Source organism: Adiantum capillus-veneris, chromosome 8, assembly GCF_014529385.1.
Source record: "Adiantum capillus-veneris isolate H3 chromosome 8, ASM1452938v2, whole genome shotgun sequence".
Lineage (NCBI taxonomy): Eukaryota > Viridiplantae > Streptophyta > Polypodiopsida > Polypodiales > Pteridaceae > Adiantum > Adiantum capillus-veneris.
Genome location: NC_140938.1, coordinates 154,821,573 through 154,965,751, shown reverse-complemented (window position 1 = coordinate 154,965,751; position 144,179 = coordinate 154,821,573). Strand labels below are relative to the sequence as shown.

The window sequence follows — 144,179 nt, the reverse complement described above, 5'->3', positions numbered from 1 at the left end:
TCTCTCTGTTTTTTTAGATCCCACGCTTAGCTTTATCACTTGGGCACCCTTGGCCTTTTAGTTGACCTCAAACGGACCCCGAACAGGCCAAAAAAAACTGACCTCGCAGTGCATAGTTGTCACCTTTTTGCATCATCCGCACACCTGGCACTCAGCTTTTCTCAATGATGCATCCTGCCACCATGTGAAGTGTCCCCAAAAAGTGGTCCTCATGATGACCTTTCTGCATAAGTATCACAAGAAAACACCCACGTCGTGTCCGTACTTCTCCACGTGCAAGTACTGACCCCATTCGACGTCCTGATGCAACTAGATGCCATCTGACGCACCTGCTTACCTCATGTCGTCGGCCCGCGGATAGCTTCCTTGAGAAGTTTTACGCGCTACCAACTCCTCATTATTATAGAAAAAACACACTGGTACTAGTAATAGTGAAAATCGATGCACGATGTACATGCTGCCCTACCTGCACACATGTGGGCCCCACATAACCACCTGGCTCTAGAAAATGCGCAATCCTTTATTTGATGCACCATGCATGTGTATGTACATATGAACAATCCCTTGCTCCAAAAAACTCCTGACAACGTTTTCATCAATAATGTGCAATGTACACCTTTCACTTCATTATTTAAGTGGGACATTTCTTAATATATAAACTATTTGTCATTATGCATGTATAACGGATAATTAGTGTATGCATAATAGATGATATAGTATATGCTTTTATTATATTTTGTTTTCAAATGATAATGTTATCCGTGCAGCTTTTACTTTATTATTTAAGTGGGGCCTTTCTTAACCATTTTTTATTATGTATGTATAATGGATAATATAAATTTATATTAAAACTCAACAAAAATTCCATGTGATTGTAGGCCCTCATGTAAACTTACTCTCTATAAATCTCATTCCCCTCCTCTTAACTTAGCAAGCCTTTGTGCCTCTTCATCTTGTTTATACTTCACTTTAATATGTACGCCTTATGTTGGATGTCTGTGTTTATGTTTGTGTGTGTGTGTGTGTGTGTGTGTGTGTGTGTGTGTGTGTGTGTGTGAGAGAGAGAGAGAGAGAGAGAGAGAGAGAGGGGGGGGGGGGGGAGGTACATACCTTAGTGTGAAATGCCATTTGTCAAGAAATTAATAAAAAGTTACATGGGCCTTGAGTGTTTTCCAAGATGATGTTCTGGGGTTATCATGATACCCTGACAAGAAGGATTTTGATATAGTGAGCCTCGAGGCTATTGGAGTGACCATTTCTTGAATCTACGGCTACTCCTTAGCCAATTGCTTGGGGGCAGCACTATGTAATCATATTAATGTACCCACGTGAGTTCAATAAGAGGGTTTTTTTAATGCAAAAGTTTGAGGAAAATCAATAGAGATACATTAACAAAAGGTACTTTAATATACAATTTTTGAAAAATTTCCAAAAATAAAGGGTCATTTTTTTTGTTCAAACATGTCAAAAAAGGGTTACCCTGTGAATACTGTGAGTACAGGTTATATAGAAGGGTTTTGAAAATTGCACCCCTTGAGGCTAGTTTCTCCATAAATTGGTTAACTACCTTTGTGAGTGTAGTTATGTTTATTTAATGGTGACCAAACTCATTTCTATTTGATAGAAGTTAGTGAGCACAATCTCTCTCTTTCTCTCTCTCTCTCTCTCTCTCTCTTCCTCTTCCTCTTCCTCTTAAATAAGAACATACATTATTGAATTCCAAGGCTAATATCTTCTAAGTCCCCTCTTGTGGATATGTGGGAGATAAACCATGGAATAGCACGCCAAGCTTTGCATAGACTAGTCTGCAATATGCTGATGCGGAAAATCTGCTTGACAAATGTTACTATTATCATCAAGACTATTGGATTCCATCGATTCTTAAGTGGATGTGGGAGATAAACCATGGAATAGCACGCCAAGCTTACATAGACTAGTCTGCAATATGCCAATGCGGCATCTCTGCTTGACAAAAGTTACTATTATCATCAAGATGATTGGATTCCATCGATTCTTAAGATGAAGGTGGTGACCTTTAATTGCTTGTACATGAATTTTAGAAAATTCAAAGGAGAAGGAAAACACCCTAAAGGGTCAAAGAAGCTACTTATCACAATGAACATCCCTTCAAATACCCTATCTTTAGAAGCTTGACCAAAAAAGCTTGAGAAAGATCTCTAGAGATGTTGATGAGGCTAACCCTGCAACCTGGGACAACTTAAGAGCACTTAGCTTTCCATTTGCATGACATAGAAAGAGTGGAAGCACAAGAGGAATCTCCACTATAAGCATCACCATCTCCACCTTCTTTACAAGCTTTCCATGAAAGATTTACTCTCAAGAGGATAAGTGAAAAATGACGTAACTTTCACTTTTATATTTAGGGCATCAAAAATATATTCGGCCACCCATGAGATGCATAAAATTGTGTGCATCTCTATGAGTCCGAAGCATCATGGTAGCATCAAATATATGATTTGAAACTCACGTAGAGCCCGTAAATACATCAAAAGTGTATATACAAATGATATGTCTATCAAAAAATGAAGCATTGTATGCTAAAAATTACCATCATTGAAGGTCATCCATTGCTTTTTGTGGTGTTGCTAACAGCTTCTTTGATGTATTTTTGTGGAAATGACTCCCAATAGAAATGATGTGATTTCAGCCCTTGCATCAAGGAAGAGAGAGAAACCATTCACCTTGCAAGATGGTTATCTTGTCTACGGGCATAGGCTATGTGTTACTAACTCACTCCATGAGAAAGTAATGTATGAATACCATGCTCCTCCTTATGTAGGGCATATAGGGGTTCAACCTACTCTTCAAGGAGTAGAGATCTACTTCTATTGGCCTACCATGAAAGTAAGCATACAAGAGTATGTTTCAAAATGTGTGGTATGCCAAAAGACAAAGTATGATAGAGGAAAGCAACCTGGATTGCTTCAGTCATTTCCAATTCCTAATTCACCATGGGAGAGCATATCCATGGGTTTATCTTTGGATTGCCTAAGTCTATCCATGGGAATACATGGATATGGACAATAGTTGATAGGTTTAACAAACAAGCACACTTTATTCCTGTCAAAAATACTATTAAGACACATCAAATGGCAACCCTTCTCATATCTCAGATTTTCAAGTACCATGGCTTGCCAACATTCATAGTGTCTGATAGAGATCCTAGAATGACTAATAATTTTTGGAAGGGTCTCTTTGAGATCCTAGGTACAAGGTTAAGTTTCTCTTTGGCCTATCACCCACAAATGGATGGCCAAAGTGAGATAGCTAACCTTATGATTCTAGATCTAATAAAAACCTATGTCACAAAAGTAGATCAACGCTCACAATGGGGGAAGTACTTACCCCTTTTAGAGTATGTGTACAATAACATTGTACATACTTCTATAGGAAAAACACCTATCGAGTTCATAGAGGAGAGATCTAAAAGTCCCTTGCTACTTAAGGTACATGGGAAGATCTTCACTGTTGTTGATGAGTATAGCCGAGATCTATAAGAATATTTTCAAAAGATTAAAGAGGCTATATCCATCTCACAACAAAGGAAAAATGATGCTGCTAACAAGCAAAGAAGATCCTCAGCTATTAAGGAAAATGATTGGGCCTTTTTTAAGTTTTTCAAGGCTCGTTTAAGGCAAGCTATGGGCAAGAATCCTACGGGCCACCAAAAGTATTATGCTAAGTTGGCAAAAAGACACTATGGTCCTTTTCAAATTCTTAAGACAATCAAAGAGATGGCTTTTCAATTAAAGTTGTCAAATCATTGGCTCATACACAGTGCTTTTCTTGTGAGCCTAACAAAGGAGATCCACCACCAGAAGTAATAATTGAAGACCCTCCAAAGATCAAGGATCAAGAAGAGGTGCTTCAATCTGAATCCATCCTTTGACATGAAGACAAGGTGATAAGACATGGTAAGATTATCCGACGGTATCTTATTAAATTCAAGATTTATCCTTTTGTAGATGCTAGATGGATGCAAGGAACACAACTTAAGGATAATATGAAAGGCTTGTCAATGCTCACAATGCTATAATAGAGTATGCAAATGTAAATGGATTTTAAATCAAAAATGTTTTTGTCTTATAAGAATCTCTCTTTTTATTTTATTGTGCACAAATTTAAGAAGTATGCATGCTTAGGATCATGTTTGTGGCAACGACGTCTCCCGAACACCAAGTAGAATTTGTCACTCTACTTTGGAAGTATGATATGGACTAAAGAGCTGACATGCTTGAGGTAGCTAAGTCTCTCAAGCACCAAATGGATTATTCATCCATTATAGAATGATGTTGTAGAGTAAAAGGGGATCCTTTACCCATTAGGAAACCATGGATTAATGACTAGACTTTACCTTCTCTACCACATAGTCAAGAACGACTATGATTTAAGAAAGAGGTAATGTCATAAAATCTAATTCTACCTATCCCAAATGATTTTCTCATACTGAAATGATCATTTAATATGGGAGAATAAAAGGGAACAAGAGCTAGGATATGAATATGTACTGCTAGATTTATTCTCAATAGGAGACCAAGAGGAAAGATAAGCTTATCTCACTAAGGGTCCAACTGGAGAGAGGTCTACCAAAAAGAAATTTACACTTAATGGAGATTTAAAATACATTAGGTTAAGCTTCATTATGTCCTCCACAGGTTAGTGTTAGGAGTCCTTAGACCTAGGACCTTTAGAAAAGACTTTGGCCAACTTTAGATGCTTGATGTGCTTAAGGAGTTTGAGGTGCTTGAGCCAAAAGTCAAATTCAAATCCTACAAAGGAGGGGGCAAGCCCTATATCTAGGAGCATGAGAGAGAACCCCCCCCCCCCCCCCCCCCCCCCCCCCCAAAAGAGTCACCCTTCCACATGAGGCATAAAGAACACATGTCAAGCCCCTAACCAAGTTGCCCCCAATTAAGCTTGAATGCTATTGAATGGCCTATGGAAAGGACCAATGAGAATTAAGCTTAAAGTTTATGGAAAATCCCATAAAAAGGACCAATAAGATTACAACTCCCTTTATTTCTATTGGATAGTCTATCAAGGGGTCCAATGAGAATTGAGCAAACCATGTGCAAGCTTTATTCCTATTGGCAGTTGACCTAGAGAGCCAATAAGAATTTAGCCTCAATTATTTAATAAATCAAGCTCTCTCTCAAAGGGGGAAAGAAGGACACTTTTCTAATGTCTATACCCCTTGCTTGATATGACCTAGGCCTTTCATTGGCTAGCCCTAATCTTGGGCCAATGAGCTTGCATCCTAGTGTATTCTAGCTAGGTTGACCCATCTCTCCCTTTCTCTCTCATTTGTAAACCACGAGCCCACACACACACACACACACACTCCCATTGTGTGTTAAGCAAGAAGTCATCTCCTTCTCCAAGCTTGAGAAGTAGAGAGCTTACACCAACATCTCTTGGCTATGGAATGCAAATCCAAGCAAGATTCAAGCTTCAAAGCTTCCCTTACTCCTTGCCATCTCTCTTCACCTTTGAAGGTCTTTGAGGTCTTGGGATCGAGGCCGAAGACATATACATGTCAATTGCAAGTAAGTTTAATTGTTTTTTTGGGCATAATATTGGTGTATGAAGCTTTCCATCTTCATGGCATCAACAAGGTCTCAAGAAACACAAAGAATATATTGTACCAAGTCTCTCTTTACTAGAGAATATAAAATACAAAATCTTTTGGAGGGGGGACCGGCTCCAAGTAAATCTGATCCTCAACTGTTGTCAATTTCTCTAATTCTCTCTCTGTCACAAGTACTATTCGTGCCAAGATAACTAGGTATAATGTTTTTTTTTATACCTTCAGTCAAGAACTCTTTCTATTTTCATTAGGAATTCTCTTAATGAAATTCTCACTATAGTCACTTTAATTATGCTACAATCAATGTTATTAGCCTAATTCCGTTACATCAAATGCTTATAGCTCCTTGTGTAAAAAAGTCAAGGGACCAGATGGAATTTCTAAGAGTACTGAGGTAGTCTCTACTTGAAGGGGTTTGTTGAATAGCTTCCCCTCCCATTCTATCCTAGTAGCACTAGTGAAACAATCCTCTAAAGTGGCTTTAGGTCAGATACTCTCTCAAAGTTTTTGTTAAGAAATCCTGGGGAGAGCCTTCTCCACTCACCTCTTGACGAAGAATTCTCTTGGTTGTTGGGGAGGCTTGGTGACTAGAGACTTTGTTCTTGTGATGAGTTCAACAAAAGTCTTATTTGGCTTGAGCACTTGGTTTGCCAACTCATCCAGGACCTTCTCTTGGGAGTCATCTGATCTGAAAGCTTCACAATATTTCTATCCAAGGTGTGAATTGGTTCTCTATTGATGGGAATAGCACAAGGTAGGTGTCTTCTCAATTAAGGCCATGACCCCTACAGAGGGAGATAAATCTCCTAGCATGGTTGTTTGCATCCTCTATGGATATTTTTTTGAAAGTTGAAAAATTTATATTTGCCTTAGGTAGAACGCTTTTTTGCTCCTCCATGCTACCTCCAGAGCTTGTTAGCTCTTCCATGGCTACCTCGTGATCTCTTCAGCTTGTTCCTCAAGAGCTTTTTATAACACATTGGGGGAGAACAACACTAAGGAAGGTGACCTGGGAGGGGAAGAGCTAGTTGAGGGAGTGGAGATAGGTGCATGGGAGGGTAGGACTCAGGAGTAGCGGAGCTTGTAGACTTCATGACACTGCTCCAAAACCATACCGATTTTGTCTTTGTAGAGGATCCTTCTTAGCACTCCATCTTGACAATATGTCATCAAATCCTTCCCCATTATATTGAATTTGCAAGCCATTTGAACAATCTTCATCTTTTTTTGTAGCTTGGATAAACCTTTCAAACATTGTCTTGTACTCAAAAAATCATCAATCTCTTTCAAAGTTTCTCTACCTGCATAGGTGGTGGGTGCCACATATAACCCTTCTACATGAGCTTGCACACAAGTGATCAACCTCTTGATTCTACTCCTTCTTGACATGCTTAAATTTCACTGCTTTAAGAAACTTCAACATAATTTTTATAGAGAAAAAACAACTTTTGATAGTATCCCTCTTTACTTGCCATTGCCCCAAAAGCTACTTAATCACCAAGAGTGCATCACCCTTTACCATCATCTTGAAAATATCAAACTTTACACACTACTTTAAGCCTAGATAGAGAGTCAAGTACTTTGTCTCATTGTACTTGACTCTCTATCTAGGCTTAAAGTAGTGTGTGAAGTTTGATATTTCCAAGCTGATGGTAAAGGGTGATACACTCTTGGTCATTAAGCAACTTTTGGGGCAATGTGTAGGTAAAGAGGGATACTCTCAAAAAAAAAAATCTCTATAAAAATGATGTTGAAGTTTCTTAAAGCATTGAAATTTAAGCATGTCAAGAGTGCATCACCCTTTTCACTAGCTTGAAAATATCAAACTTCACACACTACTTTAAGCCTAGATAGAGAGTCAAGTACTTTTTCTCATTGTTCGTGTGAACATCCTCAAGATCATAAACCTTGAAGAAAATCACTTTACCTTGTGGATACTATATTACCACCCCTTCTTGTGCTTTTTGTATTACCTTTCAGTAAGCTCCATCAAACGAAACTCTTTCCAAATCAAGTTCTTTCCTTGCTTCTTCTCTTACCACCCTTGGATATATTGGTAAATTAGCTTCCTTGATGAGCAAAATTTTTGCCAAATGTGACTTGCTTGAGTGATCAATCTTGAACTCAAACTTGAACTCTTGCAGTTGTAGCACCCATTGCCTGATACACATCCATTAGGGAAAATATGAACCCCAAAAGGGCCCTTTAGGGTCAAAGATGTTTTTGGAATATACTCTCTACACCAATGAGAATGGGCTTGTAGCAACGGTCCTACCATTTTTTGCATTTTTTTGAATGGCCATAACTTGAGAATTTTAACTTAATTTGTTGGACATTTAGATCTCATTGTTGATCTCTTTGCATAGATATGATACATGATATAGTTTTGAGGTACCAAGATATAGGCTATCCATTCCTCACCTTTTACGTCATGTTGATGATTGAAATCTAATTGGTTGCTCTTACAAGGCCCTTTTGGGATTCATATTTTTCCTAATTGCCCTCGCTTTAGATGAAGCACCACTTTAGGAAATATTTTTGAATGTGAGTACATATAACTTCTGAATAATCAAATACACTTTAATTTTGTGCATGCAAACACGAAAGTCATCACCCATGTGTATGATCTGTCTCTTGTGCTAGTCACCAGACTATCAAAGTAGATAGGCTTGTAACACCTCCCACTTTTTGCATTAACACAACACCAATGGGAACAATACCTATCATCATGGCAACATAGAATTCATCCTCATTGTTAGGAGGACAAATCATCAGCAATTGGCAAAAAATTATCCTTCACCCCATCTATTGGAAACCATGAACATGCTGACTCATATTCTGGAGAGGATATACATACTGAAAAATCATCCAAAAGAACCTAGAAAAATGTTACCATACACGTGTGGTAGTGATGTGTGTGAACACACTTGGGACCATCGGGGCATGTTTGCCCTTAGTAGGAAGTTTTTTCCCCTGTGCATTGTATATACGCCCATCACTCTAGGGCTCTTATCTTTCCAATGCACACTAAGCAATACTACTCTCTGTCGTATGCCTTGAGATTCCTTTGTCTTCTCCAAGCTGTGTGTGTTTTCGTGCAACTTTATTTCCAACAATTGGTATCAGAACAGGTTGCATCCTCTCGAGCTTAGTTGCAAAGATCACCAACACACGCCTGCTCACTTTCTTTTGGTGAGCTTTGGTGAGCGTCAACAGGTCGCCAAATACTTTGGGAAATATTGTAGAGCTTGGTTTGCTCAGATTTTTCATTTGGGATCATTTTGGCCTCCGTTTCCACTATAGGCAGTAATGTGCAAGCAATTTTGTCATTTCATGCAAAATTTGTGTCAATGTCATTTTTTGCATAACTCTTCCTTTACAATATTCTTAGGTTGTGCTATATAGCACACATTAGTCCCGCTTCATTTCTCCTCTTTTTGGGTAATTTCCATATCATGTACATGCATTCTCCATGGATGACAACAACACAGATGTATTCAAGATGTTTGCTGCTGAGGATCGATTGGATGGGGACAATTACCCAATGTGGAACAACGTGCACTTGAATAGGCTTTTTTTCTTCTCAAAGAAAAAGTGATAAGAGCAATGTGGCCACTTCTCATGGTTCCTCTATGAGTGGTAAATCACCTGCTCCTAATGCTTCTATTGGCAGCACTTCATCTAGGAATTATAATGACAAAGGCAAAAAGAAGATGTGTTTCCATTATTGTAAAGCTAATGATCAGTTGATCAAGCAGTGTCCAAAATTGAAGGAAAAAGAGGCTGGTTCCACTACAAGTACAATTATTGTAGAGTCCTCTGTGAAAGGATATTGTGATGTTGATGTTTGATGCAGAATGAGCTTTTAGTGTAGAGTGCACTTATGATCCTTTTGTCCATGGTTCATGTATGTCAGTTACTACACATGCTCATGTGTGGTACTTTGACACTGTTGCTACAAAGAACATTACCTCTCATGGTGACTTGACATACCTCTCTCAAGGATGTCTTTCATGGGAATACAATCACTTGTGCCAACAATGCCTCTTATCCGGTCAAGGGAATTGGAAAGATTGTGCTGACTACTGCAAATGGCAGTTCTTTCACACTTGTTGATGCACTTTATGTACCTGGGATCAAGAAGAATCTTTTGTTTGTATCTGCACTTGCTAGAATTGGTCTTGTTGTCAAATTTGTGGATGGCAGATGTACAATCATGAGCTCAGTTTTGGTGGTGAAATTGTTGCAACTTGCATTTTATGATATGGGTTGTATAAGTTCACATATGACAAGTGTGGGAAAATTTTTGTAAATGCAATTGTGGATTCAAAGGTTGTTTCAGATGCAAAACTTTGGCATGCACATTTTGGGCATCTGAATTTTGCCAGTTTGCTGCGTTTGCAAAAATATGATATGGTTGCTTCTTTGCTGCCTCTTGAAGCACCTGTGAAGCATGTTTGTGAAGGATGTATTTTGGGTAAGATGTAGCGTTTGAAGTTTCCCAAGGATGGTTCAGTTAGGGCTACATGTAGGTTGCAGCTTACACATAGTGATGTTTGTGGGCCCATGCAAACTATGTCCTTGGGAAACTACCTTTACTTCATGACTTTCATTGATGATTACTCCAAGCATGCATGGGTGAATCCGCTTAAAGAAAATTCTGAAGTGTTTATGTGCTTCTAGCAATTTTTGGCTATGGCTGAAAATGTCTCTAAACATACTATGAGCACCCTCTGTTCCAATCCGGGGGGGAGTGTATGTCTCATAAATTTAATGCATTTTTGGCTAGTCATGGGATAGAACACCAATTTACGTTGTTGTGTACACCTCAGCAAAATGGTGTTTTTGAGAGGAAAACAGGTCACTTACAGAAATGGAATTATGTATAGTCAAGAGTCAAGCTTTGCCACATTTAATTTGGCTTGAGGCTATCATGTGTGCCACTTATGTACTTAATAGGTTTCCTAAAAAAGCTTTACAGTCTATGACTCCTTATGAAGCATGGCATGATAGAAAGACATCTATTGATCACATGCACATTTTGGTTTGTTTGGCTTATGCTTTGGTGCCACAAACACAACACAAAAAATTGGATGATAAGGCTATCAAATGCATTTTTGCTGGTTATAGTACTGAAAGAAAAGGTTACAGGTTGTACCCTTTGCAAAAAAATTGTATCTTGGTTTCACGGGATATTGTGGAAGACTCTATTGAGCCCTTGTTGTCATATACTAGAGACAATATTGTAAAATCACACGGGATTTATTATAGTTTGTTGCCTCTTTTTAGTGGTGGAAATTTGAATGAGGCAAATGTACAACATATGGGGCTTTCTAAAAATGTTACACAAACAATTTTTGATGCAAATGTACATGATGTACTTGATGTTGAAAGGGCCAAGAATGAGCAAGCTAGAGGTATGCCAAAATGGTTGGTTCATACTTTGCATGACAATTAATTGGATGCACCTTTGTCTAGTCGTACTCGCTCAGGTTCTCACCATGCATCAAATTGTTATTCTTTGGTTGTTTCCAGTTAATGTGATGTTGAGAACCTCTTCTTTTGATGAAGCACATTGTAGCGGAGATAATGTGTTGTGCCCTCTATAGTGGGTGCTCCTCAGTGCAATATGCATGATATCTCATTCCACATAATGAAAACACAAAAGACAAGAACAATAGAGCAACAACAGTATGACTCAACAGGTGAACAGCACAAACATCACGAAAAACTCAAAGAAATCGATACAAACTCTAGCATGGCAGCACACTCAAATCCAGCCTAGATTGCATAGGTATAGTGGAGGTGTCAAGGCTCAATTTTGCAGGGATGGTGCAGACGTGCTGTGTACAACTCTGATGATAGACTCTAGATGACTGACCACACAAAATTAGATGATGTGTACCTACGACACTCATATGTATCTCCTAAGAGCCACCAACAGCTGGCAGATATCCCAATCCAGCTAAGCCTATCTCCTAACAAAGGTGGTGATGAGTTGGCCACGGTGTCCACTAGACCACCATTCGTAACACTTGCCACGTGTCATAGCCCAGGCGAGAGTCTACCCAGTGTGAATTCAAGCCCAACTGCAACTAACTGCTTGTCCCATGCCAGTGAAACTGTAGCCTTGCCTACAGGTTTCCCGCCACAAGACCACTCACCATCCCAGTGAGATAGAACATTGAGGCTAGAGATAATAGTGAAACACCAAGAAAAACACAGTACTCTAACTAAAGAAGAGAGTATGTTGAAGAAGGTGATGTTTGGAGAAGATTTTGAGTTCTTAGGAGGATTGATTAATGAAGCAATGCCGCAAGATATGCTGAAGAAATAACTATCCCCGGCTCAATGAGATAAGCTGTCCAAAAGTAGAAACTAAAGACTGCAAAGACAAACAAATCCCACAAAGCGAGTGTAATGTAGCCCATATTTAAATACTTTGGTTCGAGGGACCTTTGATTAAACATGCGAGAAAATTTTCCTGATTTGTTCAAGGTAATGCTCAAAATCTATCTTGAACGTGGAGGTAGGTGAGGGCTAGGGAAGAGGGGTAGGCCGAGCCGAGGGAGTATATATGGGCGAGATGGGGAGGGGGTTGGGGTGGGTAGGGGCGAGGGGGTTGGGCTAGATAGGGGTGAGAGTTGTCTAGATACGGGAAAGGGGGAGGGGCTAGATAGGGGAAAAGTTAGTCTAGATAGGGGCAAGAGTAGAGGGGGTGGGTAGGGGAGAGTGGGAAGGAGGGGGTGGGTAGGGGCGAGTGGGGTAGTGAGGGGCGAGTAGGGGGGGTGGGTAGGGGCGAGGGGAGGTGGGTAGCAGTGAGTGAGGGTGAGAGGGAGTAGGGAGGGGGTGGCGGTAGGTAGGGGTGAGGGTAGGGGGTGGGTGCACATGCATTTGCACAAATAGCCTCCCATTCAACTTTGTATTTGTGGTAGTCCGATTCCCGACAGAAGGTGCTATGTTGATTCCTGGTAGAAGGTGCACATAACAGTATACCCATTGGTCTTCCCGCTAGTTTTACAAACCAGTCTCCTCCAAAATCAGTATTGCTTGATGCTGCTATAACCTTGAATGAGGCTAACCCTATCTTATGTGACATGGAGCATAGAAATCTACTTTGCATCTTGTCTAGCAGCGCAAGGTGGCTACAAGAGTCGCAGAATTGTCTTCCTTTTATTGGGTCTAGAGATGGCATTGCTAAAGAATTCTCTATAGGTGAAGAGGTTACTGCATCAAGGAGCAGAGAGACATCATAAGCAGTATTTGTTGTATCCCGCCTTGAGGAAGCTCGGTGAAGGGGAGTTCACTAGACACATAGGAGAGCTTATTTTTGGTCGGAGAAGCAGACACTAATGGGGCTGATGATGGGGGGGGTGAACTCATGTAGAGGAGATTTGTTTTCGCTACTATGAATCTTCATAGGCTCACCCAATCCAAACCAAGGATGCATGGTGATTTGGTGTTATGACCTACATGCTTTGAGTTGACTCAAGAATCTCATTGGGTTTAGTTACTGTGGAAACATTGAAAGAGGGTGTACGCGCAGGCAAAGATTGAATAGAGACTCCATAACAAGGCATAGATTTGGTAGGGTCCAACGACTTAAGCAGATCTTCGTCTAACCCGTCAGGTGGAGTAGGCTATTCCAATGCAAGGCTGGTCTCTAGGGACAAAGAACTATGATGGGATCCATGCCTCCTTCTAGGTGAATGGGTTGCATTGGGAAGCCAGGAGTATGTATCCACATGGTGTCATTTCCCTAATCATGAAGTGCTTTTGTGTGTCATAGCCATGGTCTATCGATGAGAAAGGGAAATCCACCCTCAACCTGGGGAAGACAAACCACAACAAAATCTGTGTTAAATGTGAAATTTTGTACCTGCACAAGCACCTTGTCCACTATGCCCACTGGGTAGATTGTCCGTTGGTCGGCCAATGTAATTGTGAAGGGAGCAGGGCGAGTAGGTTGTAGACCTAGAGCTAACATAGGTTGATGCCAGATCCACCATCCGCTATCACTCCTGAGAATTGCCACCCCAAGATGGACACGGTGAGACAAGGGCTTCTATAATCAATGAGGGGAGCAGCGGGATGGAATATCATATAGGACTCTAATGGTCACACTAGGAGGTTCCCGCCACTAGGACTTGCTCCGGGGTAAAGTGACTGAATAACATCAAGGGTGTCTCTTCTAAAACTTGCATCTAGCTGCAGCATGTCATAGAGGGACACTTGTTGTAAGGTGTTCTTCAAGATTGTCTCTACTGTAAGATTTTCTTTTTCTACCAATGGTTTCTCAGGTACCTTAATCTTCTGTAGATCGAAAAATGCTTCCAAGAAATCTTTATCAATATCAAAGAGAAAATATTTTTTAGATTCTTTCTTGGCACTGTGAGATGGCTTGTTAACAGCTGAAGGTAGGGTATCCAATGTTGTGAATGTGTGGGGGAGTTGAACTTGCTGGAATGCTAAGAGCGAGAGTGGCTCTTCGGGCTCGAGTGAGGACGTCCGTTGGCTCCTCTACCAAATGCAACTTATTTTGAGGAGTAACCACATGGGTAGAAGGGGCCAGTTGAGGAACGGTGTTAACTGCTATTAGATTGAGCTTGGAAAAGGTAAACTCATTTTGGCTTTGACTTTGGTTCAAAGTCGTGGATGCATGAAGTTTACGGAAATCCTTGCTATAGTGATCCCTCATTTCGGGGCAATGAAAGCACGGAGGGGACCCTTCTAGCAAGGGTAATTTGCTTTGGTAATGACCATATTCCCCGCATCTGTAGCACAAAATGGGTCGATTCAATGGACGAGTCAAAGGGCGAGATGGTCCTTGCTCTTGGTGCATGGAGTTGGAGATGGATGCATAGAAGCTTTGAGGTAATGAGGGAGCATGGGTATGATAAATTCTCTGAGAGGGAAAAGTGCTCTGCATACCTTGCATAGGAAGGGCTATCAGATTTCATAGCCATAACATAAAATAGTTCAATGTGCAAAAACATGAAAATTGATGGGGAAAAGAAAGAGTGAGGCTATGGTCAGTAGGGTAAAAGTCCCAATTACGGGACAGGCCCCAAAATAAGGCCGAACCTAAGCCCAATATATAATTATGAGGCTGAACCTAAGGCAAGACGAGCCCGCTTGGGTAGTTGGATAGTTCGCATGACATGTAATGCTTTCATTGGCTACGACTAGAGTTTGAGCCCGTCTTTTTCTCTGTCCACCTTCTCACCCAAGGTGTTTCCTGCTCTACAGGGGCACTTTTTTTTTGCACTACGATTTTGTAATCGCCCTTGCAATGCTTGAAATCTCAGCCGAGTCTGTCAGCACTTCTTCTGCAAGTAGGCCATCTCCTCAGCTACAAGTTGCGCCATTTTGTGCTTGAAATTTTACAGTATAGCTCCAGAATTTAATTGAACAATTTCAGTGTCCTCAACCTGGGGCTTTTACCCTAGATATGGCTTGATTTCATGAGGCTATTGCCACTCACTCCCTTCTTCCTTGAAAGAATTTCTTTTTCCAAAGTATTCTTCTATAATTGCATGTAGAGACTCTAAGCAAATCATAAAGTTTAAGTCCTTTATAAACCAAGCATCATCTACGCATATAATAATATCATGTAGCAAAACAATAGATATGGTTCTCTAGGAGAAAGTAAAGAAACTATTGCAAAAAAACGTGAAAGAAGCTGGAAGAAAAATTAAAGAAACCACCGTGAAATTTGGAGGATCAATTTTGGTTGACCAAATTTTTGAGCCAATTGATGCAACCTTGGAAGCTGACCAAGCGGGACTTAAAGTGGGCCAAAACATGGAAAACAAATGGAAAAACTATCCTTCTCCAAACATGGAAGCAGCTCAACTTGAAGCTTATCAAAATTTGGTAAGAATCACACAAGAGATGTTGGAAAAACAAAAACCCAAGTTCGAGAGTATGGCAAAACCTGAGGAGCTTGTGGCAAGAACCAATAAAGAAAAGTCCGAAGTGGTGATAGAACCCCACCTTGAAACAAAAGAGCCAAAACTTATAGTGCTGGACAACGAAGATACCTTAGACGAAATTCCATTCGTAGAAGAAGACTGGCCAGGACACTTATGGAAAAAAGTGAGAGAGATCAATGATGGGAGCCACTCCCATGGAAACAAGTTTGAAATTGAGTCTTCACGATGCTGGTGATCTTGCAGATTTCACCCTTTACCAAACTACTATTGGATGCCTCATTTATGTATGCAACACGAGGCCAGTATTCAATTTGCAGTCTCACAAGTCAGCAGATTCATGCATAGCCTAGGGTCTAAGCATTGGTAGGCTGTCAAGAGGATTTTTTTCAACTTGAGTGGCACTTTACATCTTGGCTTGTTTTACTCCAAGGGGGGATCATTGCCACTAGACTTACCTGCTTTTTCGGACTCGGATTGGGTTGGTTGTTTTGACACACAAGTGTCTACAAGTGCTTTTTTTTTCATGCTTGGAAGTTCATATATATCATGGTTGAGCAAGAAGAAAACTAATGTGGCCACTTCTAGTTGTGAGGCTGAGTACAGGGCAGTCTTCACAGATATGTTTGAGTGTGTACGGCTCAAACGCCTTGTGGTTGATTTGGGTGTTGGATAGGACACTGCCAACACTGTCTACACTGACAGTCAGAGCACATTGGCAGTTGCGAGGAACCCAATTTTTCATGCTCGCACAAAGCATATTGAGGTGCATTACCACTATGTCAGGGAGGGGCTCTCAACAGGAGAGATCAACTTGGCTTATGTGCCAACATAGGACAACCTTGCAGATCTTTTCACAAAGGCATTGTTTTGTGAGAAGTTTGAGGCTTTTTGCAAAATCTTTGGGCTTACTCCCCTTTGTGGAATGATCATGTCCTCAGGACATGGCACTTCCCTTTACTCTATTGCCAGCTCTTGTTCACCACATCACTCCAGGGGGGGATTTATTACCATATACATGTGGTAGTGATGTGTGTGAACACACTTAGGGCCGTCGGGGCATTTTTTCCCTCAGTGGGAGGTTTTTTTCCCGGTGCATTTTATATACGCCCATCATTCTAGGGTTGTCTATCTTTCCATTTCACACTAAGTAATACACTCTTTGTTGTGTGCCTTGAGCTTCCTTCCTCTTCTCCAAGCTGTGTATGTTTTCTTGCAACCCTAATTCCAACATTCCTCAAATATGTCACCATTCAAGAAAGCAGTAACAATCTCTAATTGATGTACATCCCAACCAAAATGAGCTGCCAATGCACGTAGAAAACACATAATAGTCATACAACAAGTGGGAGTAAAAGTAGCTTCATAATCTATGCCTGTGCATAGCCTTTTGCAGCAAGTTGAGCCTTATAGCGATCAATGTCACCATTTGGCTTGCACTTCAACTTGCAAACCCACTTTGTACCAATGGACTTTTTGCCAGGAGGAAAATCACATAAAGTCCATGTGTCATTTTCTATAAGTGCATCATATTCTGATTGCATGGTAGCCATCCAATTTTTTGAATTATGTGCTTCATCAAAAGACAGAGGTTCCTCAACATCACATAAACTAGAAAAAGCCAAAGCATGACAATCTGATGCATAAGATGCATGGCAAGAACCTGAACGAGTACGACTAGACAAGGGTGCATCCAATTTACTGTCACACAAATTATGCACCCACCATTTTTGTATATGTCTAGCCTTCTCATTCTCATCCCTTTCCTCATCAAGTACATCAAGTACATCAGCATCAGAAATTTGTTGATTTGTAACATTCTTAAAAACCCCCATAGATTGTACACAAAGGTGGCATGTGGTTTGGATGGCCATAGGGGGGAACCATGTTGGATGCAGGTGGTGGCCCTTGTTGAAGAGTAGGACCAAGATCTTCATGTATTTTCCTCAATCCCTTGAGGTAGTAGCAATCCTTGTCCTCGTGTCCAAACTTTTTACAGAAGTGGTAGTAAACCCGAAGGGGGAATTCATGTGGAGGGTGCCCTTGAGAACGGTATGAGCTACACCAAACCATAGCCTTAGTCTCTTGTTGAGACTTGAGCTCTTCTAGATCGTGCTTAATCTATTCCAATGCCTCATGATGTGGAGGTTTCTCCTATATAAGAGAGAAGGACCTCTCCTCTTGAAGAGCTCACTGTAACTTTAGGGCTTCCAATTCCCTGCGTAAAGAAGTTAATGGATCAGAAGGACTTTCCAAAAACACTGAGGGGGTCTCTACCTGAGGGGAGTCAGTGAATAGATTCCTAGCTCCTTCTATCCTAGTAGCAGCCACGACAAACTCCTCCAGAGTGGCGTCAAGTCGGAGAATCTCTCAGAGTTTTTGCTGGGATGGAAGAGCCTTCTCTACTTATTTCTTGACCATGAACTCACCTGGTGGCTGAGGAAGCTTGGCGACCAGAGACTTTGTTCGGGTCGTGAATTTTGCAAAAGTCTCTTTGGGCTGAAGCAGCAGGTTGTCCAACTTATCCATGACCTTTTCTTGGAAATCCCCTAGTCTGAAAGCTTCACAAAATTGTTGTCTTAATGTAGCCCAAGTAGTAAAGTTGTTCTCTGCAAACTAACTGTACCACTTATATGCTAATCCATCCAAGGTAGATGGGAAGAGTACTAAGTAGGCATCTTCTCAATTGAGGCCATGACCTCTGCAAAGAGAAACAAACCTCCGCGCATGGTCGTTAGCATCCTCTATGGAGAGACCTTTGAAAGTCAGAAACTTAATATTCACCTTAGCTAGAACATGTGAGCTCTTCTATGGTTGTCTGTGTAGGAGCTTGTTGCACCAAAGCTTGTTGTAACACATTGGGTGAGAAGTTTATTGAGGGGGGGGATTGGGGAGGTGTAGAAATGGTTGAGGGAGAAGGTACGGGGTGGACTTCTGCTCGGCACGAATGGTTGACACCTCCTGTGGTAGTACTTCAAGGGACTTAGTAGTGGGCTTTGTCGCTCTTTTGACTACCTTGTATGTGTCATGCAGTAACCGTAAGCCCACCCAAGCCTTGAGCACAAAGACCTTTACTTATTGCACCAGACTCCATTAGACCCGAGCGAGTGACTAGACCTCCTTGTTAGACCTCGACGAGAGAGGACTAGACCCATCCGAGTGACTAGACCTCCTTGTTAGACCTCAACGAGAGAAGACAAGACCCATCCGAGTGACTAGACCTCCTTGTTAGACCTCGACGAGAGAGGACAAGACCCAGCCTACTCTGGCTAGACCTGGATGAGAGAGGACTAGACCCAGCCTACTCTGGCTAGACCTGGACGAGGGGGACTAGAACAAGACGAGAGACTTAGACCAAGACGATCCAGGACAGTGACTACTGGCCTAGTAGTGATCTAGACAGACAAAGTTGGACTAAGCTAGTAAAAAAAAAAACACAGGCAAGAGCTTAAACGAGCTAGCTCCTCGACCTATAGGCACATTGGAGTGAAACTTCAATTGAGGTCCCACCGATCGCACCAAAAATGAGAGCACTTGTAGTAGAGATAATGTGTCGTTCCCTCTATAGTGGGTGCTCCTCATTGCAATGTGCGTGATATCTCACTCCACATAATGAAAACACAGAAGACAAGAACAACAAAGCAACAATAGTATGACTCAGCAGAAGAATAGCATGAACATTGACAAACTCAAAGAAACCAATACAGACTCTAGTATGGCAGCACACTCAGCTCGAGCCCAGATCTCATAGATATAGTGGGGGTGTCAAGGCTCAACTGTGTAGTGATGGTGCAAACGTGTTGTGTACAACTCTGATGATAGACTCTAGATGATTGACCGCATAAAGCTAGTTGATGTGTACCTACAACTGGAATCAACTGCTCATATGTATCTCCTAAGAGCCACCAACAACTGGTAGATATCCCAATTCAACTAATCCTATCTCCTAACTGAGTGTGGTGGTGAGCTGGCCACAGTGTCCATTGGACCACCATCCGTAACACTTGCCACGTGTCATAGCCTAGGAGAGAGTCCGCCCAGTGTGAACTCAATCCCAACGGCAACTAACTGCTTGTCCCATGCCAGTGACATTGTAGCCCTGCTACACACATAATTTAGGAAATTGGATGGTTTCCATGCAATCAGACTATGATGCACTTATAGAAAATGACACATTGACTTTATGTGATTTGCCTCCTGAAAAAAGTCCATTGGTACGAAGTGGGTTTATAAGTTGAAACATAAACTTGATGGTGAGATTGATCACTTTAAGGCTCAACTTGATGCAAAAGGTTATGCGCATTGAAAAGGCATAGATTATGAAGAGACTTTTGCTCCTACTTGTGTTATCACATGACTACTGTACATTTTCTATGTGTATTGGTGGCTCATTTTGGATGGGATGTACATCAATCAAATATTGTTACAACTTTCTTGAATGGTGACATATTTGAGTAAGTTTATGTAACGTAGCCTCATGGTTTTGTCAAGAAAGGACAAGAGGATACAAGAAAGCTTTGCATGGCTTGAAGCAGTCTCCTCGTGCTTGGTATGAGAAAGCTGACACTCATTTAGTTAAACAAGGATTTTGTAACAATCCAACAGAAAGCACTTTGTGTATAAAGCGTGAGGGAAATGTACTTCTCATTGTTGTTCTATACGTGGATGTTTTGTTGATCACTGGTTTGAATGAGGCACATATTTCTGAATTTAAGGCTGATTTGAATGCTACTTTCAAGATGAATGATTTGGGGTTCTTGCATCTTTACTTGGGCATATAGTTTAAGCAGTGTGATGGTGGTATTTTCTTGTGTTATACAACTTACATAGAGACATTGTTATGTAAGTTTAGACTTGAGGATTGCAAACCTATTGCCACTCCCATGAAGACATTCTTGAAATTGAGATAATGTTGGTGATCCTACGGATGTCACTCTTTACCAAAATCCTATTTGATGCCTTATTTATGCAAGCAACACAAGGCTAGATATGCAATTTTCAATCTCATAGGTCATCAAATGTATGCATAGACTAGGGTTAGAATCTAAGCATTGGTAGGTTGTCAAGCAATTATTTTCCTACTTGAGTGGAACTTTACATCTTGGGTTGTTTTATCCAAAGGAGAAATTGTTGCCAAATTTACATGATTTTTTAGACTCGGATTGGGTTGGTTGTCATGACACACAAGTTTTTGTTTCATGCTTGGTAGTTCATGCATATCATGGTTAAGCAAGAAGCAACCTACTATGGCCACTTCCATTTGTGAGGCTGAGTGCAAGACAGTCTTATTGCTATATAATTGAGTGTGTATGGATAAGATGCCTTATGGATAATTTGTGTGTGTATTGCTATATAATTGAGTGTGTATGGATAAGATGCCTTATGGATGATTTGGGTGTGAGACATGACACTGCCAACATCATCTACACTAACAGTCAGAGCACATTGGTAGTTGTGAGGAACCCATTTTTTCATGCTTGCACAAAGCACATTGAGGTGCATGATCACTATGTAAGGGAAAGACTCTCAGTAGGAGAGATCGGCTTGGCTTATGTGCCAACACAAGACAACCTCTTAGATCTTTTCACAAAGGCATTGTCTCGTGAGAAGTTTGAAGCTTTTTGCAAAGCTTGGGGCTTACTACCTTTTGTGGATTGATCATGTTCTAAGGGCATGGCACTTCCTTATACTCTATGTGCTAGCTCTTGTTCACCACATTTGTTACCATATAAATGTGGTAGTGATGTGTGTGAACACACTTATGACCGTCGGGGCATTTTTTCCTTCACTAGGAGTTTTCCCCCCCATGCATTGCATATATGTCCATCACTCTAGGGCTATCTTATCTTTCCATTGCACAATAAGCAATACTACTCTCTATTGTGTGCCTTGGGCTTCTTTTATCTTCTCCAAGTTGTGTGTGTTTCCCTGCAACCCTATTTTCATCAAAAAATACAACTTATGCACAAATGAAGACAAACCTATCACATTGGTTGGAGGCTCCATCAAAACCAAATCCTTTACCTTTTTTGGACCAGTCTCTATACCATTCTGTGAGACCACATGACCCAACAAATGAGCCTCCAGTTGAGCCAACTTACACTTGTTAGGATTCAATTGATTGCCTTTTTTTTCCAACCTTTGAAAACACAACTTCAACTTTGATAGATGGTCCACATTTGAGCTATAGCACCCAGCATCATCCATAAAAACTATGATAAATTTACTCAAGCATGGTCCAAACACCTGGCTCATCCAATCTTGGAAAGTCACATAAGCATTTGCCAAAACAAAGGGCATCTTGAAACAATAAGAAAATCACCCCCATGGCAAAATGAAAGGAGTCTTCAACTGGTCCTCCAAAGCGTACCAATCTAGAAATATCCTAAAAAGCCACCCATAATTGAATATCTCTCATGATCTACTATCTGGTTCAAGGTCTCATCCTAGAATGGCAAGGGGTAATGGTTTTTCTTTGTAGCAGCATTCAATGGCTTATAATCTACACACACTCTCCACTTCCCATTCTTTTTTGGTGCTATAACAACATGTTAAATCCACCCAAACCCTTGCACTAGATAAATGATACTTGCCTTAAGTAGCTTGCTGATTTCCTACCACAACGCCTCCTTTTTAGTCTCTCCCTATCTTCACAGCTTTTGCACCCTTGGCTTGCAGCCATCTTTGAGAGAAATACAATCTTCCACTCCTTTAGCTCCTCGAGGTCTTTATAGTCTGTAGTAAATAAAATTGGGATACAATACACACAAATCCACATAGCCTTTCTTTGTTTGTCTGGTCAAATCTTCACCCAGCATGCTATCTATTTCTATTGCTTCCTCACCGCAAATCAAAGATTGCATACCTTCATTGGAAATAGAGAAGTCTACAGTGACTCCAAAAAAATCGGTGTCCAGTTTTAGGTGATCCTCGTCACTCTCTTCCTCCTCTATACTGGTAGAACCCTCATCATAGGTCATCTCTGATTTATACTCATAGTTGGTGCTCATATTCCTTTTATCACCTTTTGCTACAGGATGAAAATGGCTCTTTCTGGTCTTCAATCAAGCAGCTCTTGCTTACAGTTCTCCTTTTTTGGTAGAGTGAAAACTCCCCTTTCCCGATCTTGCTTAGTCCCAATTGCAAGCAGCCATGGCCTCCCCAAATGATAGGGTAAACATTCTCATGCGTTTTCATCACAAAGAAATCAGTAAGGCATTCAATCCCCATAATTCTTACCTTCGTATCTTAAGCCACCCCAAAACATCTCACTTTGGCATGGTTAGCATCCTCATTTGCACATTCGACTTGACCACAACCTTGATACTAATGTCCCTTCATGCTAGCCTCTATCAAAACTGCTCCCCACCATCAATGTATGCTTGCACTTGCATCTTCTTGTCAATTAAAACATCCCCAATAGGAAGCACAGCCACTGGATTCCCTACCCTTAGAGCCGGATTTTGTACAACATGTATATCACCTCGAACTCATAGAAGGCTGTTACAAATACTTGTAGACCACTGCCTCCTCTACTCAGCTAGCAGTTGACCAAATGTAATGTTAGCATTTTGATTCTATACATCACTCACTAGATCATATTCCCGATGGCCCCACCCTAGCTAGAAATTCAATTGCTTCATCTTGTGGTGATGTCTCCTTTTTCTTGTCTCTAGCTACTCTTTGCCTTCATACACCTTCTCTTTGCCTTTATGAGATCTACTTTCTTGTTCAATAAATGTCTCCCTTTCTTCTCATGCTCTTTTATTAGCCAGAACATCCACATCGTGCTTATCCACACCAATGTCATTAAGCCTAGGAACTTCCTATTAACTGGCAGAGCCGACAATATCGGATTCTCAGCTACAACTCTTTTTGGCCATTGAATTTCCCTTGTCCTCTACATTTGCCAAACAATGCATACATACCTCCTCTTTCCCTTGGAGCATAATGACCTTCTTCCTTGTTTGCAGTTGTAATAACAACCAGAAAATGGCCTAGCTCTACCCCTTCCAACCCTTTGCCACCCTCTATCCATTGCACTTAAACAAATCTCTAACATCTTCTCAGAAAAAGCTTGAACAATATATACCTAATGTTTAGGAATGATTGCCATGCCTTGATTCACTTGATTCCTTGCTTGGACTTCATCTCTTAGCTTTTGAAGTGGACCAAGGGACATTTCTTCATTCCCCAAAGCACATTGCTCAACCTTCTTCTTAATTTTCCTGTTGTTTTCTCATGAAATCGCAACTTGACTATTGTAATTCTTTGGACTCACAAAATCCACCTTTTCTTGTACTTTTGGATGCAAACATGCCATGAATTTCTCACACTTGAAGTACTCTCCATTGTCCAACTGCATAGTGGATGCTAACTCTATCTAGAACTCTTCAAAACAATCAAGAAAAATGCTAAACTCTTCACTTACATCTTTCTTTAGAGTCTTCAATTTTGCATCCAAGTCAACAGGTGATACCTCCTTGCAGAAATCTTGCAAAAAGCAAGCCTGCAAGGTGTTGGGGGCAATCTAGCATAGCCTAATCAACCCAAGACCAACAAAATTATCCATCCTAGGATCGACAACCCGGCTAGGGTATGGAAGCACAAGCATTGGATGTATCGAATGAGAGGATTCAAGAGTATGCTCATCCAATGCAATAGAGATTAGCCATGAATCACTAACTATAATCACATCATCAATCAAGCATCACCTACACACACATTAAGCCCACCAAAGTCCGACTTACCATAGACTAAAATCTCAAAGCACATTTATGACAAGCACACATTAATTGCGTTGGTGTTGACCTCTCCAATCACCACATGGCAATTAAGGCACTTCATCAAAAGCTACATACATAAGGTGAATGGTGCTATAGTTTTATAAAACCCATTCACGCACAAGAAAACAATAGGGAATATACACTAATTACAAGATTAGGAACCAACTTAATCAACCTAATTAGATATGTTAAATATTGAAAATCGAATGCTCATAGAAGGATAGGAGTGGTCAATAAGCAAGAAATCATCACACACACTCAAATCTAGAATAATGAGAAAGGTGAAACTACTTCATGACATAATGGAATAGAGAAGAAGTAGACTAATAAAGAAAGTAGAGATTAGATTAAGAATGCTTCTCTAATTACAATGGATTAGTAATAGCCTCTTAAGCATGGGCATTAAGACCAAGGCTAGGCCATCCATAGAGTGAACACTCAAGAGAGAGAGAGAGAGAGAGAGAGAGAGAGAGAGAGCTCTCAAAAGTGGATCCTCAAGAATGAAGCCTCTTTGCATAAAGGCTTCCTTATAAAGGATTGCACCACAATCCCTTCTACTATGGGTTTAAGTTTGAGCCTTCTAGCTAGCATATACAAATTTGGAACTCGCAATGAGCCCAAAACCTTACACAAATGTGGATAGGAAATATTGTGCACATCCATATCATATCTCCCGCTTGATGCATAATCGGTGTAGCCTGTGTTGGCCGCTGCTAAGATTTCTCCCTTCCTAATTTGGCGCACGTCCTAGGGTGTCGATGAAGCAGAACACGGTGACATGGTAGAAAGCAAGTCCATGGAAGAAATGTTGAGCTGCAAAACATAAGAACAAGTAATGAGCATCAAAGGCCAACTAGGATAAAAACATGAAGTATAATGAACAATCATGCAAAGTGAATTTTTTTCTTCTAAAAGATAGACGAATCATAGTCCAAAACTAAACAACACAAAGCAAAAAACACTTAAACTATCATGAAGATTAAACCACTTGAACTTTTAGTTTTATGCATGAAACACTAGTAATCAATTATGATCCTAGGCTAATCCAAGTTCATAAACAGATTAGCGTAAAAAGTATGTGACCAATCTTAATAAATCATTCAAGTCTATCATGTCTATGGGCTATAAAAAAGCTCCTAATCTATTTATACATTGTCACAGCTTGTTGAAGCTCATGGAAGTTTGTTCTTGTCATTCATTAAAAAAATAAAGCACAATACAAGGCTACCATCCCAAGGCAAGTTTAGGTACGACTCTCGGCTCCTTGAACCCTCAAGAAGGTGTTCCAAAAGCCTGCTAGCCTACCAAGCTGACGGCTAACCCCTACCAGCCCAAGGCATCGATTTAGGGCCTTGACCAAGCGAGCCAAGGAGATTCCCCTTGCCTACCAAGTGCCAATAAGGCGCTAGGCCTCACAAGACACAACATAACATAGAAATTTTCTTTTCATGTGTCTAGTAGCATTTTTGCTACTTTTTCTTGACACTTTCTTGCTTCATTGTTTCAATTTTTTTTTAGCACTTATTTCTTGCTTCCAACATGAGATGCTAATGGAAAATGGACTAAGGGACTAAAGCCTAATCATAGCCCTAGGTCATGTTAAAAATGAATGGAGTATTAAGAGTATCACTAAGAGTCTAGGACTAATCAGAAATGAACCTACATTAACCTAAGGTCAAGGCCAATTTCTTATATTTAGCACACATAAAACCAAATTTTTTGATGAGTTAATATTCACAAAGCAAAGTGTTGAAACTTTAGTATGCCTAACTTTTGAACATGAAAGAACTATACTTAGAAGCAAAAATTACTTAAGCCAAGCATAGAGAATGGATTGATGAACAAAAGAGCAAAATCATGGAAGGATTTCACCTATTCATGCTTTGTGTGCATCGTTGAGCAAGCATCCACTTGGTAGAGAAGTCTCTTGATCTTTTTATTACAATCCAAGCCGATTGAAGCTAAGTGTAAACACAAGCTACAAAGGCCTTTTATTTAAAGCCAAAAGCACACAAAAAACATTAATGCAAACCTAAAGCTAGGGTCTTGAATATCCATATTTGCCAAAGGGAAAAAACCCAAAGGAAAAAAGTGCCTTTGGTTATGCACATGATGCTCTTTGGTAGAAAATGTATGCATACACATCAAGATGAGAGATAAAATGCTTCTACATAAGCAAATTTGTAATTTTTACAGTCTCTCATGCATGATTCAAAAGTTGATTAAGTGCTAGCTCAATGAAATATGGTATTTAAAACAAGCCAAGGGCTAAAAATAATGCAATTTGCAATTTTTACAGCCTCTCATGCATGATTCAAAAGTTGATTAAGTGCTAGCTCAATGAAATATGGTATTTAAAATAAGCCAAGAGCTAAAAATAATGCAACTTTGATGAAATAAAGTGGCTCTTGAAGCCAAATTTTACATATGTAAAGCTTTCCAAAAAGTTGGCTAACAACTAGCTCACATGAAATTTTCAATTTAAGAGCAATCTATGAACTAGAGATGACTTCAACTTTAAAAGGAATGAAAGTAAATGGCTCTCAATAGCCAAATTTTGTACTTGAAAGCTCTCAAAAAAGTTGGGTAAACACTAGCTCAAATGAAAACATTTTCACTTTAGACCAAGTTATGAGCTAGCATGTATACAACTTTTAATCAAAAGAAGTGGAATGGCTCTAACTAGCCACATTTTGCAATATATTGCAATGCCGACATCCCGTATCTGCAATGGAATCCCTGTATACAACTTTTAATCAAAAGAAGTGGAATGGCTCTAACTAGCCACATTTTGCAATATATTGCAATGCCGACATCCCGTATCTGCAATGGAATCCCACTCTGCCAATCACTCTTCAAAAAACAAAGTCAAATCATTAGTGCTCTAAAGGATTTACATTTGAACCAAGCACTACACTCATGTTCATTCACAACCTCAAAATTTCAATGCCACTCATGGCCATTCAAATAAGCTCAATGATTAGTGGTATGAAGTGATCTTGCATTCAAAGCAAGCACTTAAATGTAACACACAATGCCAAGCTCAAATTTTTACACACACTCTCCACCAGGCATCAATTTACTATCAATATAGCTCAAGATGAAGCCCAAATGCAATGAAAAATGATTTTTCATTTTGGCTATGACCTTTGCTAGTGAATGCCAGTTTTGCAGCGAGGTCAAGACTAGGCGAAAGGGGGTTTAGTGGCTACCCAACGTCTCTCATCGCTTGGATCTGACCTTTTTTTATGAATGCCAACTTTGCAGCAGACTCAAGAACAGGCGAATAGGGGGTTTAGTGGCTACCCAATGTCTCTCATCGCTTGGCTCTGACCTTTTTTTATGAACGCCAGCTTTGCAGCAGGGTCAAGACTAGGCGAATAGGGGGTTTAGTGGCTGCCCAACATCTCTCATCGCTTGGCTCTGACCTTTTTTTATGAACGCCAGTTTTGCAGTAGGGTCAAGACCAGGCGAATAGGGGGTTTAGTGGCTACCCAATCTCTCATCACTTGGCTCTGACCTTTTTTATATGCCTTTTGGCTATTTAGTGTTTTGTGTGGTTATCACATTCAAATCAAGCACTAATATATAACAAGCAATGCCAAGCCCAAGCACAACATGTCTTGATCAAGCATGAACGTATCATCAATGTAACTCTCGAATGAAGGTCTCATGCATTTCAAATAGAGCTTGCCATCTGGTGCAATGAGAATTTCAATCAAGCTGAGCACTAAACCACGCACGAGCCAAATTTTTAGTGCAAGTAAGGCAATCACAAGATCATGGCTTTACTAGATGCCCACACGTTGCTCTTACACTAGCAAATATGGCATACATACCAAATGATGAAATGACTATTCATCCCTCTCGATTGCTCAAGCAAAACCATTCATTGTACTTCTTCAAATCAGGGCTCAACCATTAGTGCATGAGAGAATTAGCATTCAAAATAAGCACTAAAAAGAGGCATGATCAATCACAAACGCCGGAAGTCTAATGCAATCCATGCTAGAGTCATCTAAAAAATTGATTCTTTAAGCTCTCAGGTAGCAACATACAAAGTAAGAGAAAACGTTGTCGATCAATTAGTGCACATAGAATTCTCAATAACTCACTTTCTATTGTTGAAAAATATCATCGATAGATTCAAGCACAATACGAGTCAATTTTTTGGCACAAGAAGGGTACCGTCTAGGCAAACGACCCTCGACCCCACCCTTTTTGCAAAACTTGTTTTTGACATTGTTTTTTTTTTTTGCATGTGAGTTTTATTTCTCATTCTTCTCAGCTTTTGTGATTCTGATGGGTTGGCTAAAGGAGTTTAAACACACTTTACGAGCTTCAGCTGGACAAAGGGGTGAGAACGCCATCTTATCATTTATTTTTATTTTTAAGAGGCAAAGGTATTTGAGCTAGCTCGACAGCTATACAACCTATAGGGCGAGAGAGAGAGAGAGAGAGAGAGAGAGAGAGAGAGAGAGAGAGAGAGAGAGAGAGAGAGAGAGAGAGAGAGAGAGAGAGAGAGAGAGAGAGAGAGAGAGAGAGAGAGAGAGAGAGAGAAGAAGAAGAAGAAGAAGAAGAAGAAGAAGAAGAGAGTTTAATGTCGTAGGAAACTATCCCGAGAGACCTTAAAGATCTAGCCAACGAGGAGTTGAACTCAAGACCTGTTATTCAAGTGGGAAACGGCATAACCAATCTACCACACTTGGGTGATAGAAAGGTTATACCATTTTCCTCTTTTTATTAGCACACACCCACACCCACACACACACCCGAGAAGAAGAGAGTTTTAACGCTGTAGGAAACTATCCACAGAGAGAGAGAGAGAGAGAGAGAGAGAGAGAGAGAGAGAGAGAGAGAGAGAGAGAGAGAGAGAGAGAGAGAGAGAGAGAGAGAGAGAGAGAGAGAGAGAGAGAGAGAGAGAGAGAGAGAGTTTATTATACTCCCCTGCATGTGAGTTTATCCTCTGTATTTTTAGGTTCTGAAGAAGCACCATTAATGGAATGAGATGTGAGCCCGAGTGGGTTGAAGGCTAGTACAGGTGCCACAAAGTGGTGCAAATGAAGGCATCATCCTCGAGACTTAGGGCAGGTGTAGCTGAACTCGGTTGATTAGTGGAGATGGTGACATGGTGTGCACTGTGTACATGCGCGCTTAAACGAATATCTTACATCTGCTCAGAAAAATCATGAACAATATGTACCTGATGTTTAGGAATGATTTCCATGCCTTGATTCCTTTCTTGGACTTCATCTCTTAGATTTCGAAGTGGACCAGGGGACATTTCTTCATACCCCAATGCACGTTGCTCAACCTTCTTCTAAATTCTCCTGCTATTTTCTCATGAAATCGCAACTACACCATTGTAATTCTTTGGACTCACAAAATCCACCTTTTCTTGTACTTTGGGATGCAAACATGTCATGAATTTCTCACACTTGAAGTACTCTTCATTGTCCAACTGCATGGCGAATGCTAACTCTATCTAGAACTCTTCAAAACAATCAAGAAAAATGCTAAACTCTTCACTTACATCTTTCTTTAGAGGCTTCAATTTCGCATCCAAGTCGACAAGTGATACCTCCTTGCAGAAATCTTGCAAAAAGCAAGCCTACAAGGCCTACCATGCTTGCCTTGGTTCACCTTCTAAAGCATCAGACCATACATTTTCTTTATGTTACATCAATAGCAGTGTCTACATCTTGCTATCTTCATTTGGCATACATAACGACAATATATAGAGCTTGAAATCGGCCATCCATTCCTTTGGATTATCCTCACTTGTAAAGATTGGCTCATAGCTTTGTACTTCCATCACTTCTTGTTGAAAAGACCACCTTTTTCATCAAAGAAATGAGCAATCAATTGCTTCTCAATGGGGACACAGAAGATGGAGAGGGGAAATGGGAACACACTTGAAAACACACCAAATTGCCTCTCTATATCCCAAGGTACTCGCAAAACCCCATACCCTGGCTAAGTCACCCAAAAACACACCACATTGCCTCTCTATATCCCAGAGTACTCACAACACCCCACTCCTCTTAAGAAACACCTTCAAAATGACATGTTTTACAAAACACACACCCTAGGTTACACATCAAAAAATGCACACACCCTCTAGAGAGTCAGCATCCATGCACCATTTGCACTGCTTTCATCACACAAACCACCAGCACACAACCTCTCTCTCTCTATCTATCTATCTCTCTCTCTCTCTCTCTCTCTCTCTCTCTCTCTCTCTCTCTCTCTCTCTCTCTCTCTCTCTCTCTCTCTCTCTCTCTCTCTCTTCACCACAAAAAATTGCATGGGGGTACACCCATATATCATCACCAATACACCAAAGAGCACCAAAAGAAGAGAAAAGGGGGTGTAGGAGAGTAGACAACAAGGATGATTAATGGAGCTTGACTCCACCAAAAAATACCATACACAACTCTCACAGATTTCTTGTAGATTTTCTAGGCAAAAAGACTTTACAAAATGTAAAAAGGGATGCCTTATAAGGAGATTTTTACCATTTTAGTAATTCTTAATACCACCATACATGTGTCCGAGCCTCTTTTAGTAGCACGCTTGCATGGGAAGTGACCTTAGACAACACCTCATCTCTCTCTCTCTCTCTCTCTCTCTCTCTCTCTCTCTCTCTCTCTCTCTCTCTCTCTCTCTCTCTGCACGTGGGAAGGCCTTCTATTATTTAGCACTAGTGCCCAGTCCTATTGTGGGAGCCCACATTGTATCCAATAAAAAGGGGGGAGGCCTTATGGGCCCCCCTGACAACAAGCCCTTATGGGCATTCGATCAATGCCAAAATTTCCAGCGATCACCACCATGGATGCATGTGACTTCCAATGCACGATAAGGCACTGCTACAGCAGCACCACAAGTTGCCACCTGCGAGGGGGAGAAGAGGATGTCATAGCCTCCCTCTCTCTCTCCCCCCACTTGGCATCTCAAAGTTTCCCTCCAAGGTCCTTCCAAAAAAACCATAAATTAATGTCCAAGAAAACTTCTTAGTAGCACCCTTTTAAGTCATCCCCATTTACTTCTCTGGGCATTCACAACACCCCTGTCCTCTCAGAAACACCTTCAAAAGATGCAACACACACTAACAGGCAACCGCTTGCACACCTCTCAATGCACGCACGCTTGGAAAGACCGTCATTCAACTCACACATAGTGCCAATGCTCATCTATAAAATTACAAGTATATTGAGCCATACAAAGCTTTAGATGATAGAGATCATCTTTTTAAAAAGTGAAATGTTGAATGAATTGAATTTCAGATGCTCTCATACAGGTACGTTGAGCCGTACAAAGCTTTAGATGATAGAGATCAGCTTTTAAAAAAGCACAATGTTAAATAAGTTGAAGTTCAGATGCTCTCATACAAATGCATTGGGAGTTGCATTGTTCAAAGCTTGCATTTTGGCCCTTCCCTTGAGTGTAGGACTTGAAAATTAAATTAAAGCAGTGAAAGGAAGAGTGGGCACCTCACTCTTGATTCTGCTCCTTGCTCGAGATGGTTTAGGAGTGGATACTTTATTCTTACCAAAGGGAGGAGATGCAACCTCCTAGAGGAATCTTTGGGTTCCTCTTGTGTGTTGCCAGGGGTGGACATTAGGGTGCATGAAGGAGAAGTGGAGGGCTCCTTTTGTATCCCTAAGGAGGCCTAATTAGTAAAGCATTCACAATGACGATTAGAGAAAGAATCAATGGTACAAGAGACAAGATGTGTCAACATGAAAATGAATTAGATTATTGATCATAAAATCACACTATGCAAGAAAGGCTACTTAGCTAGAAGGAGCAAGGTCTAGTACAAGTGTGCATTACAAATCTATCTGGCTCCAAGAGGCAATCAGCCCCTACAAACGGGAGTCGATCCATGAAGTTAGGAGAGTGGTTTGGCTTTGTACAACTCATTTGGCTACTACACCTCATACATCTCACATGGAAGTCTCATAAAAAGTGCCATACAAGCCAATGACTAGATTGGAGAACATACATGCCATATGGTAGTGCATAGACCAAAGGCCACATACACAACAAACCTCCCTTTGGACTTTGAACTAGTGAACAAAATGCATAGAGACTAATGCCACATCGGCTACTGAAGTCACACAGACTATGCCACATATGTTACAACATATGTCTTGTTATCACACAAACTAAAGATCCCTCCCCTTGAACAATAAATCACCTAGGATTAGCCTAACAAGCAATCCCAAAAACAAACTCAATGAAAAGGCTAATGATCACCCATATCCTCTATAGTACATCACCGTCACTATAATCGGTCTACATGGTATGAACATGGAGGTTGAACCTTGTCTTGGTCATCTTCGTATTCTACAAGGTTGGCTTGTCTTTTTTTCTTGAACTTGTTGCTACTACTACTGATACCTCTACTTTGACACTCAGACAGTGAATGTGCCTTTTTGCCACAATGCATACACTATTTTTTTTTCAAGCAATCTTTGGAGAAGTGTCTGATCTTTCCACACTCATAACACTGGTATTCATTTTTACGGCTTACATTAAATGGTGAAACTTCTAATATTAATAAAGATGCAACTAAAGCTCATCCACTTAAACCCGACTTCTTTAATTGCTTCCTCTCTTCCTCATACAATGAGATAAAAATCTGTTGCAATGTAGGTGGTTTTCTCTTCCAAAACTGTGACAATATGGTCAAATAATGGAGGTTATACACTCAAGAAAACTGCCACTTTCTCTTCTTCAAGAACCTCACAATTAATGTATGCGAGTTCAATAATGATGCTCATTAGTCTATTCACAAGACTAGAAGCATCCTCCCCTTGAGGCATAACTACCATGTACAAGCTTTTCTTGAGATTGATTCTTCTTTGCTTTGTCTTTGCACCAAAATTTTGTTTTTTGATATCCCATGTTTGGTTATCAATGGTGCAAGTATCAATGAATTAAACATATTCATGAGACTAGAGACATCCTCCCCTTGAAGCATAACTAGCTTGTACAAGCTTTTCTTGAGACCAATTCTTCTTGCTTTTGTTTTTGCACCAAAATTTTTGTTTTATTATATCCCATGTTTGGATAGCAGTGGCACAAGTTCATTGAAGTGCACATAACTATCATAAAGAGCATTAATAATTATACCTAAGTATTCACAAATACTTAATCTACCTCATTTTGATAATTGGCCCTCTCTAGCATCATTGTGTGATGATCACTTGCACTAATTGTGATTTACATAGTGGTATTTGATGTGCTTTAATCCTCAACCTAATTGATCATGATTAGGGGTTTTGACATACATGCACACCCTTTGCTACTTATTACTAATGTAAAGCCTTAACTTTGTAATAACCAATCCAAAACTTTGTCGGATCCATCTTAACAAAAAAAAGCCTTATGTAGCTGTTTTGGAAGTGCAAAATTTGTTGCTCAAGCCTCGTACTTTCTGATTAATTAATTGCATAAGCTTTAGCTTGGACATCAGTTCACAAGATATCTTTCCCCATGTACATTGAAGCACTCTTGGATCCTTGTTTGGGAACACCCCTACACTTTCTAGGAGTTTTCGACCTTGGCATCTCAAGCTTTCATCACTACTTGGATGACATATATGCACATTTGAAATGGCCATTGCCTAGCTCGACCTTTTGCTACTATAGCAACAATTCCAATTGATGCAAATGGGAAATCATCATTTGAGTCTGATTATCCAAGAATAAGTTACATGTGTGGAAACATGTGGGCTGAACCTTTCTGGTAGCCGTGCTTCAACAAGATGTCTACGGGTGAAAGAAAGGAGTGGTTTTCATGTTTCTTTACCAAATGAGAAATCTGGTTGTTCCTACATCAAAGTTAATCTTATGCTTCTTGCATGGAAAGTTAATGTATGCTTTGATTTGCATCCTCTAAGAAATAAAAGGAGTTTTCATGTTCTTTACCAAATGAGAAATCTGGTTGTTCCTACATCAAAGTTAATCTTATGCTTCTTGCATGTAAAGTTATTGTATGCTTTGATTTGCATCCTCTTCAGAAAAGGATTTACTCAATTCTAAACGCATTCTATCATTTTTATGTTCCTTATCGTTTTATTACTCTAATAGTAGTGCCCATTGCTTGTGTTTACACAAATGAAATCAAGTTAAAACTTTATTTGAATTCCAATTTTCTTGTCAGGCATTTTGTATTATCCTTGAATGATGCAAACATCCTAAAATTCAAACCCTAAACCCTAAAAAGCAATGAATTAAAGAACCTTAAGACAATAATGGGGTTCAATAGTGAAGAATAGGAATAGCTTGATGTTGACAAAAATTTCACATGAGCTTATTTGTCTGTAGGCCTGTCTCAGACATTATTGTAGCCTTTGCTTTTCTGCTTGAAGGAAGAGATTCCTTGAGCATTAGCTGAGAACCGAGTTTTCATTGAGGTTGTCAAGTAGCAACAAGCGACTCAAGGAGTTTCATTTGTCGATGTGCGAGATGGGTCATGTCTCGATGCAGAGGCCATATCCTGCTTTGGTAATGCATCAGCCCATCTCCTCTCTCTAGAGAAGACCTGTGTTGGGTACTCTCTCTCTCTAGTGATTTCACCTCTTTGGCAGGAGCTTCTTCAAGCATTCTTTCTCCTTCCTGCATGCATTATTTTTGGCAGTAGGAACGGCAATGTCAGAGCTAGAGATGCTTGATGAGCTTTGAAACATTTACAAGCGTGAACTTCTCTTATGATAAACAGGATCCATTTGGGGAAAAAAGAAAGTACACTGATCAGCTTACAACACTGCAGAATTAGAGTACAAATGCAAGTTCCATGTTTTCACTCTCAAGAACAGCAGTCGCAGTATATTATCGGCATACAAATGCACTAGAATATAGAATCGCAGCTATTTGAGCTTACAGTCTATTGAACGAGCAACTTTGGAAGATATATGCTCTCAAATAAGCTCAGCTACCCATTTTGTTTGAGGGTGAGCAAGGCAGGAGCAAATGATCCCATCCTCCACCGACACAACCAACATGATGATCAGCAATAGCATCACTCAAAGAACTCCCTACTTACTGGGATTTCTCCTCATGCCTATTCCCGTTGCCTTCGGCTGGATTCTCACCACGCTGTCTGGCAGTATTTCTTTCATCGGCTGAATGTCAGTCATGGGCTTTTTGCTTTACTACTATTGGTCCATACGTAGCTGGATAGCTAAGACAAGCGATTGGACATCAATTACTGTTATGACTACCTACTAAGCAGCTACTCTAGGCATGCATTTCCAGTTACAGATGGAAGAAACATAAAACAGCCATGAGATTGAAAAGAAACATGTATTCCATTTATTTGATGGAAGCAAGGAGTACAGACTATTGTTTGCTCTATTGTGATCTATATACCTCCAGAAGGTCAGAAGATTCCGAACTTACAAATTATAAGAGAGGCTAAAACACACCAAAACTAAAAAGCAAAGCACACAAGACCAAAGAAGAAACACTGATTCGCCTTATTTGCTTCTTATCAAAAAAGCAAAAATAAAACTATGGTTGGCTCAACTGTGATATGTTTTGATCCTTTCCATCATATCATAAAGATTTGTGCTACTTTGACATGAATTTGTTGCTCTATGCTAAGGTGAACATGATCAAAGAGAACAAGAGAGATCATCATTCTCTAAATTTCCTGTCAATACGGAACATACCTTCCAAAGCATAGACTTTGCTTTAAACTCTTCCTTTAACCTGTTGCAGTCAGAGGTCGTCACTGCTAGGACTTGATAACTTTGCTTTAGTCGCTGTTGGAAAACAAGCACCCATGGTAAGACTATACTTCTCAAAAGCTTATAGCATGGTGAATTTGAACAGGCTAACAAACCTTCCTAAGAATGCGATTTTGCTTTGCGAGCTTTGCAATTCTCTCTGCTGAGTCCTTGTTAATTCCTTCAAGGAACTTTGTTCTTTCCATGTCCCAGTCCATCTGATTCAGTTAGAAAAGTGAATGGTGAGTGTTCTGAACAAAAGCTTACAGCAGCAGAAAATTACAATTACTTGGGGAATAACATGCGCAGAAGGATTCGACGACAAGGATGTTTTATATACATCCAATAAAAGATTAAGAAAATGTCTTTTTTTTTAGATGAAAGAAACAATTATGTTTATATTCAAGCATGCATGCAATGCCTTTCACATAACTTTAGAACACTCTTGAGGAAATGATAGTGTGATGTGGCTATCCCCAAAATTGCTGCAACAAGTTAAACCCTAAGCCCTAACCCTAAAACCTAAACCAAACCCTAAATTGCATCAGAAAGAAACGTCATAAAAGATATCTTGTAGTTTATCCAAATTGTAATAGGTTCAAATTTTAGGTTTGAAGGTATGCAGGATCTCTAGTCATTGTTATTAGACGAAAAACTTTTAAACAATAATTGTAGAGAGTCAATTGGATGAAGTAAAATCTGAGAGTGCATCAGCTTTGGATATCACTTGGAATTTATAAAGGCTAAGTAAACATCTTTGTACTGCAAAGTGAGTTGCATAAAGAGACAAGTGTTTAAGCAGTGCGACAATAATAAGAGTTATCTATGCACTGTATTATAGATCTCCATGGCTTATGAATGCTAAGCTTTGAGGAAAACCTGAGAGTCTTTAAGCTGTTGAAGGTAAAGAATTTCATCGTCTTTTCTTGCTTTAATAAGCTCTGCACTGTTCTCTTGAGCTCCCAGAAGTCTTTGCCTTAGCTGTTCATTTTCACGCCTGATGAAAGCAGTCAACCAAGCAGCTTGTTAACGGCTAGATTGAAACCAAACAGGCAGGCTAATTCTTTTAGGTTCCTTTTCTGGAGTGAAGAAACCTTTCCTGATTGAAAGAGGCACCCAATAATCACATATAGGGTAAGCTTACATGCAGTCGACCCCATTTTGTTGATATAGGCGAGCATCATTCAATGCATCTTGCAATTGTGCTCGGAGGCCTGCAGCGTCTTCATGCATCTCCGTAATTTCTTTTTGAGCCTTGAGTATAGCTTCTCTGGCCAATTTTAAGTCTTTTCTTACTTTGTCTAAATCTCCCTTCAGCAACAAATTTTCCTACATAATGACGATTGTTTCTTAAGCAAAGAATTTCATGATTTCTATAGCCTAAGGTGTAAGGCATCTGAGTAAAACTTGTCCTGTTGTCTACTTGTTAAATATCAGATTTGGCCAGATTACTTTGATCTTCAAGCTCAAGGAAACATAAAAACATATAAACTTCTTGAAGCCAGCTTGGTTGCAACAGCAAAGAAAGAAAAAGTATCATCTGCTAGGTACTCAGGACTGCTCATTGATTAGGTTTTGTTCACTATTGCTAAGGGCCTTGGTTGCGGTTTGGCCACCGGCTACTATTAGAGAGCATTTTACACTAAGATGAATTTCTACCTACTAGAGAGAGTCAAGGCTAGAGTACACTAAACATGATGGATGCTACGAAGATGGTACAGACTACTATTGTCACGTGACACATCCAACCCTATGTGTCCGTGGACAAGCTACAGCATGACCAAGGTTCAGTTCAGTCAAGTCATTCTAGAATAGAAAGTGATCTGGCACTTTTGTGAGTCTGTTCGCAGACCGTGCATGTCCAGACACTTAGATTAGATGCATATCCTCTGGTTGCACACAGCATGACCATCAGATTCGAGTCAGATCCCATCAGTAGCATTTTTACAGTGCATAGACCTATTTTTCCTATTTTTGACATTTTTCACTTATTATTTTTAAGTGACTTTTGTTGGAAAGTAGGTAGGGCAATTTTGCTAAGTTTCTATATAAGAAAACCTAGCACTAGCACTTTCTGGCAGAAGAGGCAGTAGGAGCATCCCGCTCAACAGGCAACTTCTCAGCAGAACCCCAGATGCCCTAGCGTTTTTGCATCGCTGCAGATGACCTACCGTTTCTGGACAAGAACCCAGATTAGCCAGTGTTTTTGCATCTGCATCGACCTGACGACAGCAAAGGACAGATCTCACCTTCCCGCAGCAGATCCTCGCTGCACAGTCAAATCCAACGAAGTTTGCAGATTCAGCCCGGAAAACGCAGATTTCAGCATCTGCGTTTTCAGCGCGTCGTCGTCGCACTGTCGTCTTCGACATAAAGTCAGAATTTAGCAGATAAAGATTTGTAGATTTCAGCCCTTAGCATTCTCAAATTTCAGTCCGTCTCGTTGTCGACATCATCGGCAAGTCAAAGCATTGTAGAGATTTGTGCAATCATAAGTAGACCGCTCTCGCCATAGAGAGTGGGGCCTTCGGAGGAGGGTTTGACAACATTTCTGGTGTCGTATTCTTCTCTCTGTCTCTCAGTCTTAGCATCTTCATTCACAATGTTCACCACTTTGTTTGTGTCCATTGCACTCTCTCACTAAAAGAACGGAAGGCTCTCCCTTCCGTAAGTAAAAGGAACCCTTGAGCACAAATCGGAGCACTCATCTTGAGCAAAGTTCAACATTCACTTTCGTTGCACCTTACATTGGAAATCTGTCGAACCAATTATTGCGTGCGGAGGTCTCTCTGAACCTCACGATCACCTCAAAGGCTGCTCGTCTTTCTTCGGCTTCCTCCTTTCTTTGTGCTTTTCTTTCTTTTCGTGCATCGTGCTCGCATTCCAAAGTAATGCGAGTTGCTTCTTGTTGTTCTGCTTTTCTTTCTAGTTGTGCCATCGCAACGCGATTCGTTTCTTCTTGTTGGGCCATCATCTCCAACATCGACTTGACCATCGCCTCCATAGGATTTGGTACAACTCGTGGTGTAGATGAGAAAGAGGGAGGGTTGGAAAAACCTCCTAGTGGGAAAAATTCTTCGTTGCCTCTCTCATGCTCATCACCTCCAAGCGAAGTATCCATTCCACTTCGAGTGATGACCATACACTGTGACCTTGGGTTCTTAAGTTCACGAGGAACTTTGGTTCTTGTGGGTCTTGGGTTCTTGGGTTCTTAAGTTCACGAGGAACTTGGGTTCTTGAGGGTCTTCTTTTGCTTGCAATCTGTGTTAGAGAAGGATCTTCTCTTCACCCGAGTTCTACTCTTTTCCGCGGGCACACCCCTTGGCGGCCTTGCGCTCACCTCACGTCGATTGGCCGGCCGCTAAGTGCACGGTCCGCTCTCAATGAGTGAAAAGAGGCACAAGGGGAGGTTGGACAAGCCCTTCTTTCTTGGGTTTCCTGTCACTCTTCAAAAACACGATTAGGAATCGACACGCCCAAGTGAACTTGGGTTCGTGCAACCGCAACAAGCAAAAAAAAGAAAATGTGGTTCTTGTGGTTCTTTCCTTGAGTGATACAGAACACTACCAAAGCTCTGATACCAATGTAAGGTGGAGTGGAAGTGAATGTTGAACTTTGCTCAAGATCAGTGCTCCGAACTGTGCTCAAGGGTTCCCTTTACTTACAAAAGGGAGAGCCTTCCATTCCTTTAGTGAGAGAGTGCAATGGACACAAACAAAGTGAATGGACATTGTGAATGGAAGTGCATGAGACTGAGAGATAGAGAGAGAAGAATACGACACTAGAATGTTGTCAAACCCTCCTCCGAAGGCCCCACTCTCTATGGCGAGAGCGGTCTACTTATGATTGCACAAATCTCTACAATGCTTTGACTTGCCGACGACGATGAGGACAACGACGAGACGGGCTGTAATCTAAGAATGCTAAGGGCTGAAATCTGCAAATCTTTATCTGCTGAATTCTGACTTTATGTCGGTGACGATGTCGATGACGACAGTGCGACGACGACGCATTGAAAACGCAGATGCTGAAATCTGCGTTTTCCGGGCTGAATCTGCAAACTTCATTGGATCTGACCGTGCGGCGAGGATCTGCTGCGGGAAGGTGAGATCTGTGAGGTTCAGGGGTTGTCTGCTGTGTCTAAGGACTGAAAACTGAAAACGCTGATGCTTCTTGGTGTTCCTCGCGGTGAAACTACAAAACTCTATGCTGGTTATGTCTTTCTCTAATCGTGTATTGCAGCTAGGTACCCAATTACGCAAGTCAGATGATGAGCGCAAAGAGGCATTCCTTGATGGATTGGACGAGTATATCAAGTATGATGTTGAGGTGCTCGATCCAATAGATCTCAACAAGGCGGTAGAGATTGCTCTCGCATAGGAGATGAAGCACAACAAGGGAAAGCCTAATGAAAACAAGATTTCGACAAGTACCTCTCAGAACCCTCAGAACAGTAAGAACGGTAAGAATGGTAAGAACGGTAACTCTTCTAACCAATCTTCCAATAGTCTCTCAGAAAAGAACTCTCAAAGTGAACCCAAGGGTAAGACTAACACAATTGCTAAACCTAAGCTAACTCCATATGAAAAGGTAGCACAAGGAGAGCAAAGCACTTATTCTAAGGAAGGTCGTTGTTTTCATTGTCACATTAAGGGTCACATCAGAACATGTCCTAAGTTTGACACTAATGAATCTAAAAAATCCACAGAACCAACTTCCTCTGTCAATGCAATAAATGAGAACACGAGTGTGCCCCAAGTTTCTCATGACCCTTCCATTGATGAGTCTCTCATAAAATGTTATGGTCATATGACGGGGCACTGTTTTGTTATATTGATTGACCCAAGCAGTATGCATGATGTGATCAGTCCCTCTCTTGTTGAGAAAGCCCGCCTAGAGGTTAGTCAGAAATCTCCTCTCGAGGTTTCTGGCTCCGCTCCCGGTATGGATTCTCTCATCACGAAGAAGTGCTTTGATGTGTTGTTTACAATTCAACAAGCTGCTTTCCAAAGAAAATTTCTAGTCTCTCCTCTCTCAGGATGTGATATGATTTTGGACATTCGATGGTTTCATGAGCATAACCCTCTCATTGATTGGGCAGAAAATACGTTCACTTTCAATGCCAAAAGTGACTCTCCCATTGTCATTCGTAGAGAGCAAGTTGTTCGTTCTCCATCTCTCATTGCTAATGTGCAGGCGAAGATTGAACGAATTCAAGAGAAGGAGACTCTCTCAGTCTCGTCTTCTCCAAAGCATGACACACAGGATTTGCATGATGAATTGCATGATAATGATGAGCATGATGATTTGGATGAAAATGACAAGCATGATGATTTGCATAATGATCAAGATGTGATTTCTCACGAGCATGATGATTTGCATTAAGATGATGTGATTGTTCACAAGGATGATGTGTTAGTGAATATTTTCTCTAGTGAAGCTAACCTCGTTGCAGATTCGATCGATCACGAAGAATCGATATTGACTTTCGAGTCGAGGTCCAAAGAACCCCCACACGAAGATTCGACAGTGAAGGAGTACGAGCGGAAGTGCGACGCGAGAGAGAGTGCGAGAAGAAGAGCACGACGATATGGTGAACTCGCTCTACTGTAATGTGTAGAGCATAGTGAGTTCTTATTAGGTTTTTTACAAAAGAATATGTGTACATACCTTGCGGCCCGCCCACTTACCTGGGCGACCACATTGGGCTTTATACCCCAACAACCTCCCACTTAAAGTCCAATGTGGTACTTTAAGTGTGAGAGAAGCTACTATACAAGCTAATATACAAGAGATGTAGAGAAGTGATGTACTACCCTACACCTAACTGCTTGCGAAAATACGCAAAGCTCTCTGAGGGAAGTCCTTTTGTAAGTAGATCAGCAGGATTTTCTGTGGTGTGAACTTTGACAAGCTGAAGTTGCTTATCCTCGAGCATTTCCCTGATGAAATGATACTTCACATCCACATGCTTTGTCTTTGAGTGATAAACTGGATTGCGAGCCAATTGTATAGCACTTTGACTATCACAATATAACACAGGCATCTCTTCTTTGATTCCCAAATCTGTTACTAGTCGATTAAGCCAAATTGATTCTTTGCATGCCTCTGATGCTGCAACATATTCAGCCTCTGTAGTAGACTGAGTAACACAATCTTGTAATCTAGAACGCCATGATACTGCTCCACCAGCCAATGTAAAGACATACCCTGACGTAGACCTTCGGTTGTCTAAGTCACCTGCATAATCTGAGTCTGTAAAACCCTTTACACTTAGCTCCTGACTCCCATAGCATATACGCATACTCTTTGTAGCTTTCAAGTATCTCAATATTCCTCTCACTGCCTCCCAATGTTTCTTGCCTGGGTTTGACATGTATCGACTTACTACTCCCACTGCAAATGCAATGTCTGGGCGAGTAGCAATCATTGCATACATCAAACTACCCACTGTAGACGCATATGGAATCTTATCCATTTCAGCCTGTTCTTCCTCAGACACAAGACAATCTTGTTTGCTAAGTTTCACATATGGTGGCAATGGAACACTCAATGCCTTTCCCTTCTCCATATTGAAACATTGCAAAACCTTGTCAATATACTCTGTTTGAGATAGCCAAATCAACTTCTTTGATCTGTCTCTCTCAATGCGCATACCAAGTATATGACTTGCCTCACCCATGTCTTTCATGTCAAACGATTTTGCCATCTTTGACTTCAAAGCTGAAATTTCTTCCAAGTGCTTGCCAGCAATCAACATGTCATCCACATACAAAATAAGGATCAGCCAACTGCCATCCTTAGCCTTCTTTGTATATAGACAGTGATCGAACTCACTACGTTTGTAGCCTTGAGAAAGCATAAACTTGTGGAATTTATGGTACCATGCCCTCGGTGATTGTTTTAAGCCATAAAGACTCTTTAACAACTGGCATACCCAATCTTCCTTGCCTTTCTCAACAAACCCTTCTGGCTACTGCATCTAAATTTCCACATCTAAATCACCATGCAAGAACGCTGTCTTGACATCCATTTGGTGCAACACCAAATCTAATATGGAAACCAATGCAAGAAAGCATCTCAATGTAGTCATCTTGACCACCGGAGAGAAGACTTCCTCAAAGTCAATGCCTTGTTCTTGCTTAAAGCCCTTGGCAACAAGCCTTGCTTTGTACTTTGGCTGACTATCATGAGCGGTGATCTTATACCTGTAAACCCATTTACAGGGTAGAGCCTTTTTGCCCCGTAGTAATTTAACTAGCTTCCATGTCTGGTTTTTATGCAGAGATGTCATCTCTGACTGCATGGCCAATTGCCAATTCCCGGAGTCCTTCATTTGCACTGCTTCCTTGTAACATGAAGGCTCATTGCAATCAGTCAACATGACATAGTTCATAGATGGAACAAACCTATCAGGAGGTCTCGTGACACGTCCAGATCTACGCACAATAGGTGGCTCAGGCTCAGCCACAACCTGTGGTTCCACTCTATCCTGTCCTTGCTCCTCTTGAGCCCTGACATTTTGTCTTGCACATGCAGGTCCATCTTCTTGGAAGACAACTCTTCTAATCTCCTCAACCCTCTCTGGTTTAGAATGATATTTGGATTCATTAAAGTGAACATCATTGCTGCGGACAACCTTTCTGGATTCGGGATCCCAAAGTCTGTACCCCATCTCACCAGAATTACCATAGCCTAGAAAGATGCACTTTCTACTCTTTGGCTCAAGTTTGTTCCTAAATTCCTTTGGAACGTGAGTATATGCCTCACAGCCAAAGACTCTGAGATGCTTGTATGAGGGCATTTTGCCTGACCATACCATCTCTGGCACTGAATCCTTCTGCAAAACCTTGCTAGGAGATCTATTTACAAGATGAACAGTTGTTAATACAGCTTCAGCCCAAAACCCATTTGGCAGTTGTGCATTAGACAACATACTTCTGACCTTCTCTTGTATGGTCCTATTCATCCTCTCAGCAACACCATTTTGAGGAGGATTGTAAGGAGCAGTAAGTTCACGTTTTATACCTTTTGACTCACAAAAGTCCTGAAAGGCCTTTGAAACATACTCTCCACCATTGTCAGTGCGTAAGCATTTAAGCTTCTTGCCACTCTGATTCTCCACAAGTGTCACAAACGTTTTGAAAACACTAAACGCTTCATCCTTGTGCTTGAGAAAGTAAACCCATACTTTCCTTGAGTAATCATCTATAAATGTCATAAAGTAAGAAGCTCCCCCTAGAGATAGGTTAGGCATAGGTCCACACAAATCACTATGAACAAGTGCCAATTGTGTATCTCTTCTACTGCTTCTATGCTTATGTGGCTGTTGTGTTTGCTTACCATACAGACAATGTTCACAGAATTCAAAATCATTAAATGAAAAGCCAGGCAAATAACCAGAACGAGACAAGATTTCCATTCCCTTCTTGGACATATGTCCTAACCGGCTATGCCACAAAGAAACGTTCGGCTGCTCGGTTACATTGATTACATTTTTAGAGATATTTGATACATAAATCATGTAAAGTCCTCCAGACTTTACTCCATGTGCTACTGTCATAGAACCCTTGGATATCTTCCACATGTTCTGTCCAAAAATGGTGACGTAGCTAGCATCATCAAGTAAACCTGTGCTGATCAAGCTCTTTGTAATTGCGGAAACATGTCTCACATTCTTTAGCGTGAAAGAAGAGCCATTCTGAAACTTCAATTGAACATCTCCAACACCTAAGATCTCACATGTCTGCCCATTGCCTAGCCGAACATGATCTTTAGTGGTCACATAAGAAGTAAACCACTCCTTGTTTGGAGACACATGAAGTGATGCCCCTGAGTCTATAATCCAGTCACTCAATGCATTTCCATCAGATGCTGTAAGAAGAGCTGAGTCCATTGTATTCTTCAAGAAGTAGATGTCTCCTGATACTAAACTGTCATCCTCTGCAACAGTGTTTGTCACATTTATTTCTTGAATCTTCACTGAGGACTTGTTCTTCTCACCATGGTCTTCAGCTCATAGTTACCGGGGAATGCCCCCTAGCCCCCGTTCCGGCGTTCCGGGGGGGCAGTTCCCTTCCCGAACGTTCTGAAACATCCCGGAACGTCTGACGTTCCGGGTGGCCAGTGCAAACCGGAACGGCCGTTCCGGAACGTTTCGAACGCCCCCGGAACGTTCCGGAATGCGCCTGGAACGGCCAACGGCTACAAACAAATTTGGCAAAATTTGAAAAAATTGAAGTAAATGTTTGGGCTTCTTTTTGAAGTGTGCAAAGCCTCAAGGACTCATAAAATGCACCCCCCCTCCCCCTTTCTCTCCACAAGCTAATCGCTCAAGCTCTCTCCCTCTCACACTCTCAAGATCTCTCCCTCTCAAGAGTCACTCTCTCAAGGCTCAAGGCTTTAAGCCTTCAAGCTCTCTTCCTGTCCCTCCCACTCTCTCAAATCTCTCCCTCTCCCTCTCTCTCTCTCTCTCTCTCTCTCTCTCTCTCTCTCTCTCTCTCTCTCTCTCTCTCTCATCATCTAGTCATAGCAAGGTTGAATGGTCTTCAAAACGAGTTTTTTGTGAGTATTAGAGTCAAAGCACTCTAATACTCCTTGTATTTAAACACAAGGAGCTAAAAAATGCACTATTTGGGTGTTTTTTATAACTCCCGTTCCACGCCGTTCCCGTTCCGAACCCCTAGCCGTTCCGCGGGGATCCCGTCGCCGTTCCCGTTCCGCGTTCCGGGTAACTATGCTTCAGCTTTCTCTTTGCCTTTTTCTGCTTTCCATTCTCTGCAGTCTCCTTTCATGTGACCCTTCTTGCCACAATGGTAGCATTCTATGTCACTCTTGCCTTTAGCACTGCGGGACTTGCTACGAGACTGATTCCTCTTTCCACCTTTGTACTTTTCTTTGGTCCTTCCCCTGACAACTAAGGCTGTTCCTTTGCCTTTGTCCATTGTCTTTCTATTGGTTTCTTCAGTAAGCAGACTTCCTTCTACACTTGCTATGTTCAAACCATCTGGAGGTGCAGAATTACTCAAAGCTGTGCGAAAAGTGTCCCAACTTTCCGGCAATGTGATCAACAGGAACATAGCTCTAACAGGTTCATCAAACTTGACACCTTGAGCTGACAACTGACTATAGATTTTGTTGAATTCATTCAGATGATTGGACATAGGTGTCCCTTCTTTCATCTTCAAGTCAACAAGCTTCTTAAGCGAGTATACCTGTGAAGCTGCACTCTGCTTCTCATAAAGATCACTCAGCTTTAACCATGCTTGATAAGCCGACATCTCGTCTGCTACATTGAAGTAAACGCTTTCTGCCAAAGTCAGCATAATGGTAGAAAGTGCCAATTCATCCATTTCGCTCCATTCATCTTCGTCCATATCTTCTGGTTTTATCCCCTTGAGCTTTATAGGTTTTATCTGCTTCTTTTGTACCAACACGTGCCAAATCTGCTTCTTCCACAATGGGAAATTGGTTCCATCCAGCTTCTTGATATTGTAAAGAGCAGTGTCCTGTGATCCAGCCATAGCTATGCTTCACAGTGGTTTACTTTCCTGGGAAAAATTCGGCAAAGTTTCCCCTGTAAACTGACCTCTGAACCAATATCAACCTGTCAAATGAACCAAGAAAGCTTCAGATTCTGCATAAATTTCGGCAAAGTCTCCTTTGTAAAATGACTTTGGTGTACTCAAAAAACAAACCAAAAAACAGCTCAAAAAACACTGTCTCTCTGACACTGTAAGCTGCGGGTAAACCTGTCCTGCACCTGTACTGTCTCTCACTGTCCTGTCACTGTCCTGTAAGCATAGACTGTGACAATGCCTCAACGGCAGTAAAGCAAAGATGCAATCCCAACTGTCTAACTCACAGTCAATACATCCTAGCTGCCTATCTAAGGGTGCTCGAGGGATCGCTCCAAGACCTGTATCACTGAAAGGATCTCAACATTCGAGAATCCCCCAACTCAATAAAACCTCACTCGACCCTCAACAAAGGCTGCAGTAAATCTGACAGTACATAGACTTCCCACAAAGTCATACATCCACAAATTTTCCACTATATGATGTAACCGCTGCGGCGGTTGTTTACTGCGTGACTCACAGCCAGCAAACCCTCAACAAACATACATAATCTCTGACAATACATCCCATGTGGAAGTACCTGCAATGTCACGATGAAATCTGGAATATCAAGCAGCAAACACAAGCTACCTGATGAACTAGGGGATGTCGCCTACACTCTGTGTGTAGATGCGCCCGTGTCGTATGTGACACGCCTCCAAGAACTGTGAGCCGTCCTTCGATGTGTAGACAGCCACAAATCAACACTCTGGGAGTGTCGATATCCTCAGCACCTGCAGTCGTAGGCCGAAAACCCCAAATTTGTAGAGTCGGATCTGCACCCGTTGAGACCACGTAGTCGAAAATGGCCTGCGCAAACCTTTGTCGAAGCCGAACGGTGGCCGAGATGACCTCAGAATGAAATTCTGAGAACACCGAGCCCTTCGGATTCGCCCATAGGATTTGGGGCCATGTCTTCGCCTGTCGAATTTCACTCCAATCTGAGCTGGTGACTCTAGCCTCCTGCAGTGCTGCCCCGAGCCTCGATCTGAGCTCTGATACCAGTTGAAGGAGTACGAGCGGAAGTGCGACGCGAGAGAGAGTGCGAGAAGAAGAGCACGACGATATGGTGAACTCGCTCTACTGTAATGTGTAGAGCATAGTGAGTTCTTATTAGGTTTTTTACAAAAGAATATGTGTACATACTTGGGGGCCCGCCCACTTACCTGGGCGACCACATTGGGCTTTATACCCCAACAGTCAGATCCCGAAGAACCGATCTTGGCTCTCGAGTCTAGGTCCAAAGAACCCTCACAGGAAGTACTATGTGTTCGAATGATTCGTCAGCACGCATTGTTCGAGTGTTTCATTCGTGATCATTTCCTGTATTTTAGTTAGTGTCTTTATGTGATCCCTTTTCCTAGGCATGACATATTATACGTTGAGCACGTTTCACTCATGAATGAGCACGGATGTATGCGGATTTTTAATGAAAAGCTAAAAAGTATGTATTCAGGGAAGTCACGTTCCATGTCTCTTCCTTGGCACGACACATTCGTAGAAAGAGCACAAGAAGGATTGAGCATCAAGCATGGGCATGTCCATTGTGATTTGCCATAGTTGATTGATTTAGATCAGCAAGAAAAGATTAGATTTGTTTGCATGTGTTTGATGAACGGTTTGGCACTCCGTCTCTATGTTCATCTACATTGCATGCACAGTCTTTAGAGAAGACAAGATTTTTTCCAATCACTTCACATGGAATGGGTATGTTCATGGTTTTGTGTTGGAAGTGGTTTCAGGAATTTTCAGCCTCGGAGATTCTTGAAGAAGATGGACCTACGTTCATAGACGAAGTTGAAGCATTGAAGGAGACTCAGATGACTTTGTGTCGCTTTCGGCACGGCCCATAGAAGCAAGCGTTGCAGACCTTTATGAAGTTCAAGTATCACACGACCCACACCTCAGAGTGGGCCGGCGAAGAGTCTTTTCGAGGATTCAGGATGTTGTTGGCGATCTCCCTCAACGCCATACAATTCGCTACCAGTACCTCACTTTGAAAAGGAGGGGATGTCACACGACACATCCAACCCTATGTGTCCGTGGACAAGCAACAGCATGACCAGGGTTTAGTTCAGTCAAGTCAGTCTAGAATAGGAAGTGATCTGGCACTTTTGTGAGTCTGTTCGCAGACCGTGCATGTCCAGACACTTAGATTAGATGCATATCCTCTAGTTGCACACAGCATGACCATCAGATTCCAGTCAGATCCCATCAATAGCATTTTTACAGTGCATAGACCTATTTTCCCTATTTTAGACATTTTTCACTTATTATTTTTAAGTGACTTTTTTGGAAAGTAGGTAGGGCAATTTTGCTAAGTTCGTATATAAGAAAACCTAGCGCTAACACTTTCTGGCAGAAGAGGCAGTAGGAGCACCCACTCAACAGGCAACTTCTCAGCAGAATCCCAGATGCCCTAGCGTTTTTGCATCACTATAGATGACCTAGCGTTTTTGGACAAGAACCCAGATCAGCCAGCGTTTTTGCATCTGCATCGGCTTGACGAAAGCAAAGGACAGATCAGATCTAGCGTTAGTGGTTTGCACCAGCAGATCCACAGCGTGTTTGCAGCAGGACCCATTTTCAGCCCTAGCATTTTTGGTTTGCACATCAACCTCAGCGTTTTTGCAGATCTTCGCGACGGAATCAGCCCATAGACCAGCGTTTCCAGTTTTCAGCAGTCAGACATCGCAGAAGAAGTCCCGAACCTCGCAGATCTCACCTTCCCACAGCAGATCCTCGCCGCACGGTCAAATCCCACTTGTTTGCAGTTTCAGCCCGGAAGGCGCAGATTTCAGCATCTGCGTTTTCAGCGCGTCGTCGTCGCATCGTCGCCATCGACATCGTCACCGACATAAAGTCAGAATTCAGCAGATAAAGATTTGCAATTTTCAGCCCTTAGCATTTTCAGATTTCATCCCGTCTTGTCGTCGTCCTCATCGTCATCGACATCGTCGGCAAGTCCATTGCATTGTAGAGATTTGTGCAATCAATAGTAGACCGCTCTCGCCATAGAGAGTGGGGCCTTCGGAGGAGGGTTTGACAACATTCTGGTGTCGTATTCTTCTCTCTCTATCTCTCAGTCTCATGCACTTCCATTCACACTGTCCATTCACTTTGTTTGTGTCCATTGCACTCTCTCACTAAAGGAACAGAAGGCTCTCCCTTCTGTAAGTAAAAGGAACCCTTGAGCACAGTTCGGAGCACTCATCTTGAGCAAAGTTCAACATTCACTTCCGATCCACCTTACAACTATAGCACACTATGCAGTATGCACCTGGGAGTCATTTGATTGGTTGGGAAAGTGCCCTTTGAAACCTCTTGGAGACTATAGCTAGAACAGCAAACAATTTTCATACTCATGCCCAAACCTTTGACATACCTGACAATATGGTTTCCCTGACATTCCAAATTGGCTCATGCCAATTGTCTGTAGTTTATCCTGAATAATTTTGTTGACTGCAGTCTGCATCTACAGTCACTACTTCCTTTCCTTGCTTCTTTTCCTTCTTCCGCTTACCCTTATCTTTCTTATGCTTCTTCTTTTCTTCTTCTTTTCTGACCAATCTTCATCATCGGTATCAATTTCCTCTTCAGTATCCTGATCCGAATCTTCATCTTCTAGCTCTAAATTATCTAATTCTGAATCTGAATCCTCACTCTGTTTTTTCTTCTTTTCCTTTAGTTCTACCTTACCTCCATGTCTTCTTTCAGCTCTTGCAGCTGCTTCAACCAAATCAGTAAAATCCTAAGCATTTGCTAATGGAGGTCTCCCTGCTACTGGACTTCTAAATTCCTTTCTGAGGCCCTTACAAAAGTAATTTCCCAACTGCTCGATGGAAGGTTATTGTGCTGCTTCGAGCCTATTATTCAAATTTCTGAACTTCTACGCATAATCTTCAACCAACAAGTCTTTTTGTTTCAATTTCCTCATCTTCTTCAAAATATGCTCTAAGTGTTTTATCCTCCCTGAACCTTAATAAAAAATTATGTTTCAAATTATTATAGTCAGCAAAGGCGGCCATGCCATACTGCAAGGACCAATCCATGGCTTTGCCCTACAATGTTGTCACAAAATGTTCCTTCTTCACTGTAATGCCTCAGGATTACTTGCAAATCACCTTGCTTGAAACTAACCAACGTGGCTGTCAGTATCTTGGGACTTTTTCCCACTGAACTTTACCGCGCCCACTTTGGAATTTGGTGCAACTGTTGGAGGTATCAGAAGTGAGTGATCTTGCCAAAAGTGGATTGAAAGGTAATATAGGTGTCCCTATTGGTACAAGTTGCAATTGTCTTCTTGCCCTTAAGACTGTCTAAGCTAGCAATACATTAACCAATTGTCCCAAAAGTGGGTCTGTTGTGAAACGAGTTGTTGTTGGCCTTGTTAGTTTGCAGGTGGGGTCTCTTGCAACCTTTGTTCAGGTCCTTGCATTTCAGTCCCCGTCCCAACAGTTTCTACTCCTGCAGCTACCCCCTTACAAATTGTTCTTGGTCGATCCTACCAGACTCTTCTTCCTGCCTTCCAATTCTCTCCTTATTCTAAACCTTGTGCCATATGAGTGTTGTGGTACATTGAACCCTTGTGTCAGGTGCAGCGGAATTGAAATGGTGAAGATCTAGTTTTACACTTCCACAAAATCCTTTCCTTCTTTCCTTGCGTTAATGAATACTTTGTGCTTCAATGAATGTTCCTTTTATGTTCCCCTGGCGAGAGGGGTTGAGAGAATGCAATAGAGATGTGTAGAGGGAGAGAGAAAGAGAGAGAAGAAGAGAGCGACACCCGATGGGGTCCCAACCAACCCTCTCAAGGACCCCCCACACCGTTACCGATGTGGTATTTGCTTTAGATTGCGTAAATGGAATGTATACACAATGCAATACTTCAATGACAAATCACCGCGGTAACTCCTCGAGAAGAGGCACCTCCGGGGCTGATTTGATGCACCTTTAATTCCTTCTCGATTTGGGATTTATGGATGGCCACCAAGGGTAAATTTGGGGCTGATTTGCGCTTCCGATGTAAGAGGAATGAAGGGGCGAATGATGGCTGCAAAAACGCAGATCTGCGACAAAAAACACAGCAGATCTCTCGCGTAGAGCAGGGCTGAAAAGGCAGACCTCGATGACGGCGATGATGGGCAGCAATGTGAGCACTCCATGCCGGCGAGGGAATGGAAGAGGGAAGGCTCGATGGGCTGCCGAAGTACCGGACCGCACCCGTGAAGGTTAGATCTCACCCGCACCGCGATGGCGATGGGCTGAAAACTGAAAACACTGGCTGTTGTGCAGGGCTAAAAACGCCAAGGGCTGAATTCTGAAAACGCTGGCTGCTCCTCTTCACAAACTTTGGGCTGATCTGCAGTCCCTTAGAATATGAATAAGCGCTAGCTCCAGGGTTCCCTTTATAGGTGAGGAATAAGCCTTAAGTAGTTATTAAGGCCTGGGTAGGGCAATTGTCCACCAGTTTTCCCAACAAATAAATCATAAAATGATTTATTAAAAATTGGTCCAGATTTGGTGAGATCGTCGCACATTTGCCCACCTGGGAATCCGATTGGTGCGCAATCTGGCACGTCGGATTCGTCTAACCTAGAACTACATGCTCGTCATGCCAGATGCCCATCGTAGTGTAATAACATCTGTCAAAACGCGTATACAAACCATTTATGCAAGAGGATTCCAAACTGGAAAACCTAATCTAATGGAGTTTGTCTGGACATGCAAGTCCTGCGAACAAGCACACAAAATTGCCAGTACTAATCCTCCTAGGATTCTAGACATCCCTATCTAGGAAGAAGGGGAAAAGTGGCTCTGGAAGTCAATGAAGTATGTCTACGTGGCACACAGAGCCATGTGCACGTGACATCCCCTCCTGCTTAAGGTGAGGTACGGGTACTGGTTTGCATGGCCTCCTTATATGAGGCTAGCAAATCCGGGTAATCAATGAAGAATTCCTCGTCCACCCACGCCGCTTCATGTGTCCATCAATCCTTGAATTTGAGGAAATGTTGCTCGTTCTTTCTTATTGCCAAACTAAAATGGAAGCATTTGAAAACAGTTTGACTTGGTGACTTTGATTGGAACAATGATCTCCGGTGGTTCTTCTTTTGGATTGCTCCTTGGAAGTCCACCTTTGTGGTGGCAACACGATAGGTCCACTTTGGAAACTCGTTGTGCCTCTTGTGGACGCTCCAAAGGAACGGCCATGTGAGGTCCCGTCTTCCGGAATTTGACCATCCTTGACTTGAGTACCCTGGTTTTGGCTTCACTTTATCTGATGGAGAAAAACTTTTTCCTAAATGTTCCTCGTCATGTAATTTGTCGGAGACAATGTCCATAGGTCGGTGGGGATGGTGTGCAGGGGAATGATGATCCTGGGAAAACACCGAATTGACCTTAACAAACCCTTCACTATACTGTCAGGAATACCCAAGTTCCTTGATGTGGGGTTGACATAGATGACCACCGCTTGGGCTCCTTGATGTAGCTCTCTGTTTGCCTGAACATGAGAGATGAGAGGGAGAAATGAAATGAAATGTTATATTAACGTCTTCAAAAGGCCAGAATGACCACTCTCACCTCGAATGAGGATGGGCTACGACACATTATCTTTGATGAGAAACGTGAGCTTTTCCCAATCGATAATGGGTTTGAACATGCGAAACCACTTAATGCCCAAAATGATATCACATCCTACACATTTAGAGATTACAAACGACGAGTGAACTGGGTTTGTTGAATGATCAACTTGACATCATCACATTCTTGAAAGATCGAAGCGTCCATGCCTTCAGAGAACCCCTGCACCGGGAGGGTGGGGATGGGAGAAGTCTGAAGACGTGCACATTTCACAAGAGATTCACTTATGACATGTTGAGAACTTCCAAAATCAAACAACACAATGACCCTTTGATCATTAACATGTCCATAACATTTTATGAGTTCATCATCGTCAAACATCCCCTTCTGCTTAGCTTCTTGCTCTACCACATTCATAGCATTTACTTGAGCGGTAGCATCAGAAGTTGACGCAATAGAGGTTTCCTTGTTAGATTCTTTCTTAGGACATTCCCTTTTCATGTGACCTACTACGTGACAATGAAAACACCTATGTTTTTTTGCATACAATGCTTGTTCTTCCTCACTTAATTGACCACCTAAAACTCCTTGGGCAATCTTTTCATCAGGTGTGAGTTGAGGTTTATCAGATTATCCTTTACCCTTATCCTTAGAGTTATCGCCCTTAGATTGAGATCGAGATGGAGAATTAGATCGAGAAGAAGAACTGAGACGGTTCTTTTTACGACTACCATTCCCAATAGAATCCTTGTCCTTTTCCTCAAACAAGTCTTGAGAGGAAGAATTACCATTACCTGAGGTCGTCTTAAGCTTACCCTTGTTGTGCTTCATCTCTTGGAGTTGAGCCAAGCGTATCGCTTCTTGCAATGTCTTTGGATCGACGGCCTCCACGATCAAACTTGATCAAGTGGTTCAATCCAAAGAGAAGCCTCAAGCCTCTCATCATCCGATTTCCGCAATTGTCCACCTAGCTGTAACACACGGTTAGCATACGACATCACCAGTTTACCTTGTTGAGACAAAGCCCGAAAATCCTCCTTCAAACGCTTCAAGTACTGTGGAGGGAGGAAGCGAGTCTTGAGATCCTCCACAAACGCCTCCCAACTAAGCTCGAGAGGGGGAACGAGGTAGGACTCGGCATGGACAGTCGTATGGGCTGCCTCTTGCTTCTCTATCCATTTATCCTTCCAAGTGATGGCATCATCCATGAGATGCATGGAAGCCAAGAGAACCTTGTTATTTTCGGACTTTCTAACAACCGCAAAATAGGATGTAAATTGATGCAACCACGAGTAAATGACAATAGCATCCATCTTACCGTCATACTCACTGAACGTAATCTTCTCGGGAATGGGATCATTGGTCGTCCGTGTAGCAATGGTTGCCTCCACGATGGTCTTGGCAAGATTTTCATAATCGGGCTCAGAAGATGGGGGATCGGGCTCAAAAGATGGGCTGAAATCTGAAAATCTTGTATCTGCTGAATTCTGACTCTATGTCGATGACGACGATGCGACGACGACGCGCTGAAAACGCAGATGCTGAAATCTGTGTTTTCCGGGCTGAGATTGCAAACTTCGATGGATCCCACCGTGCAGCGAGGAATTGTTGCGGGAAGGTGAGATCTGCAAGGTTCGGGACTTCTTCTGCGAGTGCTAAAGGCTGAAAACTGAAAACGCTAGTCCTATGGCTGATTTTGTCACGATGATCTGCAAAAACGCTAGGGTTGTTCTGCAAACCAAAAATGCTAGGGCTGAAAACTGACCTTGCAGGGAAATCTGCTAACGCTAGGAAATCTGTTGTGTTGCTGGGGGAATTTGCTAACGCTAGGGCTGATCTGCTGTCTACTGTCGCCGGGAATCTGCAAGTGCAAAAACGCTGGCTGATCTGGTGCAAAAACGCTAGGCCTTCTGTTGAGAGAAAACGCCAGAATTGTCGCGGGGGTTGGTCTTGCTGAGAAGTTGCCTGTTGACCAAGGTGCTCCTGCTGCCTCTTCTGCCATTTAGTGCTAGCCTAGGTTTGCTTATATACAAACTCAATTTGCCCTACCTACTTTCCAACAAAAGTCGCTTAAAAATAATAAGTGAAAAATGTCAAAAATAGGTAAAATAGGCTAAATGCACTGGAAAATTCCCCTGAAGGATTCTCATGGATTCTAATGGGAATGCTTATGATCATGCTGTGTGCAACCAGAGGATATACATCTACACTAAGTGACTGGGCATGCACGGTCTATAAATAGACTCACAAAAGTGCAAGATCACTTCCTATTCTAGACTGATTGGACTGACTGAACCCTTGTCATGCCGTAGCTTGTCCACGGACACATAGGGTTGGATGTGTCACGTGCAATCCCCTCCTTTTCAAAGTGAGGTACTGGTACCGAACTGTATGGCGTCGAGGGAGATCGCTAATAGCATCCGGAATCCTGGAAAGGACTCTTTGCCGGCCCACTTTGATGTGTGGGTCGTGCGGCACTTGAACTTCCAAAAGGTCTGCAACGCTTGCTTCTTTGGGCTGCGCCGAAAGCGACACAAAGTCTTCTGTGGCTCCTTCAATGGTTCAACTTCGTCTAGAGTCATGCTTCTTTCTTCTTCAAGAATCTCCATGGCTGAAACTGAAACCATTTCCAACACAAAACCATGAACATTACCTATTCCATGTAAAGTGAATGGAAAAAATCTTGTCTTCCTCAAAGACTCTGCATGCAATGCAGATGAACATAGAGACGGAGTGCCAAAACGTTCACCACACACACGCAAACAATGAGATCGAATCTTGTCGTGGATCTAATTCCATCAACTGTGGCAAAACACAATGGAAATGCCTATGCTTGATGCTCAATCTTTCTTGTGCTCTTTCTACGATTGTGTCATGCCAAGGAAGAGACATTGAATGTGACTTCCTTGAATGCATACTTTACAACTTTTCATGAGAAATCCGCATACATTCGTGCTCATCCATGAGTGAAACGTGCTCAACGTGCAATATGTCATGCCTAGGAAAAGGGATCACATAAAGACGCTGACTAAAATACAGGAAACGATCACGAATGAAACACTTGAACAATGCGTGCGTATGAATCATGCGAACACATAATACTTCCTGTGAGGGTTCTTTGGACCAAGGCTTGAGAGCCAAGATCGGTTCTTCCTGAGGGAGTTCTTTGGACCTAGGCTTGAGAGCCAAGATCGATCCTTCGTGATTGATCGAATCTGCAATGAGGTTAGCTTTGCTAGAAAAAGCATCAACTAACACATCATCCTTCTTGTGAACAATCACATCCTTTTCATGCAACTCATCATGCTTGTGAGAAATCACATCTTGATCATATAAATCATCATGCTCATCATTATCATCCAATTCATCATGCTTATCATTAGCATGCAAATCATTTTCAATCAACTCATCATGCTTCTCATAATCATGCAAATCCTGTGTGTCATGCTTTGGAGAAGAGGAGACTGAGAGAGTCTCCTTTCCCCAAATCTCTTGCATATGTGCTTGAACTTGAGAAAAGAGTCGCCAGAACTCTTTGCTGTGTTGGTCGCTCTATTCTTGTATTGCTTTCGCTGCTTCCATTCTTTCTTGGTGTTTCGGTTCCATCTCTGCTTTTCTTTCTGCTCTTCTTTCTGTGTGTCTGCGTTCCATTTCTGCCATTCTTTCTGTATGTCTTGCTTCGCGTTCTAACTTCCTTTCCATAAACATCTACTCCAACTCCTCCATAGGAGTTAGTGCAATCCTTCGCGTAGATGGGGAAGGGGGAGGGTCGGAAAAACCTCCTGGTGGGGAAAATTCTTCTTCGCCTCTCTCATGCTCATCACCTCTAAGCGAAGTATCAATTCCGCTTCTAGTGATGACCATCCACTGAAGTCTTGGGTTCTTGTGGGCTCTTGTGGTCCTAGGTTCTTAACTTTTAAGTTCATGAGGAATTTGGATTCTTGGGGGTCTTGGTTTTTGGGGACTTGCGGTTCTTGAGGTTCTTGCGGTTCTTCTTTCGCTTGCAATCTGTGTTAGAGAAGGATCTTCTCTTCACCCGAGTTCTGCTCTTTTCCGCGGGCGCACCCCTTGGCGGCCTTGCGCTCACACCAAGGTTGCTTTTTCCCACCTCACGTCGATTGGCCGGCCGCTAAGTGCACGGTCCGCTCTCAATGAGTGAAAAGAGACACAAGGGGAGGCTGGACAAGCCCTTCTTTCTTGGGATTCCTGTCAGTCTTCAAAAACACGATTAGGAATCGACGCACCCAAGCGAACTTGGATTCGTGCGACCGCAACAAGCAAAAAAATTATTGTGATTCTTGTGGTTCTTTCCTTCAGTGATACAGAACACTGCCAAAGCTCTTATATCAATGTAAGGTGCAGCGGAATGAATGTTTGAACTTTGCTCAAGATGAGTGCTTCGAACTGTGCTCAAGGGTTCCTTTTACTTACGGAAGGGAGAGCCTTCCGTTCCTTTAGTGAGAGAGTGCAATGGACACAAACAAAGTGAATGGAAGTGCATGAGACTCAGAGATAGAGAAGATGTAAGGTGCAGCGGAATGAATGTTTGCGCTTTGCTCAAGATGAGTGATCCATATTTGCTCAAGGTTTCTTTTAGTTCTTATGGAAGGGAGAGCCTTCCGTTCTTAATGGAAAGTGGTATGATCACGAACAAAGTGAGTGGACACTGTGCGTGCAAGTGTATGAGACTGAGAGATAGAGAGAGAAGAGAATACGACACCGGGAAGTTGTCAAACCCTCCTTCGAAGGCCCCACTCTCTATGGCGAGAGCGGTCTACTTATGATTGCACAAATGGGTACAATGATGATGCATTAAAGCTGATGCAGATCTAGGCTATGTCGACGACGACAACCGGGATGGCGATGGCGATGGCGACAATGGGGGCTGAATTGGGGTTGGATCTAACTGCTATCCAAAGACACTATCTGCTGAAAATCTGCTGAACTTTGGGGCTGTTTTGGGCGGCTGAAAACACAGGTTTGGCTGCGTTTTTCTGGAGGCTGAAATGACTTAACAAACGTTGGAGTCTGCAGGGTGTTAGGGCTGAAAAAACGCAGGCCTACCTGCTGCAAAAACGCTGGTTTTACCTGCTGTACCTAGGGCTGAAAACGCTATCAAAACTGCCGCCTTCTAATGGTGATGAAGTCGCTAGTTACAGGAGAACACTGCGGACCGGATCGGGCTGAAAACGCCAAGGCAAGAGATGGCTGGCGATGCTGCAAACGCTAGGGGCTGAAGTGCTGGCGATGAGGCTGGGATCAAAAACGCCAGGCTGCTAAAGATGGGAAACGCTAGGCTATGGGTGCTTGAGGGGTTCTTGCTGAGAGAGGGGAGTACCTGCTGCCAAAGGCCTGTTGTGCTCCTTGCTCATTTTCCGTTTAGTGCTAACTTTGGTTTGCTTATATATTTTCTTACCCAAATTTCCCTACCTACTTTTGTTGGAAAGTCACTTAAATTAATAAGTGAAAAATGTAAAAAATAGGGAAAATAGGCTAAATGCACTGGAAAAATCCCCTAATTGATTCTAATGGATTCTGATGGAAATACCGATGATCATGCTGTGTGCAACCAGAGGATATGCATCTACACTAAGTGACTGGGCATGCACGGTCTACGAATAGACTCACAAAAGTGCTAGATCACTTCTAATCTAGACTGACTCGACTGAACTGAACCCTGATCATGCTGTAGCTTGTCCACAGACACATAGGGTTGGATGTGTCACGTGACATCCCCTCCTTTTGAAAGTGAGGTATTGGTACCGAACTGTATGGCGTCGAGGGAGATCGCCAATAGCATCCGGAATCCTAGGAAGGATTCTTTGCCGGCCCACTCTGATGTGTGGGTCGTGCGGTACTTGAACTTCATAAAGGTCTGCAACGCTTGCTTCTTTGGGCCGCGTCGAAAGCGACACAAAGTCTTCTGTGGCTCCTTCAATGCTTCAACTTCGTCGAGAGACCTATTTCTTTCTTCTTCAAGAATCTCCATGGTTGAAAATTCCTGAAACCATTTCCAACACAAAACCATGAACATACCCATTCCATGTAAAGTGAGTGGAAAAAATCGTGTCTTCCTCAAAGACTTTGCATGCAATGTAGATGAACCAATAGACGGAGTGCCAAACCGTTCACCACACACACGCAAACAATGAGATCGAATCTTTCTCTTCTGATCTAGAGCAATCAATTGTGGCAATTCACAACAGAAATGACCATGCTTGGTGCTCATACTTTCATGTGCTCTTTCTACAAATGTGTCATGCCAAGGAAGAGACATGGAATGTGACTTCCTTGAATGCATACTTTTCAGCTTTTCATGAACAATCCGCATACGTTCGTGCTCATTCATGAGTGAAACGTGCTCAACGTACAATATGTCATGCCTGATAAAAAGGATCACATAAACACGTTGACTAAAATACAGGAAACGATCACAAATGAAACACTCGAATAATGCGTGCGTATCAATAATGCGAACACATAATACTTCCTGTGATGGTGCGTTGGACCTAGGCTCGAGAGCCAAGATCGATCCTTCGTGATTGATCGAATCGTGTTGTGGGGGTTCTTTGGACCTCGACTCGAAAGCCAAGATCGAACCTTCGTGATTGATCGAATCTACAACGAGGTTAGCTTTGCTAGAAAAAGCATCAACTAACTCATCATCCTTGTGAACAATCACATCATCTTCATGCAACTCATCATGCTTGTGAAAAATCACATCTTGATCATGCAAATCATCATGCTTGTGAGAAATCACATCTTGATCATGCAAATCATCATGTTTATCATTGTCATTCAAATCATCATCATGCAAATCATTATCATTCAAATCATCATGCTTATCATCATGCAAATCCTGTGTATCATGCTTTGGAGAAGAAGAAACTGAGAGAGTCTCCTTTTCTTGATTCTGTGCAAAGTGCGCCTGCACTTGAGAAAAGAGTCGCAACATCTCTTTCATGTGTCGAGCGCTCTGTTTGGCCGCCAAGCGCGCTTGCTCACGCTCACGCTCCAAGTCGGCCTTTCTTTCAGCTTCTCTTTCTGCTTTTCGTACTTTGGCTTCCAAGCGGGCTTGCTCGCACGCACGTGCAATGACTGCCATTCTTTCTTGGTACTTACGCTCGATGGCTGTGATTCTTTCTTCGCTTTCTAACTTCCTGTCCATCATCCTCTTGTCGAAAGCCTCCACAGGAGTTAGTGCAATCCTTGTCGTAGATGGGGAAGGGTCAGAAAAACCTCCTCGTGGGGAAAATTCCTCTTCGCCTCTCATGCTCATCACCTCCAAGCGAAGTATCCTTTCCGCTTCGAGTCATCACCATTTTGAAGTCGTGGGTTCTTGTGGGTTCTTGCGGTCTTGGGTTCTTAAGTTCACGAGGAACTTGGGTTCTTGGGGTCTTGGGTTCTTAAGTTTACGAGGAACTTGGGTTCTTGGGGGTCTTTGTTCTTGGGTTCTTGAGTACTTGAGGTTTTCTTTCACTTGCAAACCGCGTTTGAGAAGGATCTTCTCTTCACCCGAGTTCTAGTCCTTTCCGTGGGCGCACCCCTTGGCGGCCTTGCGCTCACACCAAGGTTGCTTTTTCCCACCTCACGTCGATTGGCCGGCCGCTAAGTGCACGGTCCGCTCTCAATGAGTGAAAAGAGACACAAGGGGAGGCTAGACAACCCCTTCTTTCTTGGGATTCCTGTCACTCTTCAAAAAACACGATTAGGAATGGACATGCCCAAGCGAACTTGGGTTCGTGCGACCTCAACAAGAAAAAAAAAATTCTTATGATTCTTGTGGTTCTTTCCTTGAGTGATATAGAACACTGCCAAAGCTCCGATACCAATGTAAGGCGTAGCAGCATGAATGTTTGCGCTTTGCTCAAGATGAGTGATCCATATTTGCTCAAGGTTCCTTTTAGTTCTTATGGAAGGGAGAGCCTTCCGTTCTTAATGGAGAGTGCTATGATCACGAACAAAGTGAGTGGACACTGTGCGTGCAAGTGTATGAGACTGAGAGATAGAGAGAGAAGAGAATACGACACCGGGAAGTTGTCAAACCCTCCTCCAAAGGCCCCACTCTCTATGGCGAGAGCGGTCTACTTATGATTCCACAAATGGGTACAATGATGATGCATAAAAGCTGATGCAGATCTAGGCTATGTCGACGACGACAACCGGGATGGCGATGGCGACAATGGGGGCTGAATTGGGGTTGGATCTAACTGCTATCCAGAGACACTATCTGCTGAAAATCTGCTGAACTTTGGGGCTGTTTTGGGTGGCTGAAAACGCAGGTTTGGCTGCATTTTTCTGGAGGCTGAAATGACTTAACAAACGCTGGAGTCTGCAGGGTGTTAGGGCTGAAAAAACGCAGGTCTACCTGCTGCAAAAACGCTGGTTTTACCTGCTGTCCCTAGGGCTGAAAACACTATCAAAACTGCCGCCTTCTGATGGTGATGAAGTCGCTAGTTGCAGGGGAACACTGTAGACCGGATTGGGCTGAAAACGCCAAGGCAAGAGATGGCTGGCAATGCTACAAACGCTAGGGGCTGAAGTGATGGCGATGAGGCTGGGATCAAAAACGCCAGGCTGCTGAAGATGGGACACGCTAGGCGATGGGTCCTTGAGGGGTTCTTGCTGAGAGAGGGGAGTACCTGCTGCCAAAGGCCTGTTGTGCTCCTTGCTCATCTGCCATTTAGTGCTAACTTTGGTTTGCTTATATATTTTCTTACCCAAATTTCCGTACCTACTTTTGTTGGGAAGTCACTTAAATTAATAAGTGAAAAATGTAAAAAATAGGAAAAATAGGCTAAATGCACTGGAAAAATCCCCTAACTGATTCTAATTGATTCTGATGGAAATACTGATGATCATGCTGTGTGCATAGTTTTTCCACACGTCGGACACGCACGGATACGGAAGTACGGAATAAGTACAGATCAGAGTACCCGAAATTCCACACGTCAGTCTTTCAGATAGCCTACTAAATAGGATGCTTAGTGCTACATACTACACCACCTGGCACTGGGCAATGGGCACCATCTGCCACCATGTTTAAAACTTTATACACAAAGACAAAACCATAGAAACTTTAAAGTTTATACACAAACTTCAAAGACAAAACCAAAACCAAAGAGAATAAAAAGTGGAGAGATGGTGCCTCTTAAGTAATAAAGTAACCTCCAAACAGAAAGGATTGAGGACTGGTCACTGTAGATACTAGAAGCACGCCAAAAAACATTCAAGAGTGTAGTCTCCTGAAGGTTGAATCCAAAACATACGTAGAGAGTCCAGACTCGAGACTATCTGCTAGAATCTAGTTGTAGATACTAGAGTCAACAGTGAACACTAAACACCATATGGCATAAGTAAATGTCCAAAACCATGGTCCAAAAGCAGGTGGCCATGCGCAGTGAGCTCTAACTCTCACCACAGCTCACATCCTCATCGTCATAAGCAGCATCATCCTCGTCCTCGTCCTCATCCTCATCCTCATCCTCATCACCACCAACTGAGCATGATGCTCCAATATGACTGGTACCAGCAATGGGAATAGGCTCTATCGCATCTGTAGTACTCTCTGCAATGGCCTCCTGAATCTCTTGCAAGGCAAGCAAGCGGTCCTCATCTTTTTCCTTATTGAGCATTTCCAATGTGACCTCCATTCTCTCATAGCCGCGCTCTTTGATTTTGGATATGAACCTCAAGTTCGTGTGTATGTACACAAGATTCTATGTATGAGATGGGAGTAACCTATTTCTTCTCTTGGTATGAATGAGAGAGAAGGTGCTCCAATTTCTCACACGGAGAGGCACATGTCCCTTGAGAAAGCACCCTCAAAGCAAGAGCTTGCAAAGCGGGTGTGCAAGCCCCAAAAGTTTCCCACCATTTCACCCCCTCTTGAATCCTATTTGAATCTTTTGCAATTGGATGAGCAAATGACTTGCTTTCAGCTTTATAAATGTCAAACTCATCAATTAGGGTGCCTTGCAAGGTCAAATCACCCTTGGTGTACCTGTCCAAGAATGTCATCTATCCTTCATGCACCTCGCCATCACTGTCTTGCCCTCTTCCTCGCCATATAGGATGCAACATGTATCCAACAACATGTAATGGTGTGTGCAACATATTCCATCTTTCAATGCATACATCCCTAATCTCTCTCATCCTTGCAGCATCAATGCCTTGCATGTTTTCAATTTGCTCTACCATGCAATCCATAAGCTCGTACATAAGCCCCATGGTGGCTCCTTCCCTGTCAGCCAAACGGAGAATTTTCAAAATTGGAGCAGTTATTTTCAAAATCAGCCTGGCCTCTTGCCAAAAGGATGCATTAAACACAATGTTAGATACCTCAATAGCCTTTTCAGTCTTGGATCTCTTTATCTTCACAAATTTGTCATCAATCATAAGCTTGCGCATACCTTGCATGCATCTCCCATCCACAAGATTGGCCAACATAATAAAGTAGTACGCAAATCGAGTGGCTGACGGCTTCACCAAGTCCTTCTTGCTAAGTTGTCGAAACAATGCCAACACAGTAGACTTTCTTGAAACAAATGTGACAATCTTTGTTGCATCCTCAAGTACTTTTGAAACCCAACCAATCTGCCCAATGTCCTCAAACAAAAGGTCCAAGCAATGGCAAGCACATCTGGTAAAAAAAATGTGTTTCCACTCCAATCATCTCCCCAGCGCCGACACAATTGGTTGCATTGTCCATGCATACTTGCGCAACATTTGCTGGGCCAACCTCTCTGATAACCTGTTTGAGATGCTTAGCAATGAATTCCGATGTCTTTGTTTCCCCAGATGTGTCTGCAGCTTTCAAAAAGACTGACCCATGAATAGAGCATGCAAGAAAGTTAATGATAGGCCTGCGCCTAGTGTCAGACCATCCATCACACACAATAGAGCATCCATATCTTTTCCATTTCTTGCGCACACCCATGATCTCAGTCTTTACGCATTTGACCTCTTCATTCAATTCTGTGGTGCGCAAAGCATGATAAGAAGGGGAAACATACGAAGGACCGGCTTGTCCAATTGCTTTCACCATCTGCAAAAAGTAAGGGCTCCTAACTTTCCATGAAGGAAAATCTTCAGCATAGAAAAACCTGCGCAAGGCTTGGTCTGCTTGCTTCCGTGTTTGCAAGCCAAATGCACTTGACAAACCCCCTTGAGCAGCCTTTCTCTTCTTGCTTGAGGACCCCACATTGGACTTGGAAGAGCCACTTACATTAGTCGTTCCCTTAGCATGCGTACTCATTGAAGCACCTCCTTGAGCTTGAGAGGCATCTCCTTCCAAATCATTGACCAATGCATCCACAAACGCAGCTCTGTCTTCTCCCTCTGACCTTGCATCTGCATGCAATCTTCTAACAATCTCTACAACATCGGCTGGGGCCTCATCACATGGGCCTCCAACACCATGGCCAGCAATGCCCAAAATATGTGCACGGATATGCAAAGGACCACCGTCCCATGAATGCCCACAATAATTACATTTGCAGGTCCATTTTCCTTTTGAGAGGCACTTCACTTGCTGCACATATTGCCACTCGGGACGCTTGGTTCGGCCCATTTGGATTTTGCGATGTATCTTGGCTCTCGCGAGAAAACTTCACGCCACGCGATGGTTTAGGGCCCTTTAGGGTTCGTGGGCGTGGGAGAAGATGAAGGCCCCGGTCACCAAGGTGAGCAAGAGAGCAAGAGAGGGCTTCGCGTCAAATCTCACCCACATCAAGTCTCTGCAGGCACTGCTTACTGTACAGAGCTCTGCAAACGTAATACAGAGAAGCAAAAACTCTTCGCGTGGCCAAATTAGTGAGTCGGCATTGTTTGGGTCAATTTTTTTCATGCGCTGCCTGGCCGTACGATTCTCCATTCCGTACTTCATCCGTACGCGTACCCGTACGGCAGTACGGCTGCTCATCCGTACGCGTCCGAAAAAAACTATGGCTGTGTGCAACCAGAGGATATGCATCTACACTAAGTGACTGGGCATGCACGGTCTACGAATAGACTCACAAAAGTGCCAGATCACTTCTAATCTAGACTGACTGGACTGAACTGAACCCTGATGATGCTATAGCTTGTCCACAGACACATAGGGTTGGATGTGTCACGTGACAGAAGAGAATACGACACCATAGACGTTAAAACCCTCCTCCAAAGGCCCCACTCTCTATGGCGAGAGCGGTCTACTATTGATTGCACAAATCTCTACAATGCTTGGACTTGCAGACGAGTCGACGACGATGAGGACGACGACGAGACGGGCTGAAATCTGAAAACGCTAAGGGCTGAAATCTGCAAATCTTGTATCTGCTGAATTTTGACTCTATGTCGATTACGAGGATGCGACGACGACGCGCTGAAAACGCAGATGCTGAGATCTGCGTTTTCCGGGCTGAAATTGCAAACTTCGATGGATCTCACCGTGCGGCGAGGAACTGCTGCGGGAAGATGAGATCTGCGAGGTTAGGGACTTCTTCTGCGAGTGCTAAAGGCTGAAAACTGAAAACGCTGGTCCTATGGCTGATTTTGTCGCAATGATCTGCAAAAACGCTAGGGTTGTTCTGCAAACCAAAAACGCTAGGGCTGAAAACTGACCTTGCGGGGAAATCTGCTAACACTAGGAAATCTATTGTGCTGCTGGGGGAATTTGCTAACGCTAGGGCTGATCTGCTGTCTACTGTCACCGGGAATCTGCAAGTGCAAAAACGATAGCTGTTCTGGTGCAAAAACGCTAGGCCTTCTGTTGAGAGAAAACGCCAGAGTTGTCGCGGGGGTTGGTCTTGCTGAGAAGTTGCATGTTGAGCAAGGTGCTCCTGCTGCCTCTTTTGCCATTTAGTACTAGCCTAGGTTTGCTTATATACAAACTTACTCAATTTGCCCTACCTACTTTCCAACAAAAGTCACTTAAAAATAATAAGTGAATAATGTCAAAAATAGGTAAAATAGGCTAAATGCACTGGAAAATTCCCCTGAAGGATTCTGATGATTCTGAGGGGAATGCTCATGCTGTGTGCAACCAGAGGATATGCATCTACACTAAGTGACTGGGCATGCACGGTCTACGAATAGACTCACAAAAGTGCCAAATCACTTCTAATCTAGACTGACTGAACCCTTGTCGTGTTGTAGCTTGTCCACGGACACATAAGGTTGGATGTGTCACGTGACACATACATATCTAGAGACGTAAACTATATAATGCTTGCAATGTAGGAGTCCAACTGTCATAGTGTTTAGCATAGAAATTATTGTAGGTTGCAGCAGAAAATTTAGTGTTCAGAATTTGAAAATTCTGATATGGCCTGCGCGTCAACGCGTCTAGAACATCAGGAAACACTGGGTAAGATCCTCAGATCATATAGTCTATAGATCCAAGTCTAAGTGTGAGATACGCCAAAAACAACGTTTTGCAAGCCGAAGTGCTGAATAAACCCGTTGTTGCACCTACGGTAATTCTTTAAAAAAATAGAAAACAAACATCGCAATTGAGTTTGGAACGTACCAAAACACCACCCTAGACTCTTGGATCATACCCATCCAATTCTCTATACCAAAGATATGCAAAAAACGGTGTTTTGGAGCCCAAATATGGTAAAAACGAGCTGCAAAAAATCTTGTTCCTACTTTTGCTCTACTCTCCGTGGTGCAATGTAAAGGCTATGCTCTGATACCAGTTGAAGAGCACGCCAATGCGGAAGCTGTGTGGTGTGTGTGTGTGTGTATGTGTGGAAGCTGACACTCAGATGACTAAGTTGCTTTCTACTCACACTGTGTTACGGCACAATGATGAGAGGAAATTGGCCAAATGGTAGACTCGAGCTCGTCAACAGGCTCTTGCAGATAAAGGATGTGCTTCTAAACAATTCTTCCAGCATTTGCATCACTCCAGGCAGTCTCAAGCTATACGGAGAGTTAAATTACCGTCAGGGGAGTGGACCTCCACTTTAAGGGAGCTCGCACTAGCCCTACACTCTCATTATGGCAAGATTTTTTGAGGCCCCTTCTTCTCCCACAAGAGAAGCTCGCCAAGCACGTCACATGTTTCTATCGCATTTACTCCCATTCTTTCGAGTAGTAGGCTCAAGACTTGGAAGTTGTTTTCACTGAGTCTGAATTGTATGCCAGCTTGCTTGAATTGGGCCGGTGGAGAGCTCCTGGTTGGGATGGTCTCTCTGTGGAATTATTCTTGTCTTTCTGGGATTATTTGAAGTTGCCTCTGTTATTCATGATGAACACGGCTTGGGAACAGCAGGAATTGCCCTCCTCTTGGAAAGAAGGTTTGCTCAAGTTGATACCTAAGCATGCATTATGTGAAGAATTCTCTCATTGGCGGCCAATTACACTCATGCCTGTGGTATATAAATTAATGGCAAAAATGCTTGCTAACCGACTCAAGTGCTTTCTACATGAAGGCTTGCATCAATCTCAATACGGCTTCATTCCACGACGTCAAATTACTGATAACCTCGCGAATGTCATCATTGGTATGGAATATGCAAAATACATTCAACAGGATTTCTTAGTTAAGCAGGTTGACATTGAAAAGGCATTTGATACTGTTCTTTGGGATTACATTGCGGATACCATGCAATACTTGGGATTTGGGCCAAGGCTATCCCGTGTCGTGCTTTCTTGTATGCACACAGCACTTTTGCAGGCTTGTTGGATGAATCTCTCACAGAATCTTGGCCTTTGGGACGGTCGGTAAGGCAAGGATGCCCTCTTAGTGCTTTTCTTTATGCGATCGCTACTCACGCCTTGTTTATGTATTTGGATTCCTTGACTTCCACTAGTAGATTACATGGCCTGACATTACCTTCTGGACGGCATTTTGTTGGTCAAGCCTATGCGGATGACTCTTTGTTTATGCCTCGCAATCACTATGATGATGTACAGCAAATTATGCATACTCTTCACTGGTTTGGATTGGCAGCACGTCTCAAAGTTAGCTTTCGTAAATCCAAGCTACTGCCTCTGAAGGAGTGTGATTGGCATAAGATATTGTGGCCTCGGGAGATTGTTCCTCCGCACGTTGTGGTTCGCCATCTGGGTTATCCGCTGGGTTGGAATGTATCGGCTATGGAGAAACTAGATTGGGTGCTCCAGCGTGTACATTCCAAGTTAAACTATTGGAAATTGTCCACGTGGCCACTACATGTTCGTCTCAGGATTGTCCAATGCATCCTTGTAACTTATGTGCATTTTTACTTGCCTTTGCTATCTTGGACTAGTTGCGCTTGCAGTCCCTCATGTCCTATATTTTAGAGCATTTTTGGCGGGCCTCCTCTAGCACAAAGGGCCTTTGGCGTTTTACCTATGGACAAGCTGTGTTCTCCCAAGCGGCATGGAGGGTTAAATATATTGGATTTACGACGTCATGTTTTGGCTCGGAAAGCTATGTTGTTGCCAAATCTGGTGGAGCAGCAGCAACCCTAGGCTCTCATGGTCACACATTTGTGTACACACATTGTCACCCCATCTTTTGGTCACTGAAAACCGACTTATTGGGATGTCTCGTTACTTCTTCTCTCATTGTTGTTGGAAGGTTGTCACTTGAATTTTCTAATGTACAAAGAAAACACGCTCGCTGCTGCTGTTTCACCTGCACATGCCATCCCCCCCCCCGCCCCCACACCTCAGTCCGCTGCCTCCCCCCCCTGCCCTTCAGCCCCGCTGCCCACCCCCGCGCTGCCTGCCAGCCTGAGCCGCTCGATGCCTGCCCCGCGCTACCTTTTAGCCACTGCCGCCCCCGTCACCCCCTCCTCCTGCTGCCGCCAGCGCCTCCACCTTCCCCAACCCGCTGCCCTTCTCCCCCCCCCCCCGGGGCCGTCTTCCCGCCCACCTCGGTTTCTCCCCGTCAACCCCTGCAATTCGGCCTCCTCGGCATTGCTTCATTTTTTGGGGCAGTGTCTCCTGCGCCAAAATTGCAGCGTCCACCCATCGCCCTATTCTTACGACACAGCAGTAGACACAGATGGAGGCTCCAGCTTCGCCACAGAGGGACTAGCCAGAAGCCCCCTCGCCCGACCCTGCTGAGCCCACCATTCGACTTGCTCTCTCGCCGACAGAGCAAGCGAGCCTTGCCGCAGAGGTAGAGCGATTGCAGGCGACTTCGGTCATCTGCAAGATTCTCGGCACCCGACCTAGCAGAGGAGAGCTGCGAGACCTTCTCCAAGCCCGCCTTCTCGCAGAGGTGGACAAGATCTTGGATGTCCAGATTCTCGGACGGGGGTACTATCAGATCAAGTTCGAGACCTCCGAGATGGCGTCCAAAGTCATAGCTATGAGTCCACTAGCCATCCGAGCATCACGCGCCCACTTTCGACAGTGGCGACATGGTTTTGACCCGACTTCGGATGTTCTAGTAGAGGAGGCAGACATCCCCATTTCAGTCTGCTTTCCGGGTTTACGGAGGGAGTACCTACCACTTCTTTCCAGGATCGGCTCCGCCATCGGGACTGTCCTGGAGACCTTCAGTGACTTGGGGGGATCAGTGGGCATCCTGGCAGGGACATCCTTCTCGGATCATGCACCAGTGACCCTCACAGTGGCAGACAGGCAGAGGAGTGGGAGCACGATGCTTCGCATCCCAGAGCGGGTCTTGTAAGACTCAGCACTCAGAGAGAGGGTAGAGGCTCTCTGGACAGAGGGCATGGACAACCAGGTTCCACCTGCAGACATAGTGGCCTTAGGCCTAGCTCAGCTTAGCCACTTTTTTCTTCAAGAGTCTCTGGCTCGCCGGGCTGCAGCGAGAGAGGAGCAGCGTCTCAGACGAGGCATTGCTTCACTACAGAGGATGCAGGAGCAGCATCCAGACAGTCCATGGTTGGAGGAGCAGTTACAACACGCTCGACAGGAGCTTGCTAGCACAGAGGAGAGGCGTCATGAGTTTGCCTTCCACCGACAGGCATCTTAGTGGACTCAGGTGGGTGACAGAGTGATTGGTGCTTTTTTTGAGACAGTGGGACCTCGGCACTCGCATGCCAAGGTCAATCAGTTGAGGAAACCCAATGGGTCAATTGCTTGTGAGCCCGAGGATATACGTGCAGTTGCTAGTGACTTTTACCGTGAGTTACTGTCGGTTGAGCCCCAGTCAGAGCGGCAGGATGCATGCAGGGAGCAGGTTTGGGAACAGATGCCTTGTCTTGTGACAGAGGAGATGCGCCAGAGGCTAGAGATGCCACTTCAGCTTGAGGAGCTGCACACGGCTCTTAGGGCCCTCCCTCGTGGTAGCTGTCCAGGTGAGGATGGGTTGACTCCCAGCTTTTTCTTGGAGTACTGGGACCTGCTTGGCCCAGATCTTTGTAGTGCCTTTTAGTACATTTTGCACACAGGAGTGATGCCTGATAGCATGAGTGAGGGCCTAATCTACCTCATTCCAAAGGAGGGTGGCTCCTTGGATGAAATTCGACAGTGGCGCCCCATCACCATCCTCAACTCAGTCTACAAAATTCTTGCCAAGGCTCTGAGTTTGAGGATTCAGCCACTTTTGGAGAGCCTTATACATGGGACTCAGACAGGTTTTGTCAAAGAACGCAGTATCCTTGACAACATCTTCACTTTCTGGGAGGCTTCTGCCCTGGCACGGCTTCCTGGGGAGGACCCTGTGATTCTTCTTCTCGATTTTGAGAAGGCATACGACAGAGTTGACTGGGACTTTCTAGAGGGCACTCTATGCAGGATGGGCTTCTCAGATGCTTGGATCAGAGGGGTGTCAGCTTTGTACAGACAGGCTCACAGTCAGGTGCTTTTGGCAGGAGGTAGAGGTGAGCGCTTCATGCTCACACGCTCCGTCAGACAGGGTTGTCCTCTTGCCCCCTTTCTCTTTCTGTTCTATGCGGAGGCGATGAGCAGATTTTTGGTGTCACAGCAGGTTGGTCTGCGGGGCTTAGCACTCCCTATTCAGAGAGATGAGCTACTGGACGATGAGTTTGCCAATGACTGAGCCTTGTACTTAGAGGGCCAGGAGGCCAATCTGCACAGATGTGAGCAGGCTTTGGAGACCTGTTGTGCATCGGGCGCACTGATCAACTGGAGAAAGACAGTGGCTTTCTCGCTTGGCAGTGCTCCTGTGCCAGATTGGATGCCAAGAGACTGTTTCAGGTGGATTCCCCCAGGGACTGTAGTTCGGTACTTGGGTTGTCAGGTTGGTTTGGACTTGTCCCCCGAGCAACAGATTGCTCCTCTTCTCCTGTCCATCAGGAGAAAGCTGTTACATTGGAGCTCAGCCCGACTTTCGCTGGCTGGTAGAGTAGTAGTTGCCAACCAGGTGTTGTTGGCGACTATGTGGTACATCACTTCTTGCTGGATCTTCTCGAGTTCTTGCATCAGCCAGGTAGAGAGGCTGATCAGGAACTTCCTTTGGTCAGGTCGCGACACTCAGATTGCCCGAGCCAAGGTGGCTTGGTCGGTCATCACACTTCCTTGTTCTCAGGGAGGGCTTGGGATCATTGATCCAGCACAGCAGAGCAGAGCCCTTCTTGGGAAGTTCGTCGTCAGAGGACTTCTTCCAGGCGAGGAGCCCTGGAAGGAGTTCTTGTTGCAGAGGCTTCGTGCCAGGGTGCCTCAATCAGGAGGCCCTTGGCAACCTTCGACCAGATGGATCTTTACAGAGTTGCGCCGAGTTGGTTTGAGCAGGAGACTGGAGGACCGCTTCGCTGTGAGTTTGCTTCGATCTTGGGAGCTATTACGGCGTGGCCTGGAGCAGAGACAGCCGACGTGCACGGAGGAGCGCCTACGGCAGCCCCTCGTCTGGAACCCCATGGTTAGCACTCAGCGAGGCCACTTGGTTGGGAGTAGGCCTCATGTTTCTTGGGGTCCCATGGCAGCAAGTCCAACGCGCTCTCTAGGTGACTGGCTAGAGTTCACAGGTTTGTCAGAGGAGGTGCAGGTTGTCCAGCTACAGGGCATGAGAGGGGTTCAGAGCATGTGTCAGGACATCTCAGAGTCAGTTCCAGCTGAGTGGCTCACGCCTCTCGAGCCAGTAGCAACCCGATGGATGGGAGCCTTCACACGATTGGAGATTCTCATTTCAGTCAGTGCCTGCTCAGAGTCTGTCTCAGCCCTGTTCTTCGAGCTTCAGGGTGGGGGACGACTACAGCCAGTTGCAGTAGAGGCCCCGCAGGTAGCAGAGTGCTGTTTTCAGAGGATCCGAGTAGTGGGCATCTGTGGGAGGACCTGCGTCATAGACCCTGACCCAGCAGTTCTTGAGACAGGACACTGGAGGCTATGGGCTTGGGAGTGTTGTCCGCTGGCACGAGTACAATGGGATCCTGGTGAGTGGCTATGGAGGGACCCCTTCTCTTCTGCAGGCCACCCAGGAGTCTCATTCTTTCAGTACACTGTTCGACTGGGACGTCATATACTAGCAACACACAGAGAGGCCCTCCCTGTTGCAGCACGTCATTGGCAGGAGGAGGGTCTCACAGTCGAGTTCTTGGCAGCCTTTTGGGAGAGGTTGTGGGACTCCAGCCAGCCGAGGCGAGTCACCTTGTTTTAGTGGCTGGTCGCACATAGAGCTACAGCAGTAGGGAGCTGGCTAGTGCATAGTGGTCTCTCGGCCACATGTGCAGCTTGTGACCATTTGGTGGAGTCAGCGTCACTGTCTTTGGGACTGTCCCTCGGTCCAGCAGGTGTGGCTACGAGTTCTTTGGCTGATGCCTGCTCTCTCCACGGCTCGACAGTACACTTGGGGGGCAGCGGCTTGGTCCACCCTCAGGCCCGGCACTTCAGTTTGAGCTATCTTCCACCAGCAGGATGATAGTGATGCAGGGGGGGCGACCTACACTCCAGTCTGCTACAGAGCTTACTCCACAGGAGTGGTGCAGTGAGAGAGAGAAGTCTTGGGAGCTCATCAGTGGCCTGACACTTTGGTTCATCTGGCGGGCCCACTGTTTCTGCATCTTTGAGGCTGGCTCTGTGCCACCAGCAGAGACTGTTCGTGACTTTTGGCTAGAGCTGATCCATACTCTCAGAGAACAGCTTGAGGGACTACAGGGCAGCTCCGACCGCATGCGGGAGCACCGCGAGGCTTTCCTTCGACTCTGGCGCCCTGGGCCTTTCTACACCATAGTCCAGGGGGTGCTCAGATGGCACTACCGTCCACCTGTGTGGCTCTTCCCTCCTCCCATCTCTTGATTTAGCCTCATTGTATATATGCTGTTTTTTCATTGGGAGAGTCTCCCCATCATGCTTGTTGTAGCCCTCTCTTGCAGAGGCGGTTGTAGCCCTATGGGCAGTTTTCATTAACTAATAGAAGGATCTTTTTCTCGGAAAAAAAAAGGTTGTCACTTCGCTTTTGACATGGCATGTTGGACAATCCTCTGTGGGTAACTCCCTTCGTTTGGAGAGTCTGCATTGGAGCAGGGCCTTCGCTTCAACTTTGGTTCAACGGTCTCCTCGCCAAGCGTACTTTCTTTCCCAAAAGGAATCTGACAGGTACATCTAGTTGATGACTCCGGTTATGTTCTTTTGTTCGCTGATACGGTGTCCTGCTTTCGGTTGGGTCCTCATTATTCTCCTCTCTGGCGGGAAATTCAAAGGATGCTTGTTGATCACTCACCCATTAGTCCTTTGGATGTGGACTCCCGCTTTTCTGATTGGAATCAGGCTACTACCAAATTGGACTGCATTTCAGCTGGCAATGTCTATGCCATCCTGCAGTCAGATATATGGATTGTGCATCATGGTAATCAGCTATGGTTGCTTTCCGAGTCATCCTAGTGGTGGCAACACACATTGTCTCGCATTTGGCAGGGTCATCTACCTTTGAAAGAACGTGTTTTCTTGTGGCGCTCCTTGGTGGGAGCTCTACCTGTTGGCAATGTATCACATGCACGGCATATTGCGCCTTCCCACTGCCTAAGATGCCTTGAAGCTGAGGAGACCATGCCCTACCTACTGTGGGGTTTTCGCCACTCCAGAGCCTTCATTCGGCTAGTGTCAGCTGCTCTTCGGCTACGTTTTCCTTCTAGCGCTTTCCACAGACGCTTTTGGCTTTTTGGGGTGCTTTAGTCACCGCAATCTCTATTTACGGTGTTTTTTACCTGGTCAGATTTTGGGTTCCGTGGGCCATCTAGCATCATAGGAACTCCTTGATGTTCCAAGGCACTTATGTTGACCCCTTTCCCTATTTCAAATTATCTCTCGGTCAAGCACTGCATTTTGCTCATGATGCAGGAGACATCACTCTTGATTCCTACAAGATTTACTTTGATTGTTTCTAGCCTTCACAGCCTCATAGTGCTCCGCTTTTTGTATCCCTTTCAATGGTCAATGAAGTCAGTAGGCGACCAGCACCGAACGTTCGACCTCGAGGCAAGGCACATACCGCCTTTACCCCAACAAGGCTCAATTTGCATGTTGAACCTCATTCTTCCACTTGTCTTGACCTTGTAGAAAGAATAAGGTCAGTGGTCAATGAAGTCCGTGGGCGGTCGGACACGGACGTTCAACCTCGAGGCAAGGCACATGCCGCCTTTACCCCAACAAAGCTCAATTTGCATGTTGAACCTCCTCTTCCACTTGTCTTGACCTCTAATCATATCATTGATGGCTATGCACGCCACTTGATATTTTTGGATGGTGTTCTCCCACATTGGATTTTCTAGGCAAACGAGTGTACCACCACACTGCACTTGACAAATGTACATTCCTAAACCAAATTAGGCATGTTTTAATGTGAGAAGATATGCAGCAGTGCCATGTCAAGAGCCTCAACTCCCCGATAAAGTATGTACACAACTGCAACCGTGGCAACCTCTTTCACACATTTGACACTATGTACATTGTAGCATTTGCTCCCACATATCGAAAGGCATAAAAAGTGAGGTGGACAATTTAATTTCACATTGTAAACGTGCCATGGCACGACAATGTGCAGCCCTTACACTACACCCACCCATGTACCAATTATTACACCCCCAATTTGGCATAGGATGGAGCTAGTAAGCTTGATGCAGCCCCCTCCTCCTCCCTCGTGTAGCACGTATCTTGTATCTGTGCCTCCCTCATACCCCATGCATCACCCCCTTTCCCCCCACCACATGACCATATTTTGTTGCTTTGTACTTGATAGATGGAGGACGACACATGTATATTTGATTTGTCTCCTGGGCCAACTTCGGCCTCTATAGATGTAGAAAGATCTTTCTTTCTTTCCTTCTCTCTCCTTGATAGAACCATATGGATTTGGTAAACCCATCCCTCTTGCAAATTGTGTCCAGGAAACATTGAGAGGCATAGAGCACCTACTATGAGGTTCTTCACATAAGATGAGATTGATGCCATGATGCAATCGCCCTTGAGAGAGTTTATGTGATGGTAACTACAGTAACAACGTGCTCAAGGGATCAAGATTTGGGAGATATGCTACCAATTGGCGCTACTTATTCACTTGTTTCTTTACATTTTAGCATGTTTAGCTCAGTCTTTTGTATTAGAGATTTGGGTCATATGAAGATGTTGTTTTGTGGTTTCATAGGTCTTCTAGGGCTTTGCAGACATAAGCAAACATTTCATTTCACTGCTTTGACCTCTCATTTAGTTATTTGTGAAGTACCTCTTTAATGAATTCCAATGCATTTGCATGCCGTATCTCAGCATTTTGAGTGGAGCTCTCCATGGCATTGAGCATCTCATGCAAATCAGAAATCTCACTCTTCAGCATGTGAGACGTCTCCATTTGATTTGCCTTCTCTCTGCCAACACAAGGACAACAATGGATGCAAGCTGTTAATTAGAGGGAAGCAAGATCTCAAGAAAGTAACACTGAGCTTTGGTTTTAACACAAAAAAAAGAACCCTTTTAGTACAAAGAGCCAGAGGGTCTTAAGGATCTCAGGCATATGAAACCAATTATTCATGTAGGCACACTCACACATTCCTGACATTATTTGCTGTACACAATGCAACATTTAACTTCGCAATTCACAGAAACCTTTCAATCTCATCCATCATCTTTGTTAAGTCTTGTCTTTCCTTGTTCCAAATTCTATAATCCGTCTCCTTTTCCTCCTCCAGAATACGGATGTTCTCTCTTAAAAATACCTGATCTAATGTTAGTACTTTTATATTGGCGCAGTAAATTTTCAAGCAAAACGTATTCCATATGTGAAACAACTTACTGTAGTTTTTGCATAGCTTTCTCAAGATCTAAGATGATCATGTCCTTTTCATACGCCACTTTTAACAGTTGTCCATGGGCTGCTTCCCCAGCAACACAAGCAGTCTCCAAGTCTATTTCCAGATATTTGCACTGCCCATACAACACACAATTTCTTTCAGAGTACGGCAGATCGATATGTTGAGAACATGGATGAGATGTATAAGAAGATTAAAGTTGCCTTGGAGAAAACTCAGGCAAAACAGAAAAAGGCTGCTGATCGTCACCGTCGTGAATTGTTACTATCACCTGGTGACTGGGTTCTCTTAAAGTTCGAAAAGGCAAGGTTAAAGAAGATGAAGGGCAAGGAACGGCTATTTCCTAAGCTCAGCATGCGTTACTATGGGCCTTTTCAAGTGCTTGACAAGATCAGCGATGTGGCTTACAGGCTGAAATTGCCTGATGCGTGGAAGATTCATAATGCGTTTCACGTGAGTCTTCTAAGACCCTTCGTGGGTGATGTGCCAGAAGATATGCCAGTTGAGGATCAGCCAGAAGTTGAGGAACTTGATGAGATCCAGGTACCTGAGCAAGTTTTGGCACATAAAGACAGAAAAGTTAAAGGACAAGTTGCAAGACGCTATTTGGTGAAGTTCAAGAACTATCCGCCTATGGATGCAAAGTGGATGGAAGAGCATGAACTGTCAGAGTCACCAAATGTATTGCAGCTTTACCTTGAAGCCTTTGGGTTACAGCCTACTTATGCCCCAACCCAACGTGTGCAAAGGAGGGGTAATGATAGAGCTAGTACATCGAATGTACATATGAATTCAGTGCCATAGATAGAAATGGCAAAAGTATGAAGGCCTCATTAAGTCATTTGTATCTATGTATGTTACGACCTTTCTTGCGGATACATGCGATGATAAAAGAGTGTTGATAGCACAAGATCATCAGTGGCGTGTATTTATGGTATGCAATCGAGGACGTTTGCGATTTCAAGAGGGGGGTATGTCACGAGGACGTGGCAGTTATTAACCATGTCACAGAGATGTGGCAACTGCTAACCTTGGTTGTTGGTTTCTTTCCAATGGGGTTTATTTTATTTATTTTGAGACCCTCTTTTTGAAGTAGCAAACGGTCGCACATTGTATGGCCAATGTGAACGGTAGATTCACCCGCAGACGGGAAGTGGTCGGCACTGGAATTCGTATGGTAAGAGGATGTCTAGGCTCAGAGCAAGATCATATAGGTCCCCCCGTCGCACTTAGCAAGTTGGTGGATACTAGGAAGTGAACTCAATTAAGGCGTAAAGTCAAGGTGGGACTACCAACAAAAAGTATCCGACAGTTGGGCCACATTGCATTTTTGGATGCGGTCCCAATGAGGATAGATGGTCAGAAGACCAGTGGGAGCCCAACGGAAGCATCTCCTAAAATTTAGGGAACTGCTATTTTGGGCCACGAAAAGTGTTCGCGTCATTACCTTCGGTATGACTAGGGGAACACTTTACAACTCTGCCGCGAAGTCAACTGACGCACCAGTTGAGATATTTTTAGCAGGGAAAGCCCAAACTCGGAAACTGGGCGACGTGTCAGCTTGTGAGCGATTCTGCCACTCTGGGAGGCAAAAACGAGCTGCATATCATCAAAGGGGGCGCCATTTTCAGCCACAGGCGGATTGTAACAGGTACAGAAGCTATGGAATGCTTACCTTGCCCTCTATGCACAGTATGGTGACGGGAGTGATGCCCCGCACGCTACATACTGCTCTCTTTCTCCCCTACGTGCAGTTATGTGATGCCCCACAAGAGGGCTACTCATTTGACTGATGTACAGTTGTGTGGGTTCATGCTTTTGTGCTGAGGCAAGAGCCTCCTTGAGCAGGAACAGGGGTAGCTAACTGCTGCTCCAAAGCAGGCACTGGTGAGGGTCATAACCTCACCGTACAGGTGCAAAATCAGCGCTGTGTATGCGCTGTAATTTGACTATTTTTCAGCCATACGGACGCCAGGATCATTGGGAATCGTGCCCCACTGGCAAAGGACAGTTAGGGGACTGTTTGGGGCTGAAAACAGGGCAAAAACCAGTAAATACAGCATGCTGAATTTACTGTTTTTGGACAGGAATCAGAGGGTATACGACAGTGCAAGCGAGTTCCAGCAGGGGAATTGGTTTCGCGCAAGTTTTGGGGCTGTTATGCTGCCGAAATTTGGCCAAATCAAATGGTATCTAGGTGGATACACGTGAAGGATTCCCAGGACCTTACCTTGTAATTTACCCTCCTAAAGAATAAAGAAATACCGAAAGGGGCGCCAATTTTGGGGCCTACAGGTTGTCGGCGTCTGCTCGGAGCATTCTAGCTTCCGAGCCGTGTGTGTGATGAAGTGTTAATTCTCGTTACAGGTCTCCTTTGCAAAGTGCTCTGTGTGTGTGTTTAAGTAAAGATTTTCGGGTGAAAGCCAACGCCTACCGCCCTACGGGCCGGTTTCATGGTTCCGTTGCCGGGACATCAATCACTTTTTCCTCAAAGAGTGAGCCTGGATTGTTCAGGATAAAGACACAGTGCAAGAACGCGGGGATTACACTATGGCCGACAAGGGAAAGGGAATTATGGAAGAGGGTTCCTCTCCAAAGGACAGGCAGGAGATTCCTATGGTTTTTGAGATTGGCGAGAGCTCACGGCCACGTCAGTCTGTACCTCCTGTCAACGTGAATGTCCCTCCAGTAGTACAAGGCTTTATGACAGGGCAACTTGAGGATGATGCGTTTAAGACTCAGTTAGTTGCCGCGGTGAATGTCTTTTCGCAGCTGGTGCAGAATCCGAGGTTTATGGAATTCTTGCAAGCGCCACCAGTGCAACAGCAAAATAGGCAACCTACGCCGCGTACGGAGCTTGTTGAAGCTCAAGCCCAGGTACTTCATGAGGCGCAGGAGGAAAGGGAACACTCGCATGTTGCGGAGTCGGGGGCTCCAAAGCAGATTCCTCCCGTGCTTGAACAGGTGGCTAGAACGCCTATTCCACAGGTTATGCCAGTTCAGCCCGCCACCTTTCAGAGCCAGCATGCTGTCTTGAATGGACAGGGAGCTAGATACCAGGCTATGCACTCAGTTTTTCCACCACCCACAGTACATCCTGGGTATTTCGGGGGTGGATCAGTGTTCCAAAGTATGGCTGGTTATGCGTCTGGAAGTCAGCCGTACATGCCAGGAACAGTGTTCGGGGGTATGCAAGGCATCATGCCAAACCCCATGTATGGTACTATCGGCATGCAGCAAGGTTTCCACGGCAACCAGGGCCAGTTTGGGGTGCCACAGGGTCATTTTGGCATGGCTGGTTTTTCTGGACAGCAGCCAGATATCGCACCTCTGACGCAAAATGTGAATGGCCAACACGTGCCGATCATGCCTAGTACAGTGCCCATGTTACAGACCATTCCGTATGACAATTTGGGGGCACTAGAGAAGCCGAAGGCTTACAAAGAAGGTAGTGCAGCGGTAAAGTTCAGTAACTTCAGTGGTTTCGAGGACAAGACCAAGGCACTTACTTTCCTCCAGCAGTTTGATACAGCTTATGCGGGAGGGAATTTTACAGAGGCCTCGAAGGTCAGGAAAGCTGCCACTTTCTTAAAGGACAATGCGCTTACATGGTGGACGACATTGTTAATGCAAGGACAGACACCCGCCACTTGGGTTTACTTCAAGCAAATGTTTGCATCTGCTTGGCTATCAAATGAATTTGAAGCCGATGTCTTGACAGATTGGCACCAGCTTACGGCAGCTTCGTGCAAGAGCTTGCTGGAGTACAATAGGAGGTTTTGTAAAGCATTACTCTCAGTGACCTCCTACAGATTTGTGCCATTGACAGAGCAGATAGAGAAGTATTGTTGTGGGATGCCTAAAGGACTTCGCGATTACTGTACAAAGAATAGAGTGGCTACCCTTACTCAGCTTATGGAAGTTGCGAACACTGGTCTTGCCCTGTTGAAAGGAGAGGACAGTGGATTTCCGAGCAGTGATAAAGGAGGGCAGCAGAAGAAAAATTCAGCGAAGAAGCCCTTTGTGAAGACGACTCCTGATGCGTCACAGGGGTCAGAAAACGCCACCAAGGACAAGGATTCAGCTGGGACTTCTGGAGCGCAGGCAAAGAAACAGAAAAGGAAGCCTTTTGTGCGCAAGTCGCTCGAGGAAAAGAAGGTCCTAATGGCTGAAAACAAATGCTTTATATGCGAGCAGCCTGGTCATATTTCTATCAATTGTCCACAAAGAAAAAGGCCAGCTGACTCAGAGGATAAAGAAGACCAAAAAGGCAAGAAGCCTAAACCCACGGCAGGTTTAGTGCCAGACATGGTGGGTGACAGGCCCAGCACAGATGCCAGTGAGTTATGCAGGGCATGGGGTAAAGTTAGGGATCAGACGGCACTCATCTTCTTTGATCCAGGTGCCAAAGCCAACTTTATCTCACCAGAGTTAGCTATGAAGCTCGGCATCAAAGCTGAAGAGATGGGGTACACAGCAGAGGCAGGGTTGGCATGTCCTGGCCACTCAGAGTGTGTTACTCCTATCATTGGAAAACTGCGTCTGCATATTCAGTCGTATGTGGACACTGAAGAGTTTTACATCATGCCGCTGGAAGGTTGTGACGCCTTGTTGGGGATCCCGTGGATGTTCCGAGTGCATGGAGTCTTGGATGCCTACAACAAAAAGATCACTGTACAACATAGGGGCAAAACTCACATCTTGGATGTAAAGCTTAAAGGAGAGTCAGTCCCTATTGTATCTGCTTCTGCTATCACTTCTGTAATAAAGAATCATCTTTCTGTGTACTTGATTTTTGCACGTGATGTCTCAGATAGGGATCAGTCAAATTTATCTGTGTTAGATAAAGAAAGGTCAGCATTTTTGCAAAAGTTTAGTGACTGTTTTTCTGATTCATTACCGTCGCAATTACCGCCAGAGAGACCTGAGGACCATCGGATAGATTTGGTGCCAGGGTGTAGCCCACCAAATAGACCTCCCTACAGGGTTAGTGCGGCGCAGCAGAAAGAGATTATGGGCCAGGTTGAGGAGTTATTAGAGAAGGGGCTGATTCAGCCTAGTTCTTCACCCTTTTGCTCCCCAGTGCTCCTAGTGCAGAAGAAGGATGGCTCATGGCGCATGTGTATTGATTACCGTGCGTTGAATAAGAATACCATCAAGAATAGGTTTCCTATTCCTCGCATTGATGATATTCTCGATCGTTTACAGGGTGCAGCAATTTTCAGCAGGATAGACCTGAAGAGTGGGTACCATCAGATTCGTATAAGCCCAGAGGATGTGCACAAGACTGCGTTTAGAACGACATTTGGTCTTTATGAGTTTCTAGTGATGCCGTTTGGGCTAACAAATGCTCCTGCCACGTTCAACAGAATGATGGACCGGATTTTCCGCTCGCATCAACAGTTTGTTGGAACATTCTTCGATGACATGATTGTGTATTCGAAGAATGAAGAGGAGCATAGGCGTCACTTGACCATTGTGTTCGAAGAGCTGCGCAGTCACAGGTTACTTGTCAATCCTAAGAAAAGTGAATTCTTCCTTGAAGAGATCCACTTTCTGGGCCACATAGTCTCAAAGGATGGTGTAAGAATGGATCCCGCAAAGGTCGAAGCTATCAAGACATGGCCAGACTTGAAGACTGTGCACGATGTCAGAAGCTTCTTGGGATTGTGTTCCTACTATAGAAGGTTTATCAGAAATTTTGCAAAGATAGCATCGCCTCTTCACGCATTGCAAAAGAAAGAGGTCACTTTCAGATGGACCCAAAAAGAGATTTCGGCTTTTAGTCTCTTAAAGGAAAAGTTGACTTCAGATCCAGTTATTGTTTTGCCAGATCTCAGGAAGTCATTTGTGGTCCAGTGTGACGCGTGTGGCAGTAGCATCGGAGCAGTGCTAATGCAAGATGGACGGGTAGTAGCCTATGAAAGCCGAATTTTGCAAGGGCCAGAGAGGACTATGCAAGTCTATGAGAAAGAACTCTTGGCCGTGATTCATGCGCTTTCTAGCTGGAAGCACTACCTCTTAGGTGCTGATTTTGTTGTCCAAACAGATCATCAGACCTTGCGATACTTCTTGACACAGTCAAAGTTATCCGAAAAGCATATGCGATGGGCAAACATTCTTTCCATGTTCCACTTCCAGATTATGCATGTGGAAGGCAAGAAGAATGTTGTGGCTGATGCGTTATCAAGAAAGCCACAAATTTCAGCTGTGTCAATTCCTTATCATCATGAGTTAGATGACATGAAGGAACAGTATACTGCTGATGAAGATTTTGCAAGGATCTTTGAACAGTTACAAGAGGGGCAACATCACGAGCACTACCTCCTCAGAGACGGTTTTATGATGATGCATGGCAGACTTTGTGTCACTAGGCCACTGCGACATAAGGTCATGGAAGAGAGTCATGTCCCACCGTATGCAGGGCATCGTGGCATTGATGCAACAGTTAAAGCGGTAGAGACGTTCTTCTATTGGCCTACCTTGAGGAGAGATGTGGATGCCTTTGTGCGAGCATGCATAGTTTGCCAAAAGGTCAAGTTTGACAAGCAAAAGGCACCAGGGTTGTTACAACCACTGCCGATTCCGGATAAGCCATGGGAAAGCATTGCTATGGACTTTATCTTTGATCTTCCAAGGACGCCAACAGGGAATGATGGTATATGGACCATTATCTGCAGGTTCAGCAAGCAGGCCCATTTTATCTCTATCAGGAAGAAGATAAAATCTGATCAGATGGCACGCTTGTTCATGTACAATGTGTTTAAGTACCATGGTATGCCACAATCGATTATCAGTGATCGTGATCCTCGCATGACCAGTTTGTTCTGGAGAGGATTGTTTGAGAACATGGGTACTACGCTCAAGTTCTCGTCTTCGTTTCATCCACAAACTGATGGACAGTCAGAAGAGGCCAATTCTACTGTCTTAGATCTGCTGAAATGCTATGTGTCAGATAATAAGGGCAAGTGGGAACAGTATTTGCCTATGCTTGAGTATGCGTACAATAATACGGTGCATTCGTCTACTGGCAAAGCACCTTTTGAAATTGTTGAAGGCGGCAAAAAGGTTCCTCCCATTTTGCACACAAAGGACAAGATCTTTGAGGCAGATCGATATGTTGAGAACATGGATGAGATGTATAAGAAGATTAAAGTTGCCTTGGAGAAAACTCAGGCAAAACAGAAAAAGGCTGCTGATCGTCACCGTCGTGAATTGTTACTATCACCTGGTGACTGGGTTCTCTTAAAGTTCGAAAAGGCAAGGTTAAAGAAGATGAAGGGCAAGGAACGGCTATTTCCTAAGCTCAGCATGCGTTACTATGGGCCTTTTCAAGTGCTTGACAAGATCAGCGATGTGGCTTACAGGCTGAAATTGCCTGATGCGTGGAAGATTCATAATGCGTTTCACGTGAGTCTTCTAAGACCCTTCGTGGGTGATGTGCCAGAAGATATGCCAGTTGAGGATCAGCCAGAAGTTGAGGAACTTGATGAGATCCAGGTACCTGAGCAAGTTTTGGCACATAAAGACAGAAAAGTTAAAGGACAAGTTGCAAGACGCTATTTGGTGAAGTTCAAGAACTATCCGCCTATGGATGCAAAGTGGATGGAAGAGCATGAACTGTCAGAGTCACCAAATGTATTGCAGCTTTACCTTGAAGCCTTTGGGTTACAGCCTACTTATGCCCCAACCCAACGTGTGCAAAGGAGGGGTAATGATAGAGCTAGTACATCGAATGTACATATGAATTCAGTGCCATAGATAGAAATGGCAAAAGTATGAAGGCCTCATTAAGTCATTTGTATCTATGTATGTTACGACCTTTCTTGCGGATACATGCGATGATAAAAGAGTGTTGATAGCACAAGATCATCAGTGGCGTGTATTTATGGTATGCAATCGAGGACGTTTGCGATTTCAAGAGGGGGGTATGTCACGAGGACGTGGCAGTTATTAACCATGTCACAGAGATGTGGCAACTGCTAACCTTGGTTGTTGGTTTCTTTCCAATGGGGTTTATTTTATTTATTTTGAGACCCTCTTTTTGAAGTAGCAAACGGTCGCACATTGTATGGCCAATGTGAACGGTAGATTCACCCGCAGACGGGAAGTGGTCGGCACTGGAATTCGTATGGTAAGAGGATGTCTAGGCTCAGAGCAAGATCATATAGGTCCCCCCGTCGCACTTAGCAAGTTGGTGGATACTAGGAAGTGAACTCAATTAAGGCGTAAAGTCAAGGTGGGACTACCAACAAAAAGTATCCGACAGTTGGGCCACATTGCATTTTTGGATGCGGTCCCAATGAGGATAGATGGTCAGAAGACCAGTGGGAGCCCAACGGAAGCATCTCCTAAAATTTAGGGAACTGCTATTTTGGGCCACGAAAAGTGTTCGCGTCATTACCTTCGGTATGACTAGGGGAACACTTTACAACTCTGCCGCGAAGTCAACTGACGCACCAGTTGAGATATTTTTAGCAGGGAAAGCCCAAACCCGGAAACTGGGCGACGTGTCAGCTTGTGAGCGATTCTGCCACTCTGGGAGGCAAAAACGAGCTGCATATCATCAAAGGGGGCGCCATTTTCAGCCACAGGCGGATTGTAACAGGTACAGAAGCTATGGAATGCTTACCTTGCCCTCTATGCACAGTATGGTGACGGGAGTGATGCCCCGCACGCTACATACTGCTCTCTTTCTCCCCTACGTGCAGTTATGTGATGCCCCACAAGAGGGCTACTCATTTGACTGATGTACAGTTGTGTGGGTTCATGCTTTTGTGCTGAGGCAAGAGCCTCCTTGAGCAGGAACAGGGGTAGCTAACTGCTGCTCCAAAGCAGGCACTGGTGAGGGTCATAACCTCACCGTACAGGTGCAAAATCAGCGCTGTGTATGCGCTGTAATTTGACTATTTTTCAGCCATACGGACGCCAGGATCATTGGGAATCGTGCCCCACTGGCAAAGGACAGTTAGGGGACTGTTTGGGGCTGAAAACAGGGCAAAAACCAGTAAATACAGCGTGCTGAATTTACTGTTTTTGGACAGGAATCAGAGGGTATACGACAGTGCAAGCGAGTTCCAGCAGGGGAATTGGTTTCGCGCAAGTTTTGGGGCTGTTATGCTGCCGAAATTTGGCCAAATCAAATGGTATCTAGGTGGATACACGTGAAGGATTCCCAGGACCTTACCTTGTAATTTACCCTCCTAAAGAATAAAGAAATACCGAAAGGGGCGCCAATTTTGGGGCCTACAGGTTGTCGGCGTCTGCTCGGAGCATTCTAGCTTCCGAGCCGTGTGTGTGATGAAGTGTTAATTCTCGTTACAGGTCTCCTTTGCAAAGTGCTCTGTGTGTGTGTTTAAGTAAAGATTTTCGGGTGAAAGCCAACGCCTACCGCCCTACGGGCCGGTTTCATCATCAAACACCGAACAGTTCGTCGGCAAATGTGAAAGCCAACGACCCTCTAATTGGGAGCACAGCGTGCAAATGCTGTGTCCGCGCATGTAACTATCAACCAGTTTGAGCCCACCTACTCTTGCAAGAGCCAGGATTCTCTCCTCCTTCTTATTCACTATTCCTATTGAGCTGTAGCAAGTATCCACGAGTTTGTTCATAGCCGGCTGTCTTATAGGGCTCCAACGCTAGGCATGAATGCCTCTCGTCCCACTTGTCCCATGCGTGGTAGCGAATTAAAGTTAGCCGTTGGGATATACTTATTCATCCAGTTCTGGGTTCTTGTCGTCCAAGTCCACTTCTTGAACGGTCGGTTGGTTCTTAGGCTTCTTGTTTACCAAGGAGTCTATCCAGGTAGATGAAACCGAGCAGTACTTGTCAAAAGCCCTTGCTCGTTGTCCCCCACAAAAGGCAAGTACGGGTGGGATGTTAAACTCGTGATGGAGAGTTGTCGTCCCTACAGAAGTTGACATTGCTCCCTTTCCGAGTAACATTCGCATCCCGGTGGCGACGAGGCGCTACAAAGAGTGAAGGACACGCTGGTCGTGGGCACCCATAATTTCCGTGCCATAACAAATCACTGGATACACGCACGCCTTGAAAACAGTCAATCGAGACCATATAGGGATGTCTCGGTTCGCTAGTAGGTGTTGACATGCGAATAGACTTTTCCTCCCCTTGTCCACTCGCTCCTTGACGATGCGTACAATGGAGAAGGTCGAGTCTACGTTCGATGCCAAGGTACTTGTACGTTTCACCTACTGCAACCATCTCACCACCCAGAATAAAGATCCTAGTAGAGGGATCCTACAGGTCTCCATGGAACACCGTGACCATGCATTATCAATTCCAAAGGTCATGCCCCAGATCTTTGCCCATTCACTTACCTTGTCAAGGCTTGTAGGCTTTCAGGAGAGTCAGTAAGTAGAACCAGGTCGTCAGCAAAAAGGAGTCCTTTAATTCTCTTGAGGAGGTTAGGTACTTCCAGGCCCCATGTTTCCCCATCTGCGTCTAAAATGTCATTGATGTATATATTGAATAGACAGGACGATCTGGGGCATCCTTGGCGGACTCCCCGCTGTACTACCGGAATTGAATCCGACAGTTGCTCCATGTGTCGGACTTTAACAGAGGTGGATCTGTAGAGAGCTTGGAAAAATCTAATTGCTCGACCTTGCAAGCCAACCGTAGCGAGCTTTAGGAACAACGCCTCGTGCGGTATTGTGTCGTACGCCTTCTTGAAATCAATGTAGGCCGCATAGGTTGGTTTCCCATCCTTATGACTGAGTTTCACGATCTCCTTCAGACATGCGACTTGCCCTATACATAATTGAAGAACTTCCTCGTTTCAAGTATCTTAGTGATCCGCCTAATCACGACCGTAATGACGATTTTTATGGCAACGGAGATTAACGCGATCCCGCGATAGTTATCAGTGTTGGTCAAATCGCCCTTCTTGGGGATTGACACAATCACTGCGTCGCTAGCGCCGGCCGGGATGTCTCCGGTGTCATAAATACCCTCAATCATGTGCAAGTATGCCTTGCCTATCTCCGATCATGTCTTACGCGGATCCGACCTAAGCCCTTTATCTTTCACAAGCAGCTTAAAGAATTCGGGTGGTAAACCATCGCCACCCGCTGCCTTGTGCCTCTTCAACCGCCGACAGGCCTCCTGTACTTCATACCAGTTCAACAGGTCACATACCTCAGGCATACCAGGCCAGATGCGCACGTGTTTGTCATATCATGCAAGCGGATCCTTGCTGGTACCGTCCGTATCAGCAAACAACTTGGAGTAGTGACCCTCCCATACTTGTAATTGCCTCTCTAGTTCCGTTACTAGCTCCCCATTTGCGTTCAAAGGTTGATTGGCAATAGTTCCTTGCCCCTTCTCAACAATTTTCTTGAGGTGGGTAAAGAATTTCTTCATTTGACCCTCCCTCAGGAGCTCATTCCCTTTTTCCACAAAGTGCTCGAAGAATCTTTTGTTACTGTCACGGACAGCGGCCTTCGCACGAACTACTATTGCCTTGTACTCCCTAACCGCTTGCTGGCCAGCCCTAGTGTTCACAGACTTATCTTTTGTTACTGTCACGGACATCGGCCTTCGCATGAAGTGCTATTGCCTTGTACTCCCTAACCGCTTGCTGGCCAGCCCTAGTGTTGCAGACTTGTTCCTCACCTTATTCCAGGCTTTCCAACGCGCGTTAATGAGTTTCCGAGCACGAGGTTCAAGTCGACAACCTGACGTTGGCCTCGGTGGGGGCTTCGTGGTAAGAGCTCCAGCCTCCTTGGCAATTGATGTGGCAACGGAAACAAACTTGTCATAGCATTGTTGGGTCGCACGCCCATCCTCATGCTCGAGATGCAGTAGAGTATATTCCATCGATTGTCATCGAGGAACAACCTGCAATTCACATCCATCTTACATGCATCCAACTTGGGTACGAACGGCATAGTAGCTTTGGCTGCTCCTCCCGAATCCACAAAATGTAGGTGGCACATTAGTGGCCAATGGTTTGACAAGTCTATTCCCCTCTGTATTGTATTGTTGAGAAGTTGTCTCGCGGCGGACTCGTTCACAATAAAGTGATCGATGTCCGACTTTCCCTTCCCCCACCTGGAATGGTACGTGAGGTTTGAGTCTCGAACCTTTAAGCTCTCAAATCCTCTTCCGCATCTCAGCAGCCACTTCTTCAGTGCCCCCGTCTTCATGTTGAAGTCACCTCCAACAACTACCGGTAGGTTTTTGTTCGAGATGGATCCCAACGTTCGGGCGAGGGTCTTCAAAGCGACTGTCCTGGCTTCGCCCAACTGGCGTTGCGGAATGTACACATTTCCATGAATCCAAGCCCTTCAACCTTTGGGAAAAGATTGTATGAAAATCTGATTCGGGGAAGAGAAGTTGAGCTCAAAGGGCCCGAGCTCAATTGCGACTAGAGACACCATTCCACGTTCTCCTGGTTTTGCGGTGCCTAGGGCATTAAAGACCACATGACCGGGGAGTCTAAGAGGCCAACATCCTTGGAACATTCGGGTTTCTTGCACCCCGACAATGTTCCATTTTCCGGTTCCCATCAACGATCCAAGCTCGCTCCTTTTATGTATGAGTGCGTTAACGTTGAAGGTGGTTATCTTAACATGGTTGACGGACTGCTCCCCGACAGCGGAGGTGGAACTTGGTCTATGGGCCCTGGGCCCGTTCTCAGTACGGTCTCGACATTCTGCATCTCCATCTGCTGAAGCGCTGTTCTGCACCTAGCTTACCTACGAGCGCTTCAGTTGCGCTAAGAGAGTGGGTACAGAGATCAAAGCGAACACTCCTACACTGCAAGCTGGTAACTTTTCTAACTTTGATCACACTAGCTCCCACTCTCGCAATCTCCAACTGCCTCCAAAAGTTGCGGACGGTATGATTGTCCGCTCCCCAAACACATGCTAAACTGAATTCACCAAAGGCTACTCCATGTTTCAACGTCGCCAGTGTCATACATGTCATGCACACTCTTTCGATCCGTCTTATGTCACTAGTTCGGGCCCCGTAGGGTGGTCTATCCACCCCAAGCGTGGAGGGCCCAATCCCCCCACTCGAGGCAGCCTCAACTGGGGCTAAGGTAAAATCCCCCACCCCACGGAGTGGTCCATCCCCTCCAAGCGCAAGGGGTCCGATCTCCCTGCTTAAGGTGCTTCGCAAGGTAAAATCCCCCACCCCGCGGGGTGGTCTATCCACCCCAGGCGCAGAGGGTCCAATCCCTCTACTTGAGGTGCTTCGCAAGGTAGCAGCCGACTCACCTGAATGTTCCCGAGGTTCGTGCCTCTCGGGTAACCTACCTGATTGCCTCTGAGGTTCGTTCCTCTCAGTAGGCACTGTCCATGCTTCGTACTCGAGTTCATTCCTTCCAGCAGGGACGTGCAGCGTGCTCATAACATTCAATGAACACAAGTCCGTCATAGCTTTGAAAAAAGCTGTTTTGAGAGTATATGATAGCCTTGAGAGTAAAGATAGCTTGGAGAGTATAGATAGCTTTGAGAATATTTGAGAAATTTGGAGATTTGAAAGAATGAGCGCTAGAAAGCAAGAGCGTTAATATATATAATCGTGTTTTTCATAAGGGGTCCCCTAAGTACTCTTTGTTGCGGGGGCTAGGAGAGAGACCACTTGCTTCCCATCCCCTTGTGGTGCAGGGGTGGGCGCCAATTATTTCCCCTCATCCCCCTGTATGGCCGGCAGAGGGGAGGTTTACACAACATACCCCACTTTCGCACTTCGATAATGAAGCTTGGATCTCACCATGGAGTGAGTCCTTTTACTTTTTATGGTTCACGACACACCCCTCTTTCGCACTCGATTGGGGGTTATTGCTCGAGACTCATCCCTACGCAGCTCGAGGGGAGCCACCATCCTTTCTCCCCCCCTCGTGGCCCTACGAGGGAGCGCCTCTAACCCAGGTCTGGGGGGAGATGGGTTTTTACACCCCCCTCCCAAGCACCCCATAGGATGGTCCCGAGATATCCAAAAACCTCCCCTACGGGGCTCTTCGCCAACTTCAAGAGAGTGGGTTCCCCCCCTCCCTGAAGTCCTCAAGAGACTTACCTTTAGCCCAGGCACAAGGTGTAATGCGTTCAATACCCATAGGACAAACTTCGGTTGTAGTGCGTTCGCTTGAAAGTTAGATCTTCAAGGGTTGGGTACCACCCCATCCGCTGGAAGATCCCAAAGAGACTTACCTTTAGCCCAGGTACAAGGCGTAATGCGTTGTGGGCGGACTCTACGAAAGCAATACAGCTTGGCACCAGTACCTCACCTTGAAAAGGGTAGGATGTTACGTGCACATCTAACCCTATGTACATGTGGACAAGTTGTACCTACTTCTAGGGTTTGGGTAGCCTACGAAGTGTTCCGGTACCTTTGTGAGCTTGTACGCAAGACGTGCATGTCCAAACTCTTAAAAGTAGCTATATACCCTCTGATTGCACAACCCATGGTCATTAGCATCAGTATCCGTACCCAGCATGAGCATTTTCCACCGCATGAACCCAATTTTGCAACTGCATGTGAAACACCTCCTATAGGTCGTTTTATTATTAAGTGACTTATTATTTTCCAAGTCGTGGGGCTGTAGGGGAGCTTGCTCGACCGAATATCTCGCATCGATATAAGAAAGGCAGGGGCGCCACTAGACAACAGAAGAGGCAGCAAACCTCTCTCTCCTCAGCAAGATCAGCAAAGCCAGCGTTTTTGCTCCAACAAAGACAAGCGTTTTGCATACAAGAGAACATGCGTTTTCAGCCCATAAGACCAGCGTTTTCAGATCAGCCTTAGCCTCGCCGTACCGCATCGTTCCGATAGCAGATCCTTGCCGCAGTCTCTCTACCACAGCAAATCAGCCAGCAATTTGTTTTCAGCCCTCATTTCAGCCAGCGTTTTCAGTTTTCAGCCATTGAAGTCATCGGCCACAGTAGTTCCGGTCCGTAGTGTCGCAGTCGCATCAGATCCACAGCAGTTCACCTAGCATTTTCAGATTTCAGCCCTTCAGCACGTCATCGTCAAGTACCACAGCATCTAGAGGCATTATACTAGAACTTTCTGCAATCTAAAGCAAATACCTCTCTAGCAATAGAGAGGGGGGCCCTTGGAGGGGGGTTTGGGACACCATCTGGTGTCGTCTCTTCTCTCTCTCTTCTCTCTCTCTCTCTCTCTCTCTCTCTCTCTCTCTCTCTCTCTCTGTGTAGCACTCTCATGCACTCTCACTCACAGTTTGCATTCCCTTTTGTTTGTTCATTGCACGTTCTCTCATTAAGTCGAGGAAGGCTCTCCCTTTCTCTACGTAAAAGGAACCTTGAGCACTTCCTATTCACTCATCCTGAGCCGTACACCATCATTCACTTCCGTTGCACATTACATTGGTATCAGATCTCTTTGGCAGTGTTCGGTATCATCGCTCAAGGAAAGAACCACAAGAATTTGTTTTGCTTGTTGTGATCGCACGTAACCCAAGACCACTTGGGCGTGTCGATCCCTAATCTGTGTTTTTGAAAAGTGGCAGGTAACCCAAGAAAGAAGGGCTTGTCCAGCCTCCCCTCGTTCCTCTTTTCCACTCATTGAGAGCGGACCTTGCACTTAACGGCAGGCCAATCGCCGTTAGGTGGGAAAAAGCAACCTTGGTGTGAGCGTAAGGCCGCGAAGGGGTGCGCATCCGCACGAAGGAGTTGAGCTTGGGTAAAAGAAAAGCCTTCTTAAACACAGGTTGCAAGCCAAGAACCCCGAGTACTCAAGAACCCCAAGCACTCCGAGTACTCAAGAACCCCGAGTACCCACGTACTCAAGAACTCAAGAGCCTCAAGATCACAAGAACCTCAAGAACTCAATGCATGGTCATCACTCGAAGCGGAATGGATACTTTGCATGAAGGTGATGAGAGTGGAGTTAGAAAAGACGAAGTTTCTACGAGTTGGAGAAGACGAAGTTTCTACACCAAGCAGATTGTTCCCCGATCCTCCCCCATCTCCATCTACGCCACGGATTGCACCAAACCCTATGGAGGCTTTGGTCAAGACGATGATGGAGATGATGCTACAACGAGAGGCTCAACCTACTGCCATGGAGATTGAGATCGTGAAAAATGAAGGGCAGCTATGGAGCTTGAGCGTGAGCAAGCACGCAAGGCTCACAGAGAGACCAACGCATACAGGAGTTGGTCCTACAGGTACTCTCCTCGAAGACCGAGCCAGTCAAGGAGGTCGGCAAGTCATCCCCTACCACAGGTAGAGACGAAGATTCCAACAATCCAGTCACTGAGAAGTTGACGTTCAGTAAGTATGATGGTAAGATGGATGCATTTGTGGTTCATTCTTGGTTGTATCAATTTGATGCTTACTTTGCGACTAACAAGAAAACAAGTAACAGTAACTTTTTGACGGTTGCCATGTATCTAACAGGTGATGCCAATAATTGGTATCAAGCTTGGCAAGAGTCATAATTGGCTGAGCATCTTCAGCATGCCGAGGAAGACGTACCCCTCTCTTTCATGCCGCCGCAGTACCTAGATGTATTAAAAGTAAATTGGCGTGGTCTTAAGCAAAATGGCACTCTTGTTATGTCTTTTTCTAACCGTATTTTGCAGATTTACGTCCAATGTCAAGTGCAGCGGAAGTGTTTACAGATGTATGCAGACCATTCTAGGAAAGATAAAGAGTTTGCATTCAAGGAGTTCACTATGTTTCATGATTGCACGTTTTGTCGGTTGGTTTTGCGTGTTCATTCCTTGGCATGACATAATCACAGCAAAAGCACGAGCACGATTATTCATCAAGCATTGGCATTTCCGTTGTGGTTTGCCACAGTTGATAGCTTCAGGTCGAAAGGTCAAGTTTCGAACACACTTTTGGCATGCGTTTGGTGAATGGTTGGGCACTCCGTCACATTGTTCATTTGCATTTCATGCACAGTCATTTAAGAAAAATAGTCCTTTTTCAGTCATTCGACAAGGAACGGATATGTTTATGGTTTCAAGTGGTTTCACGAATATTCCTCAGCGTAGATTCTTGAAGAAGGTGGACCCGAGATCATTAACGAAGTTAGAGCATTGGAGACGCAGCAGATTATTATGTGTCACTTTCGGCTTGGCCCAGAGAAGTAGGCATTGCAGGCCTTCATGAAATTCAAGTATCGCACGACCCACACAACAGAGTGGGCCGGCGAAGAGTACTTCGCAAGATCCCAGGAGTTGTTGGCGGACTTTACGGAAGCCATACAGCTCGGCACCAATACCTCACCTTGAAAACGGGGGGATGTCGCATGCACATCTAACCCTATGTGCATGTGGACAAGCTGTACCTACTTCTAGGGTTTAGGTTGCCTATGAAGTGTTATGGTGCCTATGTGAGCTTGTACGCAAGACGTGCATGTCCAGGCACTTAGAGTAGCTGCATACCCTCTGATTGCACAACCCATGACCATTAGCATCAGTATCCAATACCCAGCATGAACATTTTCCACCACATAAACCCAGTTTTGCAACTGCATGTGAAACACCTCCTATAGGTCATTTTATTATTGACTTATTATTTTCCAAGTCGTAGGGCTGTAGGGGAGCTTGCTCTAGCCAGCATCTAACATCTATAAAAAACAAGGCAGGGGTGCCAGTAGATAGCAGAAGAGGCAGCAGATCAGTCTCTCCTCAACAAGACCAGCAAGGCCAGCGTTTTTGCTCCATCAAGGAGGAGTGTTTTGCAGACAAGAAGACCTGCGTTTTCAGCCCATAAGACCAGCGTTTTCAGATCAGCCTTAGCCTCGCCGTAACGCACCGTTCCGGTAGCAGATAATCGCCGCAGTCTCCCTACCACAGCAGATCAGCCAGCAATCTGTTTTCAGCCAGCGTTTTCAGTTTTCAGCCATTGACGTCATCGGCCACAGCAGTTTCAGTCCGTAGCGTCGCAGCCGCATCAAATCCACAGCAATTCACCTAGCATTTTCAGATTTCATCCCTTTAGCATCATCATTGTGGACATCGTCGTCATCAAGTACCACAGCATCTAGAAGCATTGTACCAGAAATTTGTGCAATCTAAAGCAAATATGCCTCTCTAGCAATAGAGAGAGGGGCCCTTGGAGGGGAGCTTGGGACCCCATCTGGTGTCTCTCTCTCTCTCTCTCTCTCTCTCTCTCTCTCTCTCTCTCTCTCTCTCTCTCTCTCTCTCTCTCTCTCTCTCTCTCTCTCTCGTAACCACCTCGTGTAAGCTCCTCCCGTAAGACCCTCGCGTAACCACCCCGACAGTGAGCATCAATAAGCAGCCACAGCAGGTCGCTGCCCACAGCAGGTTGCAACGCGAGGGCATCTCTCTCTCTCTCTCTGCCTCAGCCCACGCAGCCCCACCCCTCACGCTCTCTCTGCCCACACTGCTCCAATTCGTAAGTAAAAAGGCTTATGCAGTCCCCCCTCCTGCCCACACTGCTGCAAGGCTTACGCAGCTCCCCTCCTTGCTGAAATTCGTAAGTAAAAAGGCTTACGCAGACCCCCTTTTGCCCACACTGCTGCAGTTCGCAAGAAAAAAGGCTTACGCAAAGCATTAAGGCAGTAAAGCTTACGCAATAAATTACACCAGTAGGTGGACTTGCACAGCAACAAACGGCAGGGAGGCCGAACCTACACGCAAGGAGGCAAAATTCACCCGGCAAAATCCAAAAAATTCCAGGAGGAATTTCCTCCTAGTCTCGGCTTTTCCGGATTTTTCGAACTTTCGAATTTTCAAAAACCTGCATTTTTCAGAACTGCAGGGGAATTTGGAAACTGCAAAATTCACAGAAATTGCACATTGACACGTACGGAAAGCAAATATATGCCATGTAGGCTGAATGTGGACACAAATGTATGCATAATGCGGTGCGTATAGGTTGCTTTCTCCTCTCTCTTAGAAAGTGAATCAAATAACCGAAACAAATAAGGCAAGAAAGATGGCGGCGCACTACATGGTCACAAGCAAGAGGATGACAGCCATTGAAAGGGAGTTGAAAGAATGCAAAGCCCACATGGATAAGTGGAAGAAAGAGAAGAATTTAATTCTTGAATGGAAAAAGAGGGAGGAACAGGCGAGGGAACTAGAACGCAAGGAGTTTCGGGATGAAATTCAAGCTTTAAAAGGTAACATCTCAGCCCTTAGGAAGGAACTCGACGAAACCAAAGAGGGAGGACGCCTTGAAGATGGAGAAATTCAGCCATCAATGATCGATGAGCTGAATAGTATACGAGCACAAGTCAAAGAAATAAAGGAGGAAGGAGAAAAGAAGACCTCATGGGTGGAGGTTCTCTCCAAAACGCAAAAGAAGATGGATGAGGCTGAAAAATGGATTGAAGTTGTCAAGAAGGGAAAGGGCAAAGAAATCCCGACTACACCTGGCATCATCAACAAGACACTTGAAGAGGAACAACGAAGAAGGGTACGCGCTCTACACGTGAGAGTGACCGGCCTAAAAGATTCAGATAAGGTGGACCAAGAGGTGAAGAGCCTCATGTCCATGATGGGGGTGGAGAAGCCCTCGCACACACAAGCTTGGAGAGTGGGCAAGAAGAGTGAAGGTAATGGGGAGAGTTCAAAAGGACGGGCTCTCATTTTGTGCTTTCCCTCCATGGAAGAAAAGAAAGACTTTTTAAAGAAGAGGCCAACCCTCAAGAAAACATGTATCTTTTTAGGAGATGATCTTACGCTCTCACAACTTGCACATATGAGAGAGGTCATGCCAGAGATTATAGCAGCAAGGGAGAAGGGAAAGTTAGCTTTCTACAGAAATGGACGAGTAGTGATTACAGAGCACCGCTCTACATGACGGTGCGAGACCTATGGGAACACTCTCAGGATGGCGGTTTCGAACTGTAATGGTTCATATAGACTTGATGTGGTGGCCTTTGAGGATAGCTTCAGAGACAGAGACATTGTTTTCTACTCAGAGACTCATCAAGCTCCAGGACAGTTGATGCCACACATATTAGGATACAGATGGGAGACGGCTTGCCGGACAAGCACCAGATCTGCGCATGGGACTAGAGGATCAGGAGGTGTAGCAGTTCTCTTCGGAGAGGAGCTCCAACCACTACTGCACATAGTTCGGAGAGATGATCACGCCAGATACTTGTGGGTGAGGCTGAGGGCAGAGACTGGACGTTTCTTATACATCGCCATATGCTATTTTCCTCCCAGCACTTCAGTATATGCTTCACCCAGAGGACAGTCTCCTTACCAGACTTGATGATGATATCTGGGAGTTCTCCAGAGATTGAGACATCATACTCATGGGGGATTTCAATGCCCGTACAGGCAGCTCACAGACGGTCTTCTATGACACCTCAGAGGAGATGCTTAGAGAGCTAGAGCCAAAGGAGATGGGACTTGAGAGATGCTCACACGACAGAGAGCATACAGAGTATGGGAGATACCTGAGGGAGATGACGACTACTCACAATTTAGCCATACCGAATGGCTTATCGACTTTCCCACTGTCTACAGGTTTTACTTGTTTTCCACACAGGCATGGGTCCAGCACTGTAGACTATGTTCTGACACATCCAAGCTTTATCTCTCACATTCAGGATTTCACAGTGGGGCCCAGGCCTGTAGGGATAGCAGTAGATCATGCACTTTTGACATTATAAGTCTCCTTTGAGTACAGTACATCTCAGGCCTCACGGGGTGGTAGACATCCACGCTATTATTTTACACCAGAGACTGACTCAGTCTATGCAGAGGAGATACGTAGGCTTTTATGCACATCAGAGCCAGTATACACTGTGGAGGAAATCACATCTATGCTGACAGTGACATTACATGGGGCAGCGACAGAGGCATACCCACACACTCAACCTGGTCAGAGACGTCTTTCTGGGCACATGCCTCAGAACAGCTGGTATGATGAGGAGTGTCGACGGAGTAGAGCCCAGATACAGCGCGAGCTTACATTGGGAGTGATCACCTATAGACAGTCTCGTATTGCTACACGACGACTAGTGCGACGGAAGAAGCGAGCTTTCTTGGTCCAGATTGAGCAAGATTTATATCAGCTCTTCCTTAGTAGAGATTCAGGAGAGGCTTGGCGTCTATTCCATGAGCAGTCTCCCCCACCAGTGATTACTTCTACAGAGATATGGGGGCAGTATGTAGCATCTTTATACACTGTACCTGGACAACCACCACTACCAGATCCACCACAGCCATGTCCGGCTACGAGCACCTTCTTTACCACTGAGATGGTAAAGGAGGCCATTGACAGGATGAAGACCAGACGGGCACAGGATCATGAGGGTTTGGTAGCAGAGCACATTATACATGCTGGGGATTTGTTGGCAGAGATGCTTGCACGGTTATTCAACCGTGTCATGTGTGAGGGCTTCCCTGAGTCTTGGAGATTATCTACTATTGTACCTATCTTCAAGACAGGAGACCCCACAGTGCCGGGGAATTACCGTACTATCATGGTAGGACACACATTGGCACGTTTATATGCATCCATCCTTGAGCATAGGCTGAGCAGTTGGGCAGAGATTATGGGCATACGGGCACCTGGGCAGGCTGGTTTCAGGAGGGGTTTCTCCACACTAGATCATGTCTTTACACTCAGAGCTATCATTGAGGAGGGTCGAGCACATGGTAGACGGATATACTGCAGCTTTGTGGATTTCCGCAAAGCTTTTGACACACTATCGAGGGCCAGATTGATGCGCCGACTTATAGAATTGGGGGTACCCACAGAGCTGATATGGGGCATTATGGCATTGTACAATTCAGCGATGGGCCATGTACGCACATCAGAGGGGATATCTGACATAGTTCACTCCACTATCGGAGTGAAACAGGGATGCCCACTATCCTCTACTTTATTTGGTATGTATGTTGATGAGGTCTCTGATTATATTGACAGAGGAGGAGATAGAGGTGCTCAGCTTGCTGGGACATGGATCCCTCTTTTATTATATGCTGATGATATCGTGTTGATATCAGACTCACCAGAGGGTATGCAGAGACATTTGGATGCATTGCATAGTTTTGCAAAGGATAGTGGATTGTCTGTCGACAGACCTTGGTAAAACCAAGGTCATGGTATTTAATACCACGCCACAGTGGGTTAGGAGATCAGCACCTACTTTCACATATGGGCAAGACAATATGGAGTACACTGATGCATACACATATCTTGGGGTGGTCTTTAGTGGACCGAGGTTCACACTGAAAGTGGCAGCAGACACTAGATTGACTCGTGCCTATGCAGCCCTAGGCGGTTTAGAGAGGATTTGTTCGCAGGTTCAGTTCCAGGAACCTCGAACAAAGCTATGGCTTTTCGACACTTTGGTCGCTTCAGTTATGCACTACGGGGTTCAGGTTTAGGGGCCGTCTGTTGACAGTGCTGGATGGAGTAATATGGAGAGACCCTTGATAGCTATGATTTCTAGGCTGATTAGAGCCAAGGCCTCAGTCCCACATGACATCATACGAGCGGAGCTGGCTGCCCCACCTATGGAGGTTGAGGCTCTCACCAGATCAGTATCATTTGTACACAGCTTATGGGACACCACCAGGGACAGGTATGCCAGGCTTGCTCTTGAGTCATCTAGACAGCTGGCATTACAAGGAGATACATCATGTTGGTATGCACAGATGAGCTCATGGTTTCAAAGGCACGGTTTCAGCATGGACAGGCTGCCCCCTTTCCAGTATTCTCTTGATGCACCATCTTTGGCTCTTACACGGATGGAGACTACTAGACTCATTCGGCAGGATCTTATCCAGCTTGATAGCAAGAGGACATGGATAGCGCCAGCACGGGAGTTGGGTACGAAGAGGGTTTTCTATAGAGAGCATCTTCTCCAACTCACGACAGACGGATTTGTCACACGGCCCAGTTACATGGACACACATCTACCTCATGGGTTACGATGTGCTATAGGCCAGATTCGCACATCTTCACACCAGCTTGGGATTGAGACAGGTAGATTCAGAGGCATACCAGCAGACAGTAGGATATGTCAGTTATGCCATGCAAAGCCAGAGACAGAGTTTCACTACATATGTCGCTGCACAGTCTACTATGAGATACGGGGACGCTTTCATTGTTTATTCAGAGATTGTTTCGACTCGCTAGATAGAGTCATGAGATACCAGGATCAAAGATGTCTCGGATTATTCCTGTTGAGATACAGAGACATAGAGACGCTCTATTGAGTGGGCAAAGACAGAGACAGTCCCAAAGACGCATCTCAGATTTCTTCAGTCTGAGTACCACAGAGGCAGAGGGGACACCACCATCACAGAGCTCGGTTCCCACCCATACACACACCAGCGGTACTCTCATTGATCGAGCTATAGAGATAGGGAGATCGAGACGACCGCGACTGATGAGGAGGGGAGCCACGCAGCACCGACAGAGATTGCGGCAGAGGATCCACAGGATTCTAGCACGACACCCAGAGTGTCGATCAAGATAGGCTTCATGCTACTGTTATATTTTATCATGGTGACATTTATCCCCACTTTGTACCTTTATGGCATGATACCATTGATCAGCCTACCAGCCACCCATAGGAGTCGGTAGCACTTGTCACAAAACCGGAGCGTACACGAGCACTTAGAAATCTGAAAATTATAATACTTTGCAAAAGGGAGAGAAGGGAGAAGATCGACACAGTATTGGGGACCAAAAGATGGGCTGGTCCCCCCCCCTTAAGAGTATTCTTTTATTCAGGGAGAATTCTTATACAAGCACGAGAACCCGAGGAAACCCCTCCGTTCTGTAATCTTAGACCCGAAGGTCGTGCTTTCCCGTAAAGGGCTTGGGCACAAGGCCGTTCCTTCCCGTAAGGGACTTGGGCGCGAAGCCGTGCTTTCCCGTAAGGGACTTAGGCGTGAGCCGTACTTCCCGTGAAGGGCCTTCTCGTGAGACCGGAAATTCCTGCAAAACAAACCACACAAAGCAACAATTCTCAATGCGTATCAACACCTTATACCTGTCGCTCCTTGCTCGGAGAATCGACCTCCGTACTCAGTCGTCACGCGAACACTTGCAAATTCTGTCGCCAGGCTCTACTCCAGAATCCCAGCGCTTGCACTTCCTGTTGCTTCCGGCCCTGCAAACTGTAACGCTGGCTACCCTTTTATAGGGTCTGACACCCAGCAGAAATAGGGGTCCAAAAGCAGAGCTTGGCGCTCCTAGAGAGAGGAGAGAGAAAATCGCGTTTTCTAGAGAGAGGAGAGAGAGAGATCGCAAATCAGCCCCCTGTCTTGATTTTAGCGCTGGCTTTTTTTATAAGGGCCTTGCTTGCTTTATTTTATTAATAAAAGCCTGGTCACTTAAAAGTGACCGGCCACTTTAATAAAATAAAGTGTGAACCTGTTCAAACTTTAAAAACTCACTTAGTTAGTGAAAACAATGCTACACGGACACATTCCAGGCATCCCCGAGTGCAGGGCACGACACAGATGCAATGCAGACACAGACTCCTCGCGGGAAAACATCTATCTTCCCGCGACTGTTCCTGCTTTTCGTAAAAAGCGTCATTGAACCCATCTTTATTCTCGTGCTTGCGTTCTTACGCGTACTTTCTTACTCAGTTCGGATTTCCTCCTTAGCCTACGGAATGCCCCCTTACTGATGCACCCGTCACCCATCATGTGACGCATCAGGGGCACTCGTAACCCGGCCCTTTCCACCGAACTTACGAAAACTCCTTCGCGATGTTTACCGTCACCCATCAAATGACACATCAGAGTTGTCCGTTCCTGATGGCAGTTCCTGTAGCTACAATCTTTTAACAGTTCTTAGTGCACATAATAAAATATCCTAAAAAAGAGATTTAATCATTAAAAATAAGAAAATAGTCCAATTAGCAACAGCACTCCTATCAGTTTCCTTGTTTGTAGTTTTCTTTGTTTGTACCCAGACTTGGTACTAGACTCATCATTGTAATCAGTTAGTCTCATAGGTCATTTTGGCCTTTTGTAGACGTTAATATATCATTTCATTCTCTCTCTCTCTCTCTCTCTCTCTCTCTCTCTCTCTCTCTCTCTCTCTCTCTCTCTCTCTCTCTCTCTCTCAATTTCTATTCTCTTTTATTTTGGTCATTGCACGTTCTCTCATTAAGTCGAGGAAGGCTCTCCCTTTCTCTAAGTAAAAGGAACCTTGAACACTCACTGTTCACTTAAGCCGTACACCATCATTCACTTATGCTACACATTACATTGGTATCAGAGCTCTTTGGCAATGTTCGGTATCATCACTCAAGGAAAGAACCACAAGAATTTGTTTTGCTTGTCGTGATCGCTGGCGTGTCGATCCCTAATTTGTGTTTTTTAAGAGTAGCAGGTAACCCAAGAAAGAAGGGCTTGTCCAGCCCCTCTTTTCCACTCATTGAGAGAGGACCTTGCACTTAGCGGCAAGCCAATCGACGTTAGGTGGGAAAAAGCAACCTTGGTGTGAGCGCAAGGCCTCCAAGGGGTGCACCCGCAAGAAGGAGTTGAGCTTGGGTAAGAGAAAAGCATTCTTAAAAACAGGTTGCAAGCCAAGAACCCCAAGTACTTAAGAACCCCAAGCACCCCGAGTGCTCAAGAACCCCAAGAACCGCGAGTACCCATATATTGTAACAGGAAAGCTCATTCGCTGCATCAGGGGGCGCCAGTTCAAGCTACGCTTACCGCATTTTTGCGCTGCAAAAGGAGCGGCAGAAGCCCATTTCCAGAAGGGGGATGGTTGCCCAATCAGTGGTAGGCCCGGAAGCAAAGTTTTTCTGCTATGCATATTTACCGTGCGCCATCGTCGAAGAGCCCTCTCTGCCACCAGTTGTCTGAACCCAGCCTATGTGATTAAGCCATTTTGACATTTTTGCCATTTCTCAAGAGAGTCTGCACATGTGTATCCTATCCTCTGCGCACGGGATGTTTGTACTATGTAGACCTTCAAAGCATGCTTTTAAAACTGATAGAAAGATCTTTGTTTGTTTGTGTTAAAGAGCAGAACATAATCTCTCACTTACGACTGAGTTTGCCTGTTATAATTATTGACTGTAGTTTTCAACAACCATCACCCATTTATCTGATGCACTACCCATGATGTTGTTACCTTGAAAGCAAAACCTTCTTTGCTAACGAATTTACTGACAATGGCTATTACTAAGAAGAGTTTATATAAGAGGCAAAGTAAAGCCAGAAGTTTGCAAACATGTTGCATGTATAATTTAATTATAGCTGAGAAAATAAATTCACTAATTGAAAATTTTGTGGTTCAAAAGCTGACGGTGCAGATTTATTATGCTTACTTTCAAGGATCATGTCTCCTCCATGACCTTGATTCTGTAACTTTACAAAGAAAACATCCCTCAATCAATGTTCCACATATTGCAATGTGCGAGCTTCTTCAGCTTCATTTAATTTTGCAGCTTTTCAAAAGCATATTAAAATTTACTTTTTCAGACTGGAGCCTCCTACATGTCTCTTGCAAGCTCTGATTGGATTTTGATAATTTCAAAAACAGTTGTTTCAACTGAAAAGCAAGCCAAGAAAAAAAGTGAAAATCTTGAACATGTCCGACGAGCACAGATAAGCTATGGAGTGGCCTTGAAGCATGCAGACACATACATACAACTGCTAAACGATTTGGCACTTGTTTCATCACTTTTTTTTAAAAGTTAATCATAGAATTAATTTAGTAGACATCAAGGTAAAACTGAGAGAGCCCTTCAAAATCATTGGCCTGCTACCTTGCAATCCAAATCCATTCATGAACTTGTTTAGTCCACCAGTGATTGTAGCACTTCACCCAAGCTGCATCACCATCACACAAATGTCACCCCGGCATTAAGCAGCCACTGGTTCAGCTGCACCCTCGCCATCTCCCCCCCTCCCCCGGGAAAAAAAAAACAAGAAGATCTGTTAGGTGCAGCGGAATGATTGTTTGCGCTTTCTCAAGATGAGTGCTCCGAACTGTGCTCAAGGTTCCTTTTAGTTCTTATGGAAGGGAGAGCCTTCCGTTCTTCATGGAAAGTGCTATGATCACAAACAAAGTGAATGGACACTGTGCATGCAAGTGTATGAGACTGAGAGATAGAGAGAGAAGAGAGATACGACACCAGAAACTGTTGTAAAACCCTCCTCCGAAGGCCCCACTCTCGTCGGCGAGAGTGGTCTACTTATGATTGCACAAAGTGGTACAATGCGGATGCAATGGACTGATCAACTTAGGACTATGCCGATGACTACGACGGTGATGACGACGACGACTTTAGGGCTGAAATCTGTGATCTTTTTATCTGCTGAATTTCGGGGCTGTTTCGGTGGCTGAAAATGACTGTTTTGGCTGCGTTTTCGATGGCTGAAAATGGGGATCTTCTGCAACCAAGTAGGGCTGAATCTGCTACTGTGGAGACTGCTGAAAAACGCTGCTGCAACCGCTTCGGAATGGCTGAAAACCAAAAACGCTGAGGCTGCTCTGTAGCGTTAGTAAAACGCTGGGAACTTAGGGATGCTGGCGATGATGGGAATCTACAAACGCTAGGGAACTAGACATGATGGCGATCAAGGCAATGCTGAAAACGCCAGAATGGGGAGGTACTGCTGAGGTTGTCCAAAAAAGCTAGGCTATGGGGAAGCTTGGCGCTTGAGGGTTCTTGCTGAGAAGAATGCATGTTGAGCATGTGCTCCTACTACCTCTTCTCCCAGAAAGTGCTAACTTGGGTTTGCTTATATATTAACTTAGCAAAATTGCCCTACCTACTTTCCAACAAAAGTCACTTAAAAATAATAAGTGAAAAATGTCAAAAATAGGTAAAATAGGCTAAATGCACTGAAAAATTCCCCTGAAGGATTCTGATGGATTCTGATGGGAATGCTTATGATCATGATGTGTGCAACCAGAGGATATGTATCTACACTAAGTGACTGGGCATGCACGGTCTACGAATAGACTCACAAAAGTGCCAGATCACTTTTAATCTAGACTGACTGGATTGACTGAACCCTGATCATGCTGTAGCTTGTCCACGGACACATAGGGTTGGATGTGTCACGTGACAAGATCCCAAACCCAAAATACCCTCTTTTACTATGTTGTGCACACTACATGTCACAAACTGCTGACATGTCAACTATCAAGCCACTGAAAAACGGAGCGGACTTGCAGAACCTGGTCAAGGGGCCTAAACCCTAAGAAGCAGAAGTAGTAGAAGAAGTAGAAACAGCAGAAGAAGTTTTACCAACTTGCAAAGTCTTGCCGAGTGGCCTATTCTTAAAGAGGAGTTCCCACCAACTTATGGGACCCCGTCCGATGGGGCCAAGTGACCTAAAGACAGTAAATCAAGCAAGACCAAAGCGCACACATAAATCTTATGTGCAATCAAGTGATGATGTGGCACTATGTACAAATCCCCCGCAAAACGTGTTGACATGCTGTTGTGGCAGCCCGTACAGAATTCCGTGTTTTACATTGAGTGTGCCGACGTGGCACCTGTACGGATTTCCGTAATTTGCACTGGCTGACTTACAGTACCAACTTTTGGGCCACGTGCTTTAGAGTTTGATGCTTTTCATGTAACTACTTTTGAGAGGCCAATGGCCTTTAAATATGTGCCATGGGCTCATTCTCTGGTACTCTTCCAGGTGAAGGTGCACAGCGCAAGTACCGGCATTGTACTGAGTTCAAGCAATATAAAGAAATACCAAAAGGGGCCAAGGTTTGGGGCCAATGCTCTCTTGGGGTGGAACTCCGCCACTCCGCGTCTCATGTGTCGTGCACTCTCTCTCTCTCTCTCTCTCTCTCTCTCTCTCTCTCTCTCTCTCTCTCTCTCTCTCTCTCAGTTCAATTGTTATTTGAAGTGCTTAAAGTTGTTCAATTTGTTCTTTTCCGTTGGCACGTGGTGCCCGTCCGTGTTACACTACACAATCGACCTTATGCCTGCAGATTTGTCAAATCGCCTCTTGCAACCATTGTGCAGCCCCCTCACTTACTGCAAATTCACTTCTTACATCCAAGGGAAACCTTTATTACAGCCCATCCTCCAGCTGCTTGCACCATTTTTTGCATCAGCGGGCCCACATCCTTTCAACTCTCACAGCCAATGTTGCCTTTTTGTGCCATGCAAATAGGAAAAAAAATTTGAACTTTTGTACATTCACAATTGGATGATAGAGGTTCTGACGGCCACTCAGGTAGTAGCAGCCACTCTTTGGTTTCTTTGATTTTGGTGGTGCTTCCAACACGAGAGTGGTGTAGTCTCTCTATAGAGGTTGGTTGCACATGCAGAGCGTATGCAGTTACCCTTGGTAGGCCACAACTCGTCGTGGATCGTATAATGAAGCAATCCACTTACAGAATGGACTTGGATAGAGAGGTGGCCAAGGACAGGACTACCTTCTCTAGAATCCTTTGGATGGACTACATAGCTGGACTACCTTTTGGCCAAAGCACCCTCGTCATCGTAGCTTTCCACTCTCCACATACCAGGTCACCATTCGTTCAAGACGTTATCTTGTACTTGAATACTTAGTCTCATATGGGTCTTAAGGATAGCTACATCATCGAGTCAAGTCAGTTCAGTCTAGTCTATGTACATCGAGAGTCCGTCAGTCATCACTTGGCCAAATGCGAGTTCTTGCAAGTGTACTGCTGGTCTACGTTACAAGGTCTATTGTGGTCTCCTTCCTTGACTACTGGGCTTGTCTACTACAAGGTCTAACCATTATGGTCTAGGCAACACAAAGCTTTGCAAACGATTAGTTTTAGTAGGCAACAGAGTCTTGCTGAATATGAATAGTTTTGCTTAAAGTAGAGGTAAAGAGGCTTCCTAAGTAAGTGAGGGTCTTAATAAGTAAGTGGGACACGTGTGTGGGCTGGTTATAGAGTTTTGCATGAGGGGTCGTTTTTGAAGAAGGGAGCAAGCAAGCATGTGTGTGTAGATAAGAGGGTGGATGCTTGGGTCTTGGTTGAGAACCATAGTTGGCGTTTGGGGATGATTTGTAGCTTGGTTGAGGGTGCGTCTCTCCCATTTTCACTCTCAAACAAAGGTATATTGGTTTCTATGCAAGCATCTCTCTTCCAACGTTCATAGAAGTTTTTTTTGGTGTAGTCTCCTTGCTATAAAGGAGGATCTCTCTTTTCTTTGTACATATGGTTATTAATGATTCCTGATCAAAAAATTCTCTGTGTGATGGTTATCAGATTTGGTCATGGTGTTGGCTTTTTGGCTCCTGAAGATTCTATGGTAGAGAATTTGTCTACTAACAGAAGGTTATGAATGCTGTTTCTTCTTGGCATTGCAATCAGGACGTTTGTGCATTCAATCTCCTCGTCTTTTTGGATTGAAAGGAAGGTTTTTCGTGAGAAGGGATCAAGCTTTGGTCTCTGATTGTCTTCATCTTCTTGGTGTTTCCATTTTGGTAGTGTTGTGCTGTGTGGTAGAGGCCATCGCATAAAGCTATCACACCGGTCCACTTTACTGGTGTATTGTGTCGGTCTATGTGATGGTCATTCTATGGAAGTCTTCTGTGAGAGCCAATTGTCAAGATCTAACCCTGCAAGTTGGTTGATTGTGCACACCGCTCTATTACCTCGGAAAGGATAAAATACTTCCTTGGGAAGAAGGCTCTTTGTCAGAGTCCTTAAGGCACACTACATGGCTCATTTATGACACTAACAGAAGATGTGGGTTTTGTGGATGCTATGGGTTCTTTCTAAGAGCAATCTCTTTTCATTTGACCTTTAGTGTGACACTAAAACATCTTCCTTCTTTTCCATACTTGGTTCATTCTTCAAGACTTAACCAACCTCCTAGTATTCCTTGAGCAGATTTTTCATCAGGTGTCATCTTAGGGGTTTCTTGAGTTTTAGCTTTTCCTATATTATCAATGTTAAGTGAAGAGTTCTCTAATCTAGGTATAATGCAACATTGAGAAGAAGAAGAATTACCATTGTTCTTACCATTGTATTTACCGTTCTATTGGTTTTGAGGGTTCTGCGGGGTACTTGAAGACGACTTGTTCTCTTTAGGCTTACCTTTGTTGTGCTTCATTTCTTGCTTAAGAGCCATCCTAACGACGGCATTGTAATTGCTAGGGTCTAAGACTTGCACATCGTATTTGATGTCCTCGTCCAAACCAAAGAGAAAAGCCTCCTTGAGATCCTCATCCAGCTTACGCAATTGCACACCAATCTGTAATATACGGTTAGAAAAAGGCATAACAGGAGTCCCATTTTGCTCGAGGTCTCGCCAATCCTCTTTCAACCGATCAAGATACTTGATGGGAGAAAGGGAGCCTTGAGCTTGTCTTGAAAGTCGACCCAACTATAAGATAGTGGTTCACTATCAATGGCATGCTCAAGATGCTCAGCCAATTGTGCCTATTGAGAGACTTGATACCAATAAATGGCATCACCTGACAAATACGTGGCAACATTCAAAACTTTATTGTTACTGCTTTTCTTGGTAGTAGCAAAGCAAGCGTTCCATTGATGCAACCAAGAGTAAATCACAGATACATTCGTCTTACCGTCATACTTACTAAAAGTCAACTTTTCGGTGACTCGATTGTTGGAGTCGTTGTCTCTGCCTGGTACTCGCCAACCTCCTTGGGTGGATTGCTCTTCAAAGAGATCGCGTGAAGGACCAAGTCTTGCAAGCGATGGTCTCTTAGTGCCTCATGCTCTAGCTCCATAGCTCCTCTCTTTTCTTCAGTCGCTATGCGTTGAGCTTCGCGTGCCTAATCACGCTCTAGCTGTCACCAGCGTGTGACTACTATTTATCCTTTTTGTTGATTTCTTTCTTATTATCTATTTACTTTCACTTTTTGGAAACACCCCTCGGGAAATCTAACTGCCCTGCATTGCATAGCTAGTGTGGAACTGTCCAGAGGGAGTCCAAGCCTGAGGGCAAGAGAGCACTAAGGTTGGACAAGGACTATGGTTAGCCAAAGTGGGGTCATTGACTAGCCAAAGCGAATCCTTTGCTACAGAGGCTACATTTCAGTTCTGGGTGTGGCTGCAGTGTACAAAGGGGGTCAGATGACCTAGAAAGATACAATGGCAGCATCTCCTAAAATTTAGGGAACTGCTATTTTGGGACTTGAAAATGTGTTTGCGTCATTACCTCCGGAATGACAAGGGGAACATTTTCTTACTCTGTCGTGAAGTCAACTGGGCAACCGGTTGGGAGATTTTTAGGCGGCAACCCCGAAACGGGAAAATGCTTATAAATGTGCCAAGTGGCACCTTCTGGTGCACTTTCCTCATGCAAGAGAAGGGGGCGCTGAATTTTAAGCTGGGAGAGGCTCATTTTCAGTTTTTGTCACAGGTTAAGAGCTATGGAGTGCTTGCTTTCCCTCCTATGTACAGTGCGGTGCCAGGAGTGATGCCCTGCATGCTACGCACTGCCCTCTCTCTCCCCTATGGCAGTATGTTATGCCCCTCTAGTGGGCTTTTCATTTGACCAATGTACAGTTGTGTGGGTTCATGCGCGATTGCCGAGGCAAGAGCCTCTTGCACAGGTACTGGATTAGCTAGCGGCTAATCCCCCGCAGGTACAGGTGAATTCGGAGAGGTTTCACGCTAGAAATCTCGTCCGATTCAAAGGGCAAGTAGCCCTACAGGTGCGGGAGCTCGAGGACTTGCTACGGATGCGACCGGCACGCGAAACGGAGCCCGAAACAGTAAATTACAGCCTGCTGTGTATTTTTGTAGGTTTAGGGTTTTGGCCCTAAACGGACCCTAATACCTCCAGGAGGTTCGGGGACGCAAGGGGACCGCTATACAGGTGATCTCGCGCATTTTCGGGGCTGAAAACAGAGAATTCAGCGTGCTGCAGATTCTCGCCAGGTTTTGCAAAGTGCCCGTATGCGTCGGGAAAGTCAGTCAATGCGTGGGAATACTGACTGTGAAGGGTCCTAGTACAGTTATGCTGCCGAAATCGGGCCGGAACAGTTGAAATTCAGCCAAGTGTGTGCGGGACAGCTTGTAGGGATCCACAACGTTTATTCCCTCTGTTGAACAAAAAAGAAATACCGAAAGGGGCGCCTAAGTTAGGGGCCAGTCTGGTGTCAGTCTACTCATACAGGTGCAATCTAGCAGCCTGTATCCCTCTCCCCTTTGTTGTGTCTTGAAAGTACAGGTAAAGTGGACGACAAATTAAATGGGTGAAAGCTAAATCAAGGTTTAAAGTAAAGTCTACCGCCCTTTTTGGATTGAACAGGCCGGTTTCACTAGCTCCACAACTACCTTGTGTTCTTCAGCGACTATGCGTTGAGCTTTGCGTGCCTGATCACACTCTAGCTCCATAGCTATCCTATTTTCTTCAACAGCTACATGACGAGCTTCATATCCCTTTCTAGAGTCATGTGTTTCTTTTCGACTACGGCCCGTTGAGCCTCTTTTTTCCGTTCAACTTCGGCCTGCTAAGCCTCCTAGTGTAGCATCATCTCCATCATAGACTTTACAAAGCCTTCATAGAATTTGGTGCAATCCGTGGAGTAGATGGAGACGAAGGAGGATTCAACCATCTTCTTGGTGGAGGGGCATCTTCTCCAACTTCAAACTAATCACCTTCGCGCAAAGTATCCGTTCCGCTTCGGCACGGGTGATGACCGTGCACTGAGTACTAGAGTACTTGGGATACTTGGTTTCTTGGGTAATCGGAGCTCTTGGAAACTTGGGTTACTTCGTTACTTCTGGTTCTTGGCTACTTGAGGTACTTGGGTATTTGGGGTTCTTGGGTACTTGGCGGTTCTTAGTACTTGGTAATGCTCTGCATTTAAGAAGGCTTTTCTCTTACCCAAGATCAATTCCTTCTTGCGGGTGCACCCCTTGGCAGTGTTGTGCTTACACAAAATGTGCAAGGTCGGCTCTCAATAATTAGAAAGAGGAACAAGGGGAGGCTCGACAAGCCCTTCTTTTCTAGGTTACCTACCACTCTGCAAAACACAGATTAGAGAGATCGACACGCCCAAGTGGTCTTGAGTTACGTGCAATCTCAAACAAGCACAAAAAAAATGTGGTTCTTTATGGCTTAATGGCCCTTAAAACATAGCAATGAAGATGGGAGTGCGCCCAATGCGCAATGGACTAAGCATGGGAGTGGCTAATAAGTCCGGGGCAAGGCCACGAAACTTCTTGATAAAAAAATTCTGAGAGAGGTTCTTCAAGTTCTTTTCTTGAGTGATGATACCGAATAATGCCAAAGAGATCTGTTAATAATGTGATGTGAAGCGAAAATGATTGATGGTGAATGCTCAAAATGAGTGCTCAATGTATACTCAAGGTTCCTTTTACTTCATGAGGTAATTGTGCAATAGACTACAGAGAGAACGATACTGTGAGTGAAGCTTTTGTGAGTGATAGAGAGAGAAGAAGACTAACACCAGGTGGGATCTCATACCCCCCTCCAAGGACCCCCTCTCTATCGCTAGAGAGGTATTTGCTGTAGATTACCCAGATGTTGATAAAATGGTCCTAGATGCTAAGATGTCACATACACATGGCTCTGTGTGCCACACGTGGACATGCTTCATCGACTTCCAGAGCCTATTCTCCACCTATCCCTAGATAGGAGTGTCTAGAATCCTAGGAGGACTAGTACCAGCAATTTTATGAGCCTGTTTGTAGGACCTACATGTCCGGACGAGTCCAATAGATTAGGTTTTCCAGTATTGGAACCCTGGGGTGATGCCGACAGAGGGTAGTGGGAGATGCTTGAGTTGGCGACAAGGGAAAGTAAACTCTTCACGGCTTCTTCTTCTCAGCAAAACACCTTGCTCCACCAAGGTTTTGATACCATGTCAAATTCGACGATGCGGAAGAGTAGAGACCAAGGGAAGAAAGCACCAGAGAGAGAGAGAGAGAGAGAGAGAGAGAGAGAGAGAGAGTCTCCTGAACCAACCAACCTTGGCAATGAATAGCTGATACTTGTACAATGGGGGCAATGGGTTGCATATATACCCATCTAAGTAAATTACCCTACCTAGACTTTGAGAAATAAGTGATAATGGATCGCATTGGGCAGTTCACTTGAGATGCCATAACTTTTAACACATCTCCCATTCGATTCAGTAGAATCTGCATTGAGGTATTGCATGTGTGTATATTCCATTAACGCAATCAAAAGCAAATACCACATCGGCAACGGTGTGTGAGGCCCTTGAGAGGGTTGATTGGGACCCCATCGGGTCTCTCTCTGGAACAACAGGTCTTGAGTTCAACTCCTCATCGGCTAGATCTTTAAAGTCTCTTGGGATAGTTTCCTACGACGTTAAAACTCTCTTCTTCTTCTTCTTCTTCTTCTTCTTCTTCTTCTTCTTCTTCTTCTCTCTCTCTCTCTCTCTCTCTCGGAAATAAAAGGAACCATCTCTCGTGCTAAATAGCATACATTCAAGCAAGGAAAGAAGTAAAGATTTGTGGAAATGTAAAGTATAGATCTTCACCGTTTTAATTCCGCTACACATCACATTGGTATCAAAGCTTTGCGATTTTGCACTAATCCACGAATCTTTGAATTTTTTTCCTCTCTAGTGTTTAAGTGTGTGTTGTAGCGTTTCGCCCAAGGACACTTCTCTCACTCATGGAACTGCAAGACCTGCGATTCCAAGTAGGAACCTGCACCTTGAGCGTAGGAAATGCAAACTTTGTGTACCGAGGGTTACAATTGTGTTGCGCCTGCGTGAGGGTAGCTGACTTGGTGTGTGCTCGACCTCCTCGACATAAAGAATTCCTAGCATGGATATTTGCAGTCATAAATTCTTCAATATCACAAATCACATCATTGAAGACGTGCATTGGAAACATGTGTTAATTGCGAGTATCAGGATTTGTTAGCAGCCTATGACAACAAAGGAAGGCGCCATCCACATCAGCCTATTAGCTTTGGAGTCTTAGCATTGTTTGCACAACTCTCTCCCATCTATTGTCACGTGACACATCCAACCCTATGTGTCCGTGGACAAGCTACAGCATGATCAGGGTTCAATCAGTCCAGTCAAGTCTAGATTAGAAGTGATCTGACACTTTTGTGAGTCTATTCGTAGACCGTGCATGCCCAGTCACTTGGTGTAGATGCATATCCTCTGGTTGCACATAGCATGATCATCAGAATCCATTAGAATCAGTTAGGGGTATTTTCCAGTGCATTTAGCCTATTTTCCCTATTTTTGACATTTTTCACTTATTATTTTTAAGTGACTTTCCAACAAAAGTAGGTAGGGCAATTTTGCTAAGTTTGTATATAAGCAAACCCAAGTTAGCACTAATTGGCAGAAGAGGCAGCAGGAGCTTCCCGCTTAACAGGCACCTTCTCAGCAGGAACCCCCATCAGCACCCCCAGCGTTTGTGTTTCCCTCGTCGCCAACCCCTTCAAGCTAGAGTTTTCTGTGGCCTCATCATTACCTCCACAGCCTGGCGTTTCCAGCCATTCCAAGGATAGCCATCAAGTCCCAGCAGCCAGCATTTTCACTAACGCTAGGAGGCAGCCAGCGTTTTTGGCATTTTCAGCCCTAGCGATCAACCTCAGGATCAGCGTTTTCTTCAGCAGAGGAACAGTGTTTTCAGCCTTCTAGGACGACAGCAGATTTAGCCCTAGTTGGATGCAGAAGAACCCCAATTTTCAGCCCACAAAAACGCAGCGAAAACAGTCATTTTCAGCCATCGAAACAGCCCCGAAATTCAGCAGATAGAAGACCACAGATTTCAGCCCTAAAGTCGTCGTCGTCATCAGCATAGTCCCAAGTTGCATCAGTCCATTGCATCCGCATTGTACCACTTTGTGCAACAATAAGTAGACCACTCTCGCCGACGAGAGTAGGGCCCTCAGAGGAGGGTTTACAACGTCTCTGGTGTCGTATCTCTCTTCTCTCTCTATCTCTCAGTCTCATACACTTGCACGCACAGTGTCCATTCACTTTGTTGTGATCATAGCACTTTCCATTAAGAACGGAAGGCTCTACCTTCCATAAGAACAAAAGGAACCTTGAGCACAGTTCGGAGCACTCATCTTGAGCAAAGCGCAAACAATCATTCCGCTGCACCTAACATCTACTTGGAGAATTCCATCATTCTGGAAGAGGCGTTGCATCATCATTGATCTGTACACATCTTTGGCAGCACATCGGGTCCACACCATCCACATCTTCTTAGCAATCGGTGGCCATCAATCCGGAGCCAAAGGGTTTCAATCCAAGGCAATCACCGTGGGATTTCGCAAGCATCGTCAGCCTACATTCACAACCACATCCGTTGCAGAGACGAGGATTTATCTAGAGCTTTCAGGCGATCTAGTCGAAGTCCCAATAGGAGCCCTCATCTTTGAAGAGTTATTTGGCGATATAATGAGACATCATACAGAGGACTTGCCATGGTTCATGGGCATTCCAAAAGACATATCCATCTTCATCTCCCATTCGGCGATGCTCTCGCTAGTCTTCCCGCATAGGGGAAGCGTAGGCTGGCAGGTAAAATTCTGAGCATCGGCGTTTGTGTAACAGACTTGGACACCCCAAGTCGAGAATCTGGCACGACACACGAGAGAATCACTTAAAACCACTTCACAAAACTTAACCACAATTCAATAAAGTGGACACGGCCTTGCGTTGTTCCGTGCCCAAAGGTATTGGCCCCAAAGTTTGGCGCCCCTTTCGATATTTCTTTATGATTAATCACTGCAAAGTACAACTCCCAAGTGACCTCTGCTCTCAGACTCTGCATCTAGATGCTCTACAAAGTGAGACCCCAAGGGCTCTTTTAAACAGTACAAAGGATGCCAAAAGCAATGTCACATGCACATCTAACCCTATGTGCATGTGGACAAGCTATCCCAATTCTAGGGTTCAAGTTAGCCTAGGAAGTGTTCTGGCACCCTTGTGAGCATGTGCGCAGGTCGTGCATGTCTAGGAACTTTGAATAGTTGCATACCCTCTGATTACACATAGCATGATCATTAGCACGACATTCAGTACCCATCAGAAGCATTTTCCAGAGCATAGAACCCTTTTTTGTCAAAGATACATTTTTCACTTAATTATTAATAAGTGACAAACTTTTGTTGGAAAAGTAGATAGGGCAAATTGCTAAAGAACTATAAAAGAAAACCATTGGGCACTCAGTAGAAGTAGAAGAAGCAGAGACACAAGGAGACACACACCCAACAGGCAGGCAGCACCTCAATAGGAGCCCTAGTAGCGTTTTCTCAAGAAGAAGAAGATCAGCATTTTCAGTCTCTACCACCAGCGTTTTTGCATTTCAGTCCTAGTCCGGTGAAGCAGTTGCAGATTCAGACTGCAACACCACCATAGCAGTAGATCCCCAGTAGAGCATCTAGGGTTTTCAGTTTTCAGCCTTGAAGTCGTCGTCGTCGACACCGTCATAGTCTCCATCATCGTCATCGACATTGTCATCATCAAGTCCACAACATCTAGACCATTATACCAGATTTGTGCAATCTATAGCATAGACCTCTCTCGCCATAGAGAGGGGTGTCACAAATTGCTGACGTATCAAAGCCCTGAAGAAGGGAGCCGACTTGCAGATGCCGGCCGAGGGGCCTAAACCCTAAGAAGAACAAGTAACAGAAGAAGAAGTCCTACCAACTTATGGGGACCCCGTCCGATGGGGCCCCAAGTGACATAAAGGATTAAACTAAAGCGAGACCCACACACATACGAAAAGCTGACAGATTTTCGAAAATTACGCTGGTTGATGACGTGGTAGGCTGTACGGATTTCCGTGTTTTGCACTGACCGATGACGTGGCAGGCTGTACTAATTTATGTGATTGTTGGCAGCTTTTTGGCATTGCTTTTGGACCTGGAGCTTTTGAGTTTGAAGGCTTTTCATGTAAACTGCTTTTCATAGGCCAAGGGCCTTTAAATATGTGCTAAGGGCTCATTCTCTGGCATGCTTCCTAGAGAAGGTGCAGAGTCTGGAGTACCGGCTTGTACTGTGTTGATGCAATATAAAGAAATACCGAAAGGGGCGCCAAGGTTTGGGGCCAATACTCTCCGGGGTGGAATTCCGCCACTCCATGTCGAGTGTCGTCTCTCTCTCTCTCAGTTCAATTGTTAATGAAGTGCTAAAAGTCTGTTCAGTCTGTTCTTTTCTATTGGCACGTGGTGCCCGTCTTGTGACAAGGGAGGCCCTTACAGAAGGGTTTGAGAACCATCTGGTCTTCTCTCTCTCTCTCTCTCTCTCTCTCTCTCTCTCTCTCTCTCTCTCTCTCTCAGCACTCTCATTCACAGTTGCATTCACTTTGTTTGTGATCATTGCACTCTCTCTCTAAGAAGAACGGAAGGCTCTCCCTTCTGTAAGTAAAAAGGAACCCTTGAGCACAGTTCGGAGCACTCATCCATAGCACTATCAACATTCACTTCCATTGCACCTTACAAGCAGAGCCCCATAAGCAATCGGTTCAAAAAGCTTCAAGTTCCAAAAGCATTTGGTCGAAAAACTGGCGCCAAAAGCTGGCAACGCAAATCACGGAACGTCTGTAGAGCTGCCATGTTGCTAATTGGACTATTTCCTTATTTTTAATGATTAATCTCTTTTTTAGGATATTTTATTGTGTGCACTAGGAACTGTTAACAGATTGTAGCTACAGGAACTGCCATCAAGAACGGACAACTCTGATGTGTCATTTGATGGGTGACGGTAAACATCACGGAGGAGTTTCCGTAAGTTCGGTGGAAAGGGCCGGGTTACGAGTGCCCCTGATGCGTCACATGATGGGTGACGGGTGCATCAGTAAGGGGGCATCCCGTAGGCTAAGGAGGAAATCCGAACTGAGTAAGAAAATACGCGTAAGAACGCAAGCACAAGAATAAAGATGGGTTCAATGAAGCTTTTTACGAAAAGCAGGAACATTCGCGGGAGGGCAGATGTTTTCCCGCGAGGAGTCTGTGTCTGCATTGCATCTGTGTCGTGTCCTGCACCCGGGGACGCCTGGAACGTGTCCGTGTAGCATTGTTTTCATTAACTATGTGAGTTTTTAAAGTTTGAACAGGTTCACACTTTATTTTATTAAAGTGGCCGGTCACTTTTAAGTGACCAGGCCTTTATTAATAAAATAAAGCAAGTCCCTCAAAAAAAAGACAGCGCTAAAAAGCTACGCAGGGGGGGGGGGGTCTGAATTTGCGATCTTTCTCTCTCCTCTCTCTAGGAGCGCCAGGCTCTGCTTTTTGGGCCTCTATTCCCGCCGGGTGCCACGGCTTATAAAAGAACAGCCAGCGTTCAGTTTCTCAGCAAGCCGGAAGCAGCAGAAAGCACTAGCGCTGGGATTCTGGAGCAAAGACTGGCGACGGAAACTGCAAGTGTTCGCGTGATGACTGAGTACGGAGGTCGATTCTCCGAGCAAGGAGCGACAGGTATAAGGTGTTGATACGCATTGAGAATTGTTGCTCTGTGTGGTTTGTTTTGCAGGAATCTCCCGTCTTACGGGAAGGCCCTTCACGGGAAGTACAGCTTCGCGCCTAAGTCCCTCACGGGAAAGTACGGCTTCGCGCCTAAGTCCCTTACGGGAAGGAACGGCCTTGTGCCTAAGCCCTTTACGGGAAAGCACGACCTTCGGGTCTAAGGTTACAGAACGGAGGGGTTTCCTCCGGTTCTCGTGCTTATATAAGAATTCTCCCTGAATAAAAGAATACTCTTAACGGGGGGGGACCAGCCCATCTTCTGCTCCCCAATACTGTGTCGATCTTCTCCCTTCTCTCCCTTTTGCAAAGTATTATAATTTTCAGATTTCTAAGTGCTCGTGTACGCTCCCGTTTTGTGACATGCCACATTGACGCTTCCTATGCGATTTCTTCTTTTTGGCCTATTTTTAATAGTCTTGTGTCCCTTGGGCCCCGTCGGAAAGGGACCCATGAGTTGGAGCAACTTATAAGGTCATTTTCCATTTGCTAGGGTCTTGCCACATCACCACTTGGTGGCATACCCCCTTGTTGAAAGAATTGTAATCGCCCTTGATTACAACCTGCAAAATCCGATATAAGCCATTAACCAGTTCAGTAGACACCGACTAAGTAACGACGTGCAAGATGACACAAATCTAGCACTTGCACAAAGACGACAGTCACTGCACATTCACATCACATTTAAATAATATCACATAAAATCCATCCAGATCTAGGACCATGATTCCTGGCAACGTGTTTAGCAATCGCATCTAGATCCACACCGGACCTCACTGATATCGGATTAACTACTTATTGCGATCATGTCCATAGACTCTCAATACCAAAATACTGCGGTCATTTCGTCTTCCAATCCTGCACTCAAACACAATCACATGAGTGAGTACTCAAAAATCATATTCATTTCCGAGAATTCCGGTTTACAAATCACACACTTAGTTCGTACTGAACACTCTGTTTCAATCATTCAGTCTAGTCATCTTTTCCCTGTGTAGCAATCTCATCTCTTGGGAACTCTTGATGAGCTTAGCACACTATCCAATCACCTATTCATCGTCAGTCGTCATCATCATTCAAAATTCATGATTCTTATCTTGAATCGTGATCGGGTTCATTCTTGACCCGTCATTGCTCCCAATTGCTTTCATTTGCAAATTCCTCACCATCTCATCCTCGATTTCACCTGCAAAACAAGCAAAATTTCAAGGAGATGGCTCACCTCGTTGCAAATAAGTGGATGTCCAGCTCCATGCTTCCCAATGCTTGCACATGTGAGTTCCTCGCTCCCATCACCTGTTATCTGTACACAAATAACAAGATCTTCCATAAAACATTAATTTCACACATGCTGAAATTTTTTGCAAAAACCCTAACTTTCCAAAGTTTTTGGATATAAAATCTGTTCGCGTCAATGCGTAGAGCTTGATGAGAGGATCAACTTTGCCTTCTGTCACTAATCCGAATTCTCAACCGTCGAATAGGTTTTTATGGGTCTTTGCAACACAGAATAGCATTAAAAAAAAACAAACTCCTTTTTCTCTCGCAAGCGGTCTTGATTTCCTTGTGGCTTATGCCCTGTAAGACAGAGCAATGAAGACGGGAGCGTGCCCGATGCACAACGAAGTAAGGGTGAGAGTGGCTAATAAGTCGAGGGTTGGGACACGAAGATTATTTAATAAAAATTTGTGTGAAATCCCTTAGCGTCGTCTTGCTCTATCTGCTCTTTTTTGGTAGGACCGGTGCGCTTTCAAAAAAGCACACACCTGAACCTTTGATACCACTGTAACAGACTTGACACCCCAAGTCGAGAATCTGGCATGACACACAAGAGAACTGTTTAAAAACACGTCATAAAACTTAATCACAATTCAATAGAGTCGACACGGCCCGGCGTTGTTTCGTGCCCAAAGGTATTGGCCCTAAAGTCTTGCGCCCCTTTTGGAATTTCTTTATCATTAATCACTTCAAAGTACAACTTCCAAGGGAACTCTGCTCTCAGACTCTACGTCCAGATTCTCTGCAAAGTGAGGCCCCAAGGGTTCTTTTAAACAGTACAAGGGATGCCAAAAGCAAAGCCCCAAAAGCAATCAGTTCAAAAGCTTCAAGTTCCAAAAGCATCTGGTCCAAAAATTGGTGCCAAAAGCTGGCAGCACCAATCGCGGTCCATATAGCTGCCACGTCAGCACTTCCTGTGCGATTTCTTTTTTGTGGCCTATTTTTATTAGTCATGTCCCTTGGGCCCCGTCAGAAAAGGGACCCATAAGTTGGAACAACTTATAAGGTCATTTTCATCTGCTAGGGTCATGCCACGTCATCGCTATGTGACAGTTTTCATATCCAGCCAATCGCTCTACACGCATCCATCCGGTTTGTGTAACAGACTTGGACACTCCAAGTCAAGAATCAATCACGACGGCACCAAATAACCACTTCAAAACAGTTCACAATTCACAATAGATTTGCACTGGCCCGGCGGAGTTCCGTGCCTGGAGATATTGGCCCCAAAGACTAGCGCCCCTTTCGGTATTTCTTTATGTAGTAATCAATGTTCAAAGTACAAGAGAGCGGTTAGGGTTTCACTCTCAGACTCTGCGTCCAGATGCTCTGCAGAGTGAGCCCTAAACCGTTTATATAAAGATTACAAGGGATACCCAAAGGCAAAGCCCCAAAAGCTTCATATCAAAAAGCCTAAAAGCAAAGACTCCTTTTTCTCTTTATCAAACTCACTTGAGTTTTTAAAAATAAAGCAAACTCTTTCTCTCTCTTCTCAAATTGCGTAGGAAAAGCAATTGACGCAAAAGCAACTGTCAGCGCAATTTTTGGATTTTCAGCCTACTGCTAGGGTTAGGGTTTAGGACAGTTTTTAGGGTTAGGGTTAGGGTATAGGATAGTTTTTAGGGTTAGGGTTAGGGATAGGGTTAGGATTAGGGTTAGGGTTTCTGGCAGATTTTAGGGTTTGCAAGTTTTAGGGTTAGGGTTTGCAGAATTAGGGTTTTCAGCAGCTCGGCTCCCGACACACGTCATCACTTTGTGACATACCCCCCTCTTGAAAGCATTGTAATCGCCCTCGATTACGCCTGCAAAACAGACAGAGGCCATAAACCGTCTTAGCAGACACTGACTGTTAGTACCTACGTACTAGGAACACACATCTAGCACATGTACCAATCGACAGTCACATCAAACGACATCACAGGACATCACTAGGCATCCAGGACATCACATGACATTCAACATTCATTCGGATCTTAGACCATGATTTATCGGCAATGTAGCTAGCAATCGCATCTAGATCCAATCGAGACCTCATCGATGTCCAATTGACTAACCCCTATTGCAACCATGTCTATTCGAGATCAATCAGACCAAAATGTTGCAGTCATTTCGTCTATCAGTTCCTGCACTTAAAAGAAGTCAAGAACAAATCAGTATCATAATCAGGAATTCCATTTCATAAAGTCATTCAGCAAAATACTGTCAATTGTCAGTATACTTGAAGCTCAAAGAGACATCAGTGACTTTAATATCAAAAATCAAGGCATCTGTTGACAAAGGAGCGGAGTAACTCTCCTCTTGTGTATCCCACTACACCAGATCTCCGGCCAAGCTGAATTCTGGGTTCCATTTGGAGTAGACTATGCTAAACCAAAAGCATTGAGGTAAAGTTTCACAATTTGAGGAGTATCTGCCAGGTCCCCCTCCTCCATCCACTTCGCATCCAATGCACGATAGTTCTTGAACTTAACCAAGAACCGCCTTCGGACTTTACCTTTCTTCGTATCCTTCTGAGCCAAAATCTGTTCAAGAACAAAGATCTCCTCGTTTTCTTCCACTTTGGGTTGCTCATCAGGCTCCCCATCGTTAGGCACATCAGGCTCCCCATCGTTAGGCACATCACCCTTAAAAAGTTTCAAGAGACCCACATGGAATGCATTGTGAATCCTCCAAGTATCTGGCAGTTTCAATCGGAAGGAGACATTATTTATCTTTTCAGTAATCTGGAAAGGTCCGTAGTATCGCATACTAAGCTTTGGAAAAAGCCTGTCCTTTCCCTTTTTCTTTCTTAGGCGTGCCTTCTCAAAACGTAAGAGCACCCTATCATCCTCCTTCAATTTCAAGTCGCAACGATGGCGATCCGCTGCCTTTTTCTATCGTTCTTGAGACTTCTGCAAAGCCTCTCAAACCTTAGCAAAAGCCATATCTAAGTCTCGTGTATATTCATCCGCTTCCAAAAATCTTATATTTCGTGCTTAGGAAGGGTCGAACCTTCGCAGCACCTTCAACAATCTCAAATGGCACCTTCCCCGTCGAAGAGTGTATCGTGTTATTGTAGGCAAATTCCACCAAAGGTAGATACTTTTCCCATTGAGTCTTCTGATCCGAGATATACGACTTCAATAAATCTAGAACCACTGAATTGGCAATCTTAGATTGCCCGACAACAGTCTGCGGGTGGAACGATGATGAGAACTCCAACCGCGTGCCAATGTTCTCCCAAATTGCCTTCCAAAACAAAGTCGTAAATCTGGGGTCTCTGTCGGAGACGATCGTCTCAGGCATGCCATGTAATCTGAAGATCTGAGCCACAAACAGTCTCGCTAAGTGATCCGGCTTGACTGTTTTCTTCACTAGAATGAAATGAGCGTGTTTGCTAAATCTGTTAATAACAGTCCAGATACCATCGTGACCACTCTGTATTCTCGGGAGATCAAAAATGAAATCCATTGAAATACTTTCCCAGGGGCGGGTGGGTATGGGTAAAGGCTGTAACAATCCCTGTGCTTTATGCCTGTCAAACTTTACCTTCTGGCATACTAAGCAACTACGCACAACCTCTTCCACATCCTTTTTGAGTCTCGGCCAAAAGAAATATCTCTCTACCCCTTTCATGGTGGTAGCAATGCCGCGGTGACCCGTAAAAGGTGGACAGTGACATTCAGTCATAACCTTTTCCTTCAACGGCTGTGTAACGCACAACATGGTTTTTCTCATCAAGTAGCCATCGCGAATGGAATATCCCGCTACTGTCTCCCCATCCCATATCCGTGTGAAAACGTATGCAAAATCTGTATCTGTGGCATACTGGTCGACCATATCTTCGAAGTTCCTATGATGTATCGCGGAAATAGCCAGAGCCAACGGCTTCCGAGACAAAGCATCTGCCACCACATTCTTCTACCCCTCCACATGGACAATCTGGAAGTGAAACTGTGACAGATGTTCGCCCACCGCATCTGCTTTTCCAAAAGCTGCTTTTGTGACAAGAAGTAGTGCAAACTCTGATGGTCTGTAAAGACAGTAAAATCCGCTCCGAGTAGGTAATGCTGCCACTGAGTAAGAGCATGGATAACCGCCAAAAGCTCTTTCTCATAAATCTGTGCTGTCATCTCCGGCCTTGAGAACAATCGGCTCTCGTAAGCAATGACATGGCCTTCTTGCATTAAGGCCGCACCCAGACTACGACCACAAGCATTACAATATACTTCAAATGACTTCTGCAAGTCCGGCAAAGTCAAAACTGGCCCCATAGTCAGTTTCTCTTTCAATGTCTGAAAGGCAGTCACCTCTGTGGGTCCCCCATGAGAAAGGGACTCCTTTCTGTGTCAAGATATGCAAAGGGGAAGCAACCTCTGCAAACTTTCGAATGAACCACCTATAGTACAAACACAGTCCCAAGAAGCTTCTAACTTCATGGACATTCTTCAAATCGGGCCAATCACGTATAGTCTCTATCTTGGCAGGATCGATTTGCACTCCTGCTGCTGAGGCAATGTGTCCCAAAAAGTGTATCTCTGGTAGGAAAAAAAAATCACTTTTCTTTGCATTAATCACTAACTTGTGATCTCGTAATGCTTGAAAGACCTGAAGCAGATGATCTCTGTATTCTGCCTCATTCTTGAAGAAAACAATGATATCGTCAAAGAAAGTGCCAACAAATAGCCTGTACTCTCGAAGAAACCTGTCCATCATCCGGGTATATGTCACAGGAGCATTGGTTAAGCCAAAAGGCATCACCAAAAACTCATGTCACGTGACACATCCCAACCCTATGTGTCCGTGGACAAGCTACACCATAGCAGGGCTCCCGTCAGTCAAGTCAAGTTTAGATTAGCAGTGATCTGGCACTTTTGTGAGTCTATTCGTAGACCGTGCATGCCCAGTCACTTAGCATAGATGCATATCCTCCGGTTGCACACAGCATGATCATCGGAATTCCCATCAGAATCCGTTAGCATCAGTTAGGGAAATTTTCCAATGCATTTAGCCTATTTTCCTATTTTTGGTTATTTTCACTTATTATTTTTAAGTGACTTTCCAACAAAAGTAGGTAGGGCAATTTTGCTAAGTTAATATATAAGCAAACCCAAGTTAGCACTTTCTGGCAGAAGAGGCAGCAGGAGCACCTTGCTCAACAGGCAACTTCTCAGCAAGACCAACCCCCGCGACTACTTTGGCGTTTTCTCCACAGAAGACCTAGCGCTTTTACATCAGATCAGCCTTGGCGATTTGTGCACAGCAGATCAGCCCCGGCATCATCACGACACAGCAGATCAGCCTAGCGTTTTTGCATTTGCAGAACCCCGGCGACAGAAGGACCAATTTCAGCCCCTAGCGTTTTTGGATTTCAGCAGCAAATTAAGACCGGCATCATTCACCTAAAGTGTAGCAGATTCAGCCCGTACAGACCATCAGTTTTCAGCCCTAAGAAACCTCATTTTTCAGCCAAGAAAAAGCAGCCAAAACAGTCATTTTTAGCCACCGAAACAGTCCCGAAATTCAGCGATTAGAAGATCTCAGATTTCAGCCATCTTCGTCATCATCGTCGTCGTCGTCGTATCGTCGTCGTCGTCGGCATAGACCAAGTTGCATAGTCAATTGCATACGCATTGTAAACCTTTGTGCAATCAAAGTAGACCACTCTCGCCGACGAGAGTGGGGCCTTCGGAGGAGGGTTTTACAACCTCTCGGGTGTCGTACCTCTTCTCTCTCCTTTTCTCAGTCTCATTCACTTGCACGCACAATATCCACTCACTTTGTTCGTGACCACAGCACTCTACAAGACGAAAAGCTCTCTCTTTCCCTAAGAACTAAAAAGGAACCTTGAGAAATAAAGATCACTAATCTTGAGAAAATACAACATTCATTCCGCTGCACCTAACAACTCAAATAACCCAAAAGTCGTCCGAAAAGTTGTCTTGTAGACATCTCCCGGCGCGATTCTGATCTGATGATATCCACTCTTCAAATCAATCCTGCTAAAGCACGAGGATCCCTGTAATCTGTCGAGTATATCATCGATCCTAGGAATCGGAAATCTGTTCTTGATGGTGATTTTGTTGAGAGCTCTATAATCGATACACATTCTCCAAGATCCGTCTTTCTTCAAAACCAACAACACTGGAGAGCAATACGGTGAAGTACTAGGCTGGACGAGACCTTTTTCCAAGAGGTCTTTCACTTGGTTCATAATCTCTTCATTCTGTGCTCGGCTCACATGGTAAGGTGGCCGGTTCGGTAGTGTGCTTCCAAGTATCAGATCAATGGTATGATCTTCAAGCCCTCGAAAAAGCAATCGGCATGAGTGTTGAGAAAAATCTTGGCATTCTTTTGTTCAGGTCAAAACATATTCAACCTTTATCCATCGTTCACTTCTCTCCCAAAAGAATGAGTAAAGAAACTGAAGTTCATCAAGTACAATCTTTGAGCCCTTCATTTGTCAGTCGCTTTCTCGGCCCGGTAGTCAACCACGGCGTAGTTCTTGTGGTACCAAGGGATTCCGAGTAGAACGTCACTCGCGTGCCCTGAACACCCCTGTCCTTGCAAACGAAGTTTGCCAATGCTCGATGTAATGGCAACATCCCGTCCGGGTGCCAATCGAACTACGTCTGCCTGTGGCCTCAACCTGTCGAGCGTAATTCCAAATCGAGCCGCTAATTCCAAGTGAAAAGAAGTTGGCCTTGGCTCCTTCAAAAGAGCTTCCTGATCCTTTACTTTGCCCTAAAAGCGGCAAAGTTTGTACTTTCATTCATTTGATTCGGTTCAGGTCCCACGCCATGTGGTACTAGTTCTGCTTTTTATCTGCCTTTTCTGCCACATCTCTCAGCTGCTTTAGAACTTTTTGGCCTTTCTTCATCTTGTTCATTCGATGCCTTGTTAGGGCACTTCTAGGAGATATGTCCATGTTCCCCGCATCAAAAGCACTTCCCCTCCCTAATGAAGCGAGCTCTCTCCTCAGGAGTAAGCTTAGATCGTGCATCCTTCTTTTCTGAGTTGCTCTTTCTCTTTCTACTTTCATTCGCTGAAGTCTGTTTGGCTCGTTGTGTCATGACCTCGTCGGTGGAGTAGGTAAGACTGCCAGAGTGAATGGCAAAGCCGCGTTTCGCATGACTCATAAACTCCTGAATAGAAGCTGACTTCTGTTCCAAGCAGTGATCTCGGATCTCTATAGGTAGACCCAAGGTAAACCGCTCAATCTGTTCTCTGAACGAGATCTTCTTGAATGAAGAGGCAGGTAGAAAAGAGCTCACAGTAAGCATCCACTGTATCTCTCTTGGTCATCTGAAGATGGTTCCAAGCAGCTCGTATATCGCGTTCATATTCTTGCGTCAACCAAGAAGAAATAAAAAGCTTCTTAAATTTCAGCCATTTAACTGGCGCAGTCTTGTTTAAAAGAAGCGTGGACCACCAAGTTCGAGCATATCCCGTAAAATAAGAGGCAGCTCTCCGAATCTTGGAGTGCTCTGAGTAGCGTCCTCCCGCGGAAGCAATGTCAAACTGCTGTATAAAAGACAAAGCCTTGGAAGCATCTTTGTATCCTGAAAAATTGTCAAATTTGATCGACTGTCCACCTTCCTTAAACTCTCGGACTTTCTTGCTTTTATCTTCCTGAAAGTCATACTGGTTGGCTTTATAAAAATTCTTGTTCGCATAAAATTTTTCGTCATCGGAGTCTGGACTGTCTGTAGACGAGTCCTCTGTAGGACTGTCACTCACTGGGCGAGATTTAGACTTCTTTGCCTTTTTCTTGCTCTTTCCGAAGCGTTGTTTCTTGCTTCGCTTTTTGCCTTTTCTGTCTTCTTTGCTCGAATCTGAAGAGCTAGAAGAACTGTCAGAAGAAGAAGAAGAACAACTGAGTACTTCTTCAAATCGAACACACTTCTTTTGTTTCTTTGCTTTGTCAAATGTCGACTGACGACCCAAATAACTTGGGAAGTCAGTGCCTTTCTTCTGCTTTTTGCCATGCTTTTTAGCTTTATTCTACGCGTCAAAAAGCTGAGTGATCCGTGCATCAACCACCTCTTCTAATTCCTTCTCTGAATATTGCTTGTGAGCAGAAGGTTTCTTGAGAGCGGGTTTCGGGGTGGTGGTGTGGTTTTGTGCCACTGCTCGTGCACTCCTTGAAAAGAAGTCTCACTCGTATATTTTGTCAATTTCGGGTCCTTCGCAAAACTGAGCATCATCTTTGTTGCATCACCGATCAATTGACGACGCTTCATCTCTCTTTGCTCCGCCTGAGTAGGCCGAGGCGGGCCATCCTCTCTGCCGAAATCTTCGTTGTGATCCCTGTCCGCATCTCCAGATGCAGAGGGAGTCGACTGATCCTTGTGTGAAGCCATAGGTGCCGCGGAAAAAAAAGTAGGGATCCGATTTCCCGTAGAAGAGAAATCGGCCGTGCTCTGATACCACTGTAACAGACTTGGACACCCAAGTAAAGAATCAATCACGACAACACCAAATAACCACTTCAAAACAGTTCACAGTTTACAATAGATTTGCACTGGCCCGGTGGAGTTCCGTGCCTGGAGATATTGGTCCCAAAGACCGGCGCCCCTTTCGGTATTTCATTATGTATTAATCAATGTTCAAAGTACAAGAGAGCGGTTAGGGTTTCACTCTCAGACTGCGTCCAGATGCTTTGCAAAGTGAGCCCTAAACCGTGTATATAAAGATTACAAGGGATACCCAAAAGCAGAGTCCCAAAAGCTTCAGATCAAAAAGCCTCAAAGCAAAGACTCCTTTTTCTCTTTATCAAACTCACTTGAGTTTTTAAAAATAAAGCAAACTCTTTCTCTCTCTTCTCAAATTACGTAGGAAAAGCAATTGACACAAAAGCAGCTACCAGTGCAATTTTTGAATTTTCAGCCTGCTGCTAGGGTTAGGGTTAGGATTAGGGTTTAGGACAGTTTTTAGGGTTAGGATTAGGGTTTCTGGCAAATTTTAGGGTTTGCAGGTTTTAGGGTTAGGGATTGCAGAATTAGGGTTTTCAATAGCTCGACTCCCGAGCAGGCACCTCATCACTTTGTGCCAGTTTGCACTTTGGTTCACACCGCCCGAGTTGGGGCAACGAAGGCCAGCCAATAACCACAAAGGGAATCGTTGATCCAGGAGAGGTAGTCCATTGGTTGTTAGTAGATGTATCATCACCATCCGTGTCTGCTAAACATTTCCACATCCCCGGAGGGAGTCTCTCTCAAAAGTAGCCGTGGAGGACATCATCTAGAAGACTATTCATTTGAGACCATCTTATGGCATGCATGGAGTTCGGTACCCGTACCTCACCTTAAGCAAAAGGGGATTTCACGTGCACATGGCTCTGTGTGTCACGTGGACATGTTTCATCGACTTCCAGAGACAAATTTCTAGTTAGGAGTGTCTAGAATCCTAGGAGGATTAGTACCAACAATTTTGTAAACCTATTCGCACGACCTACATGTCCAAACGAGTCCAATAGATTAGGTTTTCCAATTTTGGAACCCTCTTGCATAAATTGTTTGTACACGTGTTTTGATAGATGTTATTACACTCTGGTGGTCAGTTGGTATGACGAGCATGTAGGTCTAGGTTAGAGGAACATGTGGGTCCAGTTGGTTAGTCAAATGGGTCACAAATAAGTGAGTTATCATCAGAAAACTCCAACTCAGCCTAGTTTCTCCTTCATTTGACGAAGATTCCTATTTTGAAATTGGACATGTTGCTCGCCTCGCTTTTGGCATCCCTTTTTCTTGATCATGTTGTGCTCAAGAGGGGTCTTGTTAGCCTGTGCTACATGGATGCCTGTAGTGATATGGCTTCACAAGCAGCTGATGGGTTACTTGTATGCATGCATCAGCCCTTTCTTAGTTTGATTACTTGTCCACTCAATGGCCAATACATAGCTACATGTGGATTTACCTCGTTCATTGACCATCGTTACATCATCACATGCATGTAGTTCAGACCATCATGTTGTGAGGCTTTGACACTCTTCTCTTGCATATGGAATGGCTGCAGGAATCGAATAGAATATAGAGGTAGATTCATCGGAAAACTTCATACGAGTTAATGTTGGCCTTCCATGTTTGATGCACATGGCAGGCCTTAATGTAGTGCACAAAGGTATCACACCCAACCAAAGATCAGGCAAAGATCTTCTTCTTTTCTCTTTCCTTTCTGTTGTTCTGATAATAACCTCCAACCTTAAACTCAGCCATTATGGCCAATCATGGGAAGTTAAGCTAGCATCTAGCCACTTATTCTTTTGAGCTTCAAATAAAGTGATACTACCCACTGGGTTGCTCTGCGCTCATGGAGAGTTGGGCCGCACATGAGCTGTCATTTTAGGCTGTAACAAGAGCTTCCTTCATTCAATGGCCAATCCAAGAGGGCCAGATAGAGCAAGCGAAACAGTAGAGTTGAATCAATGTTCTCTCTCTCTCTCTCTCTCTCTCTCTCTCTCTCTCAGTGCGTTCTTACGTGCTCAAAATTCCGACAGAGTGCTGCATTATGCGAGAGCAACTTGAGAGCGCTGGAGGGGTCCCTATGGTTGGGGCACAGGCTTTCTTTCTCCTCAGCAATGTCAGCATCCATGCTGGCGGCGCCCGCCGCCATCTCTGGTGGCGCCGTATACCGAACCTCTTGCATTTGATTGTCGCAGTATCATGTCACGTGGTACGTAGAAATGGAAGAACTTTTAGAACAAGAGTGTAAGGCTAGGGTGTAAGGCCGGTGTCACACTCTGGCAGGCTCAACGGGAGCCGTCTATCTCGACGTAATGATGCTAGTGTCACACTCGGACGGGCTCAAGCCTCAAGGTAACAAGGCTGGCGTCTATTTTCTGTGGAGAATTTACTGGAAAGTAGGTCTCAGGTCATGTCAGAGGGGGGCTCAACAACTTGGCAAACCTAGCAATGCCATGGTGAACTATAATTGTATAAGCGGGAGGTCCCCAAAGAGTTGGTCTAAAAGTAAGGCTTTGGCTTCTCAACCTACGGGTTGTGAGTTACAATCCCCTCTTGGGTCTTCTCTAGAGGGACACTTTGTGCTCACTTGGTGTTCATGTTGCTAGGGCTCTTGCCCTTGAACACTCGAGTGCATCCTCCTCTTGAGGTGGGTTATTTGAGGAGGAGGTTCCTAGCTGGTTGCTACAAGTTCTCTCCACTATTCTGAGCACGTGGTGCTCAATTAGGTGTCCATGGTGATGCCTACGTGTGGCCCGATGGTTGGCGGCGCTTGCTCGACCATGTTTTATGGGGCTAATATTTGGAAAGGGATAAACACCTGTTGTAAAAAAAAAGGACGTTGGTGTACGAGGGTTGCTTCCTTGCTCAGCCTTCGGCTATGTCCTGGAGGTCTCCCCTCTCCCTCTCAAACTCTCAAATGCTCTCTCTCTCTCTCTCTCTCTCTCTCTCTCTCTCTCTCTCTCTCTCTCTCTCTCTCTCTCTCTCTTTCGTCCAAAAAACTGCAAGCATTCAATGGCATACCCAAAACTTTTCACCCAACCATTTATTCTCTTTGAGAACCCTCTAGCCCTATTCACACCCGGTCGATTCTCACTTGGAGCAACCCTTGAGTTGGCATGGCTGATCCCTTTCTAGAGATCTTCTCGGCCAACCCGATCGGCCCTCTTAATTATGTACATTATCGTCGTCTAACATTCGTTCCCCCTTCAACAAGATCATTGTACTCAATAAGCAATGTAAGGAAGTGTTGACGAATGAGTCCTCTCGCTCCCAACTCAGAGCAGTTAGTGGAAGGCCTTCCAGACAACTAGAAATTCTTGGAGGATAAAGTTTCTCAACCATTTCTCTCTCATATCTAGTATCTTGTCTGGATTATATTTATAGTCTCCTAACTCCTCTAAAAGAATAGTTCCACCAATTACGTTATCATCTTTAGAAATAAGTATTTTCAATTTACTAACGTGTAACACTGGATGAACTCAACAATGTGAAGATAACCCCAGTCGATGGGCCATGTCACTAAGCTCTTTAATAATCTTCTAAGGACCATAATACCTTGGAAAAAACTTGTGAAACTTTCTTGTCGACGAGGAAGTAGACTTTGAAGGAATTTGGAAAAAATCTCTTTCTCCTCCTTCAAAGGCCCGAAAAGATCTCACATAACTTTTAGCCCTATCCACTGCTTGTTGAATTCGGTTCTTGGCTAAAGTTAGCATGTCTTGCATCTTGGTAAGAAAACTTACCACAGCAGAGCAAGTAGCCTGAGGACCTAAAAGCCTAGGATCATACCATAATTCATTCCAAATGGTGTAAATCACAAAGCTGATGTGGATGACTATTTTAAGAAAATTACATCTGGAAGATATGCATCCCAATTTGTTTGTCTATTAAACACATAGACTCTTAGATTTCCAAAAATTTTATTCACCCTTTCAGTCTAGCAATTTGTCTCAGGGTAATCACCAATACTCGTTTGTAAACTGACATTCAACTTAGCAAACACTTGCCGCCAAAAATGTCATGTGAACTTTTGATCCCTATCAAAAATTATGGATTAAGGTACCCATGAAGCCTAGAAACATTTTGAATAAACAATTGGCGACTTGAGCTACCAGAGTCTCTACGGTAGGAATAAAGTGAGCCATCTTGCTCAAATGATGAACTTCTACCAAAATATAGTCCTTGGCTCTTTGAGTTCTTAGTAGTGCCACTTTATAATCCATAAAAATACTTTGCCGCTTATATTTTGGAACGTATAAAGGATGTAATAGGTCAGCCACCTTAACTCCTTCTGCTTCATTAACTTGATACTAAAAACATTATGTGACATACTTATGGACGTTTCACTTGAGATAAGGCCACCATAATGTCTGATGTACTGACTATAAAGTCTTATCTATGTTAGGATGGGCCGCAGAAGGGCTATCATGGCAGGTCATGTAAAAAATTTTCTCTTAATTCCCATGTATAAGAAACATATATCTTCCTTTTTTAGTTAATAAATTCATTCCCTGTTGAGAAATTCAAAAACGGACTTGGTTGAGAGCTACTAAACGAATTATATGGAGCTACATGATCAAGAGTAATAAATACTAGATCTATCCTAAACTTTATTGATTTCCAATAAGGGTCCTCTTGGTCTACTTCTTATTTCTTGAAGCAAAGTACTCTCTAGTACAATAAAACTCATATTATGCATAATGCGTGATAATGCATTGACGACGACAATATCCTTGCCCTTTTTGTACAAAGTTTCCATGTGAAATTATGTCATCGTGTCGATCGATCTAGCGTGAAGGCCTCTCAAATTTTGAGTATAGAAATAATTCAAGGTGTGATGATATGTGTAAACTTTAAACCCTCCGTGCCATAAAGATTATGGGCCAGATCTTGAGTGCATGAACAATAGGATACAAAATCTAGCTCATACACATGCCACTTCAACTATGGATATGAAAACTTCTTGCTAGCAAAAGCCATTGGTCTTCCATCTTGACTTAGTACCACAACAATTATGATATCACTTGCATCTGTATGTAGATCGAATGGTTTTTTGGATCTACAACTTTAATCATATGGACTAAAGTGACAGTTTACTTCAACTGTTCAAAAATTTCTTGTTGCCTACTAAGCCATTCAAAAGAAACTTTATCTTGCAACAAATCAGTCACAGAAGCTGCTATGAATGAATTGAGTTCAATAAACTTACAATAAAACCCTAGAGACCAAGAAAAGATCTCAAAGCTATCATGTTTCGTGGGATGGGCCACACCAAATTTACTTTCCCTCGATAGAATGATATGGCCCAAGTACTCAATCTCGACCACACATAGAACAATCTTATCCACATTAGCTTACAAACTAGTTTCTCTTAAAGCTTGAAAGATGGCATATAAATGTGGTTCATGGTCTTGCAAATTTCTAATATAAGCAAGGACATCATCAATGAGATCCACCACAAAACGACCATAAATGGCCTCAACTCATCATTTATTAGCATTTTAAAAGTTGTTGGAGCATTAGTAGGACCAAAAGGCATCACTAAATATTCATAATGACCACTAATAGTTGTCTTATATACATCTTATTTTCTTACCCTAATTTGATGATAGCCACTCTCTATATCTATTTTATTAAAGATATTGCCTCCATATATGGCATCTAAGAGATCATTTTTTCTAGGCATAGTATATCCATGCTTTATAGCAATCTTATTTAAGGCCATGCCATTGACACACATTGTGAATAATCCATCTTTCTTTTTCACAAGCAAAACTGATGAAGCAAATGGAGAAAACCAGGTCAGATCAAACCCTTCTCCAATTACTTATTGATCCTTTCTAGACTCCTCCCTAGGGTTTAGGTTACAAAGCACATATTGAAAGCATACCAATACATCTAAACACAAATTATGACAATGTCTCAGGCTCATCCAATATGGTGCTTTGTTGGCTAGAGATTCTCCTAGCACAAGCTTGATCTTGTGCTTCATAGTCCTATGCAGAGGCAAACTAGAAGGCAAGCCAGATTTAAACACATCACAAAATGCTCATATCTTGTCAACAAGAGCTTGAGAAGAAGTTATCCTACCTCCACTTTGTGTAGTTTCAACCTTAAGAGGCACACTAGAAATATTTGAAATGTAACAGAGATAAATCTACTTAAACTCTATCTTGAGTAACTATGTGGCTTTGAGTAGATTCATTTGTGAAAAGTTCATCTTCCTATGAATCGGCACACGCTTACCATCACCTTGTACACATGATTCATAAATGAATTCCTTCTAGCATGTCACTGCTTGCCTAGCATAATATCGAATCGTGTTAAAAGCATAATCTCAAAATCTAGCTTCCCCTTGTTGGACTACATTTTGAGAGGTAGATCAACCACTTGTTAATTGCAAATTTGAACCCCCTTGCCCTTTGCTAGCTCCACAGTGTATTTATACTTTGATAATTGTGTCTGGAGGATCAAATGCTTAGAAGTGATGAAGTTAAGGGTGGAACCTATAAAGACCTACACTTGCTTTCTTTAATGGGAATGGCCTATGAACTTTGAGAATAGAGGAATTATGAGAATTAAAGAGAGCATTTTTGTGAGACTACTTTGAGAACATAGAGGGTGAACTTAATTAGAGGTAGCAACATTAACCACTATACTTAACTAACTTGGCATGAATAATACTTTTGCGAGAGAGAGAGAGAGAGAGAGAGAGATAGAGAGAGAGAATTAGAGAACTTGACAACAGTTGAGGATCGTATTTATGTGGAGCCGGTCCCCCCTCCATTAGGCTTTTGTATTATAGATTCTCCCATAAAGAGAGACTTGGTATAATACAATCTTTGTTCCTTGTGACCTTGGTGATGCTATGAAGATGGAAAGCTTCATGCATCACGAGCATAACATAGACTTTGTAAAAAGCATTAACCATCCCCGGCCTCAGTCCCAAGGCCTCAAACACCTTCGAAGGTGGAGAGAGCTAGTGAGGAATGAGGGTAGGGAAGAGGAAGAAGAATCTTCATAGGAGAAAGAAATAGCTCCTCACTTATCATTACTCTTCTTGCTTAGCATAGCATAATAGCATAGTAATGAAGATGGAGAAGATGGCAAGCTTAAGCATTGAAGCATGGCTCTTGGTTGGATTTGCATTCCAAGAGTGTTGGTGTAGGCTCTCAACTTCTCAACAAGCTTGGAGAGAAGGAGATGGAGTTCTTCCACTTTCACCAAGTGAGAATGTGTGAAAAATGAGAGAGAGAGAGAGAGAGTGTGTGTGTGTGTGTGTGTGTGTGTGTGTGTGTGTGTGTGTGTGTGTGTGTGTGTGTGTGTGTGTGTGTGTGTGTGTGTGTGAGAGTGTATACCACCAAGCACACCCCTTGCTTGCTTTGGTCAACCCCTCCTTGTAGCTCAAGCTTGAAGCTCATTGGACCCCTCTAAGCCTGGCCAATCACATGCACAATGCATTTCAAACAACATGGGTAGCCTTTGGACAAGTGTCCTCCTTACCCCTTTGAGAGAGAGAACTTGAAAATATCTAGATATTTGTTGAATTGAACTAGAAGTTCATTGGCCCCTCTTTAGCCCAACTAATTGGATTCAAGCACACCATGTGGCTAAGCATAGGGAGAGCTTGACATGTGTCCATGTGCCCCTTGAGAAAGGGGGTGCCCTTTGGGTGAGTGGGAGATTAAGAAAAAGATTCTCCTAACTTTGGGGCTTTCCCCCTCATTTGAAGGGTCTCTTTTTTACTCAAGCACCTTACCTCCCATGCATGGTAAGCTTCTCAAGAAACTTCCTCATCAAGCATGACAAGCACATCAAGCACCTTAGTCAGCAAGCACGACAAGCACCTCAAGCACCTTAGTCAGCAAGCACCTCAAGCACCTTACTTATCAAGCATGACAAGCACCTCAAGCACCTTAGTCACCAAGCATGACAAGGACCTCAAGCACGCTAGTCACCAAGCATGACAAGCACCTCAAGCTTGGGCCGGGTTCCCACCTCAAGCACTACCTAAGGTCTAAGGACTTTTAACACTAACCTCTAGAGGTCTTTAATGAAGCTAACCCTAAGATCTTTTAAGCTCCATTATATGCACGTTGCTCTTTGATAGACTACCTCCTTTTGGACCCCTATTGAGATGTAACCATCTCTCCTCTTGGTCCCCTATTGAGGTAAGTCTAGAAGCACTTATTGCACATTGCTCTTTGGTAGACCGTCTCCTTTTGGACCTCTATTGAGATGCAACCATTTCTCCTTTTGGTCCCCTATTGAGATAGATCTAGAAGCACATATCTATATCCTAACTCTTGTTCCCCTTTTATCGTCCCATATTAAATGACCAGTTTAATATGAGAAAATCATTTGGTAAAGTTAGATATAATATTTTATGACATTTTCCTTCCACACATCCACTCATGAAAATAAGTGTAGTATCTAAGAATTAATATCCCCTCTATGCACCTGGAGGCAAGTATACATGTGGCACGCTTGACACTATCTTTGCAATAGACATGGTTAAAATTATTTGAGGAGAATTCAAGTCATCAAGTAGATCTTCTTCTTCCTCCTCATCCTTCTCACTTCGAGGATTCAACACCGTGTTGGCTACCATTTTAGATTTCTTAGGGTGATCTTTTAATTTATGCTTGCCCAAACATCCATAGCATAATCCTTCCTTCATGGACTTTTTCCTTTGTTGCGGGGTCAGCACTAAATGATTAAATTCTCTCTCTATCATGCGAGAAACTTTCCTTTCAATACATGAGACAAGTGATCATATGTGGATCCTTGGCTTCCTTCCCACGCATATGAGAGTGCCTTATTGCACATGTACTAGGATTGAGGGATGTGGAAACCTACTCCATGAGGATCTGTGGCTAGGTTGGTCCAGACCCATTCTGCCATCTTGTAACACAAGAGTAGATTAAATGGCCTCATTCAGTGTACTAAATTTTCCTTTGTGCACAAGAGGCCTCAAAGAAAATTCTTGCACTTGCAAAAAGTCAAAAATATGATGAGACATGTTTGAAACAACTTCATGATGCTTACCCGCATACTCTTGTACGATCATGTTCATCTAGGATAAAAAGAACCATGTATCAAGTGTGCAACTATGCTCATCACTAGGCACAAACTATCCAATGATCATCACTTTGAAATCTACCCAAGTCTTAGGCACTAGCTTATCTTGCTCTATCTTACACCACCATCTATGTGCAGTTGTGCGCGTATGTCGCACGTGTCAATGCAAGGAACTTGCCGATACACCATGTGCGAGCCACAAATGGCTCCAAGCACACAACAAGCCTAAACTAGTAAGCTCAAAGAAGGCGATGGTGTGTCACTCACAGCTCTACGCTTGCTTCGTGGAGGATTCTTCACCGCGAAGAAGAAGGAGCCGCCGCTTCGCCGCGCTCAACCGCTTCGCCGCCGCCATGCCGTCATCGCAATGCTCGATCGCTCTCTCTCTCTCTCTCTCTCTCTCTCTCTCTCTCTCTCTCTCTCTCTCTCTCTCTCTCTCTCTCTCTCTCTCTCTCTCTCACACACACACACACACACACACACACACACACACACACGCATACACACACACACACACACACAAGGAGATGAAGAAGAAGAAGATGGAGATGGAGCAAGAGCACTCTTCTATTGCACCATGAGAGAATGAGTGAATTTTAGGTTTAGTTGACTTTTATATGAGCTCACCCCATTCACACTTGAGCGCCCATGCTTAGCCAACTAATCCCTTGAATGTTCCAGTTAGAGTGCGCCTCTCATCGACGATCACTCTTACCCTTTTCCTATTGGACCGACAAGCCCGGTACCTGACTCTACCAAATAAATAATACAATGTCCGCCGTAGGTTACAACGTCCGTCGTAGGTGATAGGGTGTCCGTGAGCCGTGAGGGTTAACATGCCCCCCTTCTTGATGTAGATTCCGTCCTCGGAAGCTATTGAGTTGAAGCTCGTTCGTCGAGGTGGAAGAGCATTTGAGATGAATGTCCTTAGCCTTCTTCAATCACTGCAAAATCAAACAACATTGGCACAGTAATTGCATTCTCATATAGAATTAAAAAGCATATGCAGTTGTAGGCAAACAATGTGATTGGTAACAGAATTTTAAACCATTTGTCAGCAATAAATATTAAATTGCAATATAATCAAATGCATAAACAGATGTAAAGGTAAAAAATTAAACAAGTCTGGGGTCGCTAATTTAACGGTCGAAAGGCACTAGAGATCGACTATTAATACCATGGGTAAGCTTCTTAATTTTCTCTGGTCAATTAAGTTGTTTAATCGCGAGAGCCAAGTATTTCATGTTCGAGGGCTGACTAGAGGCTATACCTAGAAGACCTTGTAGTTAAGCTACGATAAAAGGAATTTCTCATGAAATCATCGCCTGACTAATTACCTTTTCTTTGACCCCCCAAAGTCTTTTCACAGTGATTCAATTTTGATGTGTGTGCTTATTTTGTATGCCTTGGGTTTTTTGCTTTTCAAGGAAAAGCGCCCACATTGGGAACCTCTAGGGCTCTAGTACCATAGGCGATACATGTGAGTGAAGTACCCAATCAAGCTGAAATTTCTCTTCCAGCTTAAGATTTTACATTGTGGCACTTTGATTTTTTGTTTGTTCATTTTCAACATTTTAATTTTGTAACTTTGGGGGGTCATATAACAGTGTTACACCTCCCCAGGCTCATCACACTAGTAAACTCCCTTTATAATACTTAAGCTAAAGGTCAATAGAGACTAAGCCCACTAGAAAGCGCTAGTACATTTCACACAATGTTGCCTAAATCGGATTAAGAACCTAAGTAACCATTGATTATTAGGAAGGCATTCCCCATGGTATTAAGAGAAGATCTCTAACACCTAGATTGGTCAAACTAGCTTAGTCGGACTGCTTGGTTTTTAAATCTAGACAAGTGATTATGACAAAAAATTCATTGAATTTAATGTTTGGTACTAAGAAAATGCGCTGAATATTATGCTACCAATCACAATCAAAGCAGACAAACATGGATGCAAAAAGATAAGGGGCAATGCTAATGGATAAGAAACACCTGTTTGTGTCGATGGTCGTGCTTGATTTGAAGTGTGAATGAGAGAAAGATCCCATGAAGGTCCAATTCCTAACAACAGCAACACGTTCCTGTACACATTAGGAAACACAAACAATACCTCTAGGAGGCACATCAGTGGGAAAAAGGAACTTTGCTAATCACTCAACTCTAAAACGGAAACACTCCTATCGTACTAATCTTACCTACCCTCCATCACTTGAGTGATGAGGATCATAGGTGTTTTATGATATAGGTTTCTGTTTCAATGTACCGAATGTGAATGTGTAGGTCTGGGTCAATGTTTTGACTTTTATTGTGCATACTCCTTCGCTAATTGCTCTTGCTCTTTATTATTTTTGTTTTTTGTGAGTATAAGGCTTTATATGTACATTCCCTAAGATTGGTGATTGAGAGGTCAGGGAGGAAGGTCGGGAGGGAAGCAAGTGAATGATGGATGTCAGCAAACACTCCCCCCTTCCTTGGGTAGATCATACCGTTTGAAATGAGCTTGTCACCCTTTGAAACCAATTGTTCCAGTTGGTAATAGGTGAGGATTTTTGCCAATAGTTTTCTATTACATTAGGTGCCTCGTCAAGTTGCAAGGCTGGTAAGGTACTCTCCCAGGATCGAACTTGAAGTGGTTCATCAGGTGATTCTTGAAAACTGGGAGGTGTGGATTCCTTTGTAGCTTTATGGAGGTCCACAATTCTAGGTGGAGGTTGTGGAGAAGCTTTTACCTCTATGGATGCATTACATGAGGAGCTAGAAGCTTCATGGGACTCCCCCCTTCTTGAGCTAGGTGGACCAAATCGTCCTTTCTTCGGTACCCAAACTAGCTCTGGAGCGGGTGTGTAGCATTCTGTAATTTTTTTCTTTCCGTGATTGTCAATTTGTTTTGGAGCTACAGGATTGGGCTCACATGTGTCAGGTGACAGGTAAGAACACAATCTAAGTTTTGGCACCCAGATTTGATCATTTCCTTGATAGTAGCCTTGGGCTTTCAATAGTTGTTTAGGAATCCAACACAACGTTTTCTTATTTTTCTTGGAGCGAATGGTACGTTTCTTACAAGTCTTCTGTTTTTTAGCACTAGCTATGGTCGCTAAAGAAGATTTAGGGACCCACTTGTATGTTTTCTTTGTTATATTAGGATGAGTCTTGTCAGAAGCTATATGCATTGCTTGTAGCATATTTAAGGGTACAAGTGGTGGTATTTCATCCCCCTCAAGTGTTACCCAGGTCGTCCCCCTATTTCCCCAAGTGTCTATGGTTGCTGCTAGGTGGACCCAATCCACATTGTCCGACTCAGTCATCCCAGGTAGTACATCCATATAAGGAGAATCTTCCCCAACATCAGTGTCCGCTTTACACGTGTAACAATACTGCAATGGGGCTGAGTGAACTGTGGTGTCAGATCTATGATCAATTATAAACCTGTTTCCTAGAGGATGTGCTCGACCCGTCACAAGATCCACTCGAATGACAGAATCTTGGAACTGCAAGCGACATGGTTTTTAGACCAGTCATGCACCATTTTTGCTTCCCTCATGACAGGACGTCCTAAGATCATCTCCGATGCCATAGTGTGTTTGGAGAAATCCATAACAATAAAGGTAATCCTTATTTTATGTCCAAAGACCTTGATCTTGAGATCTTCTAGCATCCCAATAGGTTTAACAATAGACCCATTGGCCATCTTCACTACTATAGTTGTGGTCGCAAGGTGAGGTCTTCCCATAGTTTCCCAGCAATTTTTAGTCACGATGCTAACCCCAGCGCCACCATCAAGGATTCCCTTCACAGTTAATCCCTTAGTAGTGATTGGTATGGTCGCATTGGATTCATCACCCTCAAAGTATTCCCAACTTGTTAACAGGTATTTCTATAACAAGGTTCTCATCTAGGTTGGGTTGTGGATCTATGTATTCCTCCTCTATTGGCATCTCCCCAGCTCCATCCATCTGTGCAAATTGTGGTAGCCCAAACTTCAGTTCCCCATTGAGGAAGGCTCGAAGAGCTGAGACTAGCTCGGGTTCTTTATATAGTTTGGACATGATGGTGGTTCTAACTTCTGAAGACATGAAATCCATCAATTTGGCAATGTTTAACGGCACCTTTTGGACTTCAGTCCCTTGACGTGGGGAAGATGGGATCTCCATTTCTTCGATAGGATCAGGTAGTCCCTCTGTAAACATTCTTTCCATCAAGAAGTGAGTACGTCCACTTTCCCATGACTTTAAGTCACTTTCTTCTTGGATGACACTAGGTATGTCCAAGGGTCTATGGACTAGATTTGAGCCTTGCTCCTGCAAACCAGGTGTGCTCCCGCAAGGCACGAGGGATGTAGAAACCTGAGTTTACTCATCATTAACTTGGCCCTTGGCTGACGATTGCATGAATTGCACAAGCATATCAGACATTTTGGTGACATTCTCATTCAACTTTGCAAAATTAAACCCTAAAACAATCATAGGTGTTTGCAGTGCTTTAAACTCTTGGATGTCAAACATAGCTATCATCTAACCCCATTGCCGCGCGGGTACCCTCCATAAGAGTAGCCAATCGCAGGGCAGCAATAGATAGAACTTGTGTATGATTTTCAAAATCAAGCCTATGCTGCATGTCAATGTTCGAATCCATGACCACTTTTTGTTGTGCTAACAAGAGAAAAAATGTACCTTAGAGAAAATTGTCTGCGAAGGACAGATTGTACCCGACTATGAAGTGAATTAGCCTTAATAATTCAATACTACCAAATATATACAATTATCAATGGCGACCACAAATTATAGAAATTCCACCCCATCACTAACTTTGCCGATATTGAAACGTCCATCGTCCAATCTGCCGTTTAGAAGCTATCAACTCATAGGTAGCAATAAGGTGTGGCTAGTAGGAACCCAGTTGAATGGCACAACTCGTAGTAGACATCGTTTTTGCCAATCAAAAGAGGATGCTAAATCAATAATAACAAAAGATATATGTTTTGAAATTCTCAGAAGTTTGCAAAATTTTCACAATTTGCAAAGATTTGCAGAGAGTCAATATTCAAACACTTGTCGTAGCTTGCCTCAATTACCTTTACTTGTTTGCTCTCTAGCTTCATAGCCGAGGAGAATATGGGGAGGGATATGGACCGTGGGCACCCTCCTTTGACTTTTTTGACTTTGAAAGGCCAACCCGAATCTTGGTTGGGCACATCAAGAACACAAGCTCCAGTGACGTGAACTAGTCAGCAACGCAACGTAAACTCAACAATGCCATGTGCGTGCAAAATTGTGTAGGTCCCCTGTGCAGCCTCCCCCTTGCTAAGTATGTCTTCTCACTACCTTCCTTTTTCTTCCTCATGATGGAATGCAAACTTTTGCTATAAAAAGACCACACTCTTGCTTTGCCAAAAATAGCTCTAGCTCTGATACCATTGTGAGTCTTAATGCCTACTCTCTACCCAGTCATAGCCTCTTATAGGCACCCTCAAGCTGTGTTTAGATCGGCCCTCGGTCTTACAACTCCATCCTTTGGAGATTCCTCAAGGGAAATGGAAAATCATTTCCATGGACTTCATTACCAGTTTACCCAAGACTAATCGAGGGGATGAGTTAGTGTAGGTGGTAGTGGACAAGTTAACCAAAATGGAAAAGTTTATTGCCACAAAGAAAACGATTAAAACGTCAAAATTGACAAAACTCTTTATTGAACATCTCTACAAGCTACATGGCCAGCCCGCAGGTATAGTGTCAGATAGAGATAGGAATTTTGGAGGGAAGTCTTCAAAAAGCGAGATACTAATTTGAGCATGAGTACAACACATCATCCACAATCTGATGATCAAACCAAAAGGGTTAACCAAATCCTAGAGGATATGTTACATTCTTATGGCAGTAAGAAGCAATCTAACTGGGAAGAGTACTGACCCATTTTGGAATTTTCTTACAACAGTTCCAAACATTCAGCGATTGGATTACACCATTCATGTTGATGTATGGTTTGTAGATGAAATATCCTATGGTTGTAGGCCTAGAGAAGGAGAAGATTTAATATATAAAGGATTTCCTTGAAGAAATGAATGATATGCTGGAAGCAGCAAAGGAAAGCATTCGTAGTTCTCAAGATTGTGCTAAGACATATGCTGATAAGAGACGAAGAAAAGCTACCTTTGTAGAAGGTGACTTTGTATTCATAAAGGTTCCTACAAAGTGTGAAGAGTGTGTACGTGGATGTGTGCATGCTTGATGTGTTGTACCAATAAGGAGAATGTAGATTGTTTGGAGGATTAGAATGCCTCACTACTCCTTATTGATCTATATTACCAATGAATAGAGATAAGGTTAGTATGATCAGTAAGATGGGTGTCGGGACAATTGGGTTGAACCCTAAGAATCTCCCACTTAAAGGCCAACGTGGCCCAAGTGGCTATCTATGTAAGTATGTACATCTATACAATCATGAAGCATTCAAATGGCTTCACCCTACACCCATCATCTCCATGCAATGTGCAAACTCATCTGAGGGTAGGCTCTCGTGAGATAATTTACAGGGTTTTCATCCGTATGAACCTTGACTAGATGAATGTGTTTGCTAGCCAATATGTCATGTATCACATGATAATGGACTTCTATGTGTTTCAGCTTGAAGTGAAACACGGGGTTCTTTGCTAATGCAACCACTCTCTGACTATCACAATGCAACAATAGAGTCCGAGTAATGCCAAGATCTCTCACAAGGAGAGCTAACCACACAGCTTCCTTGCTAGCATTAGAAACTACCACAAACTTTGCCTCTGTGGTGGAAGATGACGTACTGTTTTAGAGACATAATCTCCATGACACGATTGCTTCAGCAAATAGGAAAACATAGCCAAATGTGGATCGTCGATGATCTACAAAATCCACATATTCTACATACATGTAGCCCATAATGTATGCATAACTATTCTTGAAGCATAAGCACTTGTCTGTCATACCTTTCAGATATCTCAAGATGTGCTACACTGCTTGTGTGAGAACCTCAAGAACTACCTTGAGGATTCTCCACCCTACCACCTTTTATATAGGCCCTTGGCCATCTAGATTTAGAATCCCTTCTCCACACCTAGCAGTGGGCCCTTGGCTTGGGTTTGTGAGACACCCCCCCCCCCCCCCCCCCCCGGGTTTTTCCTTGGCATTACATTACTCCCCCTTGGAAAGCGTTTTCATCCTCCAAAAGAAAAGTGGTGATAGCATCGTAAAAAACATTAATATTTTTAGTAGGAGGTTCAATGAAATCAAGATGAACATCTTGATTTTCTACATTCTTGTCCCTTTGCAACCATCTTGTGTAAGCTGTCTATATCCACCAATATAGTGTATAGACTCATTTAAAACTCACTTGAGTATGCTAAACGAGTTAGTGTAACTGACATGTATGTAAAAGAGTACCTTTTGGCACTTTCCATGAAAGTAATTTATGGGCATAACTCATCAGCAAAGTATAAGTCCTTGACTCAATATCATTCTTCATCAATAAACAACCCCACCATAATCGGTGTTTTGATTTAAACATGAAGAAGCTAAACTTAGTTGCAACCTGTGTTGTCTCATGGTAAGCAAAATCCACGTAGAGAGATAATCCTCCTAAATGGGTTGCTTTGTGCTAAGGTATGCACTTAGCATATCCATTGGCACAAGATTAACACTTGTCAATTGCATATCCTCTCTGGATAACTGACATGTTGAGGTGTGTTTCCCCACCGTTTACAGGCAGTCCTCTAAAATGACTAGTAAACAGGGATCACAAACAAAAAACAAACATATTCATTAGTTGGTCTTTGATGGCAATGTGTGAGTACATATAATAAAAGAACATAACTTTGTTGCGTGTATAAACAACCATCCGTTAAAGTTGTTTAACAATACTTGTAACCTTAACGAGTCTTACTAAGTATCCAAAAAACTCTGGCCACTAATTTTTTTTTTGATACAATGTGCTCACAATGGTCTAATAAACAAATTTGACCAGCACCTAGGGTCTTTGTCATGACACATAATTGAAATAATGGTTGCCAGTGTCAGTCCCAAAGATTCATACGCTCCACATGTGGAATATATCTCAAATAAGGATGTTAAAAAAAAGAACATCCTTCGAGTACGAGATGTACTTGTGTGTGTTGGAATTAGGGTTGCAGAGAAACACACATAGCTTGGAGAAGACGAAGGAAGCTCAAGGCACACAATAGAGAGTGTGTTACTTACTGTGAAATGGAAAGATAGATAGCCCTAGAGTGATGGGCGTATATACAATTCCTAGGGGAAAAAACCTCCTAAAGAGGAAAAAAATGCCTCGGCGGTCCTAGTGTGTTCACACACATCACTACCACATGTATATGGTAACAAATCCCCCCTGGAGTGATGCGGTGAACAAGAGCTGGCACATGAGTAAAGGGAAGTGCCATGCCCTGAGGACATGATCAGTCCAGAAAGGGGAGTAAGCCCAAAGCTTTGTGGAAAGCTTCAAGCTTCTCATGAGACAATGCCTTTGTGAAAAGATCTGTAAGGTTGTCCTGTGTTGGCACATAAGCCAAGCTAACCTCTCCTGCTGAGAGCCTCTCCCTAACATAGTGGCAATGCACCTAAATGTGCTTT

At 44.1% G+C, this 144,179-nt stretch overlaps 1 protein-coding gene and 2 pseudogenes across 7 annotated transcripts; all 3 read right to left on the bottom strand.

Annotated features, from left to right (window-relative positions):
- Window positions 1-34,573: 34,573 nt before the first annotated feature.
- Window positions 34,574-128,764, bottom strand: LOC147453202 (uncharacterized). 7 transcript variants are annotated; one of them, XM_086519111.1, is made up of 9 exons: window positions 128,501-128,763; window positions 76,399-76,529; window positions 75,835-75,973; window positions 37,211-37,395; window positions 36,946-37,063; window positions 36,183-36,284; window positions 36,010-36,102; window positions 34,916-34,954; window positions 34,574-34,835 (listed from the first exon to the last, which is right to left on the bottom strand). In XM_086519111.1, the coding sequence occupies exons 1-9, from the start codon at window positions 128,666-128,668 to the stop codon at window positions 34,776-34,778; spliced, it is 1,035 nt and encodes a 344-aa protein (XP_086375237.1). In that variant the 5' UTR covers window positions 128,669-128,763; the 3' UTR covers window positions 34,574-34,775. The 7 variants fall into 7 exon arrangements, with proteins under 7 accessions (XP_086375237.1, XP_086375231.1, XP_086375232.1 ...); XM_086519105.1 differs by adding an exon at window positions 117,987-118,067 and having other exon boundaries at window positions 34,574-34,954; window positions 128,501-128,760; XM_086519106.1 differs by having other exon boundaries at window positions 34,574-34,954; window positions 128,501-128,759.
- LOC147453204 (uncharacterized) lies at window positions 62,675-64,839 on the bottom strand (annotated as a pseudogene).
- On the bottom strand, window positions 86,294-88,944 carry LOC147453203 (uncharacterized; annotated as a pseudogene).
- Window positions 128,765-144,179: the final 15,415 nt, after the last annotated feature.

Bases quoted from the DNA above. Each gene is read 5' to 3' on its own strand.
- LOC147453202 (XM_086519105.1), bottom strand. From the start codon at position 128,668: ATGCAAGAGGTTCGGTATACGGCGCCACCAGAGATGGCGGCGGGCGCC. The intron at 37,396-75,834 runs GTACTTCACAAA...GTCATTATGTAG, and splicing joins CATTGGAATTCATTAAAGAG to GAAAATTTGTTGCTGAAGGG. The intron at 36,103-36,182 runs GTTTGTTAGCCT...GTTTTCCAACAG, and splicing joins AAAATCGCATTCTTAGGAAG to CGACTAAAGCAAAGTTATCA.